This window comes from Rattus rattus, chromosome 3 (genome assembly GCF_011064425.1).
Source record: "Rattus rattus isolate New Zealand chromosome 3, Rrattus_CSIRO_v1, whole genome shotgun sequence".
Classification (NCBI taxonomy): Eukaryota; Metazoa; Chordata; class Mammalia; order Rodentia; family Muridae; genus Rattus; species Rattus rattus.
In genome coordinates this window covers 83,196,148-83,340,326 of record NC_046156.1, presented here as the reverse complement: position 1 = coordinate 83,340,326, position 144,179 = coordinate 83,196,148, and the positions used below count along the sequence as shown (strand labels likewise).

The 144,179-nt window shown below is 34.6% G+C and overlaps 1 protein-coding gene across 1 annotated transcript; it reads right to left on the bottom strand.

Annotated features, from left to right (window-relative positions):
• Positions 1–37,209: 37,209 nt before the first annotated feature.
• On the bottom strand, positions 37,210–117,654 carry Si (sucrase-isomaltase). Its single transcript, XM_032896729.1, has 48 exons — positions 117,614–117,654; positions 116,565–116,682; positions 115,396–115,514; positions 110,480–110,597; positions 110,101–110,210; positions 109,124–109,275; positions 107,396–107,567; positions 104,443–104,542; positions 103,519–103,631; positions 102,669–102,794; positions 101,508–101,639; positions 101,303–101,422; positions 99,285–99,398; positions 98,378–98,462; positions 96,922–97,039; positions 95,093–95,264; positions 92,479–92,595; positions 89,027–89,181; positions 87,513–87,597; positions 86,729–86,785; positions 84,954–85,078; positions 78,552–78,640; positions 75,747–75,796; positions 74,981–75,151; positions 74,605–74,760; positions 71,844–72,050; positions 71,425–71,579; positions 69,433–69,601; positions 67,062–67,158; positions 66,845–66,957; positions 66,634–66,759; positions 65,435–65,563; positions 64,448–64,558; positions 63,093–63,155; positions 59,413–59,529; positions 58,061–58,148; positions 56,707–56,845; positions 55,049–55,182; positions 54,136–54,170; positions 53,933–54,049; positions 51,540–51,688; positions 49,187–49,271; positions 49,048–49,104; positions 48,356–48,480; positions 42,227–42,315; positions 40,023–40,072; positions 39,652–39,819; positions 37,210–37,278 (listed from the first exon to the last, which is right to left on the bottom strand). The coding sequence occupies exons 2-48, from the start codon at positions 116,680–116,682 to the stop codon at positions 37,210–37,212; spliced, it is 5,466 nt and encodes a 1,821-aa protein (XP_032752620.1). The 5' UTR covers positions 117,614–117,654.
• Between the last annotated feature and the right edge of the window lie 26,525 nt (positions 117,655–144,179).

Genomic DNA, 144,179 nt, shown 5'->3' with positions numbered 1-144,179 from the left:
ACCAGAAACAGAGACAATGGGTAAGAGCCTTGAATACACCTAGGCAGAGGGGAAACTTTCCTGAACATAACACCCATGGCTTGTTCTCTAAGATCAAGAATGGATAAATGGGTCCTCATAAACTTGCAAAGCTTCTGTAAGGCAAAAGACACTATCAATAGGACAAAACTGCAATCAACCAATTGAGAAAAGATCTTTACCAATCCTGCATCAAATAGAGGGCTAATATCAAATATATACTAAGAACTCAAGAAATTAGATTCCAGAGAACCAAGTAATCCTATTAAAAGATGGGGTACAGAGCTAAACAAAGAATTCTCAACTGAGAAATACTGAGTGGCTGAGAAGCAACTAAAGAAATGTTATGTTCAGCATCCTTAATCATCGAGGAAATGCAAATCAAACCAACCCTGAGATTCCACCTCACACCAAGCAGAATGGCTAAGATCAAAACTCAGGTGACAACAGATGCTAGTGAGAATGTGGAGAAAGAAGAGCACCTCCCCATTGTCGGTGGGATTGCAAGCTGGTACAACCACTTTGGAAATCAGTCTGGCAGTTCCTCAGAAAATTGGATATAGTACTATTTAAGAATGCAGCTCTACCACTCCTGAGCACATACCCAAATGACAGCCCAACATATAACAAGAACAGATACTCCACTATGTTCATAGCAACATTATTTATAATAGCCAGAAGCTGGAAGGAACCCAGATGTCCTTCTTCACAGGAATTAATACCAAAAATATGGTACATTTACGCAATGGAGTCCTACTCAGCGATTAAAAACAATGATTTCATGAAATTTTTAGGAAAATGGATGGAACTAGAAAATATCATCTTGAGTGTGATCACCCAGTCACAAAAGATAACACATGGTATACACTTGCTGAGAAGTGGATATTACCCCAAAACTTGGAATACACACAACACAATTCACAAACCATATAAAACTCAATAAGGAAGACCAAAATGTGGATGCATTAGTACTTCTTAGAAGGGGAACAAAATACTCATGGGACAAATTACTGGGTCAATCATTAGAGAAGAGACTGAAGGAAAGGCCATCCAGAGACTGCCCCACCTGGGGATCCATCCCATATGCAGCCACCATCCCAGTCACTATTGCTGATACCTTGCTGACAGGAGCCTGATATGGTTGTCTCCTGAGAGGGTCAGTCAGAGCCCTACTGATACAGATGAGGATACTTGCAGCTAACCATAGGACAGAGAACGAGGTTCCTAATGGAGGAGTTAGAGAAAGTACTGAAGGAGCTATAGGAGTTTGCAACCCTATAGGAAGAACAATAATATCAACCAACAAGACACCCCCCCCCAGGGTTACCAGGGACTAAACCACCAACCTAAGAGTACGCATGGAGGGAACTATGGCTCAAACTGCATATTAGTAAAGGATGGTATTGTCTGGTATCAATACGAGGAGAGGCCCTTCATAGGAAGGCTTGTTCTCCAGTGTAGAGGAATGTCAGGGTGTTGAGATGGGATTGGGGGGAGGTGAGTGGGAGCATCCTCATCGAAGCAAGGGGAGGAGAGACTGGAAAGGGGAGAAGTGGGAAAGGTGATAACATTTGAAATGTAAATACATAAACTCAATAACAACAACAACAACAACAATAATAATAATAATAATAATAATAATAATAACAATCATGAAGAACACCATGAGAAAACCTACAGAATTAAGTAAGTGGACCCATAGGGGACCATTGAGACTGAACTACCAACCAAAGAGCCTGCATGGAACAGTCATAGACCCTTTGCACATATGCAACATTTATTCACCTGTGTCCTCAAATGGACTCCTAAAGTGGGAGCAGGGGCTGTCTCTGATAAGTGTACCTTCCTTTGGACTTCTTTCCCTTAACTGGGCTGCCTTGTCTAGCTTTAATAGAACAAGATACATGTAGTCCTACTGCAACTTCAAATGACAAGGCTGTTTGATATTCATTGAGACCTCCCATTTCTGAGGAGAAGGGAAGAGTGGATGGGAGGAGGTGAGGTGAGAAAGAGTGAGTATAAGGAGAAGAAGGATGGAATGTTTCACTCAGGATCTAAAATAAACAATCACCCCTTCTGTCTTCCTGCCCTGATATTCTCCTACACTGCGGGGGTTGAGCCTTGGCAGTACCAAAGGCTTCTCCTCCCATTGGTGCCCAATAATGCCATCCTCTGCTACATATGCAGCTGGAGCCATGGGTCTGTCCTAGTGTACTCTTTGGATGGTGGTGTACTCCCTGCAAGCTCTGGTTGGTTGGTATTGTTGTTCTTATGGTGTTGCAAACCAGTTAAGCTCCTTCAGCCCTTTCTCTATCTCCTCCATTGAGGACCCTGCGTTGAGCCCAATGGTTGTCTGCTGTGAGCATGCGCCTCTATTTGTCAGATTCTGGCAGAGACTCTCAGGAGAGAGCTATATCAGACTCCTGTCAGCAAGCACTTCTTGACCTCTGCAATAATGTCTGGGTTTAGTGGCTGTATATGGGATGGGTCTTCAGGTGGGGCAGCAGAGTTGTAGGGAAGATGGGATAGGGTGTTTCCAAAGAGGAAACTGGGAAAGGGGATAACATTTGAAACATAGAGAAATAAAATAACCAATAAAAAAAGAGAGAGAGTGCTGGCTGAGCAGTCCAAAAAAAGCAACTCAGTAAGCAGGTTTATCATGATCTCAGCTTGATTTCTTGGCTCCAGATTATAGCCTTAAACTTCTTGTTTTGCCCTACCTTGACAGTATATTGCAACTCTAAGCCAAATAAAAACATTTCCTTCAATGCTTTATTTTAGCAATACAAAGTAACAAAAACAAAAACAAAAACAAAAACAAAACAAAAAAACCCCAAAAAACAAAAAGCAAAAAACCTCATTGGAAGGATGAGTCTATTTTCTTTGTGTATGAATAGTAGTATCAAAATTATAGTTAATTTTTCTAATTAAAAAAAAGAATATAGAATTTTTAACAACCTAAACACCATTAGGTATTTATTGGTTATAAAATTTTTTTCAAGAATTTATCTACCTATTCACATTCATACAATTTACAAAAACAAGTGTCTGCAGAAAATCCTGACAAAATTAAATGGATAGAGTTCATAAGATTCCTCTCATTCCATGCAATTATACTAACAAAAATAGTGTGTTTTACAGACTTCAAGTTTTAAAAAGTTCACCCTTTTCATCAAAGTATTTAGATGACAAGTATTTAGAATTGCTTATTGTGTGATAAATATACTTTTAAGCTGTATGAATTTTTTACAAAATAAATATACCATACATGGTCATCAGAGCCTACTTAATAAATTGCTCTTTTAATTTATGATTACCACTACTTACATAATTGCCAATGGTACTTGGGACTATTATTGAGTCTCAATACCAAGAAGTCAAGCAAATAACTAGCAGGCATACTTAGATGAACTTTCTCCAAATTATTATATATAAAATTACATACACACAAAGATACACATAAATGCACACAACACACAAACATCACAGAGATATACAGATATGAAAAACATTCAAACATCCTCAAAAGACACATACAATTACATAAGAACACACAAGCTCACATATGAGACTTTAAAGTTTTCTTGTTCCATTTATTTATTCTTCTCTGAAAGAAGTTGTTTCTTGTTTTTTTTTTTTTTTTTGGATATTATCTCTCTATCATAAGTAGGTTTATTAAATATCTTTTCCCTATCTGTTGGTTGGCGTTTTGTCCTAATTTTAGTGTCTTTTGCCTTACAGAAGCTTTCCAGTTTTATGAAGTTCCATTTATCAATTCTTGATCTTAGAGCATGAGCCATTGGAGTTCTGTTTAGGAAATGTCCCCATGACAATGAATTCAAGGGTCTTTCTTACATTGTCTTCTATTAGATTCAGTGTATCTGGTTTTATGTTGAGGTCCTTGATCCTCTTGGACTTGATCTTTGTGCAAAGTGACAAATATGTGCCTATTTTCACTTTTCTACATACATACAGCCTGTTAGACCAGCATCAGTTATTGGTGATGTTTTTTCCCCATTGTATATTTTTGGTTTCTTTGTCCAAGATCAAGTGTGGTAAGTGTGTGGTTTTATTTCTGGGCTTTCAATTCTATTCCATCGATTAACCTGTCTCTCTCTGTACCAATAGCATGCAGTTTTTATCACTATTGCTCTGCACTAGAGCTTGAGGTCAAAGATGGTGATTCCTCCAGCTGTTCTTTTATTTTTAAGAATTGTTTTCTTTGTTCTAGGTTTTGTTCCTTTCCAGATGAATTTAAGAATTGCTTTTCACATGTCTTTGAAAAATTGTTTGGGATTTTGATGGGAATTGCAAAACCAAACACCCAATAAAAAATTGGGGCATAGAACTAAACCAAGAGTTCACAACAGAGGAATCTCAAGTGTCTCAAAAGCCTCTAAAGAAATGTTCGAAATCCTTAGTGACTAGAGAAATGGATATCAGAACGACCCTTAGATTCCACCCTACACCAGTCACAATGACTAATTTCAAAACCTCAAGTGACAACAGATGTTGACGATGTAGAAAAAGAGGAAAACTCCTTCATTCTTTGTGAAATTGCAAACTGGTACAATCATTCTGGAAATTAACATGGAGGTTTCTCAGAAAATTGGAAATAGATCTAACTAAAGACGCAGCAATACCATTCTTGGAAATATACCCAAAAGATGCCCCTTGATGCCAAAAGGGCATGTGCTCCACTATGTTCATAGTGTGATAGCCAGAAGCTGGAAACATCCCAGATGTCCCATGACAGAAGAATGGATACAAAAAGATGTGGTTCATTAACACTATGGAATACTACTCAGTTATTAAGAATGAGGATATCCTGAAATTTGAAGACAAATGGATGGGACTAGAAAATATCATCCTGAGTGTGGTAACTCAGACCCAAAAGGACATGCACGGTATGCACTCACTAATAAGCAGATATTAGTCAAAAAATGCAGAATACCCATGATACAGTCAACAGAACTCTAAAAATTCAACAAGCTGAAGGGACCAAGTGAGGATGCCTCAGTCCCACTTGGAAGGGAGAAGAAAGCAACCACAAGGTGGGATGGAAGGAGGTACCTGGGAGGAAAAGGGGATGGGGTAGGGGTTTGTAGAGGGGAACATGATCTGGAATTGGGTGAGGAAAATGACTGAAGCTCTGAGGGCCAGCAGAAAGAATGGAAATAGGTACCCTCAGGAGGTAGGAGTGTGGGGACCCTCCAGATTGTACCAGAGACCTGGGAGGTGAGAGTCTCTCAGGACTCAAAGGGGACGAAAGCCTAGATGAAATGCCCTGCAGAGGGGAAAGGGAACTTGTAGAGCTTACCTCTGGCAGAAAGTCAAAGTGAGGGATGTGGTTGCTATCTCACAGTCAGAACTCTGACCCATAATTGTTCCTGTCTGAAAGAACTTCAGGGATGAAATTGGAGAAGAGCCTGAAGAAAAGAAGGTCCAGGGACAGGCCCAAAGTGCGATCCAGCTTAAGGGGAGACCCCAAGCCCTGACATCATTACTGGGGCTATGGAGTGCTCACAGAAAGGGACTTTCCATGACTGCCCTCCAAAAGACTCAACAAGAAGCTGAGTCAGATGCAGATATTTGCACCCAGCCAATGAACAGATGCTGCTGCCCCCTGTGGTTGAATTAAGGAAAAGCTAGAGGAAGCTGAGGAGGAGGTGAACCTGTAAAAGCACCAGCAGTCTCAATTCACCTGGACCCCTGAGATCTCTCAGATACTGGATCACCAACCAGGGAGCATATACCAGTTGATATGATGCCCCCAACACATAATCAGCAGAAGACTACTGGGTCTGTGTTCAGTCAAAGAATATGCACATAACCCTCAAGAGACTGTAGACACCAGTGAGTTTAGAGTTCTGGTGGGGTGGGTGGGATGGGGACATCCTTGTGAAGACATGGCGAGTAGGGGGGGGGGAAGGAGAGGAGAAGGGATGTGGAACAGTTGGAGGGTCGACTGGGTCAAGAACAAAATCTGGAATGTTAAAAACAAACAAACAAACAAAGTTGTTTCTTGTTCCTATGGCTGTGAATCTGTGCTGTTTGATTTTGTTGTTCTTGTTGTTGTAAAATTATAACACCTAGTGAAACTATGAAACTATACTATGAAACTTCTAAGATTATATTTTATTAAAATTTAAAATCCCATTAAATTAATATCTATTAATATAGCATTTCGTATGTTATAGTTCACATTCTGAGAAGATAATCCCCATACTAATTTATATTTGTATGGAGGTATTAAATTAGAAAATAGTAGAATTTTTCTTTTTTTATAAAGACTGGTGGGCTGTAATTTTCTGTCAACTTGACACTAGCTATAGTGATCTGAGAAGAGGAAACTGAAATTGAGAAAATGCTTCTAGAAGACTGGGCTGCAAATTATCTTGTATGGCCTTATTCATGTGGGAGAGCCAAGACCAGTACAGGTGTTCCACCCCTGGGTCCTGTGTTCTATATTAAGCAGATCAAATAAATCACGAGGAAGAAGCCAGTAAAAAGCACTCCTCTGTGGCCTCTGCATTAGCTTCTGTTTCATATTCCTGCCCTATTTAAGTTCCTGTCTTGGCTTTCCTTTACGCTCTGTGGCTCAGAGATATAAGTCCCATAAACCCTTTCCTACACAAGTTGTCTTAGAGTTTTACACCATAGCAATAAAAACCTTAGACAAGTGTCAATTTACCAGAAAATAACGGCTTTTAAAAAACGTTTTCTACATTTGACTTCTGAGTCACAATGTGAAATATCAGTGACATGTAGAAAATTACAAAAATTACAAAAATGTCAAGTTAAAAGTTATAAGAGAAACTTCATTATTTTTTGTAATCACTCTAATATTGTGCAGAATCCAGAGGATCAACAAAATGCCATGGGTCCAAAGCTGATCAGTCAGAGAAACTCTTAGTATATCTTTGAGGATCTATATCTATATCTATATCTATATCTATATCTATATCTATATCTATATCTATATCTATATCTATATCTCTATCTATATCTATATCTATATCTATATCTATATCTATTAATATAGCATTTTGTATGTTATAGTTCACATTCTGAGAAGATAATCCCCATACTAATTTATATTTGTATGGAGGTATTAAATTAGAAAATAGTAGAATTTTTCTTTTTTTATAAAGACTGGTGGGCTGTAATTTTCTGTCAACTTGACACTAGCTATAGTGATCTGAGAAGAGGAAACTGAAATTGAGAAAATGCTTCTAGAAGACTGGGCTGCAAATTATCTTGTATGGCCAAAATATCTAGATATAGATATAGATATAGATATAGATATAGATATAGATATATTTGCATGTATTCGTGATTAATTAGTTACCTAATATATGTCATATAATTTATGTAAATAACTCAACGTTGTTGTAAATATTAGGTAAGTAAACAATATTAAAAGTTAGAAACAATTATAAAGTAGAAAGTTTCTAGAATGACAGTATTACCAATCATCTGGTTAATCATCAATAAGTTGTTCTTATAACATCTAAGCTTTTAGTTAATACAAACTGAAAATTACAGATTTACATTACTAGAAAATTTTAAATAATTCCCATCTTCATACCAAGGGTAATGACTTAAATTCATACTACCTTACATGCATGACTATGAATGTTAGATTCTTTATCTTCACTCCACTGTATTTTAAAATTGTTGTAGCCATTTTCCAGCTGCCCCTCCTCCACATCCATCAGACTCCTGAACCATACAGACAGAAGCATTTTGTCCTGTTCGAGGTTCCACCTAGCAGCTGACTCAAACAGATACAGACACCCACAGCCAAACAGTAGATGGCTTCGATACTCATATAGAAGAATAGGAGAAAGGATAGTACCCCAAAAGGAATAGGAACTCCACAGGAAGACCAACAGAATCAAATAACCTGGACCCATGAGGCTCTTAGAGACTGAACTGTCAACCAAGTAACATATATACCCTGGACCTAGGCCTTCCCAGTCATATATAGTAAATGTGTAGCTTGACCTTCATGGTTCCAGAACAATTGGAACAGGGCCTATCCCAAAAGCTGTTGGCTATACTTGAAGTATGTTCTACTAGTTGGTCTCAGTGGGAGAACAAATCTATGTTCTGCCTTTTCAGGGAGAGGAAGTGCCTAGCCTGTCAGAGATTTGAAGGTCCAGGTGGGGTGGGAAATATCTAGGAGGTCCCCACCTGCTCAGAGGAGAAGAGGAGGAAGTATGAGGGAAGAACTGTGTGAAGGTGTGACCAGGAGAGGGGCAGTGAGCAGGATATACAGTGAACAAGTAAAAAATTAAATAATATTAAAAAAAATTGCAACCGTTGTTTCTGACATTTCTGTTGCTAGAGTATTTATTAATACTTAAGTATAATGATGTCAATTGCTTTGCTCTTTCCATTAATTTTATTTATTTTCAGTCTAATTCCTTTCCTGTAAACACCTGACTTACAGGGCTCTATAAGTGTCACATAATTTGACATTTCAAAAGTACTACTTAATTATTTTACTTGTTAATTGAATGGACAAATATATTAAAGAGTTTTGCTTGTTATGAGTACTGGAAAATATAATTTGAATCTCAATATATAAAGTTGCTAATATGTTAATAAAATATTTTTCTAGATGTTATTTACATATTTTAAGTAAAATTGATGCTATCATATTTAATTTTATGCCTATGTTCTATAAAGCATAAATAAGATGCCACAAGGATGAATCAATGCATAAAATAACTAGAAAATACACATATTTAATATACAAGTGTTCTGAGATTTATGTCAATATTACACTTTATCTGTAAATAATTCACAGTGATATATATTTGCCAAATAACAGCAAAAACTCTAGATTTAAAATGCAGATAGATGAGTTTTATGCCTTGAATGTGATTCTTACAATGAATGCATAGCCCTGTGAGTATTTATGTCTTATCTTATGAGTTATCTAGAACATATGAATTCAGTATCTCGCAAAGAGAGAACATTTTCTTGAATACATCTGTGTCATAACCATAAATACAGTGGGAAATCTACATTATACATTTATTTTTTTGGAGTGGAATAAGAAGTATATAATTGTTTTATTAATTCTCAAGTTGTTAAGGATTACATCAAATCCAAATTTAAAATAAACCTCACATTTTATTTTCGGAACTTTGTTTCACTTTAGTTATGGAATGTATAAACTCTTACAGGTTTAATTTATAGTTATTAATCCAGAATATAAATGAGCTTATGTTACAAATAATTTTCACATGGAACAAGTCACACTCATGACACTTCAAACACAGCATTGAAGTCAAAATGCTTTTCTGTCATACTTTCCACTGTGAGAACTATAATCCAAATATTTCTGAGAAATTACCCTGGCTAACTTCATGTAAGCTTAATTTCTTTTTTTCTCTTTTCCCCCCATTTTTTTAATTGCAATTTTTAATTTACATTTTAAATGTTATCCCATTTCCTGGTTTCCCCTCTGGAAACCCACTATTAGCCCCAAACCCTGGTTCTATGAGGGTGCTCCCTCACCCACCCACCTACTCCCTCCCACATTCCTGCCCTGGCATTCCCCTACACTGGGTCATTGAGCCCTGACAGAACCAAGGGCCTCTCCTCCCACTGATGCCCTACAAGGCCATCTTTGCTACACATGCAGATGGAGTCATAGATCCATCCATGTGTTATATGCTCTCTTGGAATGGTGGTTTAATCCCTGGGTGCTCTGGGGGGTCTGGTTGGTTGATAATGTCTTCTTCTTATGGGTTGCAAAGCCCTTCAAGCTACCTCAGTCCTTTCACTAACTCCTCCACTGGGGACCCTATTCTCAACAAGAAAACAATTAAAGAGGCAAGCAAAGGGTTTCACAAGCACAACTAGAGGGTTGTTGAAAAAGGAGTGTGTTGTTATGTCTTAGCAGCAGTTGTCATTCAGTCAACTTTATGGTCATGACTGTCTATAATGAGACACCAGGGAAGTGATGATTCATTCAGTTAGTGCTGGCAGCATCCTCAACAGTTAACAGAGATGCCAGTCAAGGATCCACAAGGTTTGTATCCCTTGTCTCTTTTCATTATGCCAATCTCAAAATTTCACATGGAGCTTAATTTGGCTCATGAAAGCAAAATCTTCACTGACACACACACACACACACACACACACACACACACACACACACACACGCACGTGCACACACACAGGTTAGTTATGAAATTCAGCAGAATTTAGTGGGAGGATGAAAATACTTTGTTGGAAAGAAAGCCAGAGTTTAGAACTGCAGAAGTGTCTACTTGAAAATAAGTTTTTTAAATGTCTGATCCTATATTATCACATCTAAAGTTTTTTTTTTAAATTTTAATTATCTTGACAAGATAAAATGAGTATTAACTCCAATAATATTGTAAATGTTTACATGATATTTAGAACACACTGAATAATTATTGTCAATCAAAACACACTCATAAATTTCTTAAGCAGTTTTCTTATATTTTTTACCAGAATATATCTAAAAGCCAGTGTTAGTGCCAAATGAAAGAGGGCATAACACAGCATTGGCTATCTCACAATATTCTACTGTGTGCTTTGTGAACATTGACACAGATTACACTGTGTCTTCTCTGACTCCTTCAAAAGAATATTGACATAAAAAATCATTGCCTCCTCAAACATGTATTTGAAGAATGAAGCAATAATTTAGAAATTTACTATCTTTACATGAATTGACTTTCATTAATTCTGTTTTCCTCTTGAAATTAACCATCATTTCTTTAACATCAATAATAAAAACTACTCCTCTAGGGATCAAGTATTCTGCTTTGATACCTCATGTAGATGGCAGTGCCTAAAATCCTTTTCCCGCAGCAAGGTAAAATTCCATATACCCAGACCGATGTGTGTGTGTGTGTGTGTGTGTGTGTGTGTGTGTGTGTGAGAGAGAGAGAGAGAGAGAGAGAGAGAGAGAGAGAGAGAGAGAGAGAGAGAGAGAAGAGAGAGAGACAGGGAGAACTGTTCACAGAGTACATAATTTTGTACTATGTGTTAGAAGTAAATATAAAGGAAGTGAATTCTTTTTTTTTTTTTTTTTTTTTTTTTTTTTTTTTTTTTTTTCGGAGCTGGGGACAACCCAGGGCCTTGCGCTTCCTAGGTAAGCGCTCTACCACTGAGCTAAATCCCCAGCCCCTAGGAAGTGAATTCTTAAATCACTATAAGTTGTCAAAAGGAATCTTAGACATCTGAGTTTTCTGGGTTTCATGCCATCACAGTCCAAGAACCTATCAAGGACAGTATCTCAGAACAGGTCTCATTTATAGTTCGTAAATTCATTTCTTGATTTCATTACCTCCTAGCAAAATGAGCTGTAAAACATTAAAGGGATCATTTTATCCATGTTCAGAAAACACCCCCTGCTTACATTTCATCTCTACACTGGCTCTTTGGTGCAGGTTCGCTGCAACCAAAACAATCTGTTTCAATTAATATTTGCTTTTAGTTGAGTATGTTTTAGAAAAAGGATCAAATAATTCTGAAATTATTGAAGAAAGAAAACTGTGTGTGCTGTTAACAGTTGACATGTTTTATAATGCTAACTGGTGCAGACTTTCAGTGAAATCATACAAGCATGCACTTGTTTTAGATTCCATAATTAGAACAAGAGTAAAACTGCCCAGTGTTTTTTAAAATGTACTCCATGAGCCATCTGTATATGACATCTGGGAATTACTTTTTATAAACTTTGAGCTCAAACCGGCTTTAAATACTAAACTATAAACGTGTGAGAATAAAAACCAGAAAGTGAAATGTAAGCTTGTCTATATTGCTACGAAGCAAATACACTTAAATCCCCTGCCTGAATTTTCTTCTTGCTAATAGATCAGAAAGCTTTCAGAAAACAATAGGCTATTGCCAGCTGACTCACCTTTGGCAAAGTTTACCAACAGGGAAAAAATTTTACATATTTTTTTCTAAAATTTATTTTTCAATTGTTTTCATTGTATTCAAAAGGGGCAGATAGCTGTTCTACAGTTTTAAGTAACAACACTAACATAAAATTATAAATGAGATAAAGCCCTTGTCAATTAAACAAACTAACTAACAATTGTATATTAGTATCACTTTCAGAATGCAACCACAAATATTCTGAAAATTCAAGTTAGTAAAAATGTACAATGTTTTCAGGCATATAATTTTTCCTAACATGCTTTATTAACATTTTAACAAGGAAAATAAAACTCACATTTACTAAAGTACACACAATTAAATTGTGAATTCGATTCTTGATTAGAATCAAGTGGAAGATAATGTCATTCTCTGGAAACACAATAATTAGATTTCAAATAATCAGTTGTATAGTTCCCATGCAGTATAGCAAGCTCAATGCCTGAAAGTCCTCCACAGCATTTGATGGCTAACTACTTCTCTTTAAAAATTCATTCTCTATTTAAGTACACACACAGACACACACACAGACACACACACACACACACACACGCCCGCACGCACGCATGCATGCACGCACGCATGCACGCACACACACACACACACCACACACATGAGAGTGAGGAAGAAAGAGAAAGTGATGGAAGGAGGGAGGGAGGGTGGGAAGGAGGGAGGGAGGGAAAGAGATGAGGTAGAAATACACATAGTTAGGCTGGAGAGATGCTCAGTGGTTAGGAGCACTGACAGTTCTTCCAGAGGTCCTGAGTTCAATTTTCCACAACCACATGGTGACTCATAACCATCCATAATGGGATTTGATAACCTCTTCTAGTATGCCGGAAGACAGCTTCTGTGTTCTTATATATAATAAATCTTTCAAAAATAAGAAATACACATGGTGATAATTGAAAATTACTGGTAACTCTTCTATGTATTTATACCTGCCTCATTGCTACAACCTCAAAATTTCTGCATGTGTAGAAGACACCCAGTTCCCAATTAATCGTTAATGGCCTTTATAAAAACTGTGACCTCAACATCTTTTCAATGTTGAATCATTACAGAATCTAAGTTATTAGGCATACTTCTTATACCAGGATAGTAAGAAATGTTAGAATTATTTGAAAATTGGTGAAACATCTCATCTTTACCAGGGATCTTCTATTTGACTCATAAATTTATTATCCTTTGGGTTAAATATATTTAATGGAATGAGGGTTTGGCCCAAAAGGTAAAATTGCTTGCCTACTGTGTATGAAAAAGTATCTACGTGAACCAAACAAAATAACAGCAACAGGAACAAAACATAACTTTTACCTCAAAGGAAATAAAGTTATTGTATAGCCAAATTTAGATGCCTGTTTCCTTGGAAGCATGGAGGTTGGCTGAGGTTCCATGAACTTACAAGGAATGAGTTTCATTGAGATTTTACTGGAGCTGAACAAACAAGGCAACAAATCAAGGCAATTTGTAAACAGATTGATGGGTAAATCAGAGAAGCAGGTCACAGCACACAGATAGGTACCAGCCTCCACCTCACCATATTCCTTCCTCTTTTATCATTGAACAATCTGGGGATTTTAGGTATGACAGGTCAAGGACAAATGATGGCTCTTTTGAGGGCTACAAATTGTGTTGTGGAAATTCTGAGAAGGCCATCAGGAACAACCTCAACTCTCCAACTTTTGAAGGTTTAAGCAACCACCATTTTCATGTCAGGAATTCTTTATAACCACATGCTTGTTGGCCTGTTCGATTCTGAAACCCAAGGGTAGAAGGAGAGCACTGACTCTCTTATGGTTGTTCTGTTCTTCAACCTGCCCTCAACTCCACCTCTGTGCATATCTTAGTCTCGAATCATCCATATATACTTGCAACTGTGTGTGTGTTTGTATGTGTGTGTGTGTGTGTGTGCATGTGCGTGTGTGTGTGTGTGTGTGTGTGTGTGGATGTGTGTGGATGTGTATGTGTGTGTATGTGTGTGTTTTATGTGTGTTGTGCTTATATGTATGTGTGTGGTGTGTGCTGTGTGTGTGTACTGTGTTTCTATATGTACGTATAAAATGTAGTCAAAACTGTTCGGCCCCTCTTCCTTTCCTGAGGTTAATGCCTGGTATATTTTCATTTTATTTTATTTTTTGTGACCTGGAAAAGGATAACTTTGCTAAATGTCTCTGTTTTCACTGAGGTAAAAATATAACTGCTGGAAAAGTTACATATTTAGGAACAAAGACACTACTCCTGTGCCCCATAAAAATTAGACAATGAGAGGTAAAGAGGAAGACTCCTGCAGCTCTAGGAATAGAAACAGATATGTATGTAGCTCTTTTCTCCATTATTGAGCTCCCTTTAGGCTACAAATATTCCTCAAGGCAACTATCAGGAGAACTATTTTGAGGCAAGCATATACTTCCATTTAGGTCAGGAATGATGGAGGCAACATGGAAAAAAGAGAACCGATGTTCCAGAAACACATTCTGTTCAAGAGTCCAGTGAAGCGAATGGAGACTGTTCCCAGATGCAGGTGGTTTGGGGGTTCTAGGGACAGAAAGAGGAACTAATGGGATGGAAGTTTCCATTTCCCACACTTATGTCAGATGACCTTTATATATCTGTTATTCCTGTGTATCAACAGTACAGGGTTACAGAGGTTGCCTCTCTAGACCCTATATCCTCCTAGAGGACAAGATCACTGATGGTTGGAAACTATCACAACTGATATTACAAGCCAAATATGGTCTCTTCTAATGCACATGTAATGTTTTATTGACCAGCATTTGGAATTATTGAGAACTTATAACTTAATAAATGGGTATTTCTGGAAGCTGACATTTGTGATCATTTAATTATACAGCCTAGAAAACTGATGCTCTAATTACATGTGTGAGTTTTATAATATAGAAAAATCATTTTTCTATTATAACATTTCATCCTTCCTTTATTAGACTGATGATCTATAAAGTAGTTTTATCTGGATGTTGGATGACTGTTCCATTGTTTTCAGCATGAATTGTGTAAGTTCTACTATACAATGTCAGCATGCTTTCTAAATTCCATTCTCTCTAATGACCCACTTATTTCCTCAAATTGATGTCTCTTTTCTGCTGCTTATTGTAAGTTCACATATTATAGTATATTTTACATTATAATAACACACTAAACTACTTTGTAAAACAAGGTGTTGTAGATCTCTCTTCCTTTCTTCTTTATCTCTCCCTTCACACACACTCCCCCTTATAAACATCTTCCTTTCTTATATAGAGAGACAAGAGATTGCTAAATAGTGAGTTGCATTTACATTATAATACCTGTAGGCTTGAGTCTACTAGATGGCCACGACTAACCCTAATCAATTTCCTTTTGTTTTTCAAATACAATGAAGTGGCAGCCCACTTTCAATAACAGAGCACATGCCCTCTGACAGAAGTCTATTAGCCATAGAGGCAGGTGTTGGCATGGCCTCAGGTGGTAAAGGATGAGCACATCCTGCTGCTTTTTCAGTTACATCAGTATTAGAGTGCCATGGCCTAGTTTATGCTAGGCAAAATGAATAAAGCTTTGGAGATACTGCAAAATTACTATTTAGACATATAAGCTACATTCAAAGAAGTCACACAATGGGCACAAACCTGCAGCACAATGAAATGTTCTATTTTTTATATAATGTCCAAAATTATTTGCTTTGTGAAAATATTTAATTGAAAGTAGTCCACTATAGCTACCATTTTATAGAGGATCTAATATAATAAGCCTTCCATCGGATAAATCATAAATAAAATCTATTTGAATCTTTTGCTTTTATAAAAAATTGTTTTCTGAACAAAGTCACCTGAATGAGAATAAAATGTAGGGTTTAGGGTACTTTCACGATAAAATTATTTCTACAAATTACTTTTTTATATGTGACCTTGCCTTATTCTTTTACCCAGCTAGCTTCCTACAGAGCTGTACTAAAAGGACCGTATGAATTAAAAATAGTATTATCTACATAAAGAAATCGATGGAAAAAGTCATCATTTTCAAACCTGAAATATAGTATTTAATAATGAAAATATATAATACTAAAATTTAAAAACTGTGATAGCTGAATTTGTGCATCCAGGTAGCTAGTCTATATTGTTTGGTTAAACCCTAGTCTAGATGTTGCTGTGAAGATATTTTGCAGATATGATTAATGTTTGTTATTACTTCATATCAATATTTTCTGGATAATTAGTGATTCTATATGTTAATATATGTATATGTTCACGTATCAGTGTGCCAGCAGAGTTCATGGGAAAATTCAGTTCTTTCTTTGACTCTGTGGATCACAGTATGAATTAAATTTAAAATTTAGGTATTCTTATGATTTTACCTCCTGAACAATCCACTAGCTCCTTCACATTAAATAAACATTAATGCTTTCAATGATCCAGTTAAAACTCACCCAATGCTATAAAGGTTTTAAATTCCAAAACTGAAGTCAACTGGGAAAGGCATTCTATCTTAGATTACCCATAGAAATTTTGCCTCAATTTCCAAATTCAATTATGTGCCACAGATTCTCAACTAAACCTCCAACTGAAAGGATTCTGGCTCTGTTTTGAATGAGACCTACAGGAAACTCTCTTATTTTTCCCAGTGCTCGATCATAAAAGGAAAGAAACAAAATAACTCCTCAATTTTAGCACTCTCTAGAAGAGACTGAACAGAACTCAACAGACAGAGAGGCAAGTTACAGGCTCCTGGTGAGGTGCACCATTTCTACCCAAACTAGAGTGATGAGGATAGCAAAACCAGTGACCTAAGTGACAGATACTACATGTCACTATATGGATTTGCGGCTAGATAATTTTATATTATAGAAGTTCAGTTACTTAGATACAGCATTTAAGGGCTGATTCTTACTCTGTTTGGAATATTTTAATAAGTTGATGGTCAAAACTACCTTTGAAAACAGAAATTAAGCTGATTCAATGTTCTATTTATAAAGAATTTCCAGACTGGGCTTAAGAAGAAAAAAAATACATGCTCCTTTCAATACTAAGTAATGATAAAAAATATTCCACGAAAATAGTAAGATGTAGAAACAACTTAATCTGATAAAGTATAAGAATATAAAAAAATATTTTGGTGGAAATGAAATGCTTTCTAATTACATCAGAACATGAAAATGTCCTTTCTAATTTTTGATTAATTAATTTATTTTTACATTCCAGATTATACTCCACCCCACAAGGATGACCCAACCCCATCCATCCCACTAGAACTCTAAACTTCCTGGGACCTCCAGTCTCTTGAGAATTAGGTGCATCTTCTCTGACTGAACCCCCAGTAGTCCTCTGCTCTATATGTGGTGAAAGCCTCATCTCAGCTCTTGTATACTACCTAGTTGGTGATCCAGATCTGAGAGATCTCAGAGGTCCAGGTTAATTGAGACTGCTGTCAGATGATCCTGGGCCAGAGGGGAGAAGACTGATGCTCCAAAGTTTTAAGGAATGAGAGACTGTTCAGGAAATCAGCTTTCTCATCTCTTTGTTAAGTTTTGGAAGCTATAATTTGTGCTTCCTATAGTTTCAGATAATATTTAAGTCATTCTTAGATTTTAATAGTGTTAAATACTAGTTAGAGTATTATAGTCAAACTCACGTTGTTTAGGATTGAGAGCAATGATATAGATTTGAGAGAATGGTTTTCAGATAGCGATGCAAGCTAAAACCAGAACGTAATTCAGGTACAGAGTTGGAAACTTTTTAAGTTAAGAGAGATGGCAGAGTGCTTTATTAAAATTGACAAATATGATGGATTGAGTTTTAAGTGTAACTTATACTTTATGATTTACATAATTGTAATGGTTGTGCTCAATTTATATCTGAGAGAAAAGAGCATTTTAATTGGACAAAAAGGGGGAAATGTTGTGGATGATCTTGATACTGTTTGTATTGTGATGTTAATTCTGCTTCCTTAAGAGGTACTACCCAGTAGAGGAGAAATGGGTAACATACTCAGGTGATTTTGTGTGAACGTTTCCCCTATTCTTATTGGTCAAATAAAGGCTAGAGCTTGTGATTCAGCGGTGGAAGGGAAAGTTGAAAGTGAGGTCTTGGAATGTGTGGAAAGGAAGAAGGTAGGAGGAAAAGGAGGTGGAAGCAAGATAAAGCGGAACTATATGACCTAGAGAAATTACAAGTAGCAAAGGATCTCGTAGCTAGGGAATAGATTAGTGCAGTGGTAGACAGGCCCAGTCTAGGTGTATTGCTTATAAATGTAATAATTGGGTTGTGTGTTTTTTACATACGGTTATTGGGATTGGAGATTACTGCAACAAATGTAAACATATGTAGATAATTTTCTATCTGAATTTAGTGACAGAACATAATAAAAGAAACAAAAATAGTATTCCGGGTGATAGGTAGAGATCTATTTGCATTGTTTTATGTTGACATCCAAGTAGAGTAGCACAATTTGTTGAAGATGCTTTCTTTTTTTCCATTTTCCATTTCTGGCTTTATCAAAAGTCGGGTATCTATAGGTGCACAGATTTATTCTGGGTTTTCAGTTCCATTTCCTGATTAATTTGCATTTTTTATGTCAATACCATGTGAGTTTTACTACTACAGGTTGTAATGCAGCTTAAAATCAGAAATAGCGATGCCTCTAGAATTCTTTTATTGTTTGGGATTGTTTTAGCTATCCTAGACTTTTGTTTTTTCCATATGAATTTGAATATCGTCCTCTTAAGGATTGTAAAAATTGTGTTGGAATTATGATGGGGATCACATTGATTGTCTAGATTGTGTTAGGTCACATGATCATTTTCCATTGATTCTACCAATCCATTTATAGAGGAGATTTTTCCATCTTCTGAAATCTTCTTCATTTTCTTTCTTCAAAGCCTTGATGTTTTTATCATACAAATATTTCACTTAACTTGGGGTAACTGAGAGTTAATTCAAGATATTTTACATTATTTGTGGCTATTGTGAGGGAGGTTATTTCCTGTCTCAGTTCATCTGCCATTTGTGTATTGGAGGTCCAATGATTTTATCCACTCACTTCACTGGATGCTTTTAACAGCTTTAGAATTTTTTTGCTAGGGTTCTGGGGACTGTGTATTTATACTATCATATCACCTTCTAAGAGCATTGCTTTTACTTCTTTCCAAATTTGTATCCAATGATGTCCTTCAGTTGTCTTATTGCTCTATCTAGATCTTCAGAGAGCTTTGTCTTGTTCTTGATTTTAATGGAATTCCTTTGAGGATTTTTTTTTCATTTAATTTGATGATGACTATGGGCTTACTGTAAATTTCCTTTCTTATGTTGAGGTATTTTCCTTGTATCCTTACTCTGTTCAAAACTTTTATCATGAAAGCATATTGAACTTTGTCAAAGGCTTTTCTGCAACTATGAAATAATCACATTTTTTCAGTTTGCTTATATAATGGTTTATAGTGACTGGTTTAAATATGTGAAACTATACCTGCATCTTTGCATTATGACATACTTGGTCATTTTTTAGAATTGTTTTTATGAGCTTTGGAATCAGTTTGTAGGTATTTTGATGAGTACCTGTGGATCTATGTTTGTAACAGAAATTGTTGTTCGATTCTCCTTTTTTGAATCTGTGTGTAGTTTCTGTGTCAAGGAGACCATGGCCTTTTTAAATGAAGGTAATGGTGTTCTTTCTGTTTTTATTTTGTGGAATAGTTTGATGACTATTAGCATTAACTCTTCTTTCAAATTCTGGCACAATACTCAAATCCAGTTGGATCAAAAACCTCAACATAAAATCAGATACTTTGAACCTGATAGAAAAGACAGTGAGGAAATAGCCTTGAAAGCATTGGAACAGAAGACAAATTCCTGATCAGAATACTGATAACATAGGTACTAGGATTAACAATTAATAAATGGGGCCTTATGAAATAGAAAATCTTCTATAAGGCAAAGGACACTGTTAATAGTACAAAATGGTTGCCTAAAGAATGGGAAAAGACTTTAACCAGCCCCATATTTAAAACAGAGTCAATATCCAATATCTTCATATATATGAAGAACTCAAGAAACTACCCTTAAGCAAAACAAATAATCCAATAAAAATTAGATCCAAGGTCCAGATCTAAACAGAATTTTCAATAAGGGTATCTCATATACCCAGGAAAATTTAAAGAAACGCTAAACATCTTTAGCTATCAGGGAAATGCAAGTCTGAACAATTCTGAGATTTCATCTTATACCAGTCAGAATAGCTAAGGTTAGTAACAGAGTAAAAGTTCATGCTGGTAAGGATGTGAAGCAAGAGTGACACTCCTCCATTGCTGGTGGGAGTGCAGATTCATACAGCCACTGTAGAAATAAATATGGTATTTCCTTAGGAAACTGAGTTAATCTATCTCAAGACCCAGCTATACTACTCCTTGGCATATACCCAAAGGATGATTTATCCCTCCATAAAGGGTCCACTGTGACTTTATTCATAATTCCCAGAAAATTGAAGCAACTTAAACATCTCTTTACCAAAGAATAGGTAAAAAAAAAGCAAAACAAAGCAAAACATGTGGTATGTTTACACAATAGAGTATTTATCAGCTGTTTTAAACTACTGATATTTGAAGTGAAATGAATTTGAATGCATAGGTTTAGAAAAAGAAATCACCTTACTGAGGTAACTCAGACCCAGAAAGACAGACAGGGTAAACCCTGAGTAATAAGTAGATAATACCTGTTGAGTAAATTACAGTCATGCTTCAAGCCACAGACCGCGATAGACAGTGTAGCAAGGAGAGCTCTAAGGGGAACAACTGGATCTGCCTGGGAAGGGGAAGAGTATAGATGTTGTGGGTGGGCTGGGAATGAGTGGGAATGGAAATAGGAGCAATAAGTTGAGAGGTGGTGGTGGTTATGGAGGGACTGTGGAGAGATGACTGGAATTGGAGGACATTTGGTGGCAAAGTCAAAATCTAGTGCACTAGAAACTCATGGGACTCTAGTGAGGGCATTTAGTACTGAGGGATATGGAGCCTGAACTGGCCAACTTCTATAACCAAGCAAGTTTCGATACTGGCATTGGAATACCAAGTCAGTCACAAACCCTTTGACCTAAAATTTATCCTGCCTGGAAGATGTGCTGGAGCAATTTAGGAGTAGCCAACCAATGACTGGTCTAAGTTGACGCCCACATCATGTGAGGGATACCATCCCTGACACTGCATAGATGACTATAAGCCAGAGGCTAGATAGCACAGAGGCCTAGGATAGAAAAAAATAAAACTTTAAAAATGATCTCCAGTGAACGTGATTGTTGAGGAAAGGGCAGTAATTGGGGGAGGAAGGGGAGGAGAACACCCATACAGAAGGGGAGGGGGAGGGGTTAGGGGGATGTTGGCCTGGAAACCGGGAAAGGGAATAACAATCGAAATGTAAATAAGAAATACTCAAGTTAATAAAGAAAAAAAAGAAATTAAAAAAAATGATTCCTAATGATATACTTATAGATTTGAGCCTGGCCCAATTGTCACCAGAAAGGCTGCTTCCAGCAGCTGACAGGAGAAGATGCAGAGTGCCACAGCCAAATATTAGGCAGAGAGCCTAAACTGGAGATCTTCATCAGGTCCCACCTTTTGGATCTTGGAGAAACCTGTAAAGAAAGGGAAGGAAGAATTCTAAGAGCCAGAGAACAATCCGCAGAATGACTTAAGCTCATATGGGTCAGAGACTGAAGTAACAATCAGTGAGCCTGCATGAATCTTTGCTAGATTCTGTTCATATATGCTTGATGCTTTTGTAGGACTCCTAACAGTGGAAGTAGGCATGTCTCTGACACTACTGCATGCTCTTGTGAAGATTTTCCTCCTACTGGGTTGCTTTGCCTAGCTCAGATATGAGGGTGTGTTACTAGTCTTGTTACATAGTGTTTGGTCAATATCCCTGAGAGGCCTGTTTATTCTGAAGGGAAGCAGAGAGGGAAAAAGTCTGGAAAAGAGGAAAGTTTGTGAGCAAAGGTCTTGGAGGAGTAGAACATGGGGTAGGGTATAAAGCTGTGGTGAGGATGTGTTCTATGAGGGAAGAATATAAACTAACTTAAAATTGTGAGAAAATATTTAATAACTTAAAAATATAGAAACAATAGGTTAAACATATCAAAACTCTCATAACTTTCTTTCTGGAGGATAAGGATAATACAATATCACTAATAAATATTTGAGGCAAATGAAAATTGTTGCAGCAATTGGATCCCTAAGATCCAAGAGGTAGGACCTGATAGAGATATCCAATTTGGGTTCTCTGACTAATATTTGGCTGTGGGACTCTACATATTTTCCCATCAGCTGCTGGAGGAAGCCTCTCTGGTGACAACTGGGTTAGGCTCAAATATATAATCTCCAAGTGGATCAAGGACCTCCACATCATATCAAATACACTCAAACTAATAGAAGAAAAAGTGGGGAAGAATCTCAATCACTTGGGCACTAGGGAAATTTTTCTGAACAAAACACCAAAGGCTTAGGCTCTAAGATTAAGAATCAATAAATGTGACCTCATAAAATTGTAAAGCTTCTGTAAGGCAAAGGATACTGTCAATAGAAAAAACTGGCAACCAACAAATAGAGAAAAGGTCTTTACCAATCCTACATCCAACAGAGGGCTAATATGCAAAATATACAAAGAACTCAAGACGTTAGTCTCCAGAGAGCCAAATAACCCAATTAAGCAATGGAGCACAGAGCTAAACAAAAAATTATCAGCTGAGGAATATTGAATGGCTGAGAAACGCCTAAAGAAATGTTCAACAGTCTTAGTCATCAGGGAAATGCAAATCAAAACAACCCTGAGATTCCTCCTCACACCAGTCAGAAAGCCTAACATAAAATCTCAAGTGATAGAACATGCTGGCAAGGACATGGAGAAAGAGGAACACTTCTCCATTTTTGGTGGGATTACAAACTGGTACAACTACTCTTGAAATCACTCTAGAGGTTCCTCAAAAAATTGGACATTCCACTACCTGAGGACCCAGCTATACCTCTCCTAGGCATATATTCCAAAATATATGTTGGGCATCCAAAAGATGCTCCAACATAGAACAAAGACATATGCTCCACTATGTTCATATCAGCCTTATTTATAATAGCCAGAAGCTGGAAAGAACCCAGATGCCCTTCAACAGTGGAATAGATACAAAAAAATGTGGTACATCTACACAATGGAGTACTACTCAGCTGTCAAAAACAATGACTTCGTGAAATTCATAGGCAAATGGATGGAACTTGAAAATATCATTCTGAGTGATGTAACCCAATCACAGAAAAACACACATGGTATTCACTCACTGATAAGTGGATATTAGCCCAAAAGCTTGAATTACCCAAGATGCAATCTATAGACCACATGAAGCTCAAGAAGAAGGATGACCAAAATTTGGATCCTTCCACTCCTTGTTAAAAGCGGGAACAAAAATGTGAGGAGGGAATATGGAGGCAAAGTTTAGAGCAGAGAGTGAAGGAACAGCCATTCAAAGCCTGCCCCTCATGTGGTCCAGATATATACAACCACCAAAATTGGATAAGATTGATGAAACTAAGAAGTGCATACTGACAGGAACCGGATGTAGAGAACCTGAGAGACACAACCAGAGCATGGCAAAAACAGAGGCGAATGCTAGCAGCAAACCACTGAACTGATAACAAGACCCCCAGTTGGAGAAATTAGAAAAAGGATTGATAGAGCTGAAGGGACCTGCAACCCAAAACAACAACAATGTCAACCAACCAGAGATTCCAGGGGCTAAACCACTACCCAAAGACTATACATGAACTGACCAATGGCTCCAACTGCATATGTACCAGAGGATGGCTTTGTTCAGCACCAGTGGAAAACCAGGTGTCACACTCCTTGTTGTTCCAGAAACAGGACCTGAAGGGCAAGGGCTAGGAAATGGAGCTTTATAGAATGGGCAGGAAATGTGTGAGCATTTTCCATTTCCAAATGCCTCAGGTCAGGTATGTTGCCCTGACCCAGAGCAGTTGGCTGACACTTTTGCTATATGAGCCAGAGACCTCTCACAGTGTCTCCTAAAGGGCATGCCATCCCTCCCAAATACACAGGTAGCATTTATTTTTTTTTTGCATAAAAATGAATTTTATTCATGTTTAAGCATATTTCCCATTTGAAACAAAGTTTTGTGTGTTTAGAACCTTGGAACACCTCATTCTATATTTTTTCTTTTTTTTTTTTTTTTTTTTTTTACTCTCTTCTTTTTTTCTTATGTTCCTAATTTCTCTTCCTTCCTTTCCCGCTCCCCCCCCCACAACCCCCCCCCCCCCCCTTCCTTTTGGGTTTTCCCCTCCCAACCCTCCCCCCATTGCTGCCCTCTCCCCAACAGTCTAGTTCACTAGGGGTTCAGTCTTAGCAGGACCCAGGGCTTCCCCTTCCACTGGTGCTCTTACTAGGATATTCATTGCAACCTACATGAGGTCAGAGTCCAGGGTCAGTCCATGTATAGTCTTTGGGTAGTGGCTTAGTCCCTGGAAGCTCTGGTTGGTTGGCATTGCTGTACATATGGGGTCTCGAGCTACAGGCAGCATTTATAAAACTGCGGATGTATGACTTCCCAGGAACAAGCCATGTTCTCTTCTCCCAAAGTACATGAATGAATGGATGAATGAATGAATGAATGAAGTTTAAATCTATATGCAGGATAATTTTAGTTATCTCAAGCCTATCTAGTTTATCCTGGTTCGTAATTCTACCCTTTCCATAACTGTGTATTAGTCCCCGTATTCCACAGAATGTCATATTTTCTAGTAAGAATTATTTAATTTTTATACTCATAAAAGGCATTACTAAGCAATGGGATTATGGTGGAAACCAGTTTTGCTTTAATAATTATAATTTTATTGTGACATTTCCTGGTAAAACTGGAGACTGAAAACAAATGAGAAACCCCTCCCACTTTCTTGTCCCCACCATGAAGCATTTCTAAACAGACTTTCCCCAAACAGGGGGTTTTAGTAAGATCAGCAAGGGTCTCTCACTCACTGGCCGTCCTTCAGCCACAGCTCTGGTAGTTGCTGGAAGAATGCAGGATTTGTATTGCTTGTCAAAGCTTGGTTTGGGCATCAGCGACATGGAAACTTTGTGGACTTCACATTTCAACAGCAGATTGAAACTTAAAAAGAAAGCAGACCCAGGGGCAGATGGTTTTATTGTAAAGTTTAGATTCCAAAGTCAGGAGATTTACCAAGAGTTTAATAATCCCAGGATTTTTAATAATCCCAGGATTTTCTCTCTCTCTCACTCTCTCTCTCTCTCCTTTCTGTAGAGATACAAAAATCATTTATATTGAATGATCATAACTACCAGATATAATATGAAATTATTAGCATTAGAGAAGGGAATTACTGTTTATCTTTTATCTTCAATAGTAAATGAAATTCAGGAAATCTATTCCTAGGATTCAAATACCAAATTTCATATATGCATTTTATTCTTCAAACCCACTATGATTTCCAAAGGTGTAGCTCATGTGGAGACACAGAAGACAGCCCCTGACAAAGCATTCAATCCTGAAATCATCCACATAAACATCAAAAGATTCTTAAATAAATAAATGGAAGTGCAAACTTATCTTTGTATATTATATATATTTTATTATATAATATTAAAAAATTAATTTAAATTTAAATTTAAATTAATTAATTTAAATTTAAATTAATTTTTTAATATTATATAATATTTAAAAATTCTCTGAATCTCAATATTCTTTAGTTGTCTGTAGTTCCTTGTCCACAGTTGGGGCCTTTTAGAGTTCTTCCTTTCATTTTAGTATGCCTGCTGAGAGCATGTTTATCAAGGCCTTGCTTAGGCATCTATGTTGTTGTAACTTCATGAGTGTATTCTGTTATGCACATGAGATGCACTCTATAGCAGACTGGCATTTATCTATATAGGCTCAGTAGTCAATATTTGACTACACGAGAGTTGATTTCTGTTCTTGACACTTAGAACATTATTTATATTAATAGACATAAGTTAAAAATATGCAAGATAAAATTTTGGTATGTTGCCATGCTGAAAATTGTGCACTGCCCTCAGTTGGGGGATGGGGCCACCTGCTCAGCACCAAATTTTTAACCCACATTTGCTACTGTCTAAAGAAACTACAGGTACAAAATCTGGAGCAGAGATTGTAGGAAAGGCCATCCAGAGACTGCCACACATGGGTATACATATCATATATAGACACCAAACCCACACACTATTGTGGAGGCCATTAGTGGAGCCTGATATAGCTGTCTCCTGAGAGCCTCTGACAGAGCCTGACAAATACAGATGAAGATGTTCACAGCCAACTATTGAACTCAGCACAGGGTGCCTAGTAAAAGAGTTAAGGAAAGGACTGAAAGAGCTGAAGGGGTTTGCAAACCCATAGGAAGAACAACAATATCAACTAACCAGACGCCCCCCCCCAGAACTCCCAGGGACTAAACCACAAACCAAAGAATACACATGGAGAGACCCATGGCTCCAGCTGCATATGTAGCAGAGGACGGCCTTATCTGGCATCATGGGAGGAGAGGCCCTTGGTCCTAAGAATGCTCGATGGTCCCAGTGTAGGGAAATGCCAGGGAGGAGAGTTAGGAATGTTTGGGTGATGAGAGGGGGAGCATCCTCATAGATACATGGGGAGGGAGATGGGAGAGGGTGGAACTGGGAAAGGGGATAATATTTGAAATGTAAAAAAATATACAATAAAAGATGAATGGATAATGAAAAAAGACCAATATAAATATTACAATACAATCGGCGAAAAAGAATAATAAAATGTGACATTTCAGGAAAATATATGGAACTGGAAAGTATCATACTAGGTGAACTACACAAAGCTCAGAAAGAGCAGTAGTATATGAACCTTCTCATTTGCAAGTCCTAGCTCCTAATTATACATGTTTGTTGATGTAGAACTCAGAGTGGACAGAGATGGAAAGGGATCGATCATGATAGGGGGTAGGGTTTTCTGGAGACATAGGGGGCATAGTAGGTAATGGAGGCCAGCTATACTGAAAGAAGAACAAATTACTTGGAGAAAAGGATGAAATGGCTCAAAGAGGGAGCAGGGAGGAGGAAATAGGGAGAAACACAGGGATGAGAAATATCACCCTTGTAAAAATAACATGAGAAACTCTCTGACACTGTGTGCTAATATATTATAAACAATTATATATTGAAATCACACACACACACACACATATATGACTTTATGAAATTCATAAGCAAATGGATGGAACTGGAAAATATCATCCTGAGTGAGCTAACCCAATCACAGAAAAACACACATGGTATGCACTCTTTGATAAGTGGCTGTTAGCCCAAATGCTCGAATTACACTAGATGCACAGAACACATGAAACTCAAGAAGATGACCAAAATATGAATGCTTCACTCCTTCTTTAAAAAGGGGAACAAGAATACCCTTGGCAGGGAATAGGGAGGCAAAGTTTAGAACAGAGGCTGAAGGAACACTCACTCAGAGCCTGCCCCACATGTGGCCCATACATATACAGCCACCAAACTAGATAAGATGGATGAAGCAAAGAAGTGCAGGCTGACAGGAACCGGATGTAGATCTCTCCTGAGAGACACAGCCAGAATACAACAAATACATAGGTGAATGCCAGCAGCAAACCACTGAACTGAGAACAGGACCCCCGTTGAAGGAATCAGAGAAAGGACTGAAAGAGCTTGAAGGGGCTTGAGACCCCATACGAACAACAATGCCAAGCAACCAGAGCTTCCAGGGATTAAGCCACTACCCAAAGACTATACATGGACTGACCCTGGGCTCCAACCTCACATGTAGCAATGAATAGCCTAGTAAGGGCACCACTGGAAGCCCTTGGCCCTGCCAAGACTGAACCCCCAGTGAACGTGATTGTTGGGGGGAGGGCGGTAATGGGGGGAGGATGGGAGGGGAACAACCATATAGAAGGAGAGGAGGAGGGGTTAGGGGGATGTTGGCCTGGAAACCAGGAAAGGGAATAACAATTGAAATGTAAATAAGAAATACCCAATTTAATAAAGATTGAGGAAAAGGCAAAAAAATATAAAAGTATATAAAATAAAGTGTCTTTTTAGTAAAGACACAAAGGACTTTTACAATGACAAGTACAAATGGTAAATGATAATTTATATCCATGAGGAAAAATTCTAAGATATTGCACAGTAGAATGAGAGTAGGGCTTCTGTAGATCGCAATGAGGCACAGTTATGTTTCAAAATTTGAAAATATGTCCAAATATTTCCATAACAAATATATTAACAATTTATGTATATGTTGAGATTCTGCGACACAAACTTATCAAAATATGGTACTCTGTTAGCATGTTTAATGTTTTGCATTAGCAAGTTTTGTAAATAAAAACACCATGCACAAAATATTAACTATACACATGAGAGAGAGACAGAGAGAGAGAGAGAGAGAGAGAGAGAGAGAGAGAGAGAGAGAGAGAGAGAGAGAGAGAGAGAAATTGTGTTCTTTTTGATCTCCAAAGAACTACTTTTTTATTTTTCTGCTTCTAAGGCCCTAAAATCCCTCTGATTATCTTCAAAAAATTCTCTCAATTTTTATCTCTCCATCTTGAGGTCTGTTTGATTGAAACTCTCCTCAACTTTGAGGATTTTTTTTTACATGCTCATAAGTTGTAGGCTTTAGACATGTATATATTTACAGGGACATTTTTTTCTGTTTATCATAATTATGCATTATAATGTAGCAAAAGGTAAGGCTTCAACACGTAAAACTTCTAATTTTTGAGTCTTTTATTGATGTGTCTTGAATTTGTCTAAATTTACAAAGCTGTATTTCAAAGCATTAAAAATAAACACATAAAAAAACCAAACAAAACAATAAGAGTGTACAGTGTTTGGATGTTTCAAGATATTGAATTCTTGAATAAAAAATTGGGCATGAGATGTGTAAGTTTTTAGTTTCAATTTTTCTTAGTAAATAAGAGCTTGCCATTTTAAGAAAAAGTCTGCATTAATGATTAGCAATATTAAAGAAATGAAATTAAATTGTAAATCTAATTTTTTTCTTTTTTCTTTTTCTTTTTTTTTAATAAGGACAAAATTTAATTAATGTTGGCTTACAGGTTCAGAGTTTTAGTCCATTATCTTCAAGGTGGGAACATGGCAGGACCCAGCCAGTCAAGATGCAGGAGGGTCTGAAAGTAAATCTTATTTTTAAAACTTTACATGGATTAGCATATGTTGAACCAATAGCAAGAAACATTATTTTCAATGTGTAAAATGTAAATGTTTTCTGTATTATAATAGTACAGGATTTAGAATACTCCCGTGAGCTAAAAATTATCACATAAATAATTGGGTGGAGAATTTCACCATTGACAAGATAAACACTTTCAATTCTTCAATATTTACCATTTTATTTTATTTTACTTTATTTTTAATTTAGAAACGTATGAAAGAATATGTTTTTTTTTCCTGCCTGTATGTATGTTTGGATACCAGGTGCATAGTGCATTCAGTGTCCACAGCAGCCAGAGAGAGGGCACTGGATTCCCAGGACCCGACATACAGATGGTGTGAGCCTCCAAATGAGTTCTGCGATTAGGACCTTGGTCTTTCTGGAAGAATATCAGTGCACTTTTACCAATGAAGTCATCTGTCCCAGCCAATATTTATCATTGAAAATGGAGGACAAGTGAGAAATGGAGTACCCCAGGAGTGTCTAAAAAAGTAGTTAAAGAAAATACTTTTGGTTTTGCCATCCCCACATCAAAGAGATAGGATACAATTTTGTCCTTTAGATTATTGTCTTTATTGAGAAACTTGGCTGTTTGAGTTTAATAACTTCTTCATGTGAATGGAGGCAATACAATATATTATTTAAAATTTAAAGTAAATTTTAAAAAATAGAGTAACATGCAATATCTCCAAATTTAATCTACATATCTCTAATCTTGTCATGGCATGTGTATTTCAAAGATAAACTTATTTTCAAGATTCAGAAGTTATGTATCTATAAATATCATACATTGCAATATGGTTCTAGTTTGAACTAAAGAGTTCTTACAAGACTTTAAGGTAACTAAAAATGGACTCCTACTCATACATAAGTCTAAATATTTCTACAAATGATTATCAGATTCTGTGAATGTTATTTGCCCTCATATGCTATAAAACTCGTTATAGCATTGAATTTCAACTAAATTGGGTATTGTATTTCCTTTTTTTTATTGGATATTTTCTTTATTTACATTTCAAATATTATCCCCTTCCTAGTTTCCTCCCAGAAACACCCTACCCCATCTTCTCACCCCATGCCTCCAGGAGGGTGCTCCACCTACTATCCACTCCCTCCCTCCTACTTCCTGCCCCTACACTGGGGCATCAAGCCTTCATAGGACCTAGGGCCTCTCCTCCCATGGATGCCTGACAAGGCCATCCTCTGCTACATATGCAGCTGGAGCCATGTGTATTCTTTGGTTGGTGGTTTAGTCCCTGAGAGCTCTTGGGTGTCTGATTAGTTGATATTGTTGTTCTTCCTATGGGGTTGCAAATCCCCTCAGCTACCTCAGTCCTCTCTCCAACTTCTTCATTGGGGACCCTGTTCCCAGTTCAATGGTTGGCTGTGAGCATCTGCCTCTATATTTGTCAGGCTCTGGCAAATATTCTCAGGAGACAGCTATATCAGGCTCCTGTCAACATGCACCTCTTGACATCCCCAATAGTGACTGGGTTTGGTGACTGCACATGGAATGGATCCCCACGTGTGGCAGCCTTTGGATGGACTTTCCTTTGATCTCTGAATGCTTCAGTACTTCTTAGAAGGGGAAACAAAATATGGAAATAGGGAGACAAAGCGTGGAGTATTGTGTTCCTTAAACTACTGATAAGCAAGATAACAGTTGAAGGACAAAGTTCACAGTGATAATGTAATTAATGTAAAGCAGTATGTATCTATTCTCTAGTTATTTTATTAGTCTTTTCTTCAAAATAAAATAATTGTGATGGCTACATTGTATTCCATGCAAAAGGCTGGAACAAGCTGAGGAGGAGGGTGACCCCATAGGAAGACCAGCAGTCTCAACTAACCCTGAGATCTCTCAGACACTGAGCCATCAACCAGGCAGCATAAACTAGGCCCCCAACACATAAACAGCAGAGGACTGCCTGGTCTAGCCTCAGTTAGAGAAGAGGCACCCAACCTTAAGAGACTTGAGGCCCCAGGGATTGGAGAGGCCTGGCTGTGCATGGAGATGGGAGGTGGGAGCATCTTGGAGACAGAGGGATGGAGGAATAGTATAAGGAACTGTAGGCATGCAAACTTGGAGGTGGGTAAAGACTGTACTGTAAAAAAAAAGAGTAAAAAAATTAATGTGTGTCTTGATGTTGTATAAAACATTATGACAAAGAGTGTTAATATTTCTTGCAGTATCAGGAAAGAACATGAGGAATAAATCATGTCTTGTAGACAGAATAAACTTTGGGTCAAAGCTTAAAAAAATTATCATCTTAACCAGGGCAATGACAGGATGAAATTATAAAAAGGAAAAGATAATGTCCTGGTGAGTGGGGAGAAATTATGTGACAGAAAAGCTGGTGACAAATACTGGTTGGTATGTTATATCTCAGTAAGAGCCCTATAGTAATACCCAAATGTAATGGTTGGAATTAATTGTCAACTTGACGGTTTCCAGAAGAAATCAGAAGAAAATCCTCTACACATGCGTATCCAAGGAGTTTGCAAGTTGCAGTAATTGAACTGTGAAGGCTAGAAACTCCATGTCACCTTCTTGTCCTCAGAAAACACTATCTAGAAGTGATTGGAACCAGAAATACTCCAGATTAACTGCATGTGACTTGTGACTCATTATAATGCTTAAATTGATGACCCCCATTAGAGATTGAGATTCTATTGGGACATGCAGTGGAGAAAATTATAGGCAGAACTACATTTAACTAATAGAGCCTGTGTGAAAAAGCTCGTCCTCTGCAAATGAGACATGGGTTTAGACAGGTTGGATAGAGACATTAATTTCCACAGGCTGTTTGGAAAAGATAATACAGAAATCCCGTTTTCAACTATAACTCAAGTACTCCTTGTCTATCTTCATATCTTGAAATGAGAACCTGGAATCTTTCACATTTTTACTTGTGAAATGGAAAGTTGCACATTGTCAAACAAATCTGTGTTCATTGACTGTGAAGGAGAAGGAAACAAACTCTGGAAACGCATGGTACTTCTGAAAGCAGTTTTGGGGAGTCTCTGAGAAGTGGGGTTGTGCTATGGAAATGGAGGTGATTAAGGAAGCAATACTTGCTCTGGGTGGCAGGCCTGTCTTAAGATTGGTTTTCCTAACTAAATTTTTTTCAAGGAACAAAACAGGAAAAAACTATAATTAGAAAAAAGGTCAGAGGTTTCCATTAGCAAAGAGAGAAGTTGATTGGCATTAGTGTAGCTTATCTTCTGGGTTAACTCATGAATAAGTAGGTGATGAACAGACGGAACAGCAGTTAGAAGTTCTTACTGCCTTAGCACAGGGCCTAATGCAGATGGTCTATATCTGCTCCCAATCGCCCGAACTGCTGGCTTCAGACTATCCAATCTCTTCCGACCTTTACAACAGCTGGACATACATACTATAAAATTATATATACATAAATGAAAATAATAAAAGGAATTTAAAAAACATGACTTAGTAGTCTTGTTTATCTCTTAATTGTAGTTAAAATAATTTTATCTGACAGTTCATTTCTGATTTCTTCCTACATAGTTACTACTACTAACTAGTTAGTTGATACTACAAGTATCTTCTGATGCCCATGTGGAAGCATCTCAAAGATGGAAGTCAGGCTAAAGGGAATACAGGCACGGAGTATCACTTACTGCATGTAAGTGCTCATTCTCTAAAAATAATGGTTTTGTAGCTCCACATGCAGTGTTTGTGAATTCTTTGCCTCGATTTTATGATCTACTATTTGTTAATTCTTTCTAATCAGAGTAAGGTATCTTAAAAATGAACTGAATATTATATTTATTCTTATTTTCTTCTGTGGTATTTGAATACTAATTTACTGTCTTGAATATAATTTTAGAATTATATTTAATTATATCTAATATATTTTAATTAATATAATTTATTTAATTATAGAAAGCAAAAGAGAACAAGTCATACAGAATTAGTTGTGTCTTGACCATAACAATCCCTGAGTATGTGACATCATTACTGGATATGTATTTGACACAAGCACAGCCTATTTGCCTCTGACAGATTCCAGGAACAATTGGCTGATGGGTAATTGGCAAGGCTTAAGAGAGAGGGGAAAGTTTTCCTCTAGAGTCAAATTATGAGTGTGTGTGAATAAATAATCAGTGTATTTAAAGACTGACAACTAAAGCAAGGCCTGCTGCTCCTGGATCTTTATACATGGAAAATGCTGTTCTACATAGACTTTGTACCCTGAGGTGTTAATCTTTCCCGACCCCTTCAGTGTTGCAGTGACAAAACTTCTGAGGTGCCAGGTTGTAGTGTTTTGAGTTAGAGAAATTCACCCAATAGCAGCTTAAAACAAATGTTGACCCAAGCATGGTTGTTTTGTTAGTTTCTGGACTTGGGAGGAAAGAAAAGAAGGAGAAGGAAGGAAGGAAGGAAGGAAGGAAGGGAGGGGAGGGAGGAGGGGAGAGGGAGGGAGGAGGGAGGAGGGGGAGGGAGGGGGGGGGGGAGGAAGGGGGGGAGGAAGAGGAGGGGAGGAGGGAGGGGAGGGGGGGGGGGAGGAGGAGAAGAGGGGGAAGAAGAGGGGGAGGGGGAGGGGGGGGGGGGGGGGAGGAGGGAGGGGGGGGGGGGGGAGAGGGGGGGAGGGGCGGGGGGGTGGAGGGGGGGCGGGTGGGGGGGGGAGGGCGGGGGGGAGGAGGGGAGGGAGGAGGGAGGGGAGGGGAAGGGAAGGGGGGGAGGAGAGGGGGGGGAAGAGGGGAGGAGGAGAGGAGGAAGAGGGTAGGAGGAGGAGGGGAGAAGGAGGGGAGGAGGAGGAGAAGAGGAGGGGAGGGGGAGGAGGTGTGGTGGAGGAGAGGAGGAGGAGAGAAGGAGGATATAAGAAGAAAGAATTTGACGTGATAATTTGGAAGATACAAAGGAAAACTGGGAAGATACATATCTACAAACATAATACATTCATTCGTATGGAATTGTTTTTAATGGGGGACAGATGGGGTGGAAGGAGAGAGTAAAGGGGGAAATGGCTGGAATTGGGAGGCACTTGGGGGATGGTGTGGAAACCAGGTGCAAAGGAAACTTCCTATAACCTATGATGTTTCGATTTTCTGTTGTTTAGGAAACAAACCTGTAACTGAAATTATGACTTGCTTTACCTAACATTCTAATGAGGTCTCCTAGTAAAGAAAGATAAGGAACCTCAACCCGCTATATCTACTAGCATGGTACAACTTCCATTGGAGGTAATAGGGTATATTCAACTGAATGGTTGGTCAAAGAGGCCCTATGCAAATTCCCAAAGAACCCAGGCGGACAACAGACTCCATTGCTGAGGAAAAAAAATACACAACTAATTGAACATGGAGAAGATGCACTATGCAGAACCTTCAGCTCTACATTTTAGTCTCTTTCATACAGAGAGGTATTCTGCAGGCTACTGACAGAGAAATGTTGGCACAAACTCAGCCAAAAAAACCTATAACCTACGATCTGTTCTGCCTGTAAGATATGCTAGAGCAATGGAGGCACAGAACGTGTGGGAAAAACCAACCAATGTCTGATTTGACTTAGATCCATTCCATGAGATAGGAATTCATACACACCACTCCTTGGTTAACCAAGAACCAGAGACTAGATAAAATGGATAATGAGGGTAAAACCAACTAATCTTAAAGAAAAATCAATATAAAATGATTCTTACTAATATTTTGCTACATTCACAGATCAAACTTTTTTCCAATTATCATCAGAAAGCTTTCTTCTGGCAGCAAATGGTAACATATGCAGAGACCCATAGCCAGACATTATGCAAAGAGAACGTCTAAATTACAGGTCTCTATCAAGTCCCTCTCTCAGAGCTCAGGGACTGTGGTAGAAGAGGAAGCAGATAGAGTGTAAGAGCAAGCAGGGATGAAGGTCAAAAGGAGAAAAAGGCCCTCTGAACAAACTAAGTAAGACACATGAATTTATAGAGATTGAAGCAGCAAGCACAAGGGTCTACACCAATTTAATTTAAATAAAAGAAAAATTCATCCTTAAATAATTTTAAAGTTATAAAGCAACTTCCTTTCCTTGATTTTATTCCTAAGAAATAATGATTATTTAGGTAACATGTTATGTAAAATAAGTCATAATTTCAGTTGCAGGTTTGTTTTTTTAAACAACAGAAAAATGAAACAATAACTTACCTTTCTTTCTTTCTTTCCTTCTTTCTTTTTTTTTTTTTGAATTTTTGTAAATTTACATTTCAAATGCTATTCCCTTTCCCGGTTTACCTGACATAAGGCCTGTATCCCATCCTCCTTCCCTTCTTCTATAAGGGTGTTCCCTTCCCCAACCATCCTCTTTCCCACCCCCCCCCGACATTTGACTACACTGGAGGGTCCAGCCTTGGCAGGACCAAGGTGCCCAACAAGACCATCCTCTGCTACATATGCAGCTGGAGTCACAGTTCAGTCAATGTATAGTTGTTGGATAATGGTTTAGTCCCTGAGAGCTCTGGTTGGTTATCATTGTTGTTCTTATGCAGTTGCAAGCCCCTATAGCTCCTTCAGTCCTTTTCTCTAATTTCTCCAACAATGATCCCATTCTCAGTTCAATGGTTTGCAGCCTCCATTGCCTCCATTCGCCTCTGTGTTTGTCATGCTCTGGCTGTGTCTCTCTGGAGAAAGCTATATCTGGAGCCTATCAGCATGCACTTCTTAGCTTTATCAATCTTATCTAGTTTGGTATATATTTGGGTTGTGTATCCATGTGGGACAGGCTCTGAATGATGGTCATTCCTTCAGTCTCTGCTCCAAACTTTGCCTCCATATCCCCCTCCTATGAATATTTTTGTTCCCCCTTTTAAGGAGTAAGATATCCACACTTTGGTCATCCTTCTTGAGCTTCTGTGGTCTGTGGATTGTACCTTGGGTAATTTGAGCTTTTGGGTTAATATCCACTTATCAGTGAATGCATACGATGTGTGTTTTTCTATGATTGGATTACCAACTTGCCTTTCTACTGTTTTCATATTTCTGTGAATTTTTGTACTCTTTTCACTTACTTAAGTGTCAGAACTCCATGTTGTTTTTGAGTTTAAATATTTTAATGTAGCTACAGTATTCACCACCAAGACTTGAATTAAAAGGACAGACACTTATTTTAAGAATGAGTCTCTGGAGCCTGAATATTTAAGAATAGACAACACTATTTTCTTCCCTTGCATGTGAGGTAAAACCATAAAAAGAAATTAAACATAGGAGTTATGACAAGTGTATCCAAAGCACCAATATAATGACATTTGAAAAATGATTTTTGGGGAGTAATTAGGTCATGAAGGTGGAGTTCTCACATAAGTATGTATGCCGAGTAAAGAAGAGATGTGAAGAAGATGTTTCTGTTCTTTCCTTCTCTGACATCTGCCAATACAAAACTATATTGTACACTGCAGGATCTGCAGGCACCTTGTTCTTTGGCTAATGACCTGGGAGTATTTGATGGTTTTGACTGAAACACCATGTTATATTAACTCATTTTAGCATTCCAACCTGAATGCCAGAGCTTCTTTGAAAAACAAAGGAGAAAAAAAAAAACCCTCACATCTTAATGTATTTATACAACTTTTATTTTCTGTTTTAAAATGAAATATACATAGTACAAAATGATTAAATATTGTGATATGTTAAATAAGTTTAGTCTACACAATTGAATGTATTAGTATATATAATTTATAGATACAAAAATTTTGTTAATTTAAAAATCACTTCCATTAATCATAACCTAGTTGTATGCATACAAGTTTACAGGTTTAGCTGTTTAGCTGTGACTTGCAAGGTATTATAATCATTCAAATCCTTTTCAACCTGCTGAGCAGTGGCATCCAGGATGCATTTGTAGCACAAGCTAGCATTTCTTTTGATGCAAACAATGGAGAAATATTTGGATAAGGAGTATGATAATTGTGTTTCAAAGAACGTATGTAGTCAGGAAAAATGGAAGTAGAACCATGGACCCGATATCAATTCCTCCTCAGGAACTCAAACTGATGTTGATCTTCATGACCAGGAGATTTCTATTGGTTCATCAAGAGTAACATTCATATTTTTCAGGTCAATTGTTAGTATCTAAAAAGAGAAAAAGTTGAAATTAATCACTTAAAGATAACTATTTTTCTTATCATTCTTTTTTAACAAAAACTGTTTTCATCTCAGTTATCTATATGTAAGCAGATGTAGCTTCTCCTTATTTTCATGTTGGTATTCATTCATGTTCTTTGCCTTTTGTGTGGTCAGGTGGGGTTGATTTGGCCTCCAATCCAGTTTATAGTTCATCAGATCCAGGCGTTCTGTGTGGCAGGAACTTAAAAGCAACTAGTCACATCACACCTCGCCATGTCATGTCATGCCACAGAACACATCACATTGAATCATTTCACATTCATGGTAAATGGCATCAATCAAAGTTACCTGCATTTTCTTCTATTGAGAAACTCGTGTAATCTTCATATACTCTAGTACATGGATTCATGGAATGGAATGGTGCTTTGCACAGTGAACTAGGTCTTCCCACATCAGTAAACATAATCAAGAAAAAGCCTTCTAGACATGCCCGCAGGCCAATCTAGTCTAGACATTGTCTCATACAGATACTTTTCCAGAGTATTCTAGAGTGTGTCAACTTGATTATATAATAGATATATAATATAATGTTATATAACACACACACACATATATATGTCTTACAATTTCTTAAAATTATAATTAACTGTTTGCTTATTTTTTTCTTCCTCTTCCTCCTACTTTATTTATATACTCCTTTTTGCAATTTTTAAAATTCATGGCCTCTTTTCCCATTAGGCGTTTTTACTTATAAATATAGTGCAAATACAAAAATAAACCCTTTTTATTCTGCACAATGTGATTTGTCTGTTTGATGTTGGATAACCAATAGCTGTGATTTTGAAGTATATGTTTATGCATGAGATTTAAGACAAAGACTTATAAGGAACTGTGTATAGTTGTTATTTTAAAGGAAAAACTTTATAAATCATCGAAGTAATATTCTTAACATTTAAACTTATCTGTGCAAAGGTTTATAATTGTTCCAAATAAACTTAGAATAACACTTTGGAAAACCTCATTTGACCCTGACCAGCTATCATTATGCACTTCAATTTTTATACTGAAGTCATGAGGCTTATTTACTATATATATATATATATATATATATATATAAATATATATATATATTTATCATGTCATTTCTTTTCAATCTAACTAAACAAGGGGAAATACAATCCAATTTATTTTAAACTGTGATTGATGGTGAATAAAACCTGCAAACCAATTTGCCCTTAAGGGAAACAACTCCCTTATCTTCTACCTTTGACCAAAGGACTAAATCAGTATCATTTTTGCTAGGCATTTTGTAAGTCACAGCACATGTTTCTAAACAACATATATTTGTGAGAGTAAATTTTAAACTTTTTCAAGAAAAGGCACCACCAAATATTCTAAACTGCTCCCCTTGCCAAAAATGCTGACATAATTGAAAAAAAAAATTAAAAAGAATAGATTGTCATTCCATTAGTAGAAGACTAGATTCTGAGTTGAAGAGTAAATCCAACAGGCAGATTAGACACTGTCAGCACAGCTAATTTGAGACTCAACTGAAAGAGACTGGCATTGGTGATGTGGCACACTAAGAGTCCGGGGTCCATTAGAACCTCAAGTTGATTAAAGCTGTCTTTCTTTCAAACTAAAGATGGACAGCCCTGTAACTGTGAAATATGTTCCCTTAGACTGACTGCTTGATGGCTAGCTCTTCCCATATAAATTTAAATTTTTCCTCACAGTTGCAAACATGAACACATGGACTCACCCAAAAGAAACACAGGTAGTGATATCACAAATATACATTGTATTAAGGCTAACTTTATTGGTAATGAATTCACAGAGTTTGGATGAAAAGGATCTTAAAGGTTGAATATTTACCACATTTGGAGGACGGCCTAATAGTATAGTGGAAACTAAAAGGCCATTACTAGCAGTAGTGCTGTTCTGACACAGGAATTCTGACGCCTGGCTCAGAGTCTGTATTCTCTTTCATGACAATATTCATCCTCCTAAACAGAGCTACATTAATTTTGAAACAATTTCAGAGGCTTTTTATCTGAGGTATATGCAATGCTCAAATGTAAACCTTATGATTAAAAATAGTATTTGAGCAATTGTTCAATTGCAATTTGGAATTATAATCTAAAATAATATTGTTTATTTTGTGTAAGAGAAATTGTAAAATAGCTGCTATTACATTATCTGTTTGAAAAGTTACTAAGGACATTCACACATAAATACATATGTGAGCATAACATAGTTGGATAACTGGCAAACACCACAGCTTATTTGTAATTCTGTTTCTTTAGTCCTGACCATGAGAGAATGTGTAGATGTTGTTCAGAGGCATGCTTGAGTAAAGCACATTTTTACACCACTTACCTCCTTAGCTTCCTCTTGAGTAAAAGGAGGCTGATAGTTATTTCCTCCATAAATCAAATTAACCTTGCTGATACGGAGTGTTCCTTTCCCCCATATGTGGATGCTTCCAAGTCTCATCTCCTGTTTGTTTTGATACCCATTTGTCGATACAGTGCTTGTTAAAGTTGTCTATAAAGGCATAAAAAGAAAACAAATAAATTCTCCATTGAAAATTCAAGTAAGTAGTCAGAAAATACATAGCTATGAACTAACGTGAATCTCATTGGATAGCACATAAATGATTCAATTACAGTATGTAGTGTGTTATATAGTGAACCACGAATAAAACTGTAACTTATTTAGTAAAATTTATTACAGAAGATATTACATACCTGATTTAAATTGAATTGTATCAAGGTGTATTGACCTCTTTCATAAGTGCCTTGAAAGAGAAAACAATAAATTATTTTCTTTTCAAAGAACAATAATAAATTGTAGCATATTTATTTTTCTTCTCAGGTAAAAGTGATATAATATTCTTTTATTGAATTTCAAGATAATGTCAAGCAAACATACAAAACAAATAAAAACATTACAGCCATTACTTTATCTAAAGTCCATGTTATTATAATAATAATATTGCTTACTAATATTAGGAAGTGTTTAATAGTGGTAAAGTATTTATAATAGTAAGTGTTTAAGTACAATAACAGAAATAATAAAGGAGATGTGCATGGCCATTATCATAATAATTATTATGGCTATCCTCATTGTACAGTGAGGAAGTTTGTCACAAGACAAAAAATGATGAAACTTTCAAAAATTATTTTTTGTACCTATGCAAAAACAGGATTTTATATGTTTCTATATGATAGAAACATAAACTGACGTGGTGTAGAAAACCTGATGTCTTCCAATTCCTCTCCTATTCACACAAAGAACAATGTGCAAACTATGGTCTATTTATGTCATTACTTTTATGAAAATTAATTTGCTGATAATCTTGCTATTCTAAAACTGATATTATGCTATGAACATTTTCTTTCTATATATTCACACAGAACATGTAGATTTTCATTTATGTATGCATTCACATATATGTGTACATATGTATTTGTGTTCATGTATTTGTGAAAGACAGGTGATTCCAACTGTTTTCTTTTCTGAGATTCTCCATCTAAACCTGAGCTGGTTACATAGACCATATACTACATTATTTACACCTCATGTGAAGGATAAGTTTTTCTCTAACTCGTTAGTCTAGGATTACAAGGGCACACTGCCAGTATTTGATAAAAAACAAAAACAAAACAAAACAAAACACCAAGGGGTACATGTTTTTGTCACAGAAATCAGATTCTCCTGTTTTCAAGGCAAGTGTTGAATAACTAATTGAATTATTTTCCCAACTCTCAGGATATGTACTCTTAACAAAACCTGGAGGTGTACCTGATGCCAATGGAGAGAAAAACATACATAGTGAGAGGCTTAACTATTTATTGTAGATATTTCTGTTGTTATACCATCATGAATACAATGCAAATAAATTTCGCAATAAGATAGTTTTTCATGTTAAGATAAAAATAAAACCATAGCAACAAACACATTGAATGTTAAAAGGATAAGCAAAAGCAGCAGCAACCCAGTAAGGACACTGAGCTAATTTCTTGTTTTAGGGTATACTTCTGCGTTGATTATGACACATAAAATGTGGCATTCTTGGCTCATTGACCTATTGGGTCATGTAAACATCACTTTGCTAGCTTCCGCTAAAGGTAAGCTGTGTCTAAATACCTTTATAGTAAGGGAGAAAAATTTGCTTTTACTTTTTAAACTTTTATGTAGACTGTTTCCAGCAATTATTATACTATTTGAACATTAAATGATATGTCTAGCTTTATGTTCCACTTTCAAAGTACAATAGCTGACACAGTGTAACTTTAAGAATATAAGCATACTGCCTTTCACTTGACTGTCTCAACCTGACATTCCAGCTTACCAATAATGAACTAGAGACTTACTATTATTTATTAACCATAAGCCTTAAATGGCTATCTCTCAGCTAACTTTTCACATTTAAATTAACCTAACTATTCTATTCCACATTCTGTCCTATGGCCCATTACCATTCTCTCACATAATCAGTCTCAGTATTGGTTCCTTCCACCTTCATGTCTAGCTGGAGAAACACACACACACACACACACACACACACACACACATTCTCTCTCTCTCTCTCTCTCTCTCTCTGTCACACACACACACACACACACACACACACACACACACACACACACACACACCTGATTCTTTCCTGGAGATTCTAATTGTTCCAAAAAAAATCCTGCCTTTCTTCTCATGTCATGCTATAGGTAATCAGATCATTATTAAACCAATTAGAAGATGATGGTGAAGAATGTTTACAAAATATACAGGTAGATGATGATCCAAGAAAAATAACACCAAAGTCCAGCCTGTATTCAATTCTCTTGAAGGCATATCAACATTTGAATAACATAAAGACAACTTTTACACAGTGCACAAATGAGATTATCTCAACTGCTATCAGTTACATTTGTCTGAATGGAAGACTTACCTATAGACTCTCCATCATCCCAGAATAGAGACCCTTGTGCCATTTGGTTGTCATCTGCAGCAACAATGAGCTTCATGTAATTCTGTCGACTACAAGAAAAAAAATGTAATTCTATATTTTCAGAGGATATTGTATAATATGATAGTCATGAAAGAATATGCATTGTAAGGAAATTAAGAAAACCAACATCTAAACAGAGAAAATGAAGACTTTACTTCTATAAAATGAGAAAATAAAATACGGAAAGAAAATTCACCATATACATAGTAAAGTATCTCAAATGTCATTTAGCTTTAAGAGTTCACCTATCACCATTAATCAGAAGAGGACTCATTCATAGTAGCTAAAAACATTAGGTTTATGGATACTGTAACTTTTATGCATCTCTATTTTAATCAGTCTCTCCCTCCCATCCTCCTCTGCTCCCTCTTCCGTCCATTCCTCTCTCATATACCAAAATAAGACATGTGTATGTCCAATATTCCACAATTGAACTGTAGTCTCAGCCCCAGTATGCAATTTTTAATACTTTCAGTTTAAAACTTCTTCACATTTCAATATATAAAACATTAGATTATAATTGCTTACTAATAATAATTCAAAGAATAACTATATAGTTCTATGTTCATGCTTTTTAATTGATAACATCTCTTAACATATGCCTATATAGGTCTACTTATTAATTAAACACAGCGGACTGTACAACATTGTGTAAGAAGTAACTTGGTTTGAAAGCATCAAATTGTTAAAAAAAGGGTGGTTCTTTAACAAACTATTCTTTTCTACATTGATATGATAGTCACAGATATTAAAATGCATTCTATTCTCAAGTTTCTTAACATTTTCAGAATTTTACAGCTCAATTTTTAGTAAATTCATATTAAAATTATAAGCGAGCATGACAAAGCAAAAATCTTTAAATGTATATTAATATTTACTTAGATAAAATGTACTGTATCATATAAATATAAAAAATATGATTAATCTATATGCATAGTGGCATATTAATTCAATCCCATATTCCCAGAATTTGAGATACTGAGAGAGGAACATCATGGATGCAAAGTTCACTTTGGCTACATAGCAAAATTCTGTCTTGAAAACAAAACTAAAGTCTGGTTGAGCCTTCAATTTACAAATACTTATGAAAATTATAATAAGTGTCTTACAGCTTATACTCTACTCTGGAAACAATTATAACAATATTCCATATAACTTGCAACATTAGGAACAGAAACCAAAAAAAGATGTAGAAAAAGACCTCTCAGTGAAACTGAGAGTTCTTCAAGACCCAGTATATATATAGTATATATATATATATATATATATATATATATATATATATATATATGCATATACACATATATACATACACACACATATATATATATATATCCATATATGATTGAAGTAGTTCAGTACTGTTTGTTCATGACCTCTCGGATGTCATCCTATAGCTTTCCAGGAAGTAGCCATAGGTTAGATTAAGAAGCAAAAGGAAAGGGTCGGTTTTACATCGACCACATCACAGAATCTATTCATGATACTTAGAGGTTGGACATATCAGTGAGTCCTTATAAATAAAAAAAATGGACCAGGGATTTTATGAAGTGATGAATGATAATAGGGAAATTCAAAGCGGTTATGTCTCCACCAGTACCCGCTCAGGGTAAGACTAAAGGAAAATGGAAAGCAGGCAGGTCATGAACCTCCATCCACTAGGAACTATTGTGCACTCTATTGTTAATGGATATTGACAATAACCATTATTAATTGTTAATTGACTTTATTGTTAGTGGATATCTTTATTTCGACAAAGTATCAGTCAGAAAATAAATCATAGAACGGAAATGAGCAGGTAGAGGCAACGAAACAAAATGTACAACAAGGGGAAGTCATCAAATAATAGGAACTCTGTAAGCTTCATAAACTCAACTATTATTCAGTGATAAACCAGTAAGATAAATATTGAGGGATGGAAGGACTATGTAAGTGTAATAATAAATGAAGGATTGTACCACTGAAGAGGCTATTTGACCTGTAGTTCCAAAAACATGTCAATCTATGAGCTGCAAATGCTGAATGCTAAAGGCTTAGAGATGGCTGTTAGTTCCATGGGATTAGTCAGATAGAAAATAAAGAACCTTTGGAATAATGGATCTTTTGTATGGGATATTATTCACTTAAAACCACAGATCAAAAAACAACATGATAAGCTCTGTTTTAAGTATGGACACTGGGTGAGAGTTGTGTATCCCTGCAGGTTTATCAAATATGGTGGGGCTGTTTGTGATAGACTATGAACAAGGCAAGGACATTTTACCTTCCTCTCATTTATACCTTCCTCTCATTTTTCTACAATTCATATTTGTATTCTAGAGATTCTTTAAAAAATACTGTTTTCAGATCTGGGAATGTAGCTCAGTTAGCTAGCTTGCCCAGCATGCTCTTACAGTGTGAGCTCTAACCCTGCATATGCTAAGCAAGGTGGAAAACACCTGAAATCTCAGCAGCACCCAGAAGCAGAGACAAGGAGATCAAAATTCAAGGCCATGCTTTGCTGCATAGGAAGTTGAAAATCGGTTTATACTATTTGAGTCCCTACCTCAAAATGAAAAACAAATCACAAATGAATGTTTTTAAGGAGTGTCATTATTTCTATGTCACAGAGAAAAATAAAATAAAAAAAAGATGATGGCTTTTGTTAAGTCTCAAAAACAAATGATTCATTTGTAAATACTTACACATATTATGTACAGAGGTCCTGAAGTTTTGCAGTTAGTAGGGAAACCTCACTTCTAAAGGAATCTATTACTGGAAGGTAACTTTCTATGAGTCTTCAACATTTATGCATATTGCATGTGGAGAGATGATAGCAGCTTTTCTCTTGAAATTACATTTTTTAAGAAAATTTTGGTAGGTGATGTTGAAAGACAGGATCAGTTACTAACATGATTATTATATTTACTGTTCATTATATTAAAGAGTAAAGTGTGTCCTCTTTCAAGCAAAGGATGGGCGGGACTGTTTGCGTCTCACAAAATATGCAGCTCCCCTAGATACTCAACTGACCCAACCTTTAAGTGTGACGTCTACCAGGGTGGCTTTCTGGCATCCCAGTTGGACTAGGGAGCAGGGAAACCTGAGGTTCTTCAGTATTCTCATTTTCCTGCCATGCCTTTGGTTTATAAGTAAATACCCACTTTGCTACAGAAGGATTATGGGGAAGAGCTCAGACATTTCTACCTACTAACTTTAGAGCCAGATATTTTTTTCTTTTCTTTTATTAAATATTTTTATATTTACATTTCAAATGTTATCACCTCTTTTGGTATCCCCTCCACAAACACCCTATCCCATCTCCCTTTGACTGCTTCTATGAGGGTGCTCTCACACCTACCCACTCACTCCCTCCTCCCCACCCTGGCATTTTCCTACACTGGGGCATTGAGCCTGCACAGGACCAAGAGCCTCACCTCCCATTGATGCTCACAAAGGTTATATATGTGGAGCCATGTGACCCTCTATGTGATGTGTACTCTTTGGTTGGTGGTTTAGTCCCTGGGAGCCCTGGGGGGGGGTTCTAATTGGTTAATATAGTTTTTCTTCTATTTGAATTGCAAATCCCTTCAGCTCTTTTAGTCCTTTCTCTAACTCCTCCATTTGGGACCCTGTGCTCAGTCCAACGGTTGGCTGTGAGCATTTGCCTCTGTATTTGTCAGGCTCTGGCAGAACCTCTCAGGAGATAGCCTTATTATGCTCCTGTCAGCATGCACTTCTGGAATAGTGTCTGGGTTTGGTGACTATATAAGAGATAGATCACCAGGTGAGGCAGTCACTAAATGGCCTTTCTGTCAGTCTCTGCTCTACACTTTGTCTCCACATTTCTTCCCGTGAGTATGTTGTTCCCCCTTCTAAAAAGGACTGAAGCATCCACACTTTGGTCTTCCTTATTCTTGAGCTTCATGTGGTCTATGAATTGTATCTTGGGCATTGCGAGCTTTTGGGCTAATATCAAGTTATCAGTGAATGCATACTATGTGTGTTCTTTTGTGACTGGATTATCACACTGTGGATGATATTTTCTAGTTCCATTCATTTGCCTATGAATTTAAGTTAGTCATTGTTTTTAATAGCTGAATAGTACTCCATTGTGTAGATGTACCACATTTTCTGTATCCATTTCTGTTGCAGAACATCTGGTTTGTTTCCAGCTTCTGGCTATGATAAGGCTGCTATGAACATAGTGGAGCATGTGGCCTTGTCATACATTGAAGCATCTTTTGAGTATATGCCCAGGAGTGGTATAGTTGAATCCTCAGGTAGCACTATGTCCAAATTTCTGAGGAACTTCCAGACTGATTTCCAAAGTGGTTGTACCAGTTTGCAATCCCACCAACAATGGAGGAGTGCTCCTCTTTCTGCACATCCTCACCAGCATCTGCTGTCACCTGAGTTTCTGATCTTAGCCATTCTGACTGGTGTGAGGTGGTATCTGAAGGTTGTTTTGATTGGCATTTCCCTGATGACTATGGATTCTGGACATTTATTTAGGTGCTTCTCAACCGTTCTGTATTCCTCAGTTGAGAATTCTTTGTTTAGCTCTATAACCCAATTTTTAATAAGGCTATTTGATTCTCTGGAGTCTAACTTCTTGACTTCTCTGTATATATTAGATATTAGCCCTCTATCAGTAGTATTGGTAAAGACCCAATCTGTTGGTTACCATTTTTTCCTATTGACTTTGTTCTTTGCCTTACAGAAGTTTTGCAATTTTATTAGGTCCCATTTGTTGAGTCTTAATCTTACAGCATAAACCATTAGTGTTCTGTTCAGTAATTTTCCCGTGTGCCTATGTGCTAGAGGCTCTTTCCCAATTTCTCTTCTATTAGTTTCAGTGTGTCTGTTTCTATGTGAAGATCTTTGATCCATTTGGACTTGAGATTTGTATAAGGAGATAAGAATGGGTCAATTTAGAAAATGTGGATGCTTCATTCCTTCTTAGAAGGGAGAACAAAATACTCATGGGAGGATGTACAGGGACAAAGAGTGGAGCAGGAACTGAAGAAAAGGTCATCCAGAGACTTCCTCTTCTGGGGATCTAACTCAAATGCAGCCACCAAACCCAGTCCCTATTGCTAATGCCAAGAAGTGCTTGCTGACAGGAGTCAGTCATAGGTGTCTCCTGAGAGGCTCTGCCAGAGCCTTACTGATACAGATGAAGACGGTTTCAGTTAACTATTGCACTGAACAATGGAGGAGTTCAAGAAAAGACTGACGAAACTGAAAGAGTTTGCAACACCATAGGAAGAATAACAATATCAACCAATGAGAACCCACCAGAGCTCCCAGGGACCATACCAACAACCAATGAGTACACATGGAGGGACCCATTACTCCAGCCAGGTATATAGCAGAGGATGACAATGCCAGTATCAATAGAAGGAAAAGCCCTTGGTCCTGTGTAGGCTCATTTCCACAATGTAGGATAATGCCAGAAAGTTGAGGTTGGAGTGGGTGGGCTAGAGTGGGAGCATCCTCATAGAAACAGGAGGAGGGAGGAGGTGGTATAGGAGAGTGGGGAAAGCAGCCAACATCGAAATGTAAATACTTAAAATATCCAAGAAAAGCAAAATGAAAAGAAAAAAAAAAGAATGGGTTGATTTGCATTCTTCTACATGCTAACCTCCAGTTGAACCAGCACCTTTTGTTGGAAATGCTGTCTTTTTTCCACTGGATGATGTTAGCTGCTTTGTCAAAATCAAGTGACCATATGTGGGTACATTTCTGGATCTTCAATTCTATTCCATTGGTGTACCTGCTTGTCTCTGTAGCAATACAATACAGGTTTTTTTGTTTTTTGTTTTTTTATTTTTATTTTTTATTTTATTTATTTATTTATTTATTTATTTATTTATTTATTTATTTATTTATTTATTTATTATCATTATTGCTCTGTAATGCAGCTTAAGGTTAGGGATGATGATATCCCCCAGAAGTTTTTTATTGTTGAGAAGAGTTTTCACTGTCCTGTTTTTTTTTTTTGTTTTGTTATTCCAAATGAATTTGCAAATGCTGTTTTTGATATCTTACAAAATGCAATTACAGTTCTAAAAACAGTCTACTTACCTTAGATGTGTGTTCCGTGCTGGCTCTTGACATGGTAGAATGTAACCTCCTCGGACGTGTAGATTTATTGTATCAAAGGGAGCTGAAAAAGTGTGAATTGTTCCTTTGAGCTTTATATCTTCCCCCTAATAAGGAGAAGAAGGGGGGGCGGGTGAGAATTGACATAATCTGTAATGTAAGATTTAAGAAAGCACATCTTTGAAATAAAACATCACACTTTTTTTTACAGAAAAATGAACAAAACCCATATTTTTTAAAATGCTCTCATTTAAAGGGTATCCTAAAGTCCTGGTTATTCTTTCATTCTCAGATTTCATTTGGTTTTAGATTTCCTATACACTGTAAGTGTGGATTTCACAAGGTCATAAAGAAGGAATAAGTTCATTATTCTTAATGATCATTTTTGTGTAGCCAAAAGAGGCAACAGAACGTTGTCATACGGTACACATTTCTGTTCCTACTTGCTAAAACAAATCAACGACTGCATAATTCACTAGAGCTTATAAATTAATTGTACCAAGGTATTTATTTTAATTCAAATATAATTAACAGAGCATAAACAATTCAGGTTTTTTAAGTGGAAAATAAACAGATACATAAATTATATGAATAAACCATCAAAATATTATATATGTATATATAATATATATATGTGTGTTTAGTTAACTTTCTAAAAATCTTCCTAAACTTACTGTATGGTAGTCAAACCATCGAGCCTTAGGAACGTAGCCAGTCACACTGGTCCTGAACTGGAATTGAAAAAAAAAGTCATTGAAATAATCTGAGATAAAATGATATCATTTTGATAATATAATACATGACTATACTTACAGGTTCAACGACAGGAGTCACCATAAAAGCTGGACCCCATAGGAACTGCTTGTATATTTCCCAGGTTTCTTTATCATCAAAGAACCTGATAAAAGTATCACAAAGTATTCAATTAAACCAAAAATTTTAATTTCTTCTGAACAAATAATGTGTTTATGAGGTCTAAGTTTGCTGTGCTTTTTTTGTTTTCACTTTTTTATTTTTAGATTCAAATGAAAATCATGCTCAAAAATATTTAAAATAAAAGGCCATTCTATTAATTGGAACACAGGGTCAAGCAGAACAGACTTTATGAGTCAAACCAAACTATGTCTAAATATTCTAATGAAAAACTTGTTAAGAAATATTTGCACAATTGAATGACAAGTCACTATGGAGGAGAGTTTATAGAGGAGAGTGAAAAGAGTTACTTTAAAGTTAACTTTGTCTAGTAAATAACAAGATCGAAAGCAGCAAGGAGAGATCACGTGCAGAAAGATTATAAATGTACACTGCATGGATTTTTTTTTAGATTCCAATAGAAGTGTTTTTTCAGAACAACACTATCAACCAAAAGAGCTCCCAGGGACTAAACCACCATCCAGGACTCCACCTGGACAGACCCATGGCTCCAGCTGCATATGCAGCAGAGGATGACCTTGTTGGGCACCAATGGGAGAAGAAGTCCTTGGCCCTGCCAAGAATGGACCAGTGTAGGGGAATATCAGGGTTAAGAGGTAGGAAGGGGTTGGTGGATGGGTGGGGGAACACCCTCATAGAAGAAGGGGTAGGGGGGATGTGATTGGGGGGTTTTGGACGGGAAACCGAGAAAGGGGATAACATTGGAAATATAAATAAATAATATTCAATAAACAGATAAGATGAATAGGTTTACACCTATAATCTGAGGCAAGATAATTGCCACAAAATGAAGAAATATCACAGAGGACAGGGTCGGAGTTTGGGATAGGGGAGATTGCCTATCTTAAAGCTCTTCTTATTGGCTGACATGCCATTATGACATCGAAGATTCTTGCATATGTAAGTTGGTTTTTAATAGTGAAATTAATGACCATAGTAAAAAATGCTAAGTAATAGGAAATAGTCATAATAGCCAATATTCTGTTATTGATATTAAGCAATGAATTTAGTTTAGTTCTTGTTTCATTAGCAACCAAGCATAGTGGTAAAATCTATGCTGGGGTTTAGCTCACAAAGAACTCCCTGTGCTACAAAGGCTGAAGCACTCCAGTAGGACAAAAGAACTGTTCAGAATCCATAGTCAAAGTCTCAAACATTGGAAATGCAAACAGATTAGCCTGAAACCTAAGAAGAGGCTTGTCAGTGGGCAATGAGAGGAACAGTAGGGCAGTGGCAGGTGAGTTAAGGACATCTTCCATGTACCTTGAATCTCCAGAGGTATACATTTTTTACTACAAACTTTGTTTTTCTAAATACAATTTCCTTGAGAATTTATTTGTGTTTTAATCATATCCATAACCACTAATTGCCTCTAATTATTGCACCTTTTATTGTGACCCTTTCTCCACTTTTTTTTAAAAATTATAAAACCCTATTGGGTCATATAGTGCTGCCTATATACTCAGTCTATGACTGACCCATGGTGCATGTTCAACCGACCAGGAGCTAGACACATAAAACTGACTCTGTTAAGAGTCATCTATTACTAATAGTTCCTCAGACAGGAGTAGGATTTCCTGTCTAATTTCCCATTCCATGCTTGGATTTTGTCTAGCTTGAGCTTGCAGAAACTTTTAGAATACCGTTACAGCACTCTGAGTTCACATGTGCAGCTTCCCTTTTGTGTATTGAAAACACTGTTTTCCTGCAGTCATAAGTAGTCTTTCTAGCTCTTATGATCTTTCTATCACACAATGATTGGTCAACCTTAAGAGATGGAGGTATCCCATTTATGACTGGGAATACTGCACTTTCTTATTTGCTACATCTTTTAATCTTCAATCAAATATGAAGGTATACAAGTAAAATTTATTATTTTGATAATTTTATTGAGTATTAGTTCTTAAGTTCTAATAGACAGTTGTGACTTTTAATTAGTTTATCAGTAGTAAAATCTGAAGGCCACCTTGCTCAATTGCGCAGTTAATATAAGAGATGTGAGAAGCAAAGTGTCTCATGAATAAGTTAAAGAGGTGTTTTAAAGTATTAATTGTTTCATTATTAAGGGATTTTATATAACAACTGAATACCTATGAGGGCTTCTTAGAAATATTTATGTAAAACCTTTATTAGCTCAAAATGTATAATAAAATCCATGAAATATTATACTATAGATAATAGATTAAAGTAATCCAAAGCTATTCACTGAAGAAAAAGTAAAATTCGCACTTACTCATGCATGAGGGGTCTGATGACAGTTCCACCATGAACATGGGCTTCATGCATCTGTGTGTAGAAATAGGGCAGCAAAGTGTATCTGATTTCTAGAACGTTCTTTGACATTTGAGCAAAAGTTTCATTCCAGGAAACAGGATCTTGCCTCTGAAACAAAGTACAATGTAACAGTCATATCTCATTATTAGAATCTCAACATTCAAATAAATTATTAGAGAATTAAAGTAGCAAATTATTAATAATATTATATTCTACATAATATCTTTACAAAAATCTCCATGCTGTCATAATTATATTTTATATGAAGAATGAAAGTAGAAGAATAATAGTATTTTAATTTGATAATCAATGCCAAAAGCTTGAGTTACTGTTCTTAAATATATGCAATGTATAGTTCATATTTTAAAAGATGATGAACATATTGTCAGTTATAGTAATAGTCAATGTTGGAATGTAAAATCTAGAAAGGAAATGATATGGTTTGTTAGACAAATGTGGCCTGAAATATCAAGAGGTAAGTAGAGCTCACCATATTAGCCTCACACACCACAATGCAGTCTCATGTGAAGTGAACAGACTAATATACCATAGCACAGGAGGAATGTGCACACTAATCGCGAATGCATTTCAGTCTCCTTTGGAATATGTATTCAAGTCAAAGGAATAATATTAGTGGTGCAATATTGAGAATCTACAAAAAATGTTGTTGTTCATATCAGGAAAATATGAGGGACAGCGATTCTTATATATTTTAGTAGGGATCATGGAAACAAACTACACTTACTTGTAATTACAAAACACACTTCTTTTAGGTTTACTAATAGCAACCCTCAAAGAGGCTTTTAGAACAACATCATGTTTATGAAGAGTCTGACTTTACTAGAATTTGAAAATAAGAAATTTGGTATGGCAACCTGTTGTTCTCCCTGGCAGATGCACTATTAGACTAAGGAAAGATTGAAATGACAGTAGCACAACACTTATTAAGTTATGCAAGACCTATGTATAGTATATGTTACCTATTTATTTATAGTTTATTTGAGTGGTTTTAGAAAGAAAGATAGTAGGATATTGCCACATTACTTAATCTCAAATTTTGTTCTGTTGATTCACTAGTATATATATATATATATATATATATATTTATATATATATATTTCTGAGGTTATTTATTTATAGTTGTTTCTTTCATCTATCCTTACTTCTCTATTCTATCTTACTGAGATCTTGATCAAATGTCTCCTCATCCAAGCCATCATAGAATCACCATTTAGGTAAAAAACTGCCATATATATCCTCAACTGTATTCCCCAAATTCATACTCATTTGATTTTGACATATATTAAAAGTAAATGTGATATAAATAAATCACATTATAATATTATGAAATAATAGACTATAATCTAAATATTTAAGCATATATATATACATATATATATACATATATATATACATATATATACACACTCCAAGAATATTTCTTAAATCACCCCCTATCCAGACTTTTCTTAATACCCCTTTTCTCCAGTGTGGCAATATCCTTAGTTAGAAACATGTTTCTATTAAAATGTTCATATTCTTCAAAATATTTCCCCATAGTTGCTTGTCTTTAAAACTGCTTCAAAAACTGCTATCCTTGTAATTTGATTATTAAGAAAATAAAACACTCCCACTAGTTCAAGTAAAATTTGGATAGTACAAAGTTTTCTCAATACACCCTACATCTGTTGATTCATAAATGTGCTATGATTATGTCTTTCTGATGTTTTCTATTGTTTTTAACCTTGGACTGACATGCTTTCTGATCAGTTCTTTTTCTCTGCAAATTAACTAAAAGTTTAGCACAAGTTATTGCATAATAGTATATTGCCTCTTAGTCGTCACAGTTTTCCATTAAATTAATCACTGTCTTACAGAACACTGAAAAATTGTATGCAAATAAGTCAATAACTCTCAGTGATTGCCACTGCAAAGAAATCTGCCCTTAAAAATCATGCAATATTTTCTTGTTTCTCGGTTTCTAAACTTGCTTTTTCTATATTTGCTTTTAGAGTTTCCAATTTCATTCAGTATTGCAAATGTGTCATTCTTATAATCAATTTGGTTTCAATTTGAAATTTTTGTTGTAATTCTGTCCCAGTTGAAATAAGTCCTACAGTAAGACATTTTTACCTAACTCTTCCAAATTTTTATCAATCAACTATAGCACATGTGCTCTGTAAGCAAGCCATGCTTTCTGAGTACACTATTATTTCATAAATATGATAAGGTTTAAAGTATTCATGTATGACATTGTCAAGTAAAATATAATTGAAGCAAAAACAAAGAACATAATGCTGCATAGGGAAAAATAAATAAAACAAAATTGACACAAATATAGTGATTACATACTCTAGTAAATTGAATGTTGTGATTCCTTGAATATGGATAAAAGGCTCCAACTTGCATCCAACGAGTACAGAGATGGTATTCTGAATCGTTAAAAAAGCCACAGATATCTGCTCCAATCTAAAAAATAGTTATATTTAATGTATATCAAGTACTGTTTCTTAATAGGCATAGACTACAAATATAAATTAAACAGATTTACTTACGTATGGTATCCCAAAAAGATTAAATTCCAGCATGCCTAAAAATTAGAATAAAATTTTACATTGATATTTTCATTCGTTTTAGTATTTTACATTTATTAACGAAGATATTCTCTTTGTATATCACTTCTTATTAAATGACATATTTCAGTATTAATAAATTATTCTTTTATAAAACTCATAATAATTGTTATTATATATATTCTCAAAGATAAGAGATTATATTGTTAAGATAATAGTACTACAACATAATTTAAACACAAGTAATCTATAAACATAACATAGTGGCATAACACTAAGTTATGGAGTTCTGTTATAATTTAGCCATTTATTTTACAATGTAGAACAAATGTAATTACTTTTATTAAATACTACAATAAGTGAGAATTTCAACAAAATTGAACACATAATTTTTCATCTCTTCGGTAAAAATATTCTAAGCATGGTTTGAAGGAATCTAGTCAATAATGATTATGTTGAGAATCAAAACAGTAGTTGTCTATTCAGTTTGAACTATATAGCCTTTTGCCATGTATCTAGGGTCAGAAAATACTTAGTTGGATGTTTCTTTCTTTACCATCTCTCAGTGATTCCTATTCTCTAGCATATAATATATGCTATTTTTCTCTTTGCTTTTGAATAGTCTCTTCAAGCTTTTGCATTTCAACATGAAACAATCCAAAATGAGTAAAGATATTTCTATTCAAATAAACTAGCTGAATCATCAGTCATTTACCTCTCTAAAGTATCCTTGATTATATCTGCCTGACTAGTGACAATTCAGTGATGACCTGTTTCATAAAAATAATTTTAATATTTTAATTCTTACAATTTAATGATGATAGCTAGCACAAGATGAAGTAAATATTTTCTCAAAAAGTATAAAAAGTATTGATAGAAGATAATTATCACATACCAATGAGTGATTTTTCCAAATTATCCCAGTTTGCATAATTGTCTCCAAGCCAGTGTCCACCCCATCGACCAGCTGTGGGATATGTGGACCGAGAGATGACTATCCCTCTCAGACCAGTGGTGTTCTGTAATGCACTGTGCAATGAAGACATATGTTGCATATTTGTATCATTCATTTCCCTTAAATGTTTCTTTATGTTTGCTTGCTTTTTAAAATATTTTTATTGTATATATTTCGTTAAAGAATTAAATATGTTATTGGATATTTTATGTATTTACATTTCAAATGTTATCCCCTTCCCAGTTCCCATAATCCTCACTGCCCTGGAACTTGCTTTAGGTACCAGACTGGTCTCAAACTCAGATATCTGCCTTCCAGTGCTGGAATTAGAAGTTTGTGTTACAATGCCTGACTTAAATATTTCTACTGAGACAATTATGAAAAGAAACTACCTATGATATGGTACAGGTTTCCTATCACAGTCAACACTTAACTCACTGTGTACTAAAACCCTTCCAGGCATGACAGACATTTTTTCTTATCTTCTAACATTTACTATAGTGACATTCATAAGAACATGATTTTTTTTCTTTTTTAACCTTTCAAAGAATGCAAGTTAACTATAAATAACATTAACTAAACTAATAATCAAATAGAGCATATAAGTCTAAATGTATAACTCAATCTAGCTCTTCTTCTCAGTTAAACATCCATATTTTTGCAATGTAACTCTGAATAATATATTCACTAAAGTAACCTTTGTATAACAGCATAGAAAGAATGGGAGACTTTAATGGATTATTTGTTTTTTGAAAAAGCAATCATTGTACTTTAGTTCTGCAATTTATCGCTAGTCAAATCTCATCAAGAAAATGTATTTTACAAATGTGTTTATAATTACTCTTCTCTTTCTCTTCTATCCTTAGAGAGTAGAGTTAATGACTTTGACTATTAAAATATATTTCAGTTTAAAATATAATGCAAAGATACATTAATTTACACTATTTGCATCTTTTTCACTTTTCAGTTTTCATCTTTCATTATGCAAGTACTTCCTTTCCTATGTCACTCTCTGATAAGCATATATATGTATATATGACACATACATATACACACATACATATATATAAGCATATATGTATCCTATACAGATATGGGATATACATATATGTATACATATACAAGCACTCACATACAAATGAACACACATATATACATATATAGAGATAAAATAAACTATCTACTATATTGTCCAGGTTTTCTGTCACAGTCAGCACTTCACTCACTATGTACTCTCTCTCTCTCTCTCTCTCTCTCTCTCTATATATATATATATATATATATATATATATATATATATATATATATCACCAGACACACATGTATGTAACACTAAAATGGCCTAAAACTCTTTGGAGTAACATAACAAAAAGCAATAACCCAATAACATAATAATGATAATTAGACTGGCTGATATTTTACTTGATTGAGAGAAATGAATTTTTTCTAAAACTTATATAAAGAAGAAATAATTTACAAGGAACAATTGAAATGGAAAGAAATTCAGCAAGACTCTTGAAGTATGGAAGTTTGAAGCTGATATCATCAACATAAATTGAACCAGAAAAGCAGAGGAGAAAATTAGAAACATAACTTACTCCAGAGTGGGTTTTACTTGAGACCATCCATATAAATTGTGAACATCATAATGCAAAACTGATGAGCCATCGCTAAGGATATGTTCAGTCTCCATACACATGGTTCGGAAGTGTAGCCCCTCACCTCTTTTCGTGAGTTCTGGGAAAATCAATGAAAATATAGTAACGCTTTGACGACTCTGACTTGAAATATGTAGCTCATAACTACATATGCATTAATTTTAAATATCTGATTTGTTTTATTAATGACATAAAAGAATCTTATGAAGTACAAAATAATGTTTTAATTCATGAACTAACTGGATTCTATTGAACTCAGTGTCAGACCACAATGATCACTCAAAGCTTTCAACCATTTGTTATGGTGAATATGTGCAAAACCTGTTCTTAGAAACATTCTGAAATACTATGCACCTCAGTTAGCTATATTTTCCTGATGTGCCATAGTAAACGCATACACATTTTACTAAACGTTAAAATTCCATCTACTTGTATGTTCTTAGGGTAAACAAATTATGCAATTTAATTGATGATTTTAATCATTTGCACACTTTATGTATACCAAATTTAAATGTCTGTAGTGATCTGTGGACTAGTGGATGAAACTTTTTAAATATCTAAAATATGAATACACTGTAAGTTGCATATGATTTTTAAGATTTACTTCTTATTTCTTTTGTATGTGCACAGGTACATGAGTACAAGTACTCATGCAGGCCAGAAAGTAGTGTTGGATCCTCTGAATCTGGAGTTACACAGTTTTGAGCTACTGCAGGTGGGTGTTAAGAACCACTTTGCTTCTTTGAAAAAGCAGTAGACATTCTACCATTAAGCCATCTCCCCGTTGCTAAAACTTCTATTGCCTTTTATTCATTTAAATAGCAAATGCTGATTCAGTACATTTTCATTAAAATAATTCACTTAAAGCACAAATCTCAGAACCAAGCTGCTCTGGTCTTCAACCAACTTTGTGTTTACTATTTCTTTTAGGACATTAGCTGTCACCAGACCTCAAGTGGTAGGGAATGATAGCGTTCTTCCATTTTCTCCTTCCTAGAAATAATTGCTAAGCATTTTTTAATGCTTCAAGTAGTTTCATTCAGTAAATTCTTACAAAACCATAAAAAAAGTTAAATTAAGTTAGAATTATGAGTACAGAAAAAAACATTTACTTTTTTTTTTCAAACGGTTTTGAGTTGTTTGACATTAGACATGAGGTTGGACATACTGGTCAGTGGGAATGACGATTAAAATTCTAAGATAAATTTATAGTTACTATAACATGAGGTCTGTATAAACAATAAGCAACAATAATGATACAATATTATAAAAAAGTATAGTCATCAAATTGTACCTGGGAAATACGGTGGATAATTTAGTGTATCATTTCTGCATTTATTAGTAACTGTTCCATTTACAAAACTGGAAGGCTCATTCATATCCTTAAAAAGAAAACAGCAAGTTAAAAAGAATAATTTGGTAGCACAAGTTTATAATTCTAGGACTCAGGGGACTGAGTTCATACTGTCATTATCTTTAGGCAGTGTGAGTTATCTGTGAGGTAGAGTACTATACTAATTAATTTGGAGTGTTAGAGTGCAAATAAGTTAAAAGGTTTTTCCTAAAAATTCCTCGCTTCACTCAGAATATTCAAAGGGATTTTTATAACTTATGCTTCATTAGAGAAACAGAAAATACTGCATTTTCCTTGTAGATTTATGCAAATAAGAGTGAATTGACTATCATGCTTCATGATATAATTTATGATGGTATATGTCTTAGAAACTGCACTCCCTCTAACCCTACGTCAAACTGACAACACGTGTTTTAGATTTGAAAATACAAGATAGAGTTTACAATAGAAAAAACATCAAGGGGCATCTTTATACTTGATCTCAGGCATAGGGCCATGAAGCAACAAGGAGCACTGAGAACATGAATTACAGTTTCTGAAATCAAGCAAAATGGATACTTGAATAACTTTCAGGAAATGACTTCTTCCACTTGAGAAAATTTATCTTTTCTTAACCATGTTTAATTCTCAAGACATGTTTGAAATATTTCTTATACTTCGGATGTATGAATGTCAAATAAATGTTGATTTTGAATCATGTATTATGAATCATGGAATTTTCTATCCTATAGGTATATAATGTATCCATACATTAAATTTTCCTTAGTTGAAGACTAAGTAAATGCAAGTATCCATGTTCAAGGCATCGCAGCAATCAATCCTAACCAAAAAGGCTGGACAAGCATAGTGTATATTCTTTTGCATTAAATATTTTCCTATAGAAACAGATTCTTTTTATACTCTCTCTCTCAAAACTATACAGATAAAATTTGTAACAAAATTGTAGAATTAATTCTAAGATAAGGAAGGCATTTGAAAGGGACTACCTTTGTTAATATTTAAGTTTGACATTTTTGCACTCGGTAAAATAAAGTGAATCAGTTAATGTATTTTTCATATATAAAAGCAGAGGCTACTTTGGCTACTTTCTCAAGTGGAAAACCCCTGGAAATAACAATCACACAATCACACACATATATTGAAAATTTAAATGTCTATTCTAACTGTTTTCTGTATAACAATGTTCAGCAACAAGAGAGTGAACTGAGCTACACAAGGCTACATAGGCATTATTATATTTGCAAAACCACTACAGAATAAGTGTAAGCAAAAATTCTTAAAAGCTCACATACAATCCACAAGCCATCAAACTTCATTTTTTCATTGTAGAAATCATAAATTTCTCTTGCCCACCACTCCGATGTGGAATTCCTAAAGAAGTCTGGAAATGCTACATGTGCTCTGGAAGCCTAAACAAAAGAAAATGGAGATGCATTTTCTTATTGAAAGAGTCCTCAGAGAATATGTGTATGTGACCAGAATTTTGTTTTCAGATTCTCTAGTTACACGTGAGTAATGATGAATGTAGTTTCTCTCCAAAAACCCATGGCCATAAGGAGAGGGGAGAAAGGGAAATGAGGAAGAAAGTGCAGCTCTCAATCTTAAGTGGGTGATAAGAGAATAGCACAAGGATGTAAACAGGCTACACAATTCCATGAATCAGAGGAGGCATAGAATAAACGCATTTTTTGATGAAATAGAACAGTTTCATATCTAAATCACAGGGGTTGTGCAAACTCAAGTCAGATAAAATCCAAACATGGAGAAAGGAAGTGTGCACAATCACCCAACCCACAAAGTGAGGAGGTTTTGGCAATCAATGTTTGCTGGGAGAAGGGGATCCAGGTTAAAAAAAAAAAAACAAAAACTCTTTTGTGATAGCTTATGTCTTTCTACAAGATAAGCATAATAATGCTTCTCTTTTTTATGACCATAGAATCTATGCTGAGTCATATACGGTAATCAAAGGAAAGAAAAGTAGAGTATCATTGCAGTAACATCTCATTTCAAGTGAATAAAAAAAGAAATATAAAGGAAAGGACAGGGGTTGATTCTAAGCACGGTAGAGGAGAAAGTTTATTGTAGATTATGAGAAAGCATAACCAGAGGCAGGGACATCTGGGAGAGACTGGAGTGGACATGACCATGAGCTATATGAGGAGAAGGGTGAGGAGATGGGAGATAGAAGAGAGTCAGGGAGCAATTGTAGCAGGTTACACAAGGAAGGGAAGCTGCAGAAAAAGCGGTCCAGTCCCTTCACTGGAAAAGTTCAGCGTAGGGTGTGGGTTATGCCAGCCAGAGAGTTCTGTAACAAGTAGTAACTGAGGGATTCACACTAGAGCCTGGAAAGCCAGGTGCACTTTGATATGTTAAATAGGCATCTCCAGATTTGGCACACTAACATTATTGTGTATATGGTAGATCATTTTGATGAATTTCTGTATTTTGAACTATTCCTGCATCCCTGGGACGAAGCCTACATAATCATGATGAATGATCATTTTGATGTGTTCTTCGGTTCAGTTTTCAAATATTTTATTGAGTATTTTTGTATCAGTATTCATAACGGAAATTGGTCAGAAGTTCTCTTTGTTCAGACTTTGTGTGGTTTACATATCAGTAAAACTGTGGCTTCAGAGGACGAATTGGGTGTTGTCCCTTCTGTTTCTGTTTTGTGGAACAGTTTGAAGAGGATTGGTATGAGGCTTCTTTGAAGACCTGATAGAATTCTTCACTAAAACCATCTGATCCTTGGCCTTTTTTTTGGGGGGGGGGTGGTCTTTTAATGACTACTTCTATTTATTTAGAGGTTATGGTATTATTTAGATGGTTTATCTGATTCTGATTTGACTTTGGTACCTGATATCTATTAGAAAATCAGCCATTTAAGCTAGACTTTCCAGTTTTGTTGACTATAGGGTTTTGTAGTAGGATCTGATGATTCTTTTTTAATTTCCTCAGTTTCTCTTGTGATGACGCCCTTTTATTTATGATTTTGCTAATTTGCATACTCTCTCTGAGTCCTCTGCTTAGTCTGACTAAGGATTTACCTATCTTGTTATTTTCCCAGAGAACCAGCTCCTGGTTTTTTTATTCTTTGTATAGGTCTTTTTGTTTCTACCCGGTTGATTTTAGACCTAAGTTTGATTATTTTCTGCCATCTACTCCTCTTGAGTATATTTGACTCTTTTTTGTTCTAAGGTTTTCAGACGTGCTGTTAAGCTGCTAATGTGTGTTCTCTCCAGTTTCTTTGTGGAGGCACTCCGAGCTATGAATTTTCTCTTAGCACTGATTTCATTATATCCTATAAGTTTAGTCATGTTGTGCCCTTATTTCCATTAAATTCTAAAAAGAGTTTATCATTGAATAGACAAGTTTTCAGCTTCCATGTATATGTGGGCTTTCTGGTTTTTGTTTTTGTTTTTGTTTTTGTTACTGAAGACCAGCTTTAGTCCCTGGTGATCTGATAGGATGCATGGGATTATTTTAGTATTCTTGTATTGGTTGAGGAAATCCATCAATGTAATCCACTATATAAACAAACTAAAGAAAAAATCATATGATCATCTCATAAGACGCTGAGATAGCATTTGGCAAAATTCAACACCCCTTCATGATAAAAGTCTTGGAAAGATCAGGAATTTAAGGCACATACCTAAACATCATAAAAGCAATATACAGCCAACCAGTAGCCAACATCAAACTAAATGGAGAGAAAGTTAGAGCAATCCCACTAAAATGAGGGACTAGACAAGGCTGCCCATTCTCTCCCTACTTATTCAATATAGTACTCAAAATTCTAGTCAGAGCAATCAGACTACAAAAGGAGGTAAACAAGATATAAATTAGAAAGGAGGAAGTCAAAGTATCACTATTTGTAGATGATATGATAGTATACTTATGTGACCCCAAGAATTTCGCCAGAGAAACTCTAGAGCTGATAAACAACTAGAGCTAAGTGGATGGATATAAATTTAACTCAAATAAATCAGTAGACTTCCTCTACTCAAAGGATAAATGGGTTGAGAAAGAAATTAGGGAAACAACACCTTTCACAATAGTCACAAATAATATAAAATATCTTGGTATGACTCTAACCACACAAGTAAAAGATTCATAAGAGTGGAGCAGAGACTGAAGGAAACACCATCCAAGAGACTGCCCCATATAGGGATCCATCCCATCTGTAGACAGAGAATCCAGACACTGTTGCTGATGTCAAGAAAAGCTTTCTGACAGGAGCCTAGTATAGCTAGCTGTCTTCTGAGAGGCTCTGCCAAAGCCTGACAAATACAGATATTGATGTTCATGGTCAACACTTGGAGTGAGCACTGCGACTCCAATGGAGGAGTTAGGGAAAGGACTGAAGGAGCTGAAGTGGTTTGCAACCCCATAGGAAGAACAAGAATATCAACCACCAGACCTCCTAGAGCCCACAAGGACTAAAACACCAATCAATGAGTACACATGGAGGGACCCCTGGCTCCAGCTGCACTGTAGCGGGGGATTGCCTTAACTGGCGTCAATGGGAGGCAAGGGCCTTGGTCCTGTGAAGGCTAGTTGCTACAGACAAGGGGAATGCTAGGGTGGTGAGGCGGGACTGGTTAGTTGGGTAGGGGATCCCTTTCGTATAAACAGGATATATGGATGGATGAGATAGGGGAATAACATTTGTTATTTCAATAAATAATATAATCAATAAAATAATGTTATATTGGAGAAAAAGAAATAAAACATTATTTTGATAAGATAAAAATCCTAAATATGATTTAAAACTTAAAATCACTTCATCTATTTACTAATAAAGCCTTATACATAGGAAAAGTTAGGTAAAGACAATGAAAAATAACCCAATAGAAAATATTTAAAATTACTCTTCTTCTGTTTAAGGAAAATCTTCAAATTCAAGTATATGCTTATACACATGTAATTTTAAAATCTGATTTTTGGAATTTAGTAATACAAGGCTTACATTAACAGCTTCATCTTCGGTTATAGTCTCATCTATTGTAACATTAGGTAAATCTGGCCAGACCTGTAAAAAAGTAGTAATAGAATAATAATTCAAGATGAATTGAGTATGATTGCTATATAAATTAGAAATATGATTTTAGAGGCAAAATTTAATTTTTCAATCTCTGTCCCTGTAATCCCTACACTTTTACCTTAACCATTCATTTTACAATGATTTTAAATCTAGAGAAAAAAATGTCAAAAATATATCTATTTTCTTCCTCTACATTTCCTGAATTTTAGCATATAGTATAACCAAAATGAGTGTGATAGAATCGATTAACTAGTGTTCAGAATATTCTTGAACTCAATGCTTATTTCAAAAATATCATAACTTGTATCCAACAACAACTACAATGACCAAAAGAATAGGAAAAAATTAAATATTTAATAAATTATGTCAACATAGGAATTTGTAAAATGTATTCTATTATAAATGCTATCAGATTTTTCATTGAATATTAAAGAAAACTCTTCCTAATCAAGGGACTTAAAACAAGCCCAAGTTTCTAGGAAGTGTGTTATTCACAGAAGTCAGAGAAAAAAACTAACCCTGACTCCAAGCCTTATCGCCCAGAAGTGGTAAAAATGGGCAGTTTGACTTATCTCTCTTTCAACCCCCAGTTTGTACAGAAAAACAGTTTCCATGTCTGGGAAACCATTACCTTCCTCTGTCCTACTGTAACTACAGTCTCCTATTCCTGGCAGCACATTATACTATGCGCCCAGGATTGTACTGTTCCTTCCACACCGGCAAAGGTCTGATCTCGCTCTAGAGGTCAATCTCAGACTTTATTCTTTTAATTCCCTCATTCTATTTATTCTTTAAAAATACTTTATGGAAATCAAATCCAGATATTTCCATAATTCACTTGGATTTCACTATCACAGTTTGTAAGTTTCAATGAATAACTTTCCTTATTTACATTAATCAGATAGATTTAGTTCTCCAACAAAATAACCAAACCCAAATCATTACTCTTTTTATCAATAAGATGCTCTTTGCAAAAGTAAGAATACATAAGTATTTGTCACAGCATGATACCAGGAGCAGTCACTTTACTATGGCAAGTTTCATTATAAGACATAAAAATATATAAACAATAAAATACAATTTAATGATAAAATATTTGGTCTTAGGATTTATGTGAATTCCTTATTTGTGTTTAATAATTGAGATTTAGATTAGACAGAACACATCATATTTTAATTATTAAATGCGTGTTTTTATCTCTCATTCTGAATGTTTTAAAATACTTAAATATTTTTAAATACGGTATTTTCAAAATTATCGAACTTAACAGTATTGAGTACCTTTGCCCAACAAATGTCATTTGTGTTAGGCCATTTGACAAAAACATCTTTCTGTATTCCCCGTTCAAAGGCAGGGTAAGGCTGTGTTTCATTTCCTGAAATTGCTGGATCCTAAGGTTAAAATAAAAATACAAAAGAAAAACAAATTATTTACTGAGCAAATCTCCAGTGTGTAGGGTGGCCAATCAGAGACACTGTAGCTTTCTCCCTTTGTGTTATCCCAATCTTCTGTTCCCATTGGAAAAAAATGGCCAAACTCCAGTGCCACAACAATATTCTAAGAAATTCTCAAAGCTAGGAAAAAAAAAAAAGCTAGGAACTTAAGCAAGCTTATTAAATGTTTTTTGGTTTTGTTTTTACCTGATGAAATTATTTCAGTTACCTAGCTTGCTCCATAAAATATATTAATAAACTTGTCTTTGCAATGATTATTTTTATTCATCCCAGAGGAAACTAAATTTTAAGTGAGAAAAACAGCAGAAGCAGAAGAAATTTGAGAGAACACCTGGAAGTTATATGGGAACAAAAGTATCTACTCTCATTTGGCTAAGTTGAAGCCATTTATGGCTAAAGTGGTGAAGAAAGCACATTTCATCTTTAGTATCTATCATGTGACTTTGTATTTACACATAGACCTTATTCTCAGGTAGTTCAGAATAACCCAAGTAAATATGAAAAAATATTAATGGGAAAAAAGTCAATAGATAGGAGTAGATTTGGAAAATTGTTTAATTTTTTTTTAAAATTTGTATTTTGTGTGTGTGTGTGTGTGTGTGTGTGTGTGTGTGTGTGTGTGTGTGTGTGTGTGTGTGCCTTGTGCCATGGGTGCTGAGGAGGTCAGAAGAGAACAAAACTGGAAGAGGAAGTAATGATCACCAGGCTCCAAGTCTAAAGGTGTGTCTTTTTTTTCATAAAGTGTTTCATATTCTAATTTTAGAAAAGTAAATATAAACGAGTAATAGAATTCACTTAAAACTTAATACTGACCAGTATAACAATATATTTCATTCCATCTTTTCTTATTCGGTCAACAAATTCAGGAAGAGTCTTGAATCGTTCGCCAATTGTGAAGTCTAGTTGTCTTTCCATATAATTGATGTCTGTATACTGAACATCCTAAAATAGAAAGGAATAGCAATTTGGAAGCGTTCTTTGGAGGTTGTGCCTTATATCACCTGTATAGTAGTCAGACCTGTATTAAAGAAGTTTTAAAAAGTTGGTAAAGAATGAAAGACAACCTAAGGACAATTTTATATGAATGATTGTTTTGGCCAATAGTTCAACAATAATTTTATCTGAGAAGTAAACATTCTAAATAAAAAAATATTTCAATACTCAATTCCATGGAAAACAGAGACAAAGGGATTTTAATGCTATGAAATTATGGTAACATGGTCTCTTAAGCACTGAAATATATGTATACATATAAATAAATGATTTTGTACTCATGTTAACCAAATTCACATCAAAATAATTTAATTCTAACAATAACAAAAGAAATAAAATACTAAAAAATTTATCAATTATTATAAATGTTTTGGACCTAAATAATTTAAATTGATTTTTGAAATAAGTTAAATGATTCATTGTTTACATTTAAATATTTAGAAATATATTCAAAGCACCAAATTTGAAATTTACCATTGGAAATTTCAAATGTCTTAAACAAATAACTTGGCAACCTTTTTCTGTCAATTGACCCACCCCTAAATTATTTAATTTTATGTAAATTTTTAACTGTCATACTAGGATAATACAGGAAAATCTCATATTCATGTATTGATTCGCATATGTATGACTTATTTCTGATAATTACACATTTGGCGATATTAGGTTCTGATATAGAAACAATGCTACACAATTAGTTGCTTATATAAATGCAAAATGAGCTCTTACATGGATAGCCTTATACACTGGTGTGTTTATGTGTTATAAGAATTCTTTAATATAGATTAAACTGATGTCCTGAGCATTGTGGAAGGAAGATATTCTTTAAAGCCTGCCATTCAGCCTTATCTATTCCAATTATATATCTTAGGTCTCCATTCACACAGCTCATGACAAACTCCTTCAAACTTGTCATATTAAGTCATTCTACAGATTCTTCAAGTATAGAGATTACAGAAAACATATGACTAAGCCATTCACATGTATGGAAGAAAAAAATGAGTTATTGATATACATACATAGGGGATTTTAGCAGCCACCATGTCGTTATATAGTTGTTCAATCTCTGAAGTATTTCTGTATCCATAACGACATAATTGGAATCCTAGAGCCCAGTAAGGTGGCATGACTGGAAAGCCAATTACCTTAAAAAATATTGTAAGTTAGATAAAAGAAATACTTTATAATATAAATTCATTTTATCATTCTTTATGTAAAAATTCATCATACTTCATGATATTGCCTTGTTGCAATTTCTGGTGTTGGTCCCAAAAACATGTAAAAATCCAAGATTCCACCAATTGTGCGGTATGTTAGAGCAGGAGTTGGCTGGAATGTAACATCTGAAAATCCAAAACAAGATTTAAGTTTTTATCTGCAAGAGATATTTGTTATTGGATCACATATACCTGTTTTATATGAGAAAGTTAACAAATAAGAACCTTACCCATTCCATTGCTGTTCAGTAACAGAACTCCATGAGCATTTCCCTCATTCTCCAAAGCCATATAATAGGGATGAAATCCATAGGAATTAAGTTTATACTGAAATGTTAGGAAAACATAAAGAATATTTAGGAGCAATAAAGTATGAGCTAAATCGATGTTGCTTAAATTCAGTAACATTAAGCTTCGAAATTAATGTACTCCTGATTAGCAAATTCAACTATACTTGAATAAAACAAATGCACTTCTTTTAAATATTTTTTTATTTGAACTGATACTTTTATAGAGCATGCAATTAAATAAGAAAGTAACATTCATAAACTATATGAAGGTAACTGACAAGCAACCCTGAGGTTAGAGTAATTGTTTCTTGCAGGAAGTTAGGTATCTCACCTTATTTGTAAGTAATCACTATTCCTAAAATAAAATGTCCCAAAAATAAACATAGTGATGTAAGCAATCAAACTGATAACAAAATAAAGTTTCTAAAAATAGACATCCATATTCAGAATGCAATTTCTATTTTCAAACTCAAATTTTAGTAATATATTAGCATGTGAAATGAAGGTCAAATTACTCAAATAGTAGCTATATTAATATTAAAGAGTTCTTTTGAAATGATTTTGATATACCATTTTTTGAATAGATGCTGATACATTTTCAGTATGGTAAACATAGCATTGATTGGGCATATTATCAAAAAATAAATGCAATATTACTTTATTGTTACTGAATATATATATATATATACATATATATATATATATACACTTCAAGTAGTAACTGCAAGTAAAACTGATGCTGAGCTTGTTTTTAAAACATCTTTATTCACAATATATTTGAAATGGTGACAATTAATAGTATTTATTTTCAATGTATTAGGTATTCAAGAAATGTGTTCTCATATCAAAACAGAACTCTGGGAAGTATCAGAATACATGCTGATATTGTTAAGGATATAAGTAGTAGTTTGAACACATAAAATGAACAGTTTTATCTGTGGAATATAGAGGCATGGCATCCAATCTCTAACAGTGAAATATATATATGTATATATATATATCACAGCAGTTATCTCCAAGAATAATATAAATAATTTTATTTTATGTGGCTGCTAAAGCTAAGAAGCTAGTTGGAAATCAATTGTATATCAAGCTCATGTTAATCTAATAGTAGCTATATTAATAATGGAGAGTTCTTCGAACATAATTTTGATATAGCCTTTGCATATATTCTGCTATATAACACATAAGTGCTAGGGAGCTGCTATGCAGGCTCCTGCGGGTAGAAAAGACATCAAAGGTCTCACTTGACCAATGCTGTTACCTACGTGATATACTAATGAATACCTGAGAAGATGTAGACACTGAGCAATAGTGGTACATAGTTTATGGAAGTAGCCAACTGCTGTCCTGATTGGAATTGAGATGTGCCAACAGGAAGGTTTCAGACATAATGCTATAAACCTAACCGAAAAAAAACATGGCCAGGGAAATCATAGGCTCTAGCAGAGAACCTGTCGATGTTGCTCTAGTAAATGGTCATGTTTTTATATTGCTTTTCAAATTTAAGTTTATCTACATAGATTTGAGCTGCTACCAACTTTGGTCATAGAAACTTATGACCAAAGTTTGGTAGAACGTGGCCATGCTTAATGCGCAGAAGTACCACTGTTCGAAGTGGTGATTATAATCACCTGTGACTACTCTATCAACATTAGGACATGTCTACCTCTATATCAATTTTCTGTACCAGATTACATTTCAAAAGTGGGGACACAAAGGACTCAAGGGCTGGCCAAGAGTTCTGTAGAATGCTATCCTTTCTATGTACCATTATTGCTGTGCACATAACCTCACAGCAGCTGCATTAACCTGCCAATGATCTGATTAGGAATTAGAAAGGAGAGCCAGAATGCCCCACCTTTAGCTGGGAGTAACTTGCATTCAAAGACTGCTAGGAAGGAGAGAATCACCCTTTACAATGGCTACTGCTAGGTTTTCCAGGCTCTGCTGGGTAACCTCTGCCCATGTGTATGTGGGAAGCATATTGGACTCGGTGGTTTCAAAAAACAAATAAGTGAATTACAATTAAATATATTTCCCAAAATTAAAAGTACAATCTTAGAACTAAAATTTAAAAAAAAAGTTGTTCAACATGGTTTCAAAAATTCTCACAAAATGTTTATTTTCTACCTTTTTCTATAATTTCCGATAGTATTTTGTTTTTCAGAAAACCACTCCATCAGTACAGCAAGTCTCTATTCCTCTTTAGATCAAGTGTTTCGGGCTTGAGTTAGCAGCCTGCTAGAAGTGAACTAGGTCAGCATCACTATCTTAGCTGCCTTATTTGGTAGCCACAAACCGTACGTACTCCAGGAGGTTGATCTCTTGTGAACATTCCCCAAGTGTGCCAATTCAAATCGCGCTTGAATGCAGTGTGTTCCACTTCCCCGAAACCATATAAATAATTTGATGGCAGACGTGTAGATATCTGGATAAACTGATCATTGAAGGCAAATCCAGGCAGACTAGAATCCCAGCTGAAAACAGAAGGAAACAAACAAGTCTATCTCTGTAATTATGTTTAAAATTAAAAAGTAATGACTATAGTTACTTTTATTGTCCTGAAAGCAAATAAATGCATTTTCTATACGCATACACACTGTAACATTGCTAACCAGAGGAATTAATTTTTCTTGTGATCCTAATTATAACTAGGTATCAAGTGAATATGGTTAATTATTGTCATATTTTTCTTTTGACTAATTTAATTACTTAATAATTAAAATATATTTTGTGTAGTATTTATTATTCAAGATATAAGACGAGAATATAATTATAGTTTAGTCCAATATATCATATAACTGATCAAAATTATATTAATTTCTTGATTCATATCTTAAAGATAAATTTCATCTATTTTTATCTATCCTGTGGGAAAAATCATTGTCTTTATTTCTGTAACTTTAAAAATAAAGCTTATCAGGAGCTCTAATCATAATGGTTATTTCAATGGTAAGTTTTCCCAGTTATTACATTCAGCCGTTTTCTTACTGTATTTTGTATTTGTAATACATGGCATGTAGGAAAATATGTTTAAAGAGAATGGACTGTCACTGTAACTATTTGTGAGAAAATTTTAAAAAAGGAGAGAAAGAAAGAAGAAATATTGATGTTATGAAAAGTCTGAGATACAGCCAAAGTTTCTATGTAATTTCTAAAAATATTGCAATATAGAAGTATTTATCTGCCCCCCAGTGTGTTTCATAGATGATTTTATTTGTCAACACTTCATACTAAAAGTATTCTGCAATAATATCTTATTAAACCAGGGTAGTTAGAATTCTCTTTATTTGCATCAAGACTGCCCATAACTGGCAGCACCATCCTGACATCATTTAAAAGAAGACATGGTGAACTTAAATAAAAATGCATTCTAACTTGGTGCAATTGGTAAACATGAGGAGAATGATATTTTAATAGATTCATACATCATAAACCTAACACATATTTTTCTCAATTTATTTTCATCAACATCTATCAGGTTCCAGGTTTCACAAATATCTCAACAGTTTTCATTACCCAGTAACAGAGCGCAGTCTTAATTACTTATTGTACCATCACATACCATGTATATTAGATGAATCTGCTATGATCTTTTATATTATTATACTATTAAATTTAATATTTATTAACAAAAGTTGTTATGTGTAGATCAGCTCGACCTTCCTTTGCTATGGGATGGCAGCTATGCTGTCAGTACTCTCCCGGCTTCCCTTGACTCCTTGGATAAAAGGCACACACACCCAGTGGTTCTTTTTGAATTGCCTTTGGACACTGTTGCTTATTGCTAGGCATTACTAACTCCCACCAAGGAAAGTGCGCCCTTAATAATGGTTTTCTCTCTGCTTCTTCCACCTGCCCTAAATGTCAGTTGCTAAACTCACCTGACCACCAGCCTATAGGAGCGGCCTGTGTGGCCACTCCATTTTGAGATCTCACATGGCTCTTCGTTCTCTCTCCAAAGCATGCTGAACTCTGTTTTCCTTCCTTGCATATCCCTGCCTGCCTCCAAGGACCCAGAAGTACTGCCTGTCCCTTCAGCCCAGTAATTAGCACATGGATTTCATTTTGGACAGATCAAGAACCAGTTGGGGAACAGGACATTAACATCAAATCAGCCCCTACAAAAAGTAATCATACCTATGGAGTAAACTAAAATTTTGGATTTGTTCTTTGTATAGTCCCTATGAATATGTTGCTTGAAAGATTTTAAATTGTGAAAATATTTCATACAACGAAATGTTAGAATAAAACCCTTTTAAACTAAAAATGTTCCTCTCGTATGAAATTAATCACTTACATAAGCTTTCCACTGCTTCTTCTTCGAACCTGGATGCCAAAAGGATTTTCCTTGATTTCTACATCATAGAGTCTGCTTTCATTAGAACTGGTAGGGGTGTCTGGAATATTTAGTGGTACAGGAACTTCATATCTCTTATGCTGAGCATCATAAATCTGTTGCAAAGAAACAGTGCCAATACACAGTGTTTATACTCACTGCTAACAGAGCACATGTTTTATAATCTTTCCCAGAGGAGCACTTAAGATTATCCATTTCTATATAGCCACGTTTTATCTAGAATTCCATATGAATAAAACAACAACAATGCAAAAACTAAAAAAAAACAAGCAAAAATATGAACACAAGACTCCAATGCAATCAAGTCGAATATTAAATTCTTTAACTCTTTCTCCTAAGAAAGTTTATATTCAACTTACTTTAAACTGTAGCATGTCATTTTTGTGATATTTTACTTCCACACGGAGAGTGGAGATGGGATTAGATGGAAGCGTGATTCTAGCATTTGCAGGATTCAACTGGAGTTCTGCTGTTATGCCCGTGGGCAAAGGTAGAATTGAAGTTAACTGATAGGGATTGTGTTCTGGAGGAAAGTAGCATGGAGGCACATTGGAGAGTCCACTAACCTAAAAACGATACAAGTTCAACATAAAAAGCATAAGCATCATAGCCATGAATTTAAATCAAACAGAGAGACCTTAATTAAGCTTAGTAACAGTTTTTGTGACACATAACGAAAAAATATTATTTGTTTGAGATATGTTCTAAATTATTATATCACATATTGGCATACTGAATCTAATCTTAGAACACTAGAGACAAAACGTCAAATATTATTCATCAATGCAAAATAATATAAATTAATTGTGTTGCTTTGACAAAAATATGTAAATGAATTTTGCCTGTATTTTATTTTGTGTTATAAAATACCACTGTTTTCTCTGTCTGAAAATGACTTTAAAATATGTAGTTGTAGCTCATTTTCCTCTATTTATAATAGTACTAATATAGTCTATTTTATGGCTCATGTTTAAAGCTGTAGATTGGATTCCTACCAGGATTTAAAGTATGAAATCTTAACAAAGATATTTTTGTCTGCTCTTTGACAAAGTAGAAGATAGTACCCAAAGATAAGTTGGTAACTTTGGCATTAAGCATGAGATAGCTTACCACAGCCTTTTCTATCAAATTTCCATAGTTATTAATTGATTATAGCTTTTGAAGAAGCAATACATATTTCAGTCTATTTTTTTTTTTGGTTTTTTTTCGGAGCTGGGGATCGAACCCAGGGCCTTGCGCTTCCTAGGCAAGCGCCTTCCCCCTGAGCTAAATCCCCAACCCTCAGTCTATTTTTAGATATTGTATAAACTCTAAATCTCCTGAAAAGGAGATACAAACTAATTACACCAAGATGGTGCTTTTCTACCGTCTTCCTTGTAGTGTGTAACTTGCAAATACAACACCAATAATTGTGATGAACTGTGAAAACACAACCATATGGTAAAGTTGGACACTGCTGACATTAAAATGCTGGAAATCAACCTCAAGTTTCTGTTTAAAAGAATAAAATCCTGTTTTGCTTAATCAACTCAGTTTTAGGTGCAGAGAGTCTCAGATTAAAGCAATCCATCTGCAACGTGAACACTATAATTGTCATTCATAATGCAGTTTATATAATTGTCACCTTTAGACACTTCTACTTTATGATGCTATCAGGGCTATTTTATTTTAATTTCACTTCATTTTTTTTTGTTAGTAGTTCCAATCAGAATTGACTTTTTCCTGAGTAACTCTATTCTAGTATTAGTAGTTTAGGTAGGCATGGAAGTTAGGTAGTTAAGACTACTAACTTCTCTTCTGGAACACTTGGGTTTGATTGCCAGTACCAACAGGGCAGCTCATGGCCTTTTGAAATTCCAGTTCCTTAGCTACCAACACTTATTTTTGGTCTTGACAAGACTGCATACATGTGGCTCTCAAATATACATACTAGCAAAAATTTTTAGAAAGTGAAAAAAATAATTCAGGAAAACAGCTTTAAAATCCATTAAGTATTCAAAAGAAAAAATTAGTGTTTCCCAAGAAATTTCTAGCTCTCTAAATATAAAATATGTTGTATAAAAGTTTTGTTTTGGCACAAGCTGCCTATGTCTCAATAAACTTGTATGTTTTACAAGTAAATAAGTTGCAGTAACTTTAAGAGTAGTAGTATGAGTGTTTTGCATAGTAAGTTTTCAAATGATTTTAGATGATTTAGGAAGTTTAGGATTCAAGAAAAATGATGTCAGCTTAAGTATAAATATGAAGACTGTTAACTACCTGGAAGAATTAGAAGAGTCATCAATGTATCCAAAGTTCTACGAAGGATCTACTTTTCCTAATAATATCAGTGATTTCTTCTTATATTGCCTCCCGAAGGTATTTTTTATGTTTGCTTTCTTATCAGAATCAACAATGTGATTTATATACAGTCCAAATACAGCTGGATTAACCACACCATTCAGTGCTATCTTGCTATTCTCTTTTTCTTTCCTTTCTTATCAAGCTAGCATTTTTCCACATTGTCACTTGACATTAATGATTGAACCCTTATTAGCATTGTTATTCTCAATATATAGTTCTCAGTGCTGTTAAAAATAATTTGCATTCTACCTCTGCAGTGCACATGCTTGTGACTCGGGCAATAGAGCACCATGCTGATCACTCATTCTTCCTAAATTCACAACAAAACCAATGTTGCAACCATAGTGAATCTCCACTGTCCATCCTGTCTGAAAATCTGCAAAAAATTTGTTTTTTTTCACTGCTGTCCAACACAATTAAAGCATCCCTTAGTTGCACAGGTCCAAGTTTTTATAGTTTGAAATTTTGTTTTCAAAATACTGTAATAATTGTACAGTATAAGTAAAACAAAGTGCTATTTTGTAAGGAAAAAAAATATCCATTTTTGCCTGAACAGTGATGTATCTGGTCACCTTGTCTGTCTTCTCCTACACAATGTCTTTAAAGAAATAATTCATCTAAAGGTTGATTGTCTGTTAGACATGCAGGCATCAAATAACAAATGGTTCATAAATGGTTATAATTTCTATATTGTTGAACTTAAAATTGACATGTAAATGTCTCATTGATATGCTTATATGAAAATCACATATGTATTCACAAGAAAAACTTTATTACCGGTTGCCATAAGCAGCCTCTCTGTTTGCATGCTTCCTCTGTCGCTGTGCCTACATCTGGGTAACAGGTGAATTTCTCATTGTCTGAGAAGGTTTGGGACCATCTAACTATGAAGCTTTTGCCGAGGTTGAAGTTGAGAGCTGTAATTGACAGAATCTACAAAATATAATAATAATGATTAATTGTTTAATGATATTTTAAACTTGAATTAAAACTATGTTAAAATCTAGCAAACAAAATTTTCAGAAGTATTTATTACTTTGGTATATTTTTTTGAGGAACAGAAAAGTAAAGAAAAAATGTGTATTTAGAACTCCAAAATGAACGTTAGAGAACATAAAGAAGCATATCGGACATTTTAAAGTGGTCGGTTTACCTTATTGGTAGAATCAAAAGTGAAGTCAGTATGAGTAGCCATTTGCTGGTCATTTTCACCCACTGTAATGCTCCTGACATCCTCTCCCAGCCCAAGGACTTTGATTGTTTTAAATGCAAGGGAAGTTCCCTCTGCATATGATGAATGCGTGCAGTTAACAACCAATTCATTCTGAGAAGAAACAGGATAAAATGTCAGATGTTGAGTTTCGGTAGTAACCAGATCGATGAGAGGAATAAGGGAGAAGTCAATGAAGGAGCCATCCGGTTTCCCATCTCACTAGCTGTCACAGTGCAACTAACTTTGTATATGTCATAGAACCTTATTTTTAGAATTATTGATGAAATCACATATGATGTCAGTCAAACATAATATCTCTTATTCCTTTCCTTATATTGAGCAATGATAACTCAGTATTGTTAAAAACAATAAAGAATTCTAACTTCTCTGAAAAATTCTTATTCAATATTTTTAAAAATTAAAACACATTTAATACATAGGAATTATCTTCCTTAGGATGTTGTTAGAGTAGACTTTAAAACAGAAAGATACCATGCACAAATTTCATCATAAATTTAATCTAATTTAGTTAATAAAATATTTTTGTTTGCAAATAATGAGATAATTTAAATTTCAAAACTAATTCAACAAGTTATCCCTTTTAATGTTATTGAAAACTAGAGGGAAATTTAAGTCCTTCTAAGAAATAGTCTATAATAAATAATAAAGTAGATATTCACAAAACAATTTTCCACAAAATGCTTACATTTGAGACTGAAAACGTGTATAATATATACATTTTCTTTTCTATGGAATCTGAAATTGAAAAATAAATAGTTATCAGATAAAAATTAATTGACTTTTTGTATTTTACAATATGAAAATACTTATTATTTTAAAATTATAATAAAGAATAGCTACAAACAAACAATTTATACTTTTATGTTTCTGATAAGTATTAAGAAAAAAAGAAATTTTAGGTAGAAAAATTAGCTCCAAGGGAATTTGAAATGACACAGTGTGTAAACGATGGTATAGAGGAATTTTAATCCAGCAACATGGCTGCTCTGTAACGAGAGCACATCCAATGACCATTGAGGTCTATGTGATCCGGTCAGAATGCAGACATTCCTTGGATTACAATAGAATCTGACTGGAATACAGACATGCCTTAGTACACACTTTGAAACCCTAGAAATGAATGTAAATTTAGTCTGTAGAAGGCAGTTGCAGTTGCCATGTTTGAAAATGACACCTAATTGAAGAGCAGACAAAATGGAGAATCAGAGATTTAACAGAATGAGTCAGGAATAGAATATTCTCAACTCACACAAGAACAGCACAAGAACCAGAGGCTACTTAGGAGCAGGATGTTATTTGTGTTGTGGAACTTTGGTTAGGACAGTTTTACAAAGACAGGTTGCAAAGATAGCAAGTTAGGTGCAGGTAAAGACAGATGAGCCAGAAAGGAGGAGCCGGAACATTAGAACATATTTCCAAAGTTAGTATGAGGCCAAGCAGATCAATTCAGTCTGAAATCCAAAGAAGCTGGAGTGCATCAGTCAGCTTGGAAGATTAGATGGAATGGAGCCTAGGCGTTTCCAGTCATGGACCTGGGGATAGTTAACACAGAGAAATGTTCAGAGCTGAGCCCAAGCTGAGTGAACACACAGCTTGGATAAGACTTTCGTCTCATCATTTCCTCTGAGGAAACAAAAGCAACTATTAAAAGATATAATTAAAATATATTGTATGATATATAATGTATATGAGGAAATGTTCCTGAAGCCTCAACCTTACACAAACAACCACAGTCAGCTAAGGAATGCTGAGAGTGGGAGAAAGACTTCTCCAGGGAAGAGCACAGTAATTGGTATCCTGTATCAAATGGTCAACCCTGAAAATATATATGTACAAGTAAGATTATACATAAGGAGCAGAATATATGCACATACACAAATCTGCATATATATATATATATATATATATACCAAAAATATATATATATCAAAAATCAGTGATAAACAACATCATGAATTAGAAAGAGAAAAAGATGGATACATGGAAGGAAGACAAAAGGAGAAGTAATATAATTGCATATTATAATTATATTTATAATATCAAAATTATACAGTGATGTATGTTTTAAATAATAAGATAGTAATTTTCATATTTTATTTCACTGTTAACAGAGATAGTAAATATATTTTCTGGTTTAAGTTTTCCATAAGTAGAAAAATAGTCTAGAAATTCAGTCGGGTGTATTTACCCAAGTATATAATCCCTGTTTTATAGAGGCAGAAACAGGAAAGTCAGAATTTCACACAATCTGTGACATATGGAACCTTGTCTCCACTAAGAAAGCACTCACAAGAAAACAATATGTTATTTCTTGCAATACTAATGCATAGGTTCTACCTATGAAATTATGTATTTTTTTCTATGAAGAAATGATAGAGTAAGTCCTATTTCATGTCTCTATCATTTTTAATAGTTTTGGAAAGGGAAGGAATATAAAGGTATACTTAAACGAAATTTAACCTATAACGAAACTACTACTTAGTGACAGAAATGCAACAAAACAATGAGATTTGTATCATATGTGCACTAAAACATTCCAAAGCCATCTTTATACGGTAACTGAAGGGGAGCACCAAATTTTGAAGAAAAATAAACATAATAAAGTTTAAGGAAGTTTAAAAATACTGAGTTCAAATAGAAACTATATGATAATATTTGTAGACATATAAAAACTATTATTACCTAAGAGCACCATATTAAAATAAATAAATTAAACATGTTAAGAAAAATTTAAATGGTTCATTAATCTAAAATATAAAGTTAATATGCATGATTTACATAGCATAATAAAATATCTCATGGCTATTTTACTAATAAATTAGCTTGGTTTTGGTTGTCCTAAGTTCTCAAAGTATAGAGTAAAAGATTTTAAATAATGGAAAAAGAATTTCTTTTTTCTTTCTCTTTCTTTCTTTCTTTCTTTCTTTCTTTCTTTCTTTCTTTCTTTTTTTAAGATTTATTTATTCATAAGGAACACAGTGTTCTACCTGAGCACCAGAAGAGGGCACCAGAACTCATTATAAATGGTTGTTAGTGACCATGTGGTTGCTGGGAATTGAACTCAGGACCTCTGGAAGAACAGTCAGTGCTCTCAACCTATGAGCCATCTCAGAATTTCTTTTGTTCAAATAATTTGACACTGACATTAACTACAGCTGAGAGTATTGATTTGGTCTTTTTGCTTTCATTAATAAAATTTTATATTTAAATATTGCAATTAATTTTCCAAGACATTTGAAAACATGATACAATCCAGATACTTGAAATTTTGACAGGGTATAACAAATTAAAATAATAATTTTTATTAAAATCACATGCATTTGTCAAAGGTATTTCAAAACACACCATTCATAATGATATGTTAATCAAATAAGCAATCAAAATTATATATTAAGTAATATAAAAATCATTATGAATGTAACTTGTATGAATTAAGCTAAAATACTGTTATCATAATGGGCAATCAAGCATACACTACATTGAAACTTGCCTTTAGATTCGCCATCATCCCAGAATAATTCTCCTTTTGCTGCCTGATTATCATCTAATGCAACAATGAGGCCTAGAGGATTCTTCCGGCTGCAAAGTGAAAGGTTGGTTGTATAGAATTAAAAATTATTTTGTAATCAATTTATAACTTAAAACGAACACATTTAATCTAAGTTTTTAGTTCCGTATTAGCATAATTTTTATATTTGCAGTCTTCAGTATAAGTACACTTATACAAATAAAGTCATATCTTATACACTTTAAATTTAATATCAGTCTATGATATTATTTGATTGTTGAAGGATATAGCATCTGCAAATTTTAAACTATATGATATTCTCATTAAAACTAAAGACTTAAATGTGTCTGAAGAATGTTCAGCTTGCAGTGTTGTATATATTGATTAGTGATAAAAACATTCACTATCCATATTCACCATTAGTGAAATCTCATCAAAACTTTCTATGATTCCATTGCCAGGAATATTACAAACTCTTCTGTTTTCTATGGGTACTGCACGAATATTGTGCACACACAGACAAGCAGGCACAGATACATACATTAAGATTTAAAACTCACCAGCTTACTAAATAAGAATGTTCATTTCAACCACTATAACCTTAAGTTGAGACATACTAGTCTTCAACTGATAAGAAAATACAGATGTGGTGGCTAAGTTTATGTCAACTCGGCAGAGGTTAGGATCAAGAGGAGGGGACCCCTTTGGAGAAAGTGCTTCCAAAAGGCTGTAGGCAAGCCTGTAGAACATTTTCTTAATTTTTGATTGATGGGGGATGGTCCAACCTATTGTAGGCCTTGCCATAACTGGGCTGGTTTTATAAGAACCTGGGTTCTATAAGAAACCAGGCTGAGGAAGCGATGAGGAGCAAGCAAGAAAGCAGTACCACTCCATGGTTTCTTGCATCAGCTCCTTCTTTCAGGTTTCACCCCTGCTTGAGATTTTGTTTTGAATACCTTCGAGGATGAACTACAATGTGAAGGTTCCTCTTCAACTTGCTTTTGTCATGGTGTTTTGTAATAGAAATAGGAACCATCACCAAAACAATGGTATTTTTTAAATGTTAAGAGAAATGTAAAATAATTTTTAAAACTGGGAGTTATTATGAAAGTGATTCATGAGGTCAATTACACATTTTCATGCTGTATCAACATAACACTCTTCAGGGTGTAGGGTCCTATCAACTGTTCTAGGTAGAATACATTACTTGAAAACAATAATCAAAGTTTGATACCATGGTTCAGAGGGATCTGCATGATGAGTAATTTTTAAGAACATATTTACGAAATAGTTTTAAAAATAACTACACCGTACAGAAAGCAAGAATATAATGTCCTTGCAATGAAGCCAAAAGAGAGACAAACAGACATAATTTCATTTTTAACAATGAAAATAACAGGAAGCAACAGTCACTACTCCTTAATACCTCTCAACATCAATGGACTCAATTTCCCAATAAAAAGACATAGACTAACAGACTGGATACCTAAAAAGGATCCAACATTTTGCTGCATGCAGGAAACACACTTCAGAGACAAAAACAGACACTACCTCAGAGTAAAGACTGGAAAACAACTTTCCAAGCAAATGGCCTGAATAAACAAGCTGGAGTTGCCATTCTAATATCAATTAAATTACTTTCAACCAAAAGTCATTAAAAAGATAAGGAAGGACACTTCACATTCATCAAAGGAAAAATCCACCAAGATGAACTCTCAATCCTAAATATCTATGCTTCAAATACAAGGGCATCTACATTCTTAAAAGAAACCTTAGTAAAGATCAAAGCACACATTGCACCTCACATGAAATAGTAGGAGATTTCAACACCCCACCCTCATCACTGGACAGATCATGGAAACAGAAATTAAACAGATATATAGAGAAACTAACAGAAGTTATGAACCAAAGGGATTTAAGAGATATTTATGGAACATTCCATGTTAAAAACAAAAGGATATAGCTTCTTCTCAGGACCTTATGGAACTTCTCCAAAATTGACAATATAATTGGTCACAAAACAGGCCTCAACAGATACAGGAAGATAGAAATAATCCTATGCATCCTGTCAGATCACCATGCACTAAGACTGGTCTTCAATAACCACAATAATGGCAGACAGTCCACATATGCATGGAAGTTGAACAATGCTCTACTCAATGACAACTTTGTCAAGGAAGAAGTAAAGAAAGAAATTAAAGACTTCTTAGAGTTTAATGAAAATGAAGATACAACATTCCCAAACTTGTGGGACAAAAAGAAAGCAGTATTAAGAGGAAAACTCATAGCTCTGAGTGCCTGCAAAATGAAACAGGAGAGAGAGCATATGTCAGCAGCTTGACAGCACACCTAAAAGCTCTAGAATGAAAAGAAATAAATAAACCCAAGAGGAGTAGAAGGCAGGAAATAATAAAATTAAGAGCTGAAATCTAGCAAGTAGAAAAAAAAGGACTACACAAAGAGTCAACAAGGACTGAAAAAGCTTGAAGGGGCTTGAGACCCCATATGAAAAACAATGCTAAGCAATCATAACTTCCAGGGACTAAGCCACTACCCAAAAACTATACATAGATTGACCCCGGGCTCCAACTGCATAGGTAGCAATGAATAGCCTAGCAAGGGCACCAGTGGAAGAGGAAGCCCTTGATCCTGCCAAGACTGAACCCCCACTGAACGGGATTGTTGGGACAGCGGTAATGGGGGAAGAATGGGGAGGGGAACACCCATATAGAAGGGGAGGGAGAGTGGTTAGGGGGATGTTGGCCTAGAAACAGGGAAAGGGAATAAAAATTGAAATGTAAATAAGAAATACCCAATTTAATAAAGATGGAGGAAAAAAAGAATCAACAAAACCCGGAGCTGGTTCCTTGAGAAAATCAACAAGATAGATAAACCCTTAGCTAGACTAACCAGAAGTCACAGAGAGTATATCCAAATTAACAAAACAGAAATGAAAATGGAGACATAACAACAGAATCAGAGGAAATTAAAAACATCATCAGATCCTACTACAAAAGCCTATATTCAAAAAATCTGGAAAATCTGGGGAAATGGACAATTTTCTATACAGATACCAGGTACCAAAGGTAAATCAGTAACAAATAAACAATCTAAACAACCCCCAGAACAACTAAAGAAATAGAAGCAGTTATTAAGAGTCTCCCAACCAAAAAGAGCCCAGGTCCAGATGGGTTCAGTGCAGAATTCTATCAGACCTTCCTAAAAGGCCTCATTCCAATACTGTCCAAACTATTCCACAAAATAGAAACAGACGGAGCACTACCAAATTCCTTCTATAAAGCCACAATTACTTTTATACCAAAACCACACAGAGACCCAACAAAGAAAGAGAACTTCAGACTCATTTCTATTATGAATATTGACACAGAAATACTCAATAAAATTCTTGTAAACCAAGAACACATCAAGTCGATCCTCCATCACAATCAAGTAGGCTTCATCCCAGGGATGCAGGGATGATTTTATATATGAAAATACATCAACGTAATCCACTATATAAACAAACTTAAAGAAAAGAACCACCTGGTCATTTCATTAGACAAAATTCAACACCGCTTCATGATAAAAGTCCTGGAAAGAACAGGAAGTCAAGGGCCATACCTAAACATAGTAAAAGCAATATACAGCAAACCAGTAGCTAACATCAAACTGAATAGAGAGAAACTTGAAGCAATCCCACTAAAATCAGGGACTAGACAAGGCTGCCCACTCTCTCCCTACTTATTCAATATAGTACTAGAAATCCTAGCCAGAGCAATCAGACAGTGAAAGGAGGTCAAAGGGATAAAAATTGGAAGTGAAGGAATCTAAATATCACTATTTGTAGGTGATATGATAGTGTACTTAAGTGACCCCAAAAGTTCCACCAGAGAACTGCTTAACCTCATAAGCAACTTCAGCAAAGTGTTGCGGTATAAAATTAACTCAAACAAATCAGTAGCCTTCCTCTACTCAAAGGATAAAAAGGCTGAGAAAGAAGTTAAGGAAATTATACCCTTCACAATACTTCCAAATAATATAAAATGCCTTGGCGTGACTTCAACAAAGCAAGAGAAATATCTGTATGACAAGAACTTCAAGTCTCTGAAGAAGGAAACGGAGCAAAATCTCAGAAGATGGAAGGATTGTCCATGCTCATGGATTGGCAGGATTAAAATAGTAAAGATGGCCATTTTGCCAAAAGCAATCTACAGAGTCAATGCAATCTCCATCAAAATTTCTACTCAATTCTTTATAAAGATAAAGATTCTTTATAAAGAGATAGAAAGAGCAATTTGTAAATTCATTTGGAATAACAAAAAACCCAGGATAGCAAAACCAATACTCAAAAATAAAAGAACTTCTAGGGGAATCACCATTCCTGACTTCAAGCAGTCTTACATAGCAATAGTCATAAAAACTGTATGGTATTGTTACAGAGACAGGAAGATAGATTAATAGAACAGAAATGAAGCCCCAGAAATGAACCAACACACCTATGGTCACTTGATCTTGGACAAATGTGCTAAAACCATCCAATGGAAGAAAGATAGCATTTTTACCAAATGGTGCTGATTCAACTAGAGGTCAGCATGTAGAAGAAGGCAAATTGATCCATTCTCATCACCATGCATAAAATTTAATTCCAAGTGGATCAAGGACCTCCACATCAAACCAGATACACTCAAACTAATAGAAGAAAAAGTGAGGAAGTGTCTGAAAAACACAGCGGCACTGGGAAAATTTACTGAACAAAATGCCAATGGCTCATTCTCTAAGATCAAGAATCGACAAATGGGACCTCATAATACTGTGAAGCTTCTGTAAGGCAAAAGACACAGTCATTAGGATAAAATGGCAACTAACAGATTGGGAAAAAAGCACCTAAAGAAATATTCAACATCATTAGTCATCAGGGAATTGCAAATCAAAACAACCCTGAGATTCCACCTCACACCAGAAGAAAAAAACTCAGGTGACAGCAGATGCTGGAGAGGATGTGGAGAAAGAGGAACACTCCTCCATTGTTGGTGGGATTGCAAACTGGTACAACCACTCTGGAAATCAGTCTGGAGGTTCCTCAGAAAATTGGACATTCCCCTATCTGAGAACCCAGCTATACCTCTCTTGGGCATATACCCAAAAGTTGCTCCAATGTACAACAAAGGCACGTGCTTCACTATATTCATAGCAGCCTCATTTATAATAGCCAGAAGCTGGAAAGAACTCAGATGCTCTTCCACAGAGGAATGGATTAAAAAAAAGTGGTATGTCTACACAATGGAGTACTACTCAGCTATCAAAAATAATGACTACATGAAATTCATAGGCAAATGGAATTAACTAGAAAGTATCATCCTGAGTTAGGTTACTCATCTACAGAAAAACACACTTGGTATGCACTCATTGATAAGTTGAATATTAGCCAAAAAGCTCGAATTACCCAAGATGCAATCCACAGACTACAGGAAACTCAAGAAGAAGTATGACCAAAATGCAGATGCTCCCACTCCTTAAAAGGGGAAAAAATATCCATAGGAGGGGATATGGAATCAAAGTTTAGAGCAGTGACTCAAGGAATGACCATTCAGAGCCTGCCCCACATGTGGCCCATACATATACAAGCCACCAAAATTAGATAAGATTGATGAAGCTAAAAAATGCATGCTGAAAGGAACAGGATATAGATCTCTCCTGAGAGACACATCTAGAGCAAGTCCAATACAGAGGTCAAGACTAACAGCAAACTACAGAACTGAGAATAGGACCCCTTTGGGGGTAATTAGAGGAAGGATTGAAAGAGCTGAAGGGGCTTGTAACACCATAAAAACAACAATGCCAACCAACCTGAGCTTCCAGGGACTAAACCACTACCAAAAGACTATACATGGACTCACCCAGGGCTCCAACTGCATATGTAGCAGAGAATAGACTTGTTGGGGCATCAGGGGAAGGGGAAACCCTTGGTCCTGCCAAGGTTGGACCCCCAATGCAGGGGAATATGGGTTGGGGCTTTAAGGGGAATGTATGGGGGAATACCCATATGGGTAAGGAGCAGGGGAGGGAATGGTGGCTTATGGACAGGAAACCAGGAAGAGGAGTAACGTTTGAAATGTAAGTAAGGAAATATATCTAATAAAAAATTAAAAAAAATCAATTCTGAAAGATCAAACTGTGAAACTGCTAACACAGACTGATGTACTCACTAGCATTTCCTCAATAAACATTTTCAGAAAATAGAGCCACACACTGTTATCCTTGCGTTTTAAATTTATAAAACAGTTAGTCCCTATAAGTGAAGATTTTACTCCAAGCCCCAGGAATAGTTTATAGAAGACAGAGTATTATGAACACATATGAATAGGCAATTGTCCTTCATTTTACCTTGCTGTTGTTGTTACATCAGGTTCCTGGGTAGGGATGATATAACCTCCTCTAAGATGTAATCCTATTTTATCTTCTGGCAGGTACATGTCAATCCTTTCTTTCCTCCATGGCCTTTTTATACCCTAAGAGTTAAAGATTAAATATTGTTTTTATTATTCATGCATATTTCAGTTTGATTTATAATGACTGTGATTTATTATCTTATTTACTTATTATTTAAATTTACTTTTTATGGGAAGAAAACAATTTTCTTTCAATTTTCTATACATAGGAAAATAAGTTCATTTTCCTCTAAAATATATAATAGGATGTAGATAAGTATTTTATTCCTATAATAATTAGCAATTATACCCATATTTTATACTCTTTCATATTACTTCTCACAATCTTGTTTCTTTATTCATAGTGATATACATTTTAGAAAGACCATATAGTATTCATCTACAATGTGATGCTTTATTCATTAGAATGTCCTCTACTTCTACCCATTGTACTGAAGAAGACAGGATTTCACTATTTTAATATGTAAATAATAATGCATTGTGTGTAAACCACATTTTCTTTATATATTCTTCAACTAGTGTACATTTATTTTGCTTTGATATATTACATTATGGATAGTACAGTCATAAACATAAGAGTATATAATTTTAAAACATTTCAACCACTGTCATGTGTATAATCCAAATGTAACATAATTGAATCATAAACCAAGTCGATCAATAAATATTGGAGAAATTCCTGTATTATTTTACAGAAATTAAAATAAGGAATGCTTCTGTAGGACATACCAAAACCCAATTTGATGGAAGAAGTAATAATTTGTCCTATTTTTTTTAATACCAGAGTAGTGTAACTATTGCTAAAAATGTAGGATCGGAATTATGAATTTCCCATTTCATATAGCAAGAATCATTATTAATAGAAAAATGTCAAAAGAAATTTTAAAAAGATAATGATAAGGGAATGAATATAGTCATTACATTCATTGGACCAGTATAAAATAGACACAAGCAATGAAGCATTACACTGAACTCATATATATGTTTTTGATGTGTCAATTAAAGCAACATATAAAGTCTTTGAAGTAAAGTCATCAACTTATTTGTTCAGTAAACATTGCATACTTTCATAAAGTAACTATGTTACTTCATAAATATATATAATTAAAAAATAAGGATGTAAATAACAGGACAAGAATGCACACAAAATAAAGTATTTTTGCGTTAAGAAAGTCTTTTCAAATATTCTTTAAAACACAAGTTCTGCACAACCAAACATGCAAATGTGAAATATAGTAAGTTTTAAAGAATATAGCTATTTTAGATTATTTGAATCTGAAATGGTGCTACTAACCCCATTTTCAAAATAAATAAATAAATCAAATACTTGTGTCTATGTATTTGTGAATGCTACCATTTTGGCTATTCTAGTTGGCCATGAAAAACATTCAAAATTATTTACATTTTTAATTTTAAAATGTGTACACCTTTCTGAAAAAAGAGAAATGTAAATTATAAACAAAGAATTAAATGTTTTCATTTCTTTCAAAAACACACCATTAATTTCATATAAATATGAAATTATATTTGTAGGTTAAAAATATGACATATTATTTACTTGGCTCATGTGTAATGAAGACTAACTGTAAACCAATTTTTAGGTAGATTTCCCAATGTGCAATATTTTTACAGTAATTTGAGAAGTTCTCTGCATTCATACACTGTGTGTACAGAAACATATAGATAAAGATATTCATATATGTTACTTACTGTTTCATAATCATACCAGGTAGCATCAGGAATATATGCACTCACGTTTTCTACTCCCTGAATTAAAGAAAATTCGTGTAAACATACAAAATACATATGATATTAAACACAGTTTTGAAATCCCAATTCTTAAGAAAGAACTTTGACAAGTATTGCTTTAGATTTTCCATTTTTCAGGAGAAAAAAAATGCTTCTCTGTTATTTTACTCCAGTAGTTCTGAATTATAAACTTAACATTATAATGTGAAATCCATATCAAGTGGCAAATAGACTACTGTTTCTGTGGCAATTATAATTCAGATATGCACTTGTATTGCTATATACCACTTGCTTATTGTGATGCAAAATGTTCGTTTCTACACATATAAATGGAGACTAGAATTTAGAACCCAGAGACACTTACATCTCACTTCTATTTTTTGGCTTGGCTGTTTTTCATGGATATTTTACTACCACCTTAGCAAATTTGTAATGTTTGTATCTTCCTAAGTGTGACCTAATTAACATTATTAAAAGCTTTGATTGAAGGCAAAAAACAAACTTTTCAATATAAAATTGATCATGCACAACCTCCTTTCTACGTTCTTCCTTAAGTATTTAAAAAACTAGATGTATCAAAAAACTTTGTTAAAATTCTTTGGCATTTTAAGTTTCATTGAGAGATTGTGAAACTAAAGTTGTTCACTGAGCAATAAGTGTTCTCTGAGTTCTTCAAAACTATATACATACTCGGCTATGCCAAATTGTCTTTAAGCAATAAATTAAATGCATAGGTAAAGCCTACCGGTCTCAAAACAGGAGTGATAAGTAGTGCAGGGCCCCACAGAAACTGGGTGTCCTCAATCCAGCTGTTAGTGTCATCATAAAACCTTTAAAATAATTAGAGTATTTAATACATAACATTATAAAACAAGTGGAGGTAAGTTGCTTATTTTCTTTATCTTATCAGTTCTTTCCTGAAAAATATTTATTTTAAATTTATTTTTTATATGTCATCCTGAAGCAACAGTTTTAATGTAGTTCATGTGGACATGTAATACATGTAGACAGACAGACATAGGGGAAGGAGGCAAGTAAAAGAGAGCAGGGAATGGCATGAGTTATTGCCATATGTAAAAAAGTAAAACCAAAAGTATCACATATATATTATATGTTATATGTTTATGTTATAATAAGCAACTTGCTGTTTTCTTCTAAGGCAGGTTTATGAATTCCCAGAATTTATTTAATTCACCACTTTCAATGTTTCACTAAAAAATCCTAGTATGTATTTAAAAGAAACATTAGGTCAGTTCTTAAGAAAAATCCTGTAGGTTCATAACAAAAACCAAGTAGACAATGTATAATTTCATATCTACACCACATTATTGATGGGTTGTAACAGTATGTGATTGGTACATTTTCAATCTTTCTTACTAATATAATCTCCCTAACACAGTTTATCTTTAATTTCTGATAAATCTTCCCTATCATAGCTTAATCTGTCTACCAGAAAATTAATTTTATTTATTACAACCATAGAACAATTCTAAAACTTTTTTCAACTAGAAAAATAATAATTTTAGACTCACTTTGTATCTTGATTCCTCACTATAAGTGTTTAATTATATGTCTGAATATACTTTTATCATTATTTCTGTGTGTGTGGTATGATATGCATGTTTGTAATGAATATATATATATATATGATATAATATATGTATGTGATATGTTTGTACGTTTATGTATGATATGTTTTGGAATACTATGTGTATCTGGTGTATGTGTTTACGTATATGTGTATATGTGTGTGTGTGTGTGTGTGTGTGTACATAGGCATGTGTATATTGTTTTGTGTGGTGTATGCATTTCACAAAAGTGAGCACTTGGACATACCCATTATCACATATAAAGACCAGAAGAAGTATTTTCCTCTGTCTTCTCTTTCTTTCATTGTCATGATCAAGGTATCGGACTGAATTAGCTCACCGTTTAGTCTAAGCTAGACTGATATATCCGCTAGTTCTTGGGACCCAACTCTCTCTAATAGCCTTAATATTGCAGTAGCATTCAAAAGTAACCATCTCTTGATATTAGAACTTAAGTCCTGTTGTTTGCTGAGAGAGAGAGAGACAGAGACAGAGAGAGAGAGAGAGAGACAGAGAGACAGAGAGACAGAGAGACAGAGAGACAGAGACAGAGAGACAGAGAGACAGAGAGAAGGAGACAGAGAGACACAGAGAGAGAGATTTCTAACCCTCTGAAACAGCTTTCTCATCCCTTACATTATAAGTTTTACTCATTATTATTAATACTTACTCATAAAGAAATGGCCTTGCGACTGTCTCACCAAACATGTGGGCTCTATAGAACAGAGTGTAGAGGAAAGGGAGTAAAGTATAGCGGATGGTTAGGTAGTGCCTTGATGTGTTTACCAAAAGAGAGTTTTGTCCGAAAACAGCAGGATCCTGTTCCTATACAATAGCAAAAGAAATAAAAATGAGTAAAGGATAAGTAAATAAACATTAAAATTAAACCACTTCAATCGTTGTTAAGAGCAAATTATTTGAATTTGAACTCTTCTATGAAAAACTTTAAATTGTCCCTATTGTAATCTCTTTATGTCTGAATGTTTTAGGCTTTGTATCCTTGGTTATATTAAAGAATACACTTCTCACTTAAATATATAGTTTAAAAAGATGAAAAATAGCCAGAAAAGCTTTTGAACACTTAGTTCTCTTTAGAGTGGCTCCAAGTTTCATGTTCTTAAAATATTTGCCAAATAATCTGCGGTCCCTTCCTGTTACAAGAGCTTGCCTATACCTGAATGTACTCAGCTACATGGCATAATTTGACCACTGACCTAGATATAACCCATTCAAGCACAGACCTGAGTGTGCTTAAGAATTCTCTCTTATGCATAGCCATCGACCACAGAAGGAACGGAAACAATCTACGGTTCAGAAAAACAATGAACAAAGTTTCCTGTCCGATTAGTAAACCTCAGCTTTAAAGTTCAATATTCTCCTTGAGACCGGAAGATCTACCTATGAAACAACTTCCTCCTAGTGCCAAGTTTGTTTACATAGTTTGCTAGAGGGCCAGAGAACTTTCTGAGCCTCCTCCTTAAATGTACAGTGAAATCATATTGTCTATTTAGTAAGCCCAGCCACCGAATATACAATGGGGCTATTGTGCCTGACTCTTTTCTAGAGATCCAAGGCTCTTCTAGTGGTTGTGTTCACCTCAACATCTTTGCCAATGGCCTGGCAGAGTCTCTTGGAACCCAGGTATGGGATGGCTCTCCCTGCCAGGTCACCACCCTTCTGCCAGATTCAGGATGCCGATGCTTGTACAGTGGGTTGACCAGTCTCACCACTCTGTTGGCTCATAGTCACTCTGGTACCTGCCACATGCATCCCACTAACTAAGCATTACTGTATTCATCCTGGAATACCATTTGCTATTTAGAAAACTCAAATGAGTGCAGAATATGTGTATAGATCTCTCCTATGAAATTGGATTCTTCAGAATCTCCTTTGTTCCCCATTTAGCTATGTTCTTGATGGTTCTCGCAGACTGAGCTCTGTATTGTCTCAATGGAATTGAGGTTTTGTAAGAGAGCAACTTGTAAACACTGAAAATTGTCTTGATCATCATGTTCTTAACTGATTTGCAGGGTTAAAAGGATATTACTATACTCTCTTTAAAATATGTCTATTCTGAGCAGAACATCGATGGCTTATGCTCTAAGATCAAGAATTAACAAATGGAACCTCATAAAATTGCAAAGCACACGCATCCTATAAGGCAAAGGACACTGTAATTAGGACAAACAGATTGTGTAAAGATCTTTAACAATCCTACATCCAATAGAGGGCTAATATCCAATATATACAATAACTGAAGAAGTTAGACTCCAGATAATCAAGTAACCCTATAAAAAATGGGGTACAGATCTAAACAAAGAATTCTTAGCTGAGGAATATCTAATGGCTGAGAAATACCTAAAGAAATGTTCAGCACCCTTAGCCATCAGAGAAATGCAAATCAAAACAACCCTGAGAGTCTACCTCACTCCAGACAGAATGACTAAGATAACTCAGGTGACAACAGATGCTGGAGAGGATGTGGAGAAAGATGAACACTCCACCATTGTTGGTGGGATTGCAAGCTGGTACAACCACTCTGGAAATCAATCTGGAGGTTCCTTAGAAAATTGCACATCTGAGGAACCAGCTGTATCACACCTGGGCATATACTCAAAAGGTGCACTAACAGATAACAAGGCCACATGCTCCACTGTGTTCATAGCAGCCTTATTTAAAGTAACCAGAAGCTGGAAAGAACCCAGTTGTCCTTCAACAGAGGAATGGATACAGAATAGGTATCTACACAATGGAGTACTTCTCAGCTCTCAAAAACAATGACTTCATGAAATTCATAGGCAAATGGATGGAAATAGAAAATATCGTCCTGAATGAGGTAACCCAATCACAAAAAACACACATGATATGCACTCACTGATAAGTGGATCTTAGCCCAGAAGCTCAAATTATTCAAGATACAATCCACAGACCACATCATGCTCAAGAAGAAGGACAACCAAAGTGTGGATGCTTCAGTCCTTCTTAAAAGGGGGAACAAAAATATTTACAGGAGGAGATATGGAGACACAGTTTGGAGCAGAGACTGAAGGAATGGCCGTTCTGAGTCTGCCTCACCTGGGGATCCAGCCCACTAAATCCAGACAATGTTGCTGATGTCAAGAAGTGCATGCTGACAGGAGCCTGATATAGCTGTTTCCTGAGATGCTCTACCAGAGCATGACAAATAAAGAGGTGGATGCTCGCAGCCAACCATTGAACTGAGAATGGGGTCCCCAATGGAGGAGTTAAAGAAAGGATTGAAGGAGCTGAAAAAGTTTGCAACCCCATAAGAACAACCAACCAACCAGAGCTCCCCAGGACTAAACAATTACCCAAAGAGTATACATGGACAGACCCAGGGCTCCAGTTGCTTGTGTAGCAGTGGATGGCCTTGTTGGTCACCTATGGGAAGAGAAGCCCTTGGTCCTGCCAAGGCTGGATTCCCCAATGTAGGAGAATGTCAGGGTGGAAAGTTGGGAAGGTAGGAAGGGGTAGGTGATTGGGGGAGGAACACCCTCCTAGAAGAAGGGGGAGATGGGTGGGATAGGGTGGTCATGGATGGGAAAACGCAAAAGAGGATAACATTTGACATGCAAATTTAAAAAAATCCAGTAAAAATAATAGAAAAAAAAGAAAAAAGACATGCATAAGAAAAGACATGTCTATTATAGCTCACAGTTACATATTTTAAATGAGAAGAGCTGAATTTCCCAACATTTCTGTTCCTACCATTTCAAACTAATGCTTTAAAAGTTAGTTTGAGTTTACTGGGATGTTCATTGAACTTTTACTAATCATAACAAAGTGTCTTTGGACTCAAATCATATTATCTTGAATTATTTGTTTTCCTTTTACAAAAACAGCTAGGAGTCTTGCATAGAAAGTTATATTTTGTTATAAAGTAAACTGAAGCTCATTTAGAATCCAAGATGAAAATGAAAATGAGGTATGGATGCATTATGGTTTGTGATTTCCTCAGGTGTCCATTTTATACATAAAACTTAGTTTCAAAAATGTATTAATAAAACATGTTATGTTCCTAAGATCTTACCTTATGAATGTTGTTTAAAAATACAGTTGTGTTGGTTTCAAAACAAACCCAGGAGGGACGTTGTCACTTACCCTGTAGCCTTCTGCATTGTGGTTTCTAGAAAATGGGTAAAAGGCTCCCAGTTGCATCCATCTTCTGCAGAGTTCTTCTGTGGTGTCAGCCAAAAATCCACAGATGTCGGCCCCTACCTACAGGACAGGGTTGTGCTTACTCAGTGTCGACATTCTACTTTACCTAGGACATCCCATTTCGTGCACCAGTCAATGAGCATTGCTCATATAGTCTCCATGTTCTTTTTTTTCCTTTCTAGACATCCCCTTAAATGTCTTACTCTCCAAGTTTGATCCTTCTTTTTATCTGTCCACATTATTATAATTCTGTTTCCAACTGCCTTCCTCCCCTCACCTCCCCACCCTGAATATTCTTATTGTGCGTTTTCAGAATTTGTTTTGATGACCCGGCTTATTGTTTTTTTATCAACAGTTTGCAGGAAGTGTTTTTCACCAATAATTAGCTTTGAGTTCTCTTGTTTCTATTTAGATTGAGATCTTCTGACATTCTTGAATATATGCCAGTTTCTCTTTAGTATTGCTTATCAGACACATTTGGCACAATTTTCTATTGTCTTTTTTTTTAATAGATTTACACTAGGCATTATAAATTTAATATTAATCATTTAGGATTATAAACCGATACTATAATTTCCAAAGGTGGTTTTCTACTATTAAACTTTAAGATTTCTTTCAGCGAACTAAATAACTAATTTCATTTTAATTTAATTTATATACCATGACTGTAAATTGCATTCATTATGTTCTGTTTGAGACATACATGTCTAACATGCCACGAATTATCCTCTTACATTTTTGTCTAAAATTATTAAGCTGTACTTTAATCCAAAATTTTAATCTACCTGTTACTTTTTTTAACAGAATATGTGAGAAATAGCAATATGTTATTTTGTTTGGTTAAATGCATAATCAATCTTCCTTCTAAATATTTGATAGTTTTTTTAGATATCTGCAAAGATATGGATCACTTAGAAGGTATGTGCATATGTGTGAGCCTGTATCCCTTTTACAATAGTAAGCATAATTGAAAACCCACAGACCATATACACAGTGTGTTATTTCCTATTTCTTTATGTGGTAGGGTGAAAGCCTGTACAGTGAATTTAAATTTCTATTGCAAATCTTAAAGGGAGAAAGCAACAAGAGACAACAGAGAAGGTAGGTACTGGAATATTCATGACACGTTCAGAAGAGGAAGGTGACCATCGAGGTTGGTCTTAAGAACCAAAGTTCTAGGTTCTACTCCTAGCTGAGGAGCTATTGATAGTGAATGGCTCTTGAGGAAGAGCTAATTGTCTTCCAGAACGTTACCCATGCTAGGCAAGCGCTCTACCACTGAGCTAAATCCTTAACCCCTCTCCATGCTTCCATAGATTGCCCTACACCAATGTACATACTTTGTGCACTAAGGGGACTCAGTATGCTTTAAAATTAGCACATGACGTTTGGATGCAAATTTGGGGGTAATAGAGGAGGAAATGGAGGAAGGGAATTAGATCAAAAGCCATTATAGGCAGATATGACATATCCAAATGATAAAAGATGGGGTTAAGAATGATGAATGTTAGCAGGGGAGGATAAATAAGAAGAAAATATAGTGATGCATATGGAAAGCAAATAAAATATTTCAAAATAAATGTTAAAGATTGTTAATATCAGTGTTTATTTTTTAAAGAATATTTTAACTGAAATCCTATGTTTTTACTGCATGCTTTAACTTAATGTGTTCGTGCAACTTTTCAAATAGTAAATTTGTGTATTTGGTTATATTTCACTTTGCTTCATTTAAATAACTTTTATTATTATAAGTATTACTTTAATAACTTTCTATTTTTGAATTCATACTCTAAAATTTCTACATTTATTTTAATTTGCCAATATTTATTTATTTTATTTTATTTTGCTTCATTTCTTTTTACTTTTCAGGATGAAGATCTTGCTATGTAGTCCAGGTTGTCCTGATACATGGTACTCAGAAATCTATTCTAATCATGACTCTAGCTTCTTTAATGCTGAGACACACCATGCCCATCTCCCTTTTTAATTTTTTATTTATTTAGAGTTTATGGCTACAACATTTCCAAATGGTTAAAACCATATAAACTTTGACTAAGAAATATCAGATTAATAACCTTCAGTCATAAATTGATTTTCTTTCTTTTTCTGAAAATTAGCCTGGTTTTGCTGAATTTACACACACACACACACACACACACACACACACACACACACACATATATATACATATATATACATATATATACACACACACACACATTATATATATATATATATATATATATATATATATATCATGATAACATGTTTTTACCTTCCAAGTTCGCTATTGTGTGTGCAAGTTATTTTGCTTCATTTGATTTTGGGGGTTCACTTTATTGATGAATGTGATGGAACACTTAATAAGTGTAAATTCACTTCAAATATTTTGTGATGACGTTCTATAATTTTGACTCTGTGTTTTCTGCTAATTGTTTTTAGAATTATTAACAGGATTTTCATATTTTATATTTAAATTTTATTATATTTTTCTCCATCTTAAAATTTTTAAACATTGCTCTGCCCCTCTCTCTTGACTAATAGCAAACCATCTTACCAAAGGCATGCCAAATATGCCAAACTCCAGCATTCCTGTGATGGACCACTCCATCTGCTCCCACGAGGCTGTGTTGTCCCCGAGCCAATGATGAGCATGCCTTCCAGAGCCAGCAAAGGTTGACCGGGTGAGGATGAAGCTTCTCTTATTAGGAAAAACTCTTTCCACAGCTCTAGAAATATAACCAAGTTAAAAGATAAGTAATACCTAAAAGTAAAAGTAAAATACATTATTTTAAAACATACTAGTTTCAAATGTGTATTTGATCCTTTCTCTGATACAAGGTATTTAGAAAATTCTGTGAAATTTTATCATCTATATTGCATTTTGCTACTAATATAAGCCCACTTGAATGTATTCTGCTCAAAGACATAAGAAGAATGTCTTTGAAAAAGATTAAATTTTGAGTAGTTTCCCCTATTTATTACTAAAATGAAAGCATAACACGTGTACTGGCAATTAGCATAGCCTACAGACATTTGAAGATTTTCTAACAATTTCTAATAGTCTATCATTTTTCTATCCTCTATTAATAGTGCCTGCCCATTAATGCAATTTTCTATCAAAGGGAATTCAACAGAATAACAAACAGACATACAAAAGACCCAGGTGTACCTCAAAATATGAAGTCAACTAGGCTTCCTCTGTTAAAATATGGCATCCTCACATACCTTTTCCATAGCATAATCTGTTTTATATTGAGCCATAAGATAGTGAGCTTTTTATCTGATAATTTACCTAAATAATAATGTAATGTTCCACACTGCATTCATGTCTTAGCTATTTTATGTTTAAATGCTATTAATTAGTATAGAATTATAATATTTTCCCTCCTTCCTTTCTCCCTCTAGCCTATACCAAGAATGCTCCCTCCAAACCACTCCAAACCATCCTTTGTCCTTCACTTTCTAGTTTATAGTCTATTTAGCTACATAATCATAATCATAATCATAATCATCATCATCATCATTATCATCATCATTACATGTATGTTTGTATAATTAGAAGTAACAACATTACAAAACTATATACTACAATTTTGGGGCATTGTGGTTTAGCACCAGCAAGTCATTAACACCTGAATATATACTTGAGAAGGTTATAAATCCTGAGAAGGTCTGTGTGTTATCCATTACTGCTCTGTAGACCCTTACAGAACACTAGCAAAAGAAAGGAAAATCAATGTGTACGGAATGCCTGTTCTTTTGTACCATGGTTCTTATTCTATTATGCTCTCCTAATTAGAAACTAAATTTTAGTTGGAACACTTATTTTTGGAGGGTAAAGAGCAGTTACAGTATCACCATTTTCTTAAGCCAGTTGAGAATTTTATGATTGATAAAAACAACTATAGTGGAATGTCAAGGCAGGGAGGTGGGAAGGGTGGGTGGTCGGTTGGGGGAACACCCTCATACAAGAAGGGGAAGGGGATGGGATAGGGTGTTTATGGATGGGAGACTGGGAAAGGAGATAAATTTAAAAAATCCAATAAAAATAAAGATAAAGCAAAATTATTTTAAGAAATAATAACAAACTATATTTTTTCTTTTCCATAGAAAGCAGAAAAGCATTTTAAAAGAATAACCTTTATGTAAAGAACAAATCTTTGCTAAATATGCATGTTATTTAAATCCTGATAACATATTAATTTTGATAACACCAATATTAATAAAAGAGAAAGATATTTTAATACCATGGGATTTTTAACTTGAAAATATTTTTCTTTCTGACTCTTGCAACATTCTTTCTCATTTGCTATAAACTTCCAGAAACACACATCTAAGGAAAACATAATGAGGTATTGAGTTTCTGTCTGAAATTGTACTTACTGCTCTGTGGCTATAGCCATGCTGTACCCATACAGGCTATGTACATCATACTGCTTCCCCCAGTGCTGCACAGCATCCATGCAAAGAGTTTTGGAATACATGACTTTGTCAAGAATACCTTTAGAAAATAATATAGCATAGTCTTCTGAGATATTTTGATATTTGTACGTTTTTAGTGTATTTTGTGTAAATAATCAAAGAATCACAAAAGACTACATTTAGTTAAACAATATTTGATAAGGTTCCTGCATTTCATTCCTATAGAGACTGACAATGATTTTAGGTACAATAAGTATAAACACATTACGCATTAATTGCATTACATGTAATGTGTTGTATTTAATTAAATGATACTTCATTGTTTCAATAATAAATAAATCCATGGGAATTGTCTTTATGACTATTTATGACTTCATGAGTACATTGCAATTTATACATTGGTATGGTGCAGTATTTATCTAAATACAAATTTTCATCATTTGCAGCACACTAGTTGATTTAAATGTGATCATGATTAGGAGCTGGTGGGATGGATCAGTAAGGAAAGTGCTCAATACACAAGTACAAGGGCCTGAGTTCACCCACATGAAAACCACACATGGTGGTGACCACCTGTCATCCTAGTCCTGGTAGGTATAGACAGGTGGATCCCCAGAACTCTCTGGCAGTCTGTTTGTCTGTATCTCCTCTGCCCCTTCTCTCTCATTTAGTCAATCAACACACTCTAACTTTAAAGAATAAACCTTTTCTTAAAAAACGAGTTTTGAGTAAGGTTGCTTGTCTCAATAATTAGTAATCCTTAATGTGAAAACACGAGCACCAGAATTTACATATCAGCACCCTAATAACTTGATATATGTAGAGTGCAGTTCTATAATTCTATTCATTAGAACGTGAATCTTTAAGGTTTTGTGAGAAAATATGAGTTTCAATTTCAGGGAGGATGCCTACCTTGGTAGACTAAACCCAGGGTGATAGAGAGATAAAGCAAAAAGCTTTTTTGAGGGTTCTGTGAATTTGCGCAGGTATATGATTCCATAAATATTAGCATATACTCATTTAGACATAGATAAGACATAAAGAAATAAAATTTACAAAATAATATGAAGAGGGAAACATAACATCTACTCTTGAACATGAGTTCATGTACGCATATGCAATTATATACATGCCCACACAACACACAGAAAAAGTGAATAAAAATATTGCAAAGATTAAGAGAAAAAACCTTCGGCATCTCATACATGACCATGAACACATGCATAGAACATACATACATAAATAAGTGTTGCATTAATGTAGGGGTGTTACATTTGGCAAAGAAGAAAGAAAAATCATTAAATTTAGCATCAAAATTTATAAAAAAATTTGTGATTTAGAGAATATGCATTAGAATGCATTAGTTAACAAAAATTTTGGCTCAGCCTTGTGTATTTAGTAAGCAAATGAAGTTTACCAGGAGTAAAAGGAGGGTAGTTCAGCAGATTAGAAGTACACCCTTTCAGAGACCCTTGAATAAAGCTGGAAACTTCGTTCATGTCCTAAATAGAAAAGGTTACAAAGCAGCAGCTTAAAATAGTGAATAACAGATTCCCCACGCTATTTAAAAATATTTCAGTCTTGAATTCTTGAAATTGGTTTATTTTGATGTGATCTATCTGATATATGATATAGATATATGATATCTCTCATATCTCATATGTATGATATAGTCACAGGTATATGTGTCCATGAACATAAGTAGTCTCATATAGATGTAAATAAGAAAAAAATTAAATTTACAAAATATTAAGAGGAAAAGTTAACATCTAATATATATATATGTACATTTTACATATATATACATATATATGTATGTATACTTAAAAACAGAAAACACAAACTAAGACAAGTACTTTAGACCGGAGTGATGGATTTTAGGTGTTGCAAACACCTCTCATTTTACAGAATTATAAGTATATTCAAAACACATTTATACATTTAACATTTTTTAGAGAGTTGTGTCTGTCTTCTCACTGTAATCATACTCATTTCTAGTGTAGCCATTAATTTACATCTTTGATGATGACAAGCAGTTGTCTACTTTCTACCATGCTCTCAGCCAGTGCCTTATGCCAATATTCACTTAATCTACATCACTGTTTGTTCCTTTCTTCCACATGTATGGTGTTTACATGTGTTAGTAAGTTACATAAAATATGTAAATTTCATTAAGAATACATTCTAGTGTGTGTGTTTGTGTTTGTGTGTTTGTGTATGTGTGTGTGTGTGTGTGTGTGTGTGTGTGTGTGTGTGTGTCTTTGTCTTTATGGGCATAACATTTTCTGTTCACCAAATAAAACCATAAAACAATAGTTACTTACAATCCATAGTCCATCATATTGGACTTGCTGATGGAAAAGATTGCATTCATTTGCCCACCACTCGATGGTTTGGGGATTAGTAAAATCTGGGTACACTGTTAATCCTGGCCATACCTAGATCGATAAATTATTCACATTTAAAAATAAATAAAGAGAATTTTAAATATAGTAGTATTTAAAGCAAATGTAGTTAATAATATTTAACACTATTTTATCTACAATATTGTACTTCAGTATTATGTGTGACTGATGTTCATCATACATTTAAAATTATCTCAATATTTTTAAACATACAAAAACAGTTAAAGTAAATATGAGGAAATATCACTGAGTATTTAGTAAAGAAAACATGATGGAAAAAAAGTTGCCATATAAAGTAAAAGTAAATGTTTTTCTGAATATCCTGGTAGACTAGATTATCTCAAGTAATATATCTCAGTGTCATTAATTGAACAACTATTGTTAAATTTACAAATACATCTACATTCAAAACTTCAAAAGAAGAGAGCTTCATTGCTATGGCAATATGTGCTAAATATTGTTTAAGTTTTCTAAAACTTTTTGTAATTGATAACATGATTTACTCAAACTTTGGGAGAGAAATGTTTTTTTTTTTTTATTTTACAGATAAGGTAGATTAATGAAATTCATCTTACAAAGTGATACAAATGACACACCGAGAGGTTAAATTGGATGTTTAAGGTCATACTTCCCACAGCTAGTTAGCAGAAATTTAAACTCAAGGTGTCAAGGACCTAACTCTATTATATCAAAGATAAGGTATTTTATATTACCTCTTTATTATGCAAGTGATTTCAAACTATGATTTCTCAAATAACAGTATTCACAAGAAGAATTGATTTCTAAATAGTTTTAAAACTAGATAAACAATTTATTATCTTTTGATCTGGCCAGTATCACAGTGACAAGTGTTCACAAACAGACTGTTGGATATCAAGGACTTGTGTGCGTCTGGTTAAGTTTATCACAGGAGAAAATGTTGCCTTGGAAAATTTAAGTTTGCAAATTGTAGTAAGGATAGATATAATATTTTTCATTGTCATAAATAATGGTTCAACAAATACATATTTACATTTTTTATTTCCTCACAGTTTTATTTAGATTGTTTTTTTTAACCACAGCATTGAATTACCAACTCTATGTGTTCAGTCATTATTTGTGTTGTTACAAGGAATGCCCATGCTTCTGCTAGTATTTACTCTGTACAAACATACATATCAAGGGCTGGGAATGTGCCTCCACCAGTTAAATCTTTGTCACATAAGATTAGCATTCAGATTCCCATTCTGAAATCCCAGCACTCCTAAGGCATGATGGGAGGAGGAGACAGGAGCATTCTATGAAGCTCCTGGAACAGCTTCTCTGACAAATGCACCAGGAAATATGGGACCCTGTGTCAAACAAGGTGAAAGGCAAGAACTGCAACCCAAGTTATTCTCTGTCCTACATACCTGCCATGGTGCACAGCTGCCTGCACTCATAGGCATACACATATAGATCAACTGACAGGCATATGTAAATATAAATATTCAAAAACTAGGCATCTTTTGACTTCTGCTCATAAATGACTATGTGATCTTTGAAATTTTAATCCAATTTTGAATATTTCAGTCTTCTTCCTTGCAATAGTTTCAATAACTACATAGTATTTTGTGTTTTAAATGTAAGTTAAAAAAGTAGTGTGTAGTTCATAGTTACTCAATTTGCAAATATTTTATGTTAACTTTTTATATTAATATTGAATAATTTTCAAAGGAATTTGAACAGTGTATCACATTTATTGGATTCCATTTTGATAATTGAATTTAAATAATCTGATAGAGGGTATTTCATATGTTTCCTTGCAAAATTACAATTCAAATCCAAAGAGAATAATAGCACACACACACACACACACACACACACACACACACACACACACGTTTGACATTTACACAAGCAGTATTTACAAATTAGAAAGTCAGAGCCACGTGAATTTAATGGATGTGAGAACTTACCTCTCCAATAAGTGGTGTAGTCCCATCTGACTCATTCACCCAAACATTTTTCTCATTCCCTCTCACATATGTTTGATATTCTGTACCATTGGCTCGCTTATTTACGGAGATGGCAGGGTCCTGATAAAGAAATAATATTCTATAAGCAATATGTTAATGGAAATGCATAATAATAAAAATGTTTTATTACATAAATTATCTTTACCAGGATGATAATATATTTTTGTCCATGGTTATGTAAATCCTGGGCAAATTCAGGAAGTCCATTAAATTTGACTTCATCATAAGTAAAGTCCTTTTTGTCTTCCATATAGTCAATATCAGTGACTTGTGCATCCTGAAAATGAGCAAAGTCGATTTCAGTGTGAGTAGAAAGAGTTTTCTAGTAACCTCAGTCTTTAAGCACAGGCATTTGTTTTATGCAGAGAGTGATGAAGTTAACCGTAAACTCCAGCTACTCCTGGGAAAGCATGCTAGTGTAATTTAGTCTTACTATTTAGAGAGTAAGTAGGGTGGTTCCAAAGAACAATTCAGCCTGAGCTACACAGAGAAATAAATCATTTCAAGTAAAAGAGATAAGTCAACTTACAGTTTATGAAATAAAAAGTAGAATGTTGATCAAATTGTTTACTTTCATTCATTTGTACTGTTTGCTTATTTCAATTTCAGTGCTGATTATGAAAGCTAGAATATAAAGAATGCTCTACTACAGAACTACTCTCCTAGCACTAGATTGTCCCATTTTTAAGTGTAAAATTCTTAAAGGGCTATTCAATGAGATGTCTCATTGGTAACATGTATTTAGTTGTGTGTGTGTGTGTATGTGTATTTAATTATCTAACAATAATTAAATAAGTGGTTATGAATTTGAGAAGTTGTGTGTGAACACAGAAGTTGGAAGACAAAGAGGGAGAGCACAAATTATTAAATATAGCATTCTCCAAATTTATATTGAATTATAGAATTCTCCAAATTTAAATTGAAATATAAGAAAAAACATTTGAATTAATACAGCTTCTGAAAAGTTCTTTGAATGTATATTTTTGACCAATTAATAAAAAAGAAGTCATTAATTTTTTAAAATGTAAGGGAGTATATATGTGAGGGGGTGGAGAATGGAAAGTGAAAAATGATGTAAGCATAAACACAAAAAGGAAAAAAGTATATAAATGGTCATCTTAGACACATTAGATGTGGATACAGACTAAATTTAACATTGAATCAGTTTTATAAGTATAAATAGTCAAGACTGTCGATCTAACATACTTTATGTTTCTAAGTATTGTGACATTTTGAGTCATTTCCTAATATGTGACCATGTTTGTCCTCAGATCTTCCAATAGCTAGCACCCTCCACTCTACTTACATATGGGATGCCAGCTTCCCGGTTTCTTCTTACTACTTCTTTCACAGTGTCTAATGACCCGTAATTCCAGCGACTCAGTTGAAAGCCAAGGTTCCAATATGCTGGCATTGCCGGTCGTCCAATGAACTTGAGATGAATGGACAGTTAGTTTCAACAACAGGAATGTCTTTAGAATAACTAATATTGATGTGCTGTTTATTCTCCTGCACAGCCAGCACTCATTCATCTACATACTAAAGAACAGAATCATATCTAAATTCTATTCATTTCTGAAAAAATCTGTCAGATTTTCTTATAAATAATTACCAAAAGTAAAACTTTGTAATTTCATGCTTTATACCATATTTTTGTTTTTTGGAATAAAGAAACATTTAGGAAATTAAGATTTGCAAAGATATACTTGTCTATCATAAAAAAATTAAAGAAAAGAAGAGAAGTATAGTAGGGGGAATTATAACACAAAAGGAACACTTTTTGTCGTACCACATTTTGACTAAATTTGTAGATGATCCACATGTTCATTGGCTATTTCTACTTTCTCAAATTATATACTTCCTCTTGCAACATTCTATCAAACATTGTCATAACCAAGTCAAACTTTAATATGTAACATCTCAAATGAGTGGATTCTGAGCTCAGGGATTTAGTTATAAAATTAATCTAAATAAAAATAAACATTTACATATATAAAAGCTTCGTTAAATAGAGGAGTAATAAAAATTATCAACTTATGTTGTTAAATTTTTCTAAGTAAAATACATGTAGATAGGAAGTCCCATGTGTCTAACATACTTAAAAATCTAATTATTCTTTTGTGAGAAATAATTTACAAATTCAGCCTGAAACAAACCTCTTGGTATTGTTGAACTACTTGTTCTGGTGTGTCTCCAAGAAATATATAAAAGTCTAGTATGCCACCAGTAACTCTGTAAGTAATTATTGGAGTTGGCTGGATGAAAACCTCTACAAAACAAAAATAGGAAACAAGTATACATAATTTGTTAAAACATTCTCAATGATAAAAACAATTATGACACATGTTTAAAGAGCATCCTGTTCACCATATCAGTGCATGTAATATTAAGAAGTAAACTACTGACAAAAAGGAATAATTCGGTAGAAAAACAGAAGGCTGCTGCATGTAATATCTGTAAGGATTGGCAAGACATCCATTTCCAATATCGGCATTACTCCTCTGAAAATCTTATAGCAAAGCATAAAGTTCAGATTTCTAATAAGGACAAATATCTTACTAAAACCATGTCTTGATTAGGTCAATTAGTTATTGTAACTTAAGATTTATCGTGTGTCACTAAACTATGTATACTTTCCCAAATAAAAACACTCACAAGTAGAATGTAATTTTAACCAGTGGAAGGGGAAGCCCTTGGTCCTGACAAGGTTGAACCCCCAGTGCAGGGGAATGTCAGAAGGGGGCATCAAGGGGGTTAGGGAACACCCCTATGAGGGAGGGAAAGGGGTTAGGGGGCTTATGGACAGGAAATCTGGAAAGGGAATAACACTTGAAATGTAAATAAATATATCTAATAAAAAGTGATGTATAAAAAAATCTTCCAGTAATAATTTCACACTATGCCATTGCTTACAAAATAGAGGGCTTTTTTTGTTTTTGTTTTTGTTTTTGTGAAGCCAAATATCTATGATTGGGATCAAAAGAGTATTTATATGCCAGTTTTATACAACCTACATGTAAATTTTAAACAAGCATATTATCATATATGTAAGTACATATTATCAAATAAATTGTACTTGCCCATTGCATTGCTGTTCATAAGGAAAACACCATATGACTTCCCAGAGGTATCTTCAATGCCCATGAAGAATGTCTGATGCCCATAGAGATTATGATTATTCTGAAATGTGAAGTTTGAAATTTTAAATATTTAACTGAATCTACAGTAAAGATATTTTGCATCAAAATGACAATATTTGCTAAAACGGATTTTATTTACCCTTCTATACCTCTATAATATTTGACCTTATTGTGTGTCACATAAAAGATAGAAAAAATGGAATGTACTTCAGTTAATAACTTTATATTTGCAAAAAGAGACATTGATATGTGTTAATATGTTGCTTTCTTTTCCCTTTTCATTAGAAGTAAATATACTTGCATGAGGTATATCTATTATAACACACACATACACACACACACACACACACACACACATACACACACACACACACACACACACACACATTTTTCCCATAGGGCACAGAACAATGCCTATCCTAGTTTCTACAGTGAGTTTTTCAGGAACAGATGAGGACATGAGATAATCCAGGCAAATACTAAACAACTCTGACAAGTAGAAAGGTAAGACTTTCTAATTGGCTTTAGACAGAAGCTTAAAAAATGCCTGAATAGACAGACAGAATGAAGAAGCTGTGAGCCTCATGTTTACTTCAGATGGGAATTCTGTTAACACTGAAAACTAAGAGTGCTAGAATTTATCAGTCATCGGGTACCAAGTTACTACAAACTCATTTGTAGAAATAATAGTATTTGCATTAGTGTTCAAGAATAATAAAGTTAACTAAGTAATAAGTAAAAATGACTTTATAGTTGATGATTTAGACTTATGAATTTCACATTAATACAAGAAACAAATCTACAAAAGGTAAAGCACTGTGACTATGATCCTTTTATGAGGTATTGTGAAAGGTAAATTTTTGCAACATGTAACATGTAATTTTATATAATTTACTGTGTGATGTACAAACTATGAAGTTATAGTATGTAAAAAAAAAACCCGCAAACCCCACAAAACAAAAATCCTCCTTTTCAAAAACTGCATGTCTTAGGTGGACATCAAAAGGCTGTGGATCATCCAAAAGTGGGCAAAAGTGGCAAGTGATTATGACCGACAGAAGACAGATACTTTATCTTATGGATAGCAGGCTGTATGGAATTATTTCACCAAGTTTTAACCACAAGAAAGCAAACCAAAAATGAATAATAAAATACAAAAATAACATTTGAATGTAAATAAAGGAAATACCCAATTAAAAAACTAAAAATAATAAAATAAAAAGAAAATAGTAACTGTCTTCAGATACATATTCAAAAACCAGTCAGAGACGATTTTTCTATCAGTTCTCATTGAGATAAATTAGATACATGTAGCTCTTCTGCATAAAATTCATGTAAGTTGAGTCAATCGGGTTAAAGGTTTTAACCTTAAATTTTTGGAATGCTAAAATTGGTACAGAAAGCTGTCAGAAAAGTATTTCAAGAGTTGGGCACAGAGAATAACATCCTGAAAAAGTTCTTAATAGCACAGAGGTGGCAAATTAAAGTGAAATTAATATCTTCATTGCTAAAACATACTATCAACAAATGAGGCTATCTTCTTAAGAACTGTAGAAAATACTTTCCAGCTATATTTCAGAAAGAGTAGTTAATAACTAGAATAAGTAAAGAATCGGAAGACAACCAGAGAATAAATCTGATAGTAACTGAGATAATGAAGTGAATAGGAGGCTCTGGCAAGAGGAGACACAAAAGTTCGATAAATATCTTAAATACCCTCATTCAGTTGGAGAATGCAAATTAAATCAACTGTTAGATTCCATTTCTTCCAAATCAGATTGGTCATCATCAGGAAAATAAACGAGAGCCGTAAGGTTGGCTCAGTGGTTAAGGGTACTTAGGTCTCTTGCAGAGGACCTGAACTCTATCCCCCACACCCATGCGAAAGCTCAGAAGTATTAGTAACTTCTGAGTTACCAGTTATAGATATCCATGAATTTTTCTGACCTCTACAGCTACCAGGCATGCACATGTTACACATCCATGGGTTCATGCAAAAAAAATACACATAAAAATAAAATAAGTATGTTTAAAAAATTTAGAAAGAAAAAAAATGACTGAAACCTCAGATGAGGATGTGTGGAACTAGGACATTGACCTTACTCATTGAACTTGGCAGTGTAAGCTTGCACACTTATCATAGAATTTAGTATGGGAGTTCCTCAAAAAAGATGAAAGAGAATTTATTTTATTAGTGATGTATTCCACCTCTGGGTACATGCACAAAGGGCTCCATACCCATCCAGAGATAACTTCCCATCCAGGCTTGCTGCTGCTCTATTCACAATAGCAAGGAAATGAATCTGACCTGACGCTCAACAACTAACGAATGAATGAAAAAAAATGTAATAAACATGCACAGTGCAATTCAGTTTTAAAGAAAAGTGAATTTTTCAGGACAATAATTGGGGCAGGAAAATACTGTAATAATTTAGATGATCTAGACTCAGAAAGACAAATGCCTTACGTCTTTATGCTTCCTCACAGTTCTGAGTCCTGGCTTTAAATCTACACCCACTCTTTTCTTTCCTTCTATCATATTACAGGTCATGTAATCTGAAAAATGAACATGACAGGAAGAGGGATAATGCTGAAATATGGAAGCTACAACAGAACCTACGAGACTAGAAAGCAGAGTCTAAAGAGCGTCAGAAGGTACGACGTGGGGTACAAGAAAATAAGAGGGTGTTGAGAAGGTGTAGGAGGATCAGTCCAAGCAATTTATATTTAAAAATGCTATAATAAACTTGATACTTTTCTGGACAATTTTAATTTCAAAACAAATTGGGGACAATTCTAGGGTTGCCACAAAAACGATCATGTCATATAGAACTGAATGTATCAACTTCTTCCATTTAATCATTTGCTCTAATAAGCGAAAATAACATCTTACATCACCAGGGATTTCATCTCGAGTAAAGATTGGCCATGTCTTCCAGTATAAGTCATGACGAAATCTTTTATGAATATGTTCCCCAAAGCCATAAATATATTCACTTGGAAGTCTTGTCGAAATCTGCAAATATTGGTTTGAGTACACCAGTGGACCAACACTGGTATCAAACCTGAACGAAAGAAGAAAAACAAAAACTATGCTTATAAATGAAACACACCCTTGTTTCAGTTTAATGTTGATTTTATCGAGAATATCTGACTTCTAAGGTGCTGCAGACATGACTGGGAGAAGTACAAGTTATCACACGAACTGAACTTGTTTACGATATCAGTAGAACTCTGTTTTCATCAATAAAGATTTTCATAGACCTCTGACCCTCTAGTCCTTTCAGTCTCAGAATACGACTACCATTGTCATTTGTGTTACACAGATGCAACATAATAAATAAAAACATAAATAAATAAAGTTGTGTTTTCAAAGATTATACGTCATATTCTGCAGACTCAAGTTTAAACAATGCTCATTGTACTGGGTACTATGTTTGTATAACATATCACCAAACTGGTTTCCATTCACGGTAAAATTAATTTAAGAAAATCAGTGTTTCCTAAAACAATAAAAATATCATGCAAAACTCTCGAAAACAATACTATTCATTATTTTAACCCATTAGCTAATTAACCCATTAGCAAAAGTCTCTTATCCTCCTCCTCCCAGAACTAAAACAAACATCCTGCTTTACTAATTCTATACTTAGATTGTCGAAATTTTACACATAAGTGATTCACTGAAGTATTTTCTTTCCTGTGCTGGACTATTCTGCTTAGAATTAAGTACATTTTATGGCACAGCACAAAGAAAATTAGAAAAACATCCAAATATATTCAGTGAAAGTAAATTTATGAGATTTGATTTTCAACATGCTTTAATTAATATTACCTGATAATAAACCTGTATCTTGACTTTCTTCTTTTTAAAGAAATTAGTTTTTTATTTTTAAAACAATTTTCTTTTATTTTTGAGATTATATTACACAATTTTCTTTCCACTTCTACACCCAATCTTTCCATATAGCCCTGCTCACCCTTTTTAAAATTCATAGCTTTATTAATTTTAGTATATACATACATATATATATATGCGTGTGTGTGTGTGTGTGTGTGTGTGCAGTGCCACCTGTATGAATGCTGATTTTACAGGAAATTTTTAAATTTTACTAAATTCTTTGCAACAATTACTCCTTGCCCCAGATAGCACAACCCAAATGAAAATGTTTAACTTGTATTTAAATTGTTATGTGGGGGAAAAAAGATTTTGACATTGTCATGGAAATTCACACCACAGTAAACAGAAACCATGTACTTCTGAAAATTGTTTCAGGGAAGATAAAATGGTGAAGCATACATATATGGAAACCATTTCCAATATGAATGACTGTATATGAATGCATTGTTCCAACCTAATCATTTATCAGTCATTTCTGCTATGCATTTGGTTGACATCAACTGATGTTTTCAAATTTGTATTTTAGTTTCTTTCTTCTATGTGAATCCAAATAATTACTCTATCATCATATTATTCATAGATCTATACTTTCATTTGGGGGGTATTTGTATGTTCTTTATGAACTGGCACTGTGATTAAGATGTACTTATTCTCTGGCAAGAGGATAATATTGACTAGTTATTTGGACTGATACAAATGCAAGATACAAGCAACACTTACAAGACTTTGTTGTTGCTTTTCCTGATCACTTTGATGCTGAACGGATTTTCTGAGACCTGGACATCATAGAGTGTGTCAGCTGCTGGGATTCCAGTTTCCTCTTTTACAAACTGGTGCGGCACTTCATATCTCTTGTTATTTGGATCTGTGATCTGCCCAGATTGTAATACACAAACAGTAAGTGATTGTCATATGCCCAGCTCTGAATTACTGCATACAAGCTGTGAAATTATCTGTATCTATAGTATTATAGTATATTACATACACCATATAGATAAGCCATACAAATTGTTAAAAAATAATTCTATTTAATTAGTTAAGAGTTTCGGTGTGATTGAGTATATATATTTATTAAGAGAAGAGAAAGTGTCACTAAATAGCATTGAAAACTGGGCTTTTACATTTAATATTGTAAGTGCTTAATATATAATTGTTTACATATTCCCATAAGGAAGGTGATCATTTAATTTTAATTTAAAAAATACTTTATTAAAAAATTCACAAATGAATTGTATCACAAACCGAAATTGACCAAACCCCCATCTCAATGAAACTTTAAACTATAAGTTACCACACATAAAAGGATAACTAGTATTTTAGTTATCCTTTTTGGGATAAATATTTCTAAGTTTGGACACTATATGGGAAGGATAAAAAATCTTTTGTTCAAGTACACTTAAGACAAAATCTTTCTTAGAAGTATCACAAGACAAGGGCTGGAAATTTGGCTTATAATAAATTAATATCTCTTCCTGTTCTTGCAGAGGACCTGGATTCAGTCCTCAACATAGCTCATGGTTCCTCAGAACCATCTATAACTGACGATCCATGAGTTCTATCGCCCTCTTCTGGACTCCATGGGTACTGCTCCCGTGTGGCACTCCTTCCCCCTCCCCCGACATCCCACCCTTCCCCAGACAAAATTTGCACCTATAAAATAAATAGAAGCAACGTTTTAGAAATCATAAAAGTCAAACCTTGAACCGGAAACGATTGCTTGTTTGAGTCTGAGTTGTGAGGATGACGCTTTTAATGTCTTCTCCAAATAGAGTGGGAGAAGGGATCCTGTTCAGTGTGGCTTTAAGTCCTTAGACAAAGGAAAAGTAAAGAGTATACCCTTAAAATAACTTATATGTTATCAATTATTAAATTGTTTCCATATTAATAACTGACACAAATGACTGTTTCTTTTTATTTTATATGAGACAATGCTGAAAAAATCTTCAATACCTTATTTAAAATTTTGATATGTGCTTATTGGATTTTATTAAAGAGACTATTTTCAAAGAACAACTTAAAATGGACTCCTTCAACTTGGAACATGTATTAGACAATCATGGTGGAGACGCTCCTTACCCGTGTTTTCATTTGTGATGGACTCAGCATTATAGCCATGGTTGTCTGCAAAGAAGCACCAAGGAATGACAGAGTTGTTCCACGGACGCCAGCAACAGCCACGCTCTTCGCATATTGCCTGTAAAAATATTTGTAATGAAAAAAAAACATAAATGGCAATGCATTCAGATGTACTAGATCTGTTTTCTTATTGTTAAGGCCCTAAATACACTCATTTAAAGACCTTTCCCCTCTCAATAATTATGGTTTTTTTTCTTTCATCATGGTAACAGCAAAGAAGATTTTGAATACTTATGTTGTATTAAGTATCAAATTCGGATGAAGTTACACAACTCCAAATCTACTTTAATTCAGTCAGATATAACTTTCATAGCAATGACTAGGGCTTATTAAAAGTAAGAGCTTGTCAATGCTAGATTATTGCTTGACCAATTAACCACAGTATCAGCCAGAAGTTTTATAATAGGTTTTCAAAAAAAATTATAAGCTAAACATTTTATCAAATGAGCTATTTTAAACAGTCACAAAAATTAGCATACTTTAATAAGTATTACAAAATATTGACTACACAGTAATTTTACTAGCTACATAAAAAATCTCACAAATTAGAAGAAGTCATAAACACATAGTTAATATGTTGAATAGCATGGTGATCTGCATTATCAACGGTGTAACTAAATATACAATAAAAGTTTCAATTACGACACATATTTATAATTTGAATACCGGTGCAATGTTTTCCTAACTATTTTTGTGAAAACAATTTTTAAACTGCACATGTTGATCAACCAAATGTATACATCAAACAATCTTCACATCATATTAAACTGGCTTTATAAACACAAGCATACAAATACATATATTACAAGCAAGAATGCAAAGAATCAGTTGACATCTTTCGTCGTATCAGGTATGTGCAGCCTCCATTTGGACAGTTTTATCTCTAGTTATATAACCCATGAAAAGGTCCCCAACAACACAAAGTGATACTGTAAAATAATTTACATTGGAACAGTCTTTCTGAGATGTTGGTTTTAACTAGTTCAAACACTAAAGTACAACCAGACATAGGTGTACTAATCCAAATAGGTTTATGGGTTTGTGTAAAAAACAAAGCTAGAAGACAATATAAGCATATTTTGACACACTGAAAAGTTAGATAAGTAGAGTTATACTAAATTTCCCAAAATATACAAATTAGTACTTTCCTGGGGCTGCCATAAAAACATAAACTAGAAGATGCTTTAAAGCAACAGAAATCAATTCTCTCAGAGCACTGCTGGTTAAACATCTTAACTCAAATTGTCCATGGAGTCATGATGCTTCTGTGGCTCTATGAAGGAATCCTCATTAGTTTCCATGACTTCTAGTGATCTTGTCAGAATTGGCATCTCTTAGTTCTAACAGTCATTTAATTTTATTCTTTATGTCATTCCATATGGTGTCTGCATATAACGACACTTGTTGAAGCAGATCTGCAAAAGCCCTTTACCAAATAAGAGTCTATTTCAAGACTTCAAGTTAGCATATGTTTGGCAGGCACACTGCTACTCCCTAAATACATACATTATAGGATTAGCCTAAAAATATTACCTGCAAGGTAGTCAAACTTAATTTTAGTTTGTCCTTTGGAATTAAATGTTTCCTTTGTTTGTTTAGCTGTTCTTCCTATTATTTAAAATTTTAAGAGGTTTTCAATATTTCTATTTACTTCTCTAATTTCATGTTTATTTCTGATTTGCTTAAATGACAGAATATAAAGGAATAGTCAGTCCATTAAGGGAGATAATTTCAGTTAATTCCAATAAATAAAATGCAAAAATATCTTCAATACTTTTTTATTATGTGGTATGAGCACATGTCTATTAGAATTCTAATGTATACTTATATACATATTAAGTTGAATCAGCGGTGTAAATTATTCTTTTCCATCTCAAATAATGAAGGAAGGCCTATAGTCCTCTCCCCATATTACTTTATTTGATAAGAGGAACCTTAAGAAAGAATAGGGGATACAATAGAGTCATAGCATAGACTCTCATTCAACTTATTCAAGACTACTGACGTCATTATAAAAACAACTTCTTCCTTCTGGTCTACATAGTGAAGAAATTGTCTCTGAGGGTAGCAAGAAGCTCCATCTACAACAACAGTAGATAAACCCACTGAGAGGCAGAGCTCTCACTCCTGAACAATGAAGGACCTTTTTGTACTACACACGGACCATTACAGAAAGTGACAAGTGGTCAAAATGTAGAGAGCTTGAGTAAAGGTGTGGTGCCTAGCTTCATTTGTATATCTACATCCTGAACCTAAGACTCATGATGAACAGGATCTCTCTACTGTGGCACAGTGACTCCTAAATATGACAGGGAATGTGGTTACCCGACAAAAGCTAAAGAATAATGCCAGCACTGGATAGACCAGTGTGAATGGAGAGATCTCATAAAATCCCCTTTCTAGATGAAGAGTTTCAGCAAGTCGATGACTACTGAGAGATGGGCAATGAGTCTTCATTAAGAATAAGCCACCTACATTGGTTATCCAATACCAAGTGGTCAGCTGTGACAACAAACACAGACAAGCAACAACCTATGGACTTAGGGAGTTGTATTTGTTCATTTATATATGTATATGTAACAATAATTAAAAGAAAAGAGCCAATGGCTGTGAAGAGGGTGGGGGAATGAGAGTTGTTGGAAAAAAGAAAGGGAGGGGTGGGAATGATGTCAACAAGCATATATACTTAAAAAAATATTCAAAGTCCTCACTAAAAATCGGTGAAAACGGCTGTTTCTATCTTGGACAGCTAGCCTCCATCGCTATGGGAAATAAATGTAGAAGCTACCAAATCTAAGCTATTTGTTATGGCAGCCTTAGCTGACTAAAATACTTTGTGTACGAATATAGCTATTTATTACATTGCCATTTTGACTCTTCCACACATTGTTATTATTGAATTTTTATGTATGCATGCCTTCTATCTACAATATGTAGCATATTTCAAATTTAAGTATTTTGTCAATCATAATGAATCTGAATTTATAAGATGCAAGAGAAATTTCATAATTAAGAAAATATATGGAAATTAACAGAAAATAATCATTTTGATTAACTCAATCTTAAATGCCTTGATGGGGGGAAATGATATTTATTCAAACCTAATTTCATCTTTAGAGTTTTATATACTTTGTTAATATTATTGCTTTAGGTTATCACTGAAGATAAAGAAAACTAGTAGTTTAAGTATCTTAAAGATTTTACAGGTTATTAGTGAGAAAATATTATGAGAATTATATAATTAAAAAACATTATAAAAGTCCATGTAACAAAATTTGAATAAATATTCCACTATATATATATATATATAGGTCATTTTCCTGATTTCTGGGACACTTTAGTTTTCATTCATTCAGCATTTATCTTATCAGTTTTCCATAATAAAAATTACCTTTGAATATTATCTAATTAGAAAATTTGAAGACAGTGGTTAATGACTGAAACCTGAGTTTATGGAACATGAGGTAAGATTGAACTTTGTACCCACCTGCAGAAATCTCCTTAACTATTCATTTTGCTTTGATAAACTCTTTGAATTTCCAGTTATGTCTAAAGTTCAATGAGTGAGAGTTCATTTAATAACAGAATCTCAATTAAATCATTTTGACTAATTTTTTATCTGAATGTCCAGAATGTCCTTTCTGTCCCTGTCTTCTTCCAAATTGACTACCTTTCTCGCCCTTTGAGTCAAAGGCAGACTGTACATTGTTCTATATACACTCTACCACAAAGATGACTTGCCTTGTATACATACTCTTGGATCATTTAACAAGGCTACCCTCACACTCATCTTGTCTCAGCCTTTCTAGTAGTAAGAATTACAGGCAGGTAGCACGGTGTTGGGCTCACCTGTATCCTTTTGAATAACACATGTAAATTCATTTGCTGAATTAGAAATTGTCTACTTTGTGAGCTTGGCTTATTACTGTGCTCATGGATATTGAAAAAGAAAATACTTTTCATCATCTTAATGGATTGAATTAGCAATAAAGACCTCAAGATGACAAATCCAAATCACTGCCTGTTTGCATATCGATTTCACAGAAGAGTCATGGTTTTCTCTCAAAAGATTTAGTATTAATCTTGTTTCCATTCTTGAGAAGAACAAGAATCAGAATATCTATTTTCCTCAGTGTGTAACAGTAAGCTCCTTCATCAACAGATAAAAGAAGTTATTACTATAAGTTTACTGATGAATACTTCATTGAGTTGTACAGTGTCTGATAAATTAATAAGAATGCTCTGTGTAATTTTAAAAGGACTGGCAAGTAGTTCATTATGTCATGTGATAGGAAGGGTGGAATTGAGATTTAAACACAAATATTATACAACTTGTCAAATGTGAACATAAAACACATATACTCATTGACTTGTTTTTACAAAATTTATGAATTAAAAAGTCTGAGTCAATGTATGGTTACATGAATCCAACAGGCTTCTCCACTAATTTTCATATAATAAAATACAAATATGTTTACAAAAGTGAGTCATAGATAATTGTCTAGAAATTCTTCCTAGACTCCCTCCCCCCACTACAAAGAGTGCAATGTAAAACATGTAAGTGTGACTTAAGGTCCTGAACACTGAGGAGTAGAAGACAGCAATGACATTTTCAGGAAAGCATTATAAGCTTGTTATATAGCCTGTTGAGTATGCATGGACAGTGAATAACCAAAGGAATTGAAAGGAGGCTCATTAAAATCAATTCAATCACAAATTTATACAGAAAAGTATTGGGAACATAAATGAAGTTTATGTTCAGATCTTTAATAATATGGAATTATTCTATATTGAGCAGATATATTCATAAAATTCTGTTTATATTTCTAAAATCATCCCGAGCATTTTTGGCAGACCTTTGTTGGATGTTGTTCTGGAATGCAGTTAATTCTCTCATTGATAGGTTCACCTTGTTCAGGAGGACACTTCCCAGGACTAGGGGTTGAAGTTGGAGTTGGAGTTGGACTTTTTATTTCTGGAAGAAGGAAATATAAAAAGCATTTTCATTAAGTAATGGATACTTTGTTCAGCAAATGGATTCATTTCTTTTATAATTACGGCAAAATCAATGTGTGCTTCTAGATGAACCTTCCAAATGCAAGCCTTGGTTAGTATAATGATAAGGTTAAATAACATTTTTGAAATGCTATGTGTATAATCTGACTTCTAGAGGAGAGGAATGCTGACATTATAAAGGTGTCATCAATTGGGAGAAGGTATGATAATTACACCAATAGGATCTGCAAATGGTGCTTGACATGCATGCAACAGATAACTTCCTTTTCAGTTCTTATTTGGTCAAGAGAGAATGATAGAGGAAGACACAGTTCAGAGGTCCACAATAATATGCAGAGACTCTGATTAGGAGAGGGAAAGGTCACTAGGAACCTGAGGCCCTAACTCACCTTCTCTGCACTGTTTCATGTACTCTGTATTTCATCATTCATAACAAGGACAAAAAGAAAATTGTCTACACTGTCCATGGACTGTTCATATTTCTGAAAACTAAACCTTGGCATCCTCAAGAGTGTCGGAGAGGGGAGAGAGAGAGAGAGAGAGAGAGAGAGAGAGAGAGAGAGAGAGAGAGAGAGAGAGAGAACTATCTATTTAAATTATTTTAATACTTAACCCATTTCCCTTATATTCCTTTATTTAAAATAACATACAGTGGGAAGTTCACCAATGTCAAAGCACACAGAATTTTTAATGCAGAACTTGAGACTCCAGTGGACAGAGAAATATCATAATTTTGTAACTTACACCGAATTCTCCATATTTCACGTAATTTCCTGTGTTCTCTCACGAGTATTTTTAATCTCATTTATTTATTCATTAGTCGGTTTGGGGAAGGGTTTGCTTTGGTGCTGTAGCATGGTTATGGAAGTAAAAGACCAACTTACAACTTCTGAGAGTTAGTTCATCACTTCCCCCTCACAGACACCAATGCACTTTTAAACCCACAGCTACTGCGGAATGACTTTCCCCTGACTTCACTCCACTGCTTAAAGCAGACAGTGCTACTTGCCTTCCACAGCTGGCACCTTGGTTGCTAAAACAGCGACAAGAGCAATAGCTATTGCTGTTACTATGATGAAGAGGACAATCAGAGAGATCTCTAGTGCACTGAACTTCTTCTTTGCCATCTGAGGAAAGAGAGGAAAATGTATTTAAGTGGAGATATTTTTGTAAGTAAAGCACAATTAATTATGAATTTCTATGTATGAATTTCTAAGCTAACAAAGCTCTTGACATTTACATATGCAAAAACAGTTAAAGACAAGGAAGTCAAGGATTTGAAAGGAAACATGGAGATATCGTTAGATGGAGGAAAAGTGAAGGGGAATTTAAATGTAATCACAAAAATATTAAAGAACATAGTTTTAAAAATCAAAATAATATAACAGAAAGACTTAAAAATTCATACTATATCAACCCTCCTTTATTATGAAAGTAAGAAAAAGTTATATACAAAAATCAAATTCGATATACATATTCACAGACAATAAGGGCTAAAATTATCCATTTTCTGTGGGTGAAAATTACAGCAATTATTTTACAGATCATACTAATTTTAAGCAAAGCTTCAGGGGAACTTACAATTTATAAACAATTTTGCATGAATAATATTTTATTAGATGGTATGTTTGATGTTATTTTTTGTTCTGCTAGCAACAATTAAATATTTAATAAATTTAGAATCTATTCTGCCTATGTAAATATTCTTAAATAAATACTTCCCTAATACAGGGAGTATCCCTGTATTTTTCAACAAAAATTAATTATATACTCTGCTACTAAAATTGTTTAAAACAAACCAAGTTTAGACATACATTTTTAACAAAAAATAGTTAGAGCAAGCTAGAACAATATGCTTATATTTTTATAAAACTTGAATTTGTTCCTCTGCCATTAGAAAAAGGAGTATACTTGAAATGAGAAATGTACTATTTGACTAATTGTTATATATATATATATATATATATATATATATATATATATAAAACATAATTAAAGTTAAATAGTTAAATACATTTTGCTTAGAAACATGACCTATGCTGGGACCTGGAGACTTACCTTAGCTCATAGCCTGTCCTATTTGCAGTGCTGTGCTGGAGTTGAGCAAGGCTATTAAAGTAATGATCAGAGAAAATTGCTCAGGTATATATTGACTACTCATAAAGTTTTATTGCACTTTCACAAGCCTATCAATGTTTAATATTCTTCTGTTCAACATTCAATTGCTGAAGCCTTAGCCCTGAAAGCAGTTTATATAAATATACCTCTCGGACATGAGAAGTTAATTAATAACTGTGTTTTTAGATAGTCTTTCACTTCTACATGGCAGGAAATATTGAAACAACATATAATCAGTTTCTGAATTAGGTTTCTTTTTTGAAAAATTTCTAATTCTTCAATATCTTTTTGAAAAAATCTCATTTCATAACATTTGAGTTTATTTGGGAAAGGAAAAATGTTTGAACAATATACATTATAAAATATTTGAAAGGATAAACACATTTCTGGAAATTTTTCACTGTTATAAATCAAAGGCTGGAGCTTATATTTTACACCACAAGTCTTGAAATGGTCGAAGAGGATGTATAGAACCACAGGATATGCAAAAGAAAACTCTCAGAATCACTTCTATAGTTCCTACATTTTCCACCATATATGATATTGGAGCTATTTCCTGACTACCGTATAGAGAAATAATTAACATCAAATTCATCTAAATCAAAACAATAGAAATAATATTGCATGAAAAATAATAATTGCATAAGAATTAATGAAGTAGATAATGAAGTAGCTGCAGAATTGAGAAAATTCTTTGAGAAAAATAAACATAGGGCCCAAATAACCTATATTTATTTATATGACAGTAATTTATTTTAAAAAAACAAGGTAAATGTTTTTCAGCTCACACTTAAAATTTAGAGAATTGATTATGCTGTTAGTTGAAGATGTTATGAACATTTTTTTCCAGCAAATGTCTCTCAACAAAGAAATTAGAGAAGATCACAAAAAAAAAAAAAAATGGAGAGATCTCCCATGCTCATGGATTGGCAGAATTTACATAGTAACAGTGGCCATCCTCCTGAAGGTAAGCTACAGATTTAATGTAATCCCCTTCAAAATCCCAACACAATTCTTCAAAGATATGGAAAGAGCAACTCCCAAATTCAGCTGGAAAGGCAAAAAAATGCAGAATAACAACAATCTTAGTAAGAGATTGGCTGGAGGAATCACCATCCCTGACCTCAAGCTCTTCTAAAGCAATGGTGATAAAACTGCATGATACTGGTACAGAGACAGACAGGTTAATTGAGGGAATAGAATTGAAGACCCAGAAATATAGACACACACACACACACACACACACACACACACACACACACACACTTACACACTTGATCTTTGACAAAGAATCCAAATATATACAATGAGGAAAAAGTTTCTTCAATAAATGGGGCTGGTCTAACCAGATATCAATATGTAGAAAAATGAAAATATATCCGTAATTATCACCTTGAACAAAGCTCAAGTCCAAATAGATCAACATAAAACCAGATAAAATCAAGGGAAGTGAAAAAGTGGGAAACCGGGAAAAAGACTTGAACTCATTCACTCAGGGGGAAATTTCCTAAACAGAACTCCAATGGCTCTCACTCTAAGATCAAGAATTGATAAATGGACCTTCTGAAACTGGAAAGCCTCTGTAAGGCAAAGGGCAATAAGACAAATTGGCAACCTACAGATTGAGAAAATAAATCTTCACTAACCCTACATCCAATTGAGGGCTAATATCCAAAATACATAAAGAACTCAAGAAGCTAACCACCAAAAAAGCAAAACCCAATTAAAAAAAATGGGGTATAGAACTAAACCAAGAATTCCTAACAGAGGAATCTTGAAAGGCTAAGAAGCACCTAAAGAAATGTTCAAAGTCCTTAGTGATCAGAGAAATGCAAATCAAAACAACCCTGAGATTCCACCTTATAACAGTCAGAATGGCTAAGATCAAAATCTCAGGTGACAACACATGTTGGAAAGATGGGGAGAAAGGAACACTCCTCCATTGCTGGTGGGATTGCAAACTAGTAAATCCACTCTGGAAATCAATTTGGAGGTTTCTTAGAAAATTGAAAATCGATGAATCTAAAGACCCAGAAATACAACTCATGGGAATGTACCCAAAAGATGCCCTCCCATGCCACAGGGGCATGTGTTCCACTATGTTCATAGCGGCTTTATTTGTGATAGCCAGAAACTGGAAACAACCCACATGTCCCACGACAGAAGAATGGATAGAGAAAATGTGGTTCATTTACTCAACTATTATGAATGAGGACATCCTAAGTTTTGCAGGAAAATGGACAGAATTAGAAAAATATCATGCTGAGTGAGGTAACTCAGACCCAAAAGAACATGCAAGGTATGTTCTAACAAATAAGTGGATATTAGGAAAAGAAAAGGAAAGAAAGAAAGAAAAAAGAAAAAAAGTACAGAATACCCAAGATACACAATATACAGTTCACAGAACTCTAAAAGCTCAACAAGGTGAAGGTCTCAAATAAGGACGCCTAAGCCCCAGTTGGGAGGGAGAAGAAAGCAACCACAAACGGGGAGATAGGGAGGGACAGGGGTGGGAAATGTGATGGAGGTGGGGTAAGAGGGGAACATGATCTGTTATTGGGTGGGGGGAAAAGACTGAAGCCCTGAGGGCCAGCAGAAAGAATTCAAACAGGCGACCTAGGGAGGAAAGTGGTTGGGAGGACACTCTAGAATATACTAGAGACCTGGGAAGTGGGAGACTCTCAGGACTTAGAGCGGGGATCCTAGATGAAAGGCCCCACAGTTGGGAGAGGAAATTTATTGAATCCACCTCCAGTAGAAAGATAAGACATCATGTGAGGGATGGGTTTGCTCTCCCACAGTCAAAGCTCTGACTCATAATTCTTCCTGTCTGAAAGAAATGCAGGGATGGAAATGGAGAAGAGCCTGAGGAAAAGAAGGTCCAGTGACAGACCCAAAGTGAGATCCAGCTCAAGGGGAGGCCCCAAGAACTGATACCATTTCTGAGGCTGTGGTGCATTCACAAAAAGGGACCTATCATGACTGCCATCCTAAAGACCCAAAAAGCAGCTGAAAGAGTCAGATGCGGATATTTGTACCCAACCAATACACAGAAGCTGTTGACCCTTCTGGTTGAATTGGGGAAAAGCTGGAGGAAGCTGAGGAGGAGGGCAACCCTGTAGGAGGACCAGCAATCTCAATGAATCTCGACTCCCGAGATCTTTCAGACACTGGATCACCAACCAGGCAGCATATACCAGCTGAGATGAGGCCCCCAACGCATACACCTTAGAGGACTGCCAGGTGTGGGTTCAGTCAGAGAAGATGTACCTAACCCTCAGGAGACTGGAGGCCCCAGGAAGTTTAGAGGTCTGGTGTGTTGGGTGTTGTGGGGACATTCTTGTGGAGATGTGGTCAGGGGAGGGGCTGGGGAGGAGGTATGGGATGTGGAACAGTCAGAGGGTGGACCGTAAGGAGAATAAAATCTGGAATGTATAAATAAATTAAAATAAAAAAGATATGTGTTGTCTACAAACTCTATGGGTAAGTTTATTGAAAAATATATGTATTTATCCCAAAAGATCTAACTTAAATGCCTAATAGTCTGCTCAATGAGAGAATAAATTTGTTTCCCATGGGCCATTACAACTGTTTCACCTACACTGTCACAAGGAGAATCTATTTTGACTCTTACCTAGTACTTGGATTCGACACACAGTATCTCACTTTGTTTCCAATAGAGTAATACTAAAATAATGTGATCACAAAGGATAGAGCAACTCCCTTTCAAGGCAATCTGAGTATAAATGTGAACATAAACAATAAAACGCCAGCATGACTGAATCATTACAAGACTCTAGGGAGAGATGAAAAGTTTCTAGTTAGAGGGAAATAAGATGAGAATTGGCTTAGACTGGCTTCCATGAGCAGAAAAATAAGTTGGATATAGCAGAAAATTTGAGATTACATTCCTTACATCTAGACCTTGTGAATTTATGTGGAAAATTTCATCAACTCTCCGTAAATCCTCTAGAAATAATGTTTGAATGTAACCAAAATATAAAAGGCTGATACATGATAGTACATGAAGTTCCAAGGTAACAATGACTATTTTGTAGCTGAAACTAAAACAAATGTGAATATAAATAAAAATACATTCAATCACTTTACATAGAGAGTCACATACATGGGTAGAAATATTTTCTAACTCTAAGATAATCTATTCTGAAGACTTCAAACTGTCTGACTTTAAACTTTCTAGACTTTATTTGAAAGAAGAGTCAAATAAAGGATAGGTAGCCTTCTCATTTTTTTATCAAGCTGCTGCTTCTATAAAATAAGATATAAAATTTCAAAATACTAAAATAAACTTTCAGTTCTACTGTTTATCTTGTACATGTTGTATTATAGTTGTACTAATTGGGACTGTGCACTCCATAGTCACCTTTTTTTCTGTATTTTGACCACTTGGCAATCTCTGAACTTATTCCTATCTCCTCTTGAAGGCAACAGGAAGAAAAAGTGAAATGTTCACTAATCTGTTTATATAAACAAATATTTTAGGATACGGTTAGAAACTATATTGCTTTAGAAGAAGGAAAATAGTAGATTATTTTCTGGGCCTATGAGTTCTTCACCTATGAGTAGATAGCTGCATTTTTAGTGCAAGGCATAAATTTCCCACTATTGAACAGATCTTAAGTTCAAGTAGACAGTTATTGACCACTCCTTACATAAAACTTCCACTATTTAACCATTGTGTGTATACTGCTGGGACAGACATTGTCATGGTTCCTAGAATTTTCTGCTATTTTTCAGAAAACCGGCAATGTGCACAGTACCTTTCAATAATATTACAGCTTGCACTCATAAAGAAGTCTAACAAGTCATCTCCACATCATTCCTTCAAATACTGTTTACAAAGTGTATTGTTGCTCTAATGGTGTCTTAAACTCAAATTCTGGTAGTCACCCAAAGATAACAAAAATAACCTCAATTATTTTAGAAGTTGCCTGGACTATTCTAAGAATTTAAAAGTAAGTTTCCATGATAGGCAGTCTTTAATGATTTGTTATAAAGAATATAATTCTTAAAAAAAAGAATATGGTTCTTGTGAGGAGAATTATTACCTCTGAATATTTTAAGCTCACTTGAAAACAAGTGTGTGTGAGTGTGTGTGTGTGTGTGTGTGTGTGTGTGTGTAAAATCAGTATCCTTCCTATTACTATCCTCATGCCTACAGATTTACTAATTTAATTTTGTTAGAGTTAAATAGACTTCTATTTTAAATATGACCAGGTTTTCATTATCCATTCTTTAGTTAAAAGACAGTTAGGTTATTCATAGTTTCTATTATAAATAGTGTATCAGTGAATGAGAGTGAACAATTATCTTTGTAGTAGAAAGAATCTTCAGGGTACCTGACTGTCAGAATGACTGGGTCATACAACAAAAAGATTGATGGAATAAGTGGAAAAGGATGTCAGCTGTGATATGGTGTCTCCTGTGTATGATAGAAAATTTGCATTGGTGGATTCTCAACAATGTAGTTTCCAAAACAAGGTCTGCGTAAGGACAATTCCAGGTGACATCCCAACAAGATTGTGAGGATTTTCACAAAGTTCCACCCCTAGATGAAGAGCTACAGGAAACCAATTGCTGTTGAGATAGTCACTTTTCTCTTTGTACTTTTCATAAGCTCCCTGGTAGGTTAGCCAACCCCATGTGGTCAAATAGCCAGCTATAACCAGAAATGAACACAGTAGTAACTCCAATAAAACTATGGGATGTGTGTGTGTGTGTGTGTGTGTGTGTGTGTGTGTTACATATATGTATGTGTATATATTTATAAAATTATATAATTATTCACATATAACTAAATAAGCATTCATAAAGACGAGAAGAGGTTTTGGGATGCAATTAAGAAGATGGAAGGAGAAATGGCAGAATTGAAGTAAATATAGGATTCATGTATAAATTAAAAAAATCAATTAAAAATTCTAGAAAATAGATGGATGAAACATACATGAATTTTATCTCATAATGTTAATAATGACTTGATTCACATTTTCCTTTGAATGGAGTGAATTAAGTTGTCACTCCTATATATCCATAAACTGGAAAGTTATAAAAAATTATAAATTACTGATTTATGAAATTACATAAATGGCTTTTAAAGTTCAGTTTAATTCATTAGCATCAATTTTTATTCTCTTAGGATATCAAGAAAACAAGTTCATATTTGGCCCATTATTGCATTTCTTATTATCCCTATATTAAGATCAATATTCTTTTATACTTTTATATGGTAAAAGTGCCATTTTTTGTTTATTTTTCTTTCATGATTTCTTTTGTGAATTTAATACAACTTAACTAATAGTTTTTGGCTTTTTCTAGTTTTATTGGGTTGTCCCAGATTTACAAAGATAAAATTCATGTCTTCTTTGCCACATGTGAATCCTAATTTGTATGTTTATGTGAAAGTACAAGACTGAGTATATGCTCTGATACTAAATTAGATATCAATAAGTGGAACAGACACCAGATACTGAGGAAGAGGGAGACCAAAAAGACACAAGTGAAGTGTTGGAAACTATTAGGCATGGGGTGATAGGAAAGACTATAAGGGGAGATGAAGAGAAACCACAGAAGATTTCTTTCACAATTTTATGATATCTAATATTTACATGCTAATAAAATCTTCATAGAGTTTATATGACATTATAAGGTGGCTTCAGCACAGTTTTTTTGTTTGTTTGTTTATTTCTTTGTCTTGGTTTGTTTTTTCCACTTTTTCTTTGTGTTTGTTCTGTTTTCTCACTCTCCTTCTACAAATGGCCTTATATAATCTGTATAGAGATTTCTGAAATATGTTCAGATAAAAACATAATAAATATTCAATTATAAACAAAGGCAAATTACATGAAGCAGTGAATAAAACATCTATTATGAAAAATATTTTTATTTAAAGCAAATGTGAATTTTTTTACTTTAAATTTAGATTTTGAATTGTAAGGAGCTTAGGTATGTGTAGGTTGTCCGCAGAGACTCAAGTCAATGGATCACCACGCAGCGTGAGGCAATTTGCACTGCCTAATTTTCGTGCTAGGAGCTGAACTCACTTCTTCTGGAAGAGCAGCGTCCTAGTTTGCTTTGGTTAAATCACTGGTCAAAAACAAGCTTAGAAAGAATACTGTTGCCATGCTTGAATGTCATAGTCCATTATTGAGGAAAGCCAAGGCAAGTGCAAGGCAGGTACCTGGAGGCAGAAACGCAAATGGGATCATGAGTGAATAGTCCTTAATCATTTGTTCTCTTGACTTGTTAAGTTACTTTTCTTATACAGAGGGGCATCTTTACCAAGGTATAATTGCCCACAGTGTTCTGGACACCACTCCGGCAATTGTCAAACATGAAAATGTTCCACAGAAATTCCCATAGATCCACAGGATATAGATAAATCCTCACTTGAGGTTTCAGCTTCCCAAATGACTATTTTGTGTCCTATTAACAAAAACTAAGTAATAGTTGATGAAATACAATTGTACAAAAATGTTCAAAAATGAAACAAAAAGACCCTAAATTTGGTGGGATAGGCAATAGGACAAAAACGCAAACATTAGAGTGAAATTGAACAAACAGTATGTGACACCTTCTATGATGAAAACTGATTTATGTTAAACTGTACTTTTTATAGACTAATGTACTTAGACATTAATTAGCATTTCAGGATTTCTAATTTATGGTAGCTAAACAGTGTATATCACATACGCACAGTACATTAAGAGTTATAAACTCTTTAATCCAAAATGTTGATTTTGGTATTGAATGAAGAATAAAAGACCAAACTTTAATATTCACTGTAATAATGGAGGGGTAGTTAAACACCAAATTATCAAAAAGATACTACTTATTTCAAAGATTTATACAATGAAAATAACCAGCTTGGGAGTTGGTTAACAGTGTTGACAGAAAATCATAGAATTTGAAGAACTTGGGCTTTATCTAAAAATTCCTAAAGAGCAGGTTTATACATCAAAGTACATAGCGAGAGACACTGATCTTGTATGAGGACATGTCAGAAACACGTGGAATGTAAATTTAAAAATCCAATAAAAAAGAAAAGGGGGTTGAAGGAAAAGGAAGAGGAGCAATGTAGAAATAAGAGGAGAAGAGGAAGGAAGGTGAAAGCGAGTGGTGGGAGAAGAGGGGCAGAATGATAATAAGGGACTCAGGGGTCATTAGACAAGAAAGATGCTAACTAAAACATCAGACAAAGAACCTTGAGACAATGGGAAATTAAAAGGAGCTGGAATGTTGCCAAAATTAACATGCAGTAGTACATAGAATAGATGTCTGTAGAGATGGTGGGGGAATACCCTCATAGAAGAAGGGGGAGATCCAAAGACTATACTGAACCTGGGCTCATAGGTAGCAAATGAATAGCCTAGTAAGGCACCAGTGGAAGGGGGAAGCCCTTGGTCCTGACAAGACAGAACCCCCAGGAAATTGAATTTTTAGGGGGGAGGGGGGAAAGGGGGGGGGGGTGGGGAGGGGAAGCCCATATAGAAGGGGAGGGGGTTAGGGAGATGTTGGCCTGGAAACCGGGAAGGGGAATAACAATCGAAATGTAAATAAGAAATACTCAAGTTAATAAATATAGAAAAAAAGAAAAAAGAAGAAGGGGGAGAAGGATGGGATAGGACAGGAAACTGGGAAAGGGGATAACATTTGAAATGTAAATAAATAAAAATATCAAATAAAAAAGATGTTTGTAGGGATTAATCCCAGTATATTCTTCTAAGCCTCATACCCATGTTTCTAGGTAACTTACCTTCAGCTGATATAAAATAGAACTGTGCCAACTCTAGTTCTCTATCTCAATATCTCTTTTCTTCTCAAGGCCATGCAGATTCAAATTTCCCAGTTTATATGTTGAACATTGTATGTTTATACTTTCTACACAAGTTCTCTCTAACTGTCTAATTTGTAACCCTTTCTGTTTATTTTAATAGTGCTGCTATATTTGTAAGTTCAAACCTAAAAGTTAATGATTAGCCAAGAATTTGAATTACTTCCCTTCCCCCAAAATAATTACAATTGGTTCTTCCCCAAGAAAATATTTCTACTAGTTATAACATTATAATTGTACTTCACTTTTATATTCCTCCATCAGATTGTTTGTAGGCAAGGATGTATAGCAGTGTGTTTTTTACTAATAGTTAATATGGGAGAGCCCTTCCATCAGAGCCATCTAGAAAAGGCATCCAAGTAGATTTTCTGGAAATAGCTCATTATTTTGCCTGGCCTGTGATGGGTAAGTTCTGAATGAAGGTCACCAAGACTTCTTCCTAGGATTGTTTTTCTCTTGATATTCCTATCCTGTCACTATTACACAGCCAAATGACTTCTGCACATCAGCCCACCCTATTGAATCATTTCCTGCAGATGATCATGAAGAGGAAATTTTATGAATTAATGCTGTTTACATGAATTAATGACTTTATAGAATTCATAGCTTGATTCACACAATTTTAGGAAGAAAGTTTTAGAAGAAAGTTTAGGTTGTTTTTACACAAAGATGTAATAAGGTTAGAATTGAAAACAGAATGTGCCTATTCCTCAAAGAATAGTAAGCCAAGCATTCATAATTAAAAGAATAGATAGAGATTTACTGTTAACCAAGAAGAAAAAATAGGCCTGAGACAAATTTGTGATCAAGAATAAAACAGTCAGTCTGTGTCAGGTCTGAAGATAAAGCCATAGGTATGCACTATGATAAGGGGAGTCCATGTAAAACTGTTGCTTTGAACTTATAATGAGCTTATAGAATGAAACACTGCATTGAACTCACTGTGGAAATCCTTTTGTAACTCTCTTTTTGTGTAACATTTTATCTATGAGGTATTTTTCAAAGACAGTTTGTCTAAGAAAGTATAAGAAGGCCAGAGGGAAGAAATAGTATGTAGCATTTGGGGATCAGTCTACTTATCAAATGTATATGTTTACTATATATTCATGTGTAGATACATGTATATGTTTGTAACTAAGCAGGAACACTTGTGAATTTGATGAGACAGGTAGTCTGGTTAACCAGAGTTGTGTGTGTGTGTGTGTGTGTGTGTGTGTGTGTGTGTGTGTGTGTGTGCGTGCATGCATGTATATGTTTCTTTGATCATTATTTGTGCAAATGATTTTTTCCTTTCCTTTCTTTTATTTCTGATTCACAAAGTTAACTACTTCTCAGCATCTTGCCTGGCAATGAGAGTTCCTTAAGCTGGAGAAAAAACAAAATCAGCATTTATTATCATTAAAGAGTAAGAGAGTTAAGTGTCCAGAGGCCATCAACTTCTGATCCACAGAAAAGTAAGAAATTTACAAGGTCATAGATGATAAGTCTTTGGCCTTCCGCCAATGCTGTGTCTCACCTCCAAACACCCATTCTAAAGACTGGAGTAGACCCCTGGTATCTTCTCATGGAAGAAATATTACCTCTGGGTAGGTAGTTCTGAGGTTCTGGGTTGTATAATATTTGAGTTTAGCAAGCCCTTTGGATCAATTTGGTAAGCAGCATCCTTCCCATGTTTTGTGCTTCTGTTCCTGCTAAATGCTCACTCCTTTATGAGTGCCTGCATTGATTCACCTTCATGAAGATCTATAAATGGCAAAACAAAATAAACCCTTTCCTCCTCTAAATTACTTTTGGTCATGTTTTATCCCAGCAATAGAAAACAAAGTAAGTCTAAGCCTAAGTTATAAAATGTTTATGTATTAATTCTCAGTAACCACAAGAATTTTTAAATCATTGTCAAAGTTAAACATCAAAAGCCATAAGAAAATATTCATAAATTAACACATCTATAAAAAATTTATAATGTTACATCTAACCCCTCCCAAGAATAGGCTTTTGTATACCCAAATAAGTCATTTCAAGAATAAGATTCCATAAGGAAAAGGCAGATATAAAAGGTCATTTAACCCATATATGTATTTTAGACAAGCGAACAACTACTGGACCTAGAAACCTGCCCAAATCAGATATTAATAAGTGCCACATTTTGAGATTTTTGTGACTATGGTTACATTTTAATGTGTTAAGAAAAGCCAGTTCTGTGTGAGGGCAGAGAGAGCAGAATAATTCTCTCATTGTGGGCTTTTTAACTAGGGAGATTTTATTTGGAACAAAAATCTCAAGTTATAGAATTCTTTAGAAAATAATAAAAATTACTAATAAAAATGAAAACAAAGACTGTAGAAGACATTTCATTATGCCAATGTTTCCCTAGAGTTCTCATCAGGAATGTAAAAAGTAAACCTTCTAATATTAACTTTGTAACCATTCTTTACAGAATGTTTGAGAGACTTAGTTACAATACAAATTCAGAATGATATCTGAGATTAAATTTAGGTTGAAACTACATTATGTGTAATAAGTTTATCTTACAAATATTCAAATACATAATTTTGGTGAGTAAATTTGTATATGATTTCCCAAATAGATTGTTTTATCTAAGATTTCAAAATCTAGCTTCGGTTTAAAATACAGAAATGGGAAAGATCAAAATGTTATCTCTTTTCAACAAAACTTGTTGAAAATAGATATTTCTCTCATAAAATACATTGTAGCCACATGCCACTTTTTCAATTCTTCCTAGAGACATCCTACCTCCAATTTTTCCAGTTGCATTCTCTTCATTGGCTCTTCAGAAAATAACAGGTCTCTAAAAGAGAACTGCCAAACAAGACAAAGCAAGATGCTACTACTAGGCAAAATCTCTTTATATCAAAGTTGAACAAGGTAATCCAATAGAAGGAGACAGGTTGAAAGAGTAGACAGAAGAATCAGAGATACACTCACTCTTACTGTGAGGAGTTCCAAGAAACTACAAAAATGATAGACATAATATATGCAGAGGAACTGGTGCATAACCATAGGTATAAGGTTTTGTGGCTTTAACCTTACAGTACCTCTTGCATGCCAAAAAGAGTAGAACACAGAGATGGAGGCTCTATGCAGGCTCCAGCTTGACTTTGCAACATTAATGAGCTATGTAGAAGTTGTTCTTGGCAATATGACCTCACTGTCAGTATTCAGAAAGTGACCATCTGTCTTAGCGTCAATTTGAGTTGTTTGGGGATCTCTATGGAACCACCACATACAACTCAACAGAAGGCAACCCAATCTCACCTTTTGAAGCTTTGCCAATTCTGACTCAATATTACTAGGAGACCTCATTAGGGTGACCCTGAAAGACTCCAGGAAGTGTCTGCTCTACTAGGCTATCACACTACATCCAAATGTGTCACAATTCCACCTATCTCTTCTTTACTCTTTTCCTATATCCCTCCCTGACCTGATCTCTCTCACTAACTCACTTGCCCCACTCTACCTACAAAATCTTTTCTATTTCTCCTTTTCAGGGAAATTCACACATCCTACCTAGAACCCTTGTCTTTTCATATCCTCTCTAGGACTGTGGATTGAAGTTTGATTATCACTTATTTTAACAACTCATATCTACTTATAACTAAGCACACATCATACTATCTTTCTGAGTCTGGCTTTCCTCACTCAGAGTGGGTTTTTGTTTTGTTTTGTTTTGTTTTCTAGTTCCATTTGTTTGCCTACAAATTGTATGATGTTATTGTTTTTACAGATGAGTAACACTCTGTGTAAATGTACCACATTTTCTTTATCTTCATAGATAAGTAGGTCATTTCCAGGTTTTAGATATTATGAATAAAGTTCTACAATGAACATAGTTGAGCAAGTGTTACCTCTTAAAAAGACAATTTGGATACTCTTCCAGATTATAGCATTACGGGTAATTCCTTTAGTCTTTTCCATGCTAATGACATTCTCCTACACTGTATCCTTCATTCTTCTAAATTAGAGTAGATGTTCATTTATATAAGTGAATATTTATTACAAGCGAATGTTAAATCAACAAAATTAATTTGTCAATTTTTAAATATTTTACATATTAATCACATTTTTATTATAGATGTGTGATGTTAATGCATATTCTAAATTCTCAGTCTATTTCTAAGGGTCATAATACGTAAAATGTTATTTTATAGAATATGTGTGTGTTTAAAGTTTTACTTCGTATTCAATAATGACCTTATTTCCAAATAACAGGCTCTCTTCTAGGTACAGAGGATAAAATGTTTACAATAAATGATAATAATTTGTCTAACACACTGCATCAGAAGAGAAAAACAATTAGTGATTAAATGATAGTAATTAGCATGAATCAATCTGAAGACTTTGTGATTATTAATCTTAAATGACATTCTTTCTATCTCTTTGTCTTTGTATTTAATACATAAGTGATATTTTTGCAATAGATTTGGTTATTATAAGCAGTATATAATATGATATTTATGGATTGTCACTCTTACATTTATCACTAGATAAATTGTTTGATCAAATCAATATGTCATTACTGTGTTTACATTTATAATTCATCTGCATATCAATAATTAGAGCTAGCAACAAATGTAGTTTACCATATTTCATTGTCTTTTTTATCATAATTAAGTAAAGTTTTGTTTATGTTTGTAAAAATAATAATCTTTAACACATTACTATACTAATGTCAAGACTGACATTCATGGGTCATGAATGACAGGAGCAAACATGAGTGATCTATTTTGTCTAACAACATACTGAGTAAAATTATTCTACTCATTAACTCAGGCAAGAATGTTAATATTTGTAATATGACTATGTTGTGTGATAAAATTGCCATGAATAGATTTTCGATGAAATTCTTCACTGAAAAATTTTTAATAAGTAAAAGCATTTATGCTTTAAATAAATTCAAGTAAAGTGTTAAATGTTTCTGTGTATGAATGAGTAATGTGGCCATGTGTTCATGAGGGTGCATACACACATGTGTGAAAGAATGTGGAGTCTTAAAATTGCCATTGAGTATCATGGGTCATTGACATTATCTGCTCTCTGATATAATGAACCAGTGACTCTCACTTGAATGTACACCTCTCAGATTCATCTAGCCTAGCTAGCCAATCTGTTTAAAATATATTAACCTGTCTCATTCTCCCGTGTGTGAGATTGCAGATAGGCTGTCAGTTATTCCTGGCATTCGTCTGCATTCTATGTATCCGAACTCATGCTTGTACATGAAGGGATTTACCCATTGCCCTGTTTTACCAGCTATGTCCACTAATTATTTGATTCTAGGAAAAAAATGGTAATTATGTAATTATCTAATATTTCTTTTCATCATTTATGTTATGAAAGTCAGAAAACTAAAAGCAGTCTAAAAGTAACAACCACAAACAGCCTTTTAGTACACCTGTCTTCATGCACAGATACAACTTACCCTAAAACTTAAGAAATGAATGTAAATATGATTCTTTCTTACCATGATAGAATGAAGATTAAGGGCCTTGAAAAATGGACTGGAGAGATAGCTCAGTTATTAAGAGTGCAGACTACTCTTGCAAAGGTCCTGAACTTGATTTTAAGCATCCTTGTGATTCCCCACTGGCTGTAACTCCATCTTCAGGGGATACACCAATTCGTGTGAGAACCTCCACTGATTTGCACATAGATAACCATATATGCTCAATATAATAAAATAAATTAAAATAACTTTAAAGGAGCCAATGAAAAGACATAATTACCTGAAAATATACCTTTTATCAAGAATTAGTAACAAAGAATGAGAGATTCACGTTCATATCAAATCTGAATCTTGAATAAAAATGTTTTCTGTATGAAATTTACCTATCCACCTCTGAAAAAATAAATATACATTTCCTTTTTCCATGCCAAAGGAATAAAGCATTTGGGTGAAGTAAATTCTTCCATAAGAAAAGATGTGTTTTTTTTATATATACATGTGGCTTTTGCTATATATAGATGCCTTACTGCTTTGTTAAGAGTGGATGGTTTAAATGGAATTTGATATAAGCCTTTGTTTTTGAGAAAGGTGTTTGAGGAAGCAGCTTCTGCTTTCTGAACATGGACTCTTCATATTTTTCATGATTGTCAAGAGAGTATTGAGCTAGATATCAAAAGTTAGATCAACAAAAATTTTTATTGGCTTTTAAAATTACTTTAGACCCGTGTTTTTTCTTACACTCCTATTCCTCAGAGAAAGGAATTCTTCAACTGTCATCTCTATTGAAAACAACTAAACTTGTTTTTCAACTTTTTTCTTCTCATCTAAACTACAGGATGCTGAACTTTCTCCTCTATATTATTTCTACTTTCATCCTCTCACCACAAGCACCATTATATAACATTTCACTGTACGTTTTCTCTTGAATGTGTTTCCTTCCCTGAAGGTCAAAAGTTCTGGAATCAAATTCTCCATTTTTTTTTCTTGGCTTTCTCCTAAAACATTCTAAGAAAGTTTTGTGCTACCAGTTTTAGAGAAAGCATTGACGATCTGCAACTGTCAAGTTTTCATTATTTCATTATGATTTAATCATCCAAGCTAATAGAATGAAAAGTATGTCTGTTGCCAAGTCTGCATTTGCTCCTTGAAGACAAGTATTAGAAAGAAAGAAATAACTCACACATGCAAGTTTGCCTCTGACTGTCAAAATTTACTTTATGACACATTTATACTATCATACAAACACATATAAAAATTCAACTTGCTAGGAATTTTCTCTTCTCAGAATTTTCATTGTACCACTGTGTGCACATGTGTGTGTGAGAGGGGTTTTCTGGGTTGTTGCAATACATAAAATAAATTAACTTTAAAAACATTTGGAAATGTGCTTAATATTAGATATATCATATTTTGTTGCCTAGTGATATAAGCATGTGAGATATAGCTATAAATATCTCACCTTGTCCTCCTTATACAGCCATTAGTTCATATCAAAACCTCCTCAGGAGAAATTATGATATCCCTCATACATATAATCAAATGGTTTATAATATTACAAATATATCTGTCTCAAAATCAGGGATGAAAATTTAGTTTAATTCTACTGTGATGACATAATGTATATAAAAACATACTATTAAACTGTACCTTGGGAATAATACTGATGTTAAATAAATAGCTATTATTAATTATTGATGAATATAAGGCTTGGTAAACAAAGGGGGTACTCCTGGATAGTGAACAAGCAGGTATAAGCCTGTATGGATAATAAATTCATTGTGCTGTGCATTCCTAAGGATATTCTGGGTTATTCCCAGTGACAATTAAGAATTGTTGAGTCATAAATAATATGTAAAAAGTAATAAAATCTGAAAGAACAAGATAGGTTGCCAAATGTCAACCTGATAAAAGTCTATAAAACATGTTATTGGAGAGGAAGCTAAAGGACAAAATCCATCAGCTTTAAATGTATATAATATGTAATGTAAAATAATATCAATTAAATCCACCATTTATTACAGCATACAGCATATCAGTCTCTACCTCAAGCAGAGATATCCAGAAGAAAACATTGCTTTGAGCATCTTAAAGTCCTTTCTTCTCAGGAGACGTTAGAAATAAAGACCATTCCAGAGAGTCTCCTGTGCATTCAACAGCAACATTAACTGTGACAGACAGAAGTAGCAGAGCTGTTGGGCAAGGAGAATGAGCAGAATTCTAAGTAGGTCCTTCTTAGACCTTTAGCATGATTGTATCCAAACACTAATTAAGCTACTCTGGACTCTAACTATTGTAATTTTCTATTCATAATAACAATCAAACCAGTCCTGTTAAAGAGGACATGAAAAATCTGGGTTTGAGACATAAGTATGTGTGCATAATTCCAATGCTACAAAAATAGAGAATATTTTGGGTAATAGAAAGTCATTAAGCATTGTGTAAATGTACCACATTTTCTGTATCCATTCCTCTGTTGAAGGGCATCTGGGTTCTTTCCAGCTTCTGGCTATTATAAATAAGGCTGCCATGAACATAGTGGAGCATGTGTCTTTTTTGTATGTTGGAGGGTCCTTTGAGTGTATGCCCAGGAGTGGTATAGTTGGTTCTTACATACTATGCCCAATTTTCTGAGGAACTGACAGACTGATTTCCAGAGTGGTTTTACTAGCTTGTAATCCAATCAACAACGAAGGAGTGTACCTCTTTCCATGTCCTCAACAGTATTTCCTGTCACACGAGTTTTAAAAACAATAACTTCATGGAATTCTTAGGCAAACGGATGAAAGTAGCAAATATTATCCTGAGTGAGGTAACCCCGTCACAAATGAACACACATGGTATGCACTCACTGATAAGTGGATAATAACCCAAAAGATCAAAATACTCAAGATACAATTTACATACCTCATGAAACTCAAGAAGAAGGAAGATCAAAGTGTGGATACTTCAGTCCTTCTTAGAAGGGGAACAAAATACTCACAGGAGGAAATACATAGACAAAGTGTGGAGCATAGACTGAAGGAAAGTCCATCCAGAGACTGCTACACCTGGGGATCCATTTCATATACAATCACCAAACCCAGACACTATTCCAGAAGAGCATGCTGATAGGAGTCAGATATAGCTGTCTCCTGAGAGGCTCTGTCAGTGCCTGACAAATATAGAAGCAGATGCCTGCAGCCAACCTTTGGAGTCAGAATGGAGTCCCCAAATGGAGGAGTTAGAGAAAGAATTGAAAGAGCTGAAAACATTTGCAACCCCATAGAAAGAACAACGATATCAACCAACCAGATCCCTCCAGAGCTCCCAGGACCTAAACCACAAACCAAAGAGTACACATGGAGGGACCCATGGTTACGACTGCATATGTAGCAGAAGTTGGGCTTATCTGACATCAGTGGGAGGGGAGATTCCTTGTCCTATGAAGGTTCAATGCCCCAGTATAGGGGAATACCAAGTTGGGGAGACTGGAGGGAGTGGATGGGTGGGTGGAGGAGCACCCTCATAGGAGCAGGGTGGGGTGGGATAGGGGGTTTGTGGAGGGGAAACAAGGAAAGGGGATATCTTTGAAATGTAAATAAAATATCCAATTAAAAATCTAAATATAAGACAAAAGAAAATAATCTAGAAAAAATATAAAGTCATTTACCACATATGATGATTACCAAGCTGTGCAAAGTTCTTAATGTGACTTCAGTGTTAATATAAAACTGACACAGGATGTTCAATCTTTATCAAAATATATTTTTATTTTAATGTATTAATCCATACTGAAAATTAGTTTTTTATCTAATATTTCATTGAACATGCTTGTCTTTTTGAAATCCATATCAGTGTCTAGTTTAGATACTTCAACAATCATAGTTTCAATGATTTCATAAAGACCAATAGCCACAAAGGAGATTAGAGACTCCTTGGTTATTAGAATCACAGAACATAATCAGTCAACATAAGTACCTTATAGTATGTGAAAGAATATCACATAATGCACATTGTACTTCAATGTCAAGATTTTAGTAAATCAAGGAATTTAGAAGCCCATATTAGACATACAGAAGTTAGAAGAAACAACTCATTTAATAATAGCTATCATGTGCCTTCTGGTTTCTGATTCAGACACCAGGTGGACCAGATGGGCATATTGGATAGGACGGCAGATAGAAAAGCAGGTGACTAGGGAAGGAACTGGCTTTGGGTGTCTGTAACTATAGTTCTGAGTCCAAGTACATATGATACTAGAGCCAAGTTGTGCTGGAAGTGGCTGGGAACTCCAAGTTCTTGTTCAAATCCTAATCAGACTCCAATCAGTCCCACATCAGCATATCTTAAAGTAAATGAACAAGTGAAGGAAGGAAGGAAGGAGGGGAGGAAGGAAGGAAGGAAGGAAGGAAGGAAGGAAGGAAGGAAGGAAGGAAGGAAGAAAGGAAAACCTAACTATTTCAGCTACATTCAGGAGTAGTTGCCTAAAATATAATGGAATCCATAGTTTGTGTGTTTGTGCTTTTATTTGGATAATGGTGGATTGTTTGTTTCTTTGTTTCATATGTTGTTTTTTGATCACAATTAAAATCTTCCTTTGTTTGCAAATTTTTAATAATTTTCAACATAAGCCAGGTGTGGGCACAAGCTTCTTGGTCCAGGTCTTAATACATGGATGAAAAGTCAAAAGATTAAAATATTCTTTGTGCTATGCAAGCCACAACAGACTTAACAAATAACCCATTGGAAACTAGAAAATAAAAAGATAATATTAGGGTATATTTTCTCTCTTTTATTCCCTGGCTATTTAAGAAAATATATAATGAAAGTATGTGTCTGTAGCACTGTTAGGACAATAGCATAAGAAATGTCATATTGTTTGACAATACTGTTTCAAGGTGGCAAAGATACATTAGTGTTAGAGAATTACAGCAGATGAAGCTTTACCTTGAATTAATAGGAACAGTTAAAAAGCACAAGAATTAGTTTAACACCTAATACAATGAAATTTGTAAATAAGTCAAGATCTTATTTTAATCTTCAGAAACTATAATATACATACATTCATACAAAGTGAAGATTATTTAGGAGAGAGAGAACTACTTATTGATTTCTAGTTTCCATGAGTATGTGTATTCATATGTATAAACACTCATACACCGGACATATGAGAAATAGAGTGGACACAAATGAATTTTAATAGTGGTTCTTAAAGATTATGTGATATTTAGATAGTAGACACTCAACAAATATCAGTCCAATGAGAATTAATGATTCATTTAACAGTAGGCTATTTAATAATGCTATATTTGTGTTATAGCATTTAAGGAAGAGTGTATTCATTACTGCGTTAGGATTTCTGTATTTCTCCTTTTTAGTAAATGATTTTATTCATTTACATTTCAAATGATATCCCCTTCCTAGTTTCCCCTCCACAAACCACCCATCCCATCCCTCCTCCCCATTGTCTATGTGAGGGTGCTCCTCCACCCACTAACTCCTCCCTCATGCCCCATCGCTCTAACATCCCTCTACACTAGGGCATCAAGACTCCACAGGACCAAGGGCCTCCGCTCCCTTTTCTGATGCCAGAAGAGGCCATCCTTTGCTACATCTGCAGCTGGAGCCATGGGGCCCTCCATGTGTTCTTTTTGACTGGTGGTTTGGTCCCCCGGAGCTCTTGGATGTTCTGGTTGGTTGATATTGATTTTTTTTCCAATGGGGATGTAATCCCCTTCAGCTCCTTAGATCCTTCCTTTAGCTCTTCCATTGTGGTCCCCATGCTCAGGCCAAAGGGTGGCTGTGAGTATTTGCATCTGTATTGGTCAGGTGCTGACAGAACCTCTCAGGGGACAGCCATTCCAGGCTCCTGTTAGCAAGTGCTTCTTGACATCAGCAATAGTGTCTAGGTTTGGTGTATTTATTTCTAAAGCAAGAGAGAACTTGTGATAGATATATCCATTTTTAAGTTTATGGGAATTGACTATTCTAATCAGTTAACTGACCTGGAGACAGGTGATGTTATTCCACAACCAAGTGCTTACATTTGTGACTGAGAATATCAGTTCACATAAATCTCTGTTTTTGAATTGATACACTGTCTAGTTTAAATAAAGGTCTTTCAGTTTTATGCACGACAGAGAAAAACATAACAAAACTGCTATATTATTCTTTTTTAACGCTGTACCCAAGGAGGAGGATGGACAGAGATATAGGATGTGAAAGGGAGAGAAACACAAGAAACCCATAACTAAAACGTGTATTCATGGAGCACTCACTCAGCACCTCTACAGTTCAATGTCCATAGTCAGTGAAAATGTCTTAGACATATCTCTAAAGGCAATGTTCTCTCCTTCAATTATGAGCAATGTTGGAGTTTAACCTGTCATATATTTTAAATAATTGTAGATTTATGTACACTATTGATATTAGAAAGCTTCTTGGCACTATTTGAATAACCTGGGTAAAGTTCCAAAGTTCCCTAAGTTACATTTACTTAGAAGAATTTTCTATCTTGATGAGATAACTCACATGTAGGAAGCACGTGCTATGATGGAGTGGTTTCCAACCAAGCTGTTTTCCAAGATAAGTAAGTTTCGTTTCTCCTTTGTCATAGCGACCAAAATACAGGAAAGGGTGATAGTTTAGATTTAAGCAAAGATGATTTAAAAGGCATTAAAATCACAAATATGTTGGACTAATGATGTTTTAGTTGGCAGAGTACCTCCCTAGTATGCAATATGTGTCCTGGGTTTAATGCCTAGCACCATAAAAACAAGGCCTGGTGCTGCATGCAATGCAATCATATTGGAACTCAGGGGATGGTAGCAGGTATAGAAGAAACTCAAGGTCATAGTCAGCTACTTAGGTAATTGGTGGTCATCCTGGGAATTAAAGATGCTACCCAATACAAAAATAAAATTATATAATTTAGCTTACTACATACTCAGGAGTGTCATATAGCCTAAGTTCATCAAGGACTATCAGCAGATACTTGCCATATTTGAGAAGCCTAGCATATTTCTATACATCAAGAATGCATAACTTACTATTTTATTTCTTCATTTTCTTTCAATTGAGGTTTGAGACTATCGCTCAGCTTTGTTTTGTTTCTGTTTTGGTTTACAATGGTAGCCTGTCACTTTCTGTATAATCCAGATTGGCTTCAAATTCAAAAATTTTTTTTTTCTTAGTTCCCCATAGTATGGGATACAGGTATGCACCACCTCATGGCCTAATTTAAATGTTTGTGTTTTGAAAGGAGGTGGTAGGGTTGGGGATTTAGCTCACTGGTAGAGTGCTTGACTAGCAAGCACAAGGCCCTGAGTTCGGCCCAGCTCCAAAAAAAAGAAAAAAGAAGAAAAAAAAAAAAAGAAAAAAGAAAGGAAGTGGTAACCGTGGAGCTTCTTCTCTGTTTTATGTTAAGGTTCTTGATTATTTTGTGTTCAGAATGAAATAATTTGCCTTATTAATTTCTAATAATATGCAAAATGTTTCTGATGGAGTTTAGATTTAAATAAACTCTTATCTAGCAAATTAAATATGAGTTCAATCCATGAATAACTTACAAAAATAATTTCCAAGGAATAATGAAATGATTCAGTAGGTAAACGTGTTTATTGCCACGTCAGAAGAGCTGAGTTTCATTCACAGGACTCAAAAGACAAAAGAATTGACTCCTGAAAGTTGTCCTCTGACATCCGTGGAGGTACAGTTGTGTGTATGTACAAACAACATTAAAATTAAAAATAATACAAATCAATATTATTAAATTATAAATGGAATATAAAAATATCAAGACACAGTCTTACTTATATTTCCTTATTAAAACAAATATTCGATCAGGAATGTATCTAAATATGCTTCAGAACTAGTATCCTAAGAAGGAAAACATTCATAAATAGATTAAAAACAGAACTATCTTAATTATTCAAATACTGTAAGTCAATAAACAATTAAACATAAAGTTGAAAAATTCTGACATCACAGTTCTTCCATGAATTTTTCTGGTTTGTTATTTAAGCTATATCTCCTTAGGTTTTCAAATCTCTTATAATATTAAGATACAACAGTGTATTTCAAAGTAGTTCTAAGAAAAATACAAAGAATCAGAAGGTCTAAATAACTTTTTCCTGAAGGAGATTGTAACAGGCAGCAAAATCTTAGTATAATTTTAATAATGTGTCTGTAACATCATAGAATATACATTCAAACATAGTATATATTCTGGCACTACAAAGAGATTATGTGCATATAAGTAATTGGTTATATTGCTTTTGACATAATTCTTATAGCTATTATGTAATTTAAAATGTTTCTAAAGACTATATCAGTTTATTGACTTTAGAGTTTCTTATTAACTATTAACTGAGTTAAACAGGATAAGCTGAAACATCTTGTCCTTGTTTTTATTACACATTTTTTCCTTTAGATTATTTTGAGTAAAATTTGGTTTTGTCTTAGGTGCTTGGAAAGTGGAAGTGATGGAATTTGAAGCTAAATTATAGGACAATTGCAGTAAATCATGAGTTTAAAATTAATAGCTTGAACATTTGTATTAACGTTTGTTGAGTTATGCTCCTCCTATAACTTTAGTTCCATCCTGAATATATACAGTTTGAAATACTTTCATGTTAATTTTCTTCAAATTCGTCTGAATTACACTAGTGAGATCAACTTAGCAAGACTAATCAAATATGTATGATAGACTAATAAGCATAGTCTTTCAGAATAACCTACCTGGACATCATGAGGGACAGGGTTTGTGGTGTTTTCATTTAATGTACATATAACATGGTTTTTATTTATTTTTTTATTACATTTTTTAGAGTCTAGTAGTTACCCCTCCCAGTCTGCCCCCCTCCTCCCCACAGTTCCACATTCTATTCCTTCTCTCCCTGTCTTCAAGAGGAGGCTCCACTGCACCACACCCCTACTCCTGCCATGCCATGCCTTCCCATTCCCTGGGGCCTCACTGCTCTCATGGGTTAGGCACATCTTCTCCTCACTGAAGCCAGACCAGGAAGTCTTCTGTTGTATATTTGTCAGAGGCCCACGGACCAGTTCACCACCTCCTAACTTCCAAGGTTCCCTGTTTTTATTCTTTCTGCTGGCCGTCAGGACTTCACTACCGTTCCTACACCCAATACCTGATCATGCTTCCCTCTTCTCTTCCTTGTCTCCTTTCCCATGCAGATCCCCTCCACACTCCACTTCATATGATTGCTTTCTTTTCCCTCCTAAGTGGGACTGAAGCATCCTCATTTGGGCCCTTCTGATTTTCAATCTTCTTGATTTCTGTGGATTGCATCCTGGGTACTCTGCACTATTTTTGGCTAATGTCCACTTATTAGTGAGCACATAACATCAATAGCCTTGTAGGCCTGAGTTATGTCCCTCAGGGTGATATTTTCTAGTTCCATCCATTTGCCTGCAAAACTCGTGATGTCCTTTTTCTTAATAGCTGAAATAGTATTCCTTTGTATAAAGTACCACAGCTACACCACCTTACATCTGGTTTTCATTACCTGGAATAACTTTTTCATCCTTTTACCTTAAGGTGATGTTTGTCTTTGATGGTAGTATAAGTTTCTTGGAGACCACAAGAAGATGGATTTTGTTTTCTAACCCAATTTATTACTTTATTTTTTTAGGGAATTGAGACCATTAATTTTGAGTTATTAATGAGTTGTTTTTATTAGTTCCTATTATCTTGTTGTGGTTGTGTGGGTTTTCTCTTCTAGTGACCTTTTCTTTGATTATTTGCTCTTTGTATACTCTCAGGTGTGTTATAACAACTATATTTTGCATTATCATCAATTAGTATATCTTTTAGTCAGAGTCACTTTATGCCTAATTCTTTTATTTTTTAAAAGATTATCTACATTTCTGTGTATATAAATGTTAATCAAACATCAAAGATAGGTTATAAAATGTTATCCAATTAGAAATAAGTAAAGGAAATGTATATTAATATCTGAAGCTTATTTTTAAAAAATATTTCCCAGGTTCTCTGATAATCAATTAAGTACAGTTTAATAATGTTTTCTAAGATTAGAATGGAGTTAGTGCATGTTCAAAAGAACATGCCATGAAGTAAAAGTAGTATTCTTTCCATTCCTGTAAAAGTTGGAAACTGATAATGGAGGTTCACACCATTCAGTATTCTGAAGGCAGAGGCAAATATATTTTGCTAGTGCAAAAAAAATCAAGTTTATATACACAGGGAACTCAAATCCAACCAGGGCTATATAGAGAAAAATTGGCCACAGAAGAAGACCTACCACTATTATTCTCTTCAAAGAACAAGACAATACAAGATCTCCAGTGATATATTTCTGTACCCATGTATTGGAATACCCTCATCAGGAAACCAACTTCTCGAGCAGATGATAATTAACACAGAGACCCACAACTGGACAATACGCAGTGATTAAGGAACTGTGGAACACTCTGCCCTAAATGGGATGTTATTTTTATCAAATCCCTTCCTTTAAGTCTTTGAGATCTAGGTAGAAGAAGAGGCAGAAAGATTGTAAGATGAAGAGGTGCGGGCTGACTCTAGAGAAAAAGTGTCTTTCAGACAAAAGAAGAACTTGTGCACATATGAACTCACAGAGAATGTGACAACATGTGCAAAACTTGCGCTGGTTCAAGTTGGAAATAAAAGGAACTGGAAGATGGAAAAGAATATAATAGAAAAACTGTATGAAAAAATATAATAAAAATTGATTATAGCAAAATTGATGTTGGATAAAAGAGGGGAAAGACGGCAGTGTGACCAGGAAGGATATGGCGTGGGGGCCCTCTTAATTATCAATTATTTAGCACAGTTTTCTAAAAGAGACAAATTGTCTTGCTCAAGTTTCTATTACCTTTCAAGTTAACCATCATTACATGGACCTGTTTTCTGAATTCTACATATATCCTTATACATAGATCCATTGTAATGAGGACTTCAATAAATAAATAAATAAATAAATAGAGAATAAATATGAGGAAAGACTGAAGATCTGCTTTTTTGGTTCATTACATCAGGTAATGAAGTGAAAGAAGAGAAAAATATGACACTGGCACTTCCAATGTCACCTTCCTAAGCTTAACAGAGCAGTCAGAGTGGCCTTCCTACCTCTCAACTTATAATATATCCCCCCAAAAAAAACAGTTAGGAAAGGACATAAAACACCTTGAAGGTGAATTCTATCTGTACAGGATATTGAAAATAATACACAAAGTGAGATGATGCTTCAGTATTACACTGGTCATTAGGAAATGGATATTTTACAGGGATGAGGATCTGTTTCAGTGATAGCATAGACAAGGCACTGTGTTAGAACTCTAGCACTCCAAGTAAAAAGTGAGTACTTATAAATTCAAAAATGTAATTTAATGATGCCAAATTGCTAACTTGTGTCTCAATTTATGGTGATTTATTGTGGTTATAAACAATCACTGCAATTATATATGCAAGAATATGACTATCATAAATAATGCAGCTATAAAATTTTTGTTAATATCATTTTGGCACATTACAAGTAGTTGGGAAATTTTGATTATAGTTAAGAAAATTGACTGATCTGATTACAAAGGGTAAGAAATACCTGAAGTTTCTGGTATCTGAATCATTGGTAGTCAAGTAAACTTCATGTTTATATGCAGCAAGTTTGTTAAGATTTTCTTAAAATAGAACAAATATACTATACTCAGAACTGCCTATAATTTTATCAAAACAAGTCTTTCATGTTCCAAATGCAATGTCTCAAAAGCATTAAATCAGCATGTCCAAAATCTGCATCTTCCTCAGACTTTACGCGACCTATGTTGCAAAAATGCCTGAGGAACTTTCTCTACTTAGAAAATTCTGGTGCTTGTCCAGTTAAGAGTCTGTTACTGCCACTTAGATCACAGTGAAAATTCCACAGAGAAAACTGCATGACAGAGTAATGCATACTGTCTTTAAAGGTATATCTCTCAGATAATAACCAAATTATTATGAAAATTTACCTAAGAATCCTTCAGCATTGATTTTTTGCTATGACTTTTTTTTTCAGGATTTACTAAAGAAATTGATAGAAGACATTATTCCTTCCTTAAATCTCCAATAACTATGTTTTCCATTTGACACCTATCAAACCTCTTTCCTCCTTACTTTCTGACTCTGAAGTTTTTACTGTATGCTATACAAGTTTCTCATGTATGTATTTCCTACATTG

Bases quoted from the DNA above. Each gene is read 5' to 3' on its own strand.
- Si (XM_032896729.1), bottom strand. From the start codon at position 116,682: ATGGCAAAGAAGAAGTTCAGTGCACTAGAGATCTCTCTGATTGTCCTC. The intron at 89,182-92,478 runs GTAAGTGACAAC...GCTATTGTATAG, and splicing joins ACAATGCAGAAGGCTACAGG to GAACAGGATCCTGCTGTTTT. The intron at 54,050-54,135 runs GTAAGTAAATCT...ACTATTTTTTAG, and splicing joins ATCTTTTTGGGATACCATAC to ATTGGAGCAGATATCTGTGG.